The 121,781-nt window shown below is 58.5% G+C and overlaps 4 protein-coding genes, 1 long non-coding RNA gene, 4 other non-coding genes and 2 pseudogenes across 18 annotated transcripts; 5 read left to right on the forward strand and 6 right to left on the reverse strand.

Moving 5' to 3' along the window:
• The first annotated feature begins 1,075 nt into the window (after window positions 1-1,075).
• On the forward strand, window positions 1,076-24,175 carry LOC144279955 (B-cell receptor CD22-like). Its single transcript, XM_077841659.1, has 13 exons — window positions 1,076-1,163; window positions 1,606-1,674; window positions 5,547-5,615; window positions 9,584-9,652; window positions 13,539-13,607; window positions 17,480-17,548; window positions 18,152-18,493; window positions 18,988-19,260; window positions 19,585-19,860; window positions 20,328-20,588; window positions 22,304-22,450; window positions 22,755-22,804; window positions 23,397-24,175. The coding sequence occupies exons 1-13, from the start codon at window positions 1,076-1,078 to the stop codon at window positions 23,478-23,480; spliced, it is 1,866 nt and encodes a 621-aa protein (XP_077697785.1). The 3' UTR covers window positions 23,481-24,175.
• Window positions 24,176-36,931: 12,756 nt separating this feature from the next.
• On the reverse strand, window positions 36,932-45,678 carry LOC144279515 (HAUS augmin-like complex subunit 5). Its single transcript, XM_077841060.1, has 19 exons — window positions 45,534-45,678; window positions 44,840-44,902; window positions 44,541-44,573; window positions 44,200-44,224; window positions 43,583-43,715; window positions 42,913-43,072; window positions 42,491-42,566; window positions 41,942-42,021; window positions 41,805-41,865; window positions 41,402-41,529; window positions 41,061-41,139; window positions 40,659-40,804; window positions 40,217-40,379; window positions 39,734-39,814; window positions 39,396-39,541; window positions 38,383-38,497; window positions 37,997-38,123; window positions 37,663-37,795; window positions 36,932-37,241 (listed from the first exon to the last, which is right to left on the reverse strand). Exons 1-19 carry the CDS (start codon window positions 45,629-45,631, stop codon window positions 37,121-37,123), a joined length of 1,968 nt encoding a protein of 655 aa, XP_077697186.1. The 5' UTR covers window positions 45,632-45,678; the 3' UTR covers window positions 36,932-37,120.
• A 1,335-nt stretch (window positions 45,679-47,013) lies between these two features.
• Window positions 47,014-47,207, reverse strand: LOC144280045 (U2 spliceosomal RNA). Its single transcript, XR_013348716.1, has one exon. It is a non-coding gene; the product is annotated as a U2 spliceosomal RNA (small nuclear RNA).
• A 14,133-nt stretch (window positions 47,208-61,340) lies between these two features.
• Window positions 61,341-72,002, reverse strand: LOC144279519 (uncharacterized). 2 transcript variants are annotated; one of them, XR_013348679.1, is made up of 2 exons: window positions 71,774-72,002; window positions 61,341-62,365 (listed from the first exon to the last, which is right to left on the reverse strand). It is a non-coding gene; the product is annotated as an uncharacterized LOC144279519 (long non-coding RNA). The 2 variants fall into 2 exon arrangements; XR_013348680.1 differs by lacking the exon at window positions 71,774-72,002 and adding an exon at window positions 63,213-63,745.
• Window positions 66,256-66,446, reverse strand: LOC144280054 (U2 spliceosomal RNA). The gene has a single exon (XR_013348722.1). It is a non-coding gene; the product is annotated as a U2 spliceosomal RNA (small nuclear RNA).
• On the reverse strand, window positions 71,538-71,636 carry LOC144280047 (U2 spliceosomal RNA; annotated as a pseudogene).
• Window positions 72,003-72,053: 51 nt separating the features above from the next.
• On the forward strand, window positions 72,054-81,672 carry LOC144279956 (HAUS augmin-like complex subunit 5; annotated as a pseudogene). Its single transcript, XR_013348706.1, has 19 exons — window positions 72,054-72,130; window positions 72,187-72,369; window positions 73,122-73,184; window positions 73,451-73,483; window positions 73,800-73,836; window positions 74,304-74,529; window positions 74,618-74,712; window positions 75,181-75,260; window positions 75,339-75,399; window positions 75,675-75,802; window positions 76,058-76,136; window positions 76,393-76,538; window positions 76,818-76,980; window positions 77,401-77,481; window positions 77,674-77,819; window positions 78,715-78,829; window positions 79,085-79,209; window positions 79,403-79,537; window positions 79,945-81,672. The product of XR_013348706.1 is annotated as an HAUS augmin-like complex subunit 5 (transcript).
• A 5,616-nt stretch (window positions 81,673-87,288) lies between these two features.
• On the reverse strand, window positions 87,289-101,971 carry LOC144279517 (HAUS augmin-like complex subunit 5). 6 transcript variants are annotated; one of them, XM_077841064.1, is made up of 10 exons: window positions 93,987-94,115; window positions 93,170-93,232; window positions 92,871-92,903; window positions 92,504-92,554; window positions 91,918-92,050; window positions 91,248-91,407; window positions 90,828-90,903; window positions 90,463-90,606; window positions 89,721-90,118; window positions 87,289-87,735 (listed from the first exon to the last, which is right to left on the reverse strand). In XM_077841064.1, the coding sequence occupies exons 1-9, from the start codon at window positions 94,077-94,079 to the stop codon at window positions 90,071-90,073; spliced, it is 801 nt and encodes a 266-aa protein (XP_077697190.1). In that variant the 5' UTR covers window positions 94,080-94,115; the 3' UTR covers window positions 87,289-87,735; window positions 89,721-90,070. The 6 variants fall into 6 exon arrangements, with proteins under 6 accessions (XP_077697190.1, XP_077697194.1, XP_077697191.1 ...); XM_077841068.1 differs by lacking the exons at window positions 92,504-92,554; window positions 93,987-94,115 and adding an exon at window positions 101,855-101,971 and having other exon boundaries at window positions 92,555-92,903; XM_077841065.1 differs by lacking the exon at window positions 93,987-94,115 and adding an exon at window positions 101,855-101,971 and having other exon boundaries at window positions 92,504-92,903.
• Window positions 94,424-119,241, forward strand: LOC144279516 (HAUS augmin-like complex subunit 5). 3 transcript variants are annotated; one of them, XM_077841063.1, is made up of 19 exons: window positions 94,424-94,559; window positions 111,305-111,367; window positions 111,634-111,665; window positions 111,982-112,007; window positions 112,485-112,617; window positions 113,128-113,287; window positions 113,633-113,708; window positions 114,178-114,257; window positions 114,336-114,396; window positions 114,672-114,799; window positions 115,055-115,133; window positions 115,390-115,535; window positions 115,815-115,977; window positions 116,397-116,477; window positions 116,670-116,815; window positions 117,708-117,822; window positions 118,076-118,202; window positions 118,399-118,531; window positions 118,950-119,241. In XM_077841063.1, the coding sequence occupies exons 1-19, from the start codon at window positions 94,552-94,554 to the stop codon at window positions 119,068-119,070; spliced, it is 1,878 nt and encodes a 625-aa protein (XP_077697189.1). In that variant the 5' UTR covers window positions 94,424-94,551; the 3' UTR covers window positions 119,071-119,241. The 3 variants fall into 3 exon arrangements, with proteins under 3 accessions (XP_077697189.1, XP_077697187.1, XP_077697188.1); XM_077841061.1 differs by lacking the exon at window positions 94,424-94,559 and adding an exon at window positions 110,369-110,513; XM_077841062.1 differs by lacking the exon at window positions 94,424-94,559 and adding an exon at window positions 110,369-110,513 and having other exon boundaries at window positions 114,339-114,396.
• Window positions 94,697-94,887, forward strand: LOC144280053 (U2 spliceosomal RNA). Its single transcript, XR_013348721.1, has one exon. It is a non-coding gene; the product is annotated as a U2 spliceosomal RNA (small nuclear RNA).
• On the forward strand, window positions 108,841-109,034 carry LOC144280046 (U2 spliceosomal RNA). Its single transcript, XR_013348717.1, has one exon. It is a non-coding gene; the product is annotated as a U2 spliceosomal RNA (small nuclear RNA).
• Window positions 119,242-121,781: the final 2,540 nt, after the last annotated feature.

Raw genomic sequence — 121,781 nt, forward strand, 5'->3', positions numbered from 1 at the left:
GAGCCGACAGCTGGGGGATGGAGCCAGACAAATCAAGACTGGGAATAAGGGGCAGATTTTCCCCACGGAGGGGAAGTGACCCTGGGAAGGACTGCCCCAGAGACAGGGCAGAGTCTCCAGCCCTCGGAGTCTTTCTATGGAGATCAGATGTCCCTAAAAGCACTGCTCTAGCTCGACCATCAGATCTGGGCTGGAGGTCGGGATCCCTGGGGCGGTCACTGGGCTGGGCAGACTGTGTGGGCATAAAGGTCCCTTCTGACATTAAGATGGGCAGATCAATTAACTCAGCAGTAAGCGGCTGGGCTGGTAGCTTCTCAGGTCTCCTCAGCAAGGCAGGAAGCTGGGATGCTGAATAAAGCTGAACACTGCGAGGTCGTTATCACTATTTCCCACACGTGTTATGGTCACGTCTAATGGCCCAGCTGAGATCAGGGCCCCGTTATGCCAGGCACTGCCCAGACACAAAGCGGAGACTGTCCCTGCCCCAGCTGCGATCAGGGCCACGTTATGCCAGGCGCTGCCCAGACACACAGCCAGAGACAGTCCCTACCACAAAGCATTTGAAGTCTAAAGAGACAAAAGTAAGATTTTTATCCTCCTTGTACAGGTGGGGAAACTGAGGCACGGAGCGGCGTGGCTTGCTCATGGTCACATGGGGCCCTGTGGCAGCATTGTGTAGCCCATAAAGCTGGCTTTAGCATTTATTTTATGTGGCAGCAATGCAAGGAACCCACAGGCCTGTCACCTGTGAGACGCTGGTGTCAGCAGTTAGCATAAGGCTTGGGGCTGTGGACTTTGGCACAGAGAAATGGCCTAACGGTGACCCCTACGTTTTGGGACGTGGGAACAGAGCGTTTAAGGGGGAGCTTTGTCCACAACGACACTAGAAACATGAGCTAACACCAGCTTGCGGATATTTTAGCATGGGCCCATCGGCAGCTGTCTGACCACCAGAGAGCCATGACCTACCTATAGGAGAAGGGCCCCCACCACTGGTAGGGGGAGGAGATACACATAAGGAAGAGGGGAGACACCCCTATGGAACAGGCATTAGGTGGGGTGGCGTCAACGTAACATGAAGTACAAGTCGCATCCCAGCCTGCGGGCAGGAGAGCATCATGTAGCCCTTGGGGGGTGCCAGGGTGACAGCGAGGAAGGTGATGGTGAGGAGGAAGATACTGGCTGACAGTCTGGGTTGTTCTGCATGGGATGGTTCAGAGGGACCCGCTGCTGTCTCTCTATCTACCTCGCTGGGCTGGAGCCTTTGTGACTTTGTTAAATGTGCTAAGAATTCCTCAAGTGCGAGTGTCACGGCTGTGCCCAAGGGGCTCCCAGCTGAACCCCAGTTTCCATAATCCTGGGCCTGACCTGGGGACACGAACCTGTCAAACCTCCGCGGGATCACTGGGAATTCTGAAGGAATCCAGAGAATGACTATGTGACTCCTATATCGGGCTCCAGCCGTGACTAGAGCCAAGATCTCCTGCCTCAGCCCCAAGCCCGGCCTCGCTATGGAGCTTGTGGCCTTTCTGGGACACCCTCTGTGCTGAAAATGTTTTCGTAGGAACCTTTCCTGGGCCCAAATCCGGTTTCCCTTTCTTGTAGGCCCTACATCAACGTTCACCCTGGAGGAGATGGAGGCCCTGCTGCTGCTGGCCCTCTCCATCCTGACTGGTGCGTGGTGCTGGTTGCTCTCGGGCTGGGGCTGGGATGCGGTAACGGGGAGGCGGGAATGTGGGAGACTCTGCCATGGAGACAGCTCCACCTGCCAATGCTTGAAATCCAGCAGGGGGCATCTGGAATTTCTGGGGTTCAGTTGCAAACTCTAGGGGGCGCTGTGCTGCAGGAGGCAAGGTCGTGGCTTTCCCCTGGCAGTCCGGGCTGGCCCCGATGCCCCAGGACAGCACCAGGGGGCGCTGTGCTGCAGGGAGCAGGGTGGGGACTCTCCCCTGGTAGTCAGGGCTGGCCCCGATGCCCCAGGGCAGCACCAGGGGGCGCTGTGCTGCAGGGAGCAGGGTTGGGACTCTCCCCTGGCAGTCAGGGCTGGCCCCAATGCCCCAGGGCAGCACCAGGGGGCGCTGTGCTGCAGGGAGCAGGGTTGGGACTCTCCCCTGGCAGTCAGGGCTGGCCCCGATGCCCCAGGGCAGCACCAGGGGGCGCTGCGCTGCAGGGAGCAGGGTGGGGACTCTCCCCTGGCAGTCAGGGCTGGCCCCGATGCCCCAGGGCAGCACCAGGGGGCGCTGCGCTGCAGGGAGCAGGGTGGGGACTCTCCCCTGGCAGTCAGGGCTGGCCCCGATGCCCCAGGGTAGCACCAGGGGGCGCTGCGCTGCAGGGAGCAGGGTGGGGACTCTCCCCTGGCAGTCAGGGCTGGCCCCGATGCCCCAAGGCAGCACCAGGAGAAACTAGCGCCATGGAGGCTGGGTATATTCTCAGTGCAACTTGTGTGTTTGCTGTACGTGCACCAGTCCTGGACAGACGTGGTCGTAAACAGCATCCAGGGAACTCCCTCTGTGGGGACTCTCAGCAGAAACCACCAAGGCCGGGTTCCCAGGGGGCAAATAACTCTCCACAGACTGAGGGATTGAGGCAGCAAGCACCCCAGAGAGAACTAAAGTGCAAAAATGAGTGAAAACCACATTTCTTCCAAACCCTGAACAGTTGCTTGCACACTAAGGGCAACTTGTAACAGCACCACCTGGAGGCTCCTGGCAGAACAAAGATAAGGCCCAGCTCATGTGCCAGGGAGACTGAATTCCCTTGGGGTCTTTGCTGAGCCGTTCTGTACCCCATACTCATGCTCCCGCTCCCCCTGCCCCGTTAATGCCCACCTCTCCTCTAGGGGGCAGAGGAGAGCTCAGTCCCCATGGTCTGTTCAGCCAGCGAGGGGCTGGTTAACGCCATCTGGGGTGTCGATTTGGTGCTTCAGACACATGTTTGCTAGGAACAGGTCTGAGATGCTCACAGCACCCAGCCGCCTACCAGGGAAAAGCCCCTGCTGATCTCACCATTAGATCCCACAACCCTCCCCAAGCCAAGACTGGAACCCAGGAGTCCTGATTCCCAGTCCCCCCTGCTCTAACCCACTGGACCCCCACTTTCATCCCAAAGCCAGAGAGAGAACCCAAAACCCTGACTATCCATCCCCCTGCTCTAACTACTAGACCCCAGTCCCGTCCCAGAGCCAGGGAGAGAACCCAGGAGTCCTGGCTCCCAGCCCCCACCCCTGCTCTAACCTGTAGACCCCACTCCCCTCCCAAAGCTGGATAAAGAACCCAGGAGGGCTGCTTTCACCACTAGCCTTGGCGCAGCAAGCTGCAGACTGCAGATAATCGCTGGCCCCTTCCGCCTTCTCTGTGAGATCCTGTGTCACATCACACATCACACGAGATGAGATCTCACACGAGGTCATTGTGTCACATCAGATCTTCCGAGACACAAACTCAGCATCTCTGGCCCCAGTGGGGCAGAGGGAAGGGCCCAGCTAGAGGAACTGTCATGACGAGGCTGGGGGGGCTGTACCTGCTCAGCAGTGACTCTAGGAAGGACCCAGGTGTCCTGGTGGAGCCAACTGTCCATGAGCTCCCCAGGCGATGCTCTGGCTAAGAGGGCGAGTGTGACCCTGGGCTGGAGACACAGGGGAATAGCAAGTAGGAGCTGGGATCCCCGCTGGACGTGACATTGGGGAGATTGTGCCTAGCTCTGGGGGGCCACCTGGCAAACAAGGTATCCAGAAATGGGGGAGGGGTCAGAGAAGAGCAGCAGGGACAATCCGAGGGCTGGAAAACCTGCCCGACAGCCAAGCACTGAAGGAGCTCAATCTAGTGAGTTTAACCTGGGGAAGGCTCAAAGGGGACTAGATCCCTGTCTGTCAGCACCTCCCTGGTGGGCGGGCGGGGGAGGTTTCAGAGGGCTTGTTAACCCAACAGACACGGACAACGTGAGAGCCGACAGCTGGGGGATGGAGCCAGACAAATCAAGACTGGGAATAAGGGGCAGATTTTCCCCACGGAGGGGAAGTGACCCTGGGAAGGACTGCCCCAGAGACAGGGCAGAGTCTCCAGCCCTCGGAGTCTTTCTATGGAGATCAGATGTCCCTAAAAGCACTGCTCTAGCTCGACCATCAGATCTGGGCTGGAGGTCGGGATCCCTGGGGCGGTCACTGGGCTGGGCAGACTGTGTGGGCATAAAGGTCCCTTCTGACATTAAGATGGGCAGATCAATGAACTCAGCAGTAAGCGGCTGGGCTGGTAGCTTCTCAGGTCTCCTCAGCAAGGCAGGAAGCTGGGATGCTGAATAAAGCTGAACACTGCGAGGTCGTTATCACTATTTCCCACACGTGTTATGGTCACGTCTAATGGCCCAGCTGAGATCAGGGCCCCGTTATGCCAGGCGCTGCCCAGACACAAAGCGGAGACTGTCCCTGCCCCAGCTGCGATCAGGGCCACGTTATGCCAGGTGCTGCCCAGACACACAGCCAGAGACAGTCCCTACCACAAAGCATTTGAAGTCTAAAGAGACAAAAGTAAGATTTTTATCCTCCTTGTACAGGTGGGGTAACTGAGGCACGGAGCGGCGTGGCTTGCTCATGGTCACATGGGGCCCTGTGGCAGCATTGTGTAGCCCATAAAGCTGGCTTTAGCATTTATTTTATGTGGCAGCAATGCAAGGAACCCACAGGCCTGTCACCTGTGAGACGCTGGTGTCAGCAGTTAGCATAAGGCTTGGGGCTGTGGACTTTGGCACAGAGAAATGGCCTAACAGTGACCCCTACATTTTGGGACGTGGGAACAGAGCGTTTAAGGGGGAGCTTTGTCCACAACGACACTAGAAACATGAGCTAACACCAGCTTGCGGATATTTTAGCATGGGCCCATCGGCAGCTGTCTGACCACCAGAGAGCCATGACCTACCTATAGGAGAAGGGCCCCCACCACTGGTAGGGGGAGGAGATACACATAAGGAAGAGGGGAGACACCCCTATGGAACAGGCATTAGGTGGGGTGGCGTCAACGTAACATGAAGTACAAGTCGCATCCCAGCCTGCGGGCAGGAGAGCGTCGTGTAGCCCTTGGGGGGTGCCAGGGTGACAGCGAGGAAGGTGATGGTGAGGAGGAAGATACTGGCTGACAGTCTGGGTTGTTCTGCATGGGATGGTTCAGAGGGACCCGCTGCTGTCTCTCTATCTACCTCGCTGGGCTGGAGCCTTTGTGACTTTGTTAAATGTGCTAAGAATTCCTCAAGTGCGAGTGTCACGGCTGTGCCCAAGGGGCTCCCAGCTGAACCCCAGTTTCCATAATCCTGGGCCTGACCTGGGGACACGAACCTGTCAAACCTCCGCGGGATCACTGGGAATTCTGAAGGAATCCAGAGAATGACTATGTGACTCCTATATCGGGCTCCAGCCGTGACTAGAGCCAAGATCTCCTGCCTCAGCCCCAAGCCCGGCCTCGCTATGGAGCTTGTGGCCTTTCTGGGACACCCTCTGTGCTGAAAATGTTTTCGTAGGAACCTTTCCTGGGCCCAAATCCGGTTTCCCTTTCTTGTAGGCCCTACATCAACGTTCACCCTGGAGGAGATGGAGGCCCTGCTGCTGCTGGCCCTCTCCATCCTGACTGGTGCGTGGTGCTGGTTGCTCTCGGGCTGGGGCTGGGATGCGGTAACGGGGAGGCGGGAATGTGGGAGACTCTGCCATGGAGACAGCTCCACCTGCCAATGCTTGAAATCCAGCAGGGGGCATCTGGAATTTCTGGGGTTCAGTTGCAAACTCTAGGGGGCGCTGTGCTGCAGGAGGCAAGGTCGTGGCTTTCCCCTGGCAGACCGGGCTGGCCCCGATGCCCCAGGGCAGCACCAGGGGGCGCTGTGCTGCAGGGAGCAGGGTGGGGACTCTCCCCTGGCAGTCAGGGCTGGCCCCGATGCCCCAGGGCAGCACCAGGGGGCGCTGTGCTGCAGGGAGCAGGGTGGGGACTCTCCCCTGGCAGTCAGGGCTGGCCCCGATGCCCCAGGGCAGCACCAGGGGGCGCTGTGCTGCAGGGAGCAGGGTTGGGACTCTCCCCTGGCAGTCAGGGCTGGCCCCAATGCCCCAGGGCAGCACCAGGGGGCGCTGCGCTGCAGGGAGCAGGGTTGGGACTCTCCCCTGGCAGTCAGGGCTGGCCCCGATGCCCCAGGGCAGCACCAGGGGGCGCTGCGCTGCAGGGAGCAGGGTGGGGACTCTCCCCTGGCAGTCAGGGCTGGCCCCGATGCCCCAGGGCAGCACCAGGGGGCGCTGCGCTGCAGGGAGCAGGGTGGGGACTCTCCCCTGGCAGTCAGGGCTGGCCCCGATGCCCCAGGGTAGCATCAGGGGGCGCTGCGCTGCAGGGAGCAGGGTGGGGACTCTCCCCTGGCAGTCAGGGCTGGCCCCGATGCCCCAGGGCAGCACCAGGGGGCGCTGCGCTGCAGGGAGCAGGGTGGGGACTCTCCCCTGGCAGTCAGGGCTGGCCCCGATACCCCAGGGCAGCACCAGGAGAAACTAGCGCCATGGAGGCTGGGTATATTCTCAGTGCAACTTGTGTGTTTGCTGTACGTGCACCAGTCCTGGACAGACGTGGTCGTAAACAGCATCCAGGGAACTCCCTCTGTGGGGACTCTCAGCAGAAACCACCAAGGCCGGGTTCCCAGGGGGCAAATAACTCTCCACAGACTGAGGGATTGAGGCAGCAAGCACCCCGGAGAGAACTAAAGTGCAAAAATGAGTGAAAAACACATTTCTTCCAAACCCTGAACAGTTGCTTGCACACTAAGGGCAACTTGTAACAGCACCACCTGGAGGCTGCTGGCAGAACAAAGATAAGGCCCAGCTCATGTGCCAGGGAGACTGAATTCCCTTGGGGTCTTTGCTGAGCCGTTCTGTACCCCATACTCATGCTCCCGCTCCCCCTGCCCCGTTAATGCCCACCTCTCCTCTAGGGGGCAGAGGAGAGCTCAGTCCCCATGGTCTGTTCAGCCAGCGAGGGGCTGATTAACGCCATCTGGGGTGTCGATTTGGTGCTTCAGACACATGTTTGCTAGGAACAGGTCTGAGATGCTCACAGCACCCAGCCGCCTACCAGGGAAAAGCCCCTGCTGATCTAACCATTAGATCCCACAACCCTCCCCAAGCCAAGACTGGAACCCAGGAGTCCTGATTCCCAGTCCCCCCTGTTCTAACCCACTGGACCCCCACTTTCATCCCAAAGCCAGAGAGAGAACCCAAAGTCCTGACTATCCATCCCCCTGCTCTAACTACTAGACCCCAGTCCCGTCCCAGAGCCAGGGAGAGAACCCAGGAGTCCTGGCTCCCAGCCCCCACCCCTGCTCTAACCTGTAGACCCCACTCCCCTCCCAAAGCTGGATAAAGAACCCAGGAGGGCTGCTTTCACCACTAGCCTTGGCGCAGCAAGCTGCAGACTGCAGATAATCGCTGGCCCCTTCCGCCTTCTCTGTGAGATCCTGTGTCACATCACACATCACACGAGATGAGATCTCACACGAGGTCATTGTGTCACATCAGATCTTCCGAGACACAAACTCAGCATCTCTGGCCCCAGTGGGGCAGAGGGAAGGGCCCAGCTAGAGGAACTGTCATGACGAGGCTGGGGGGGCTGTACCTGCTCAGCAGTGACTCTAGGAAGGACCCAGGTGTCCTGGTGGAGCCAACTGTCCATGAGCTCCCCAGGCGATGCTCTGGCTAGGAGGGCGAGTGTGACCCTGGGCTGGAGACACAGGGGAATAGCAAGTAGGAGCTGGGATCCCCGCTGGACGTGACATTGGGGAGATTGTGCCTAGCTCTGGGGGGCCACCTGGCAAACAAGGTATCCAGAAATGGGGGAGGGGTCAGAGAAGAGCAGCAGGGACAATCCGAGGGCTGGAAAACCTGCCCGACAGCCAAGCACTGAAGGAGCTCAATCTAGTGAGTTTAACCTGGGGAAGGCTCAAAGGGGACTAGATCCCTGTCTGTCAGCACCTCCCTGGTGGGCGGGCGGGGGAGGTTTCAGAGGGCTTGTTAACCCAACAGACATGGACAACGTGAGAGCCGACAGCTGGGGGATGGAGCCAGACAAATCAAGACTGGGAATAAGGGGCAGATTTTCCCCACGGAGGGGAAGTGACCCTGGGAAGGACTGCCCCAGAGACAGGGCAGAGTCTCCAGCCCTCGGAGTCTTTCTATGGAGATCAGATGTCCCTAAAAGCACTGCTCTAGCTCGACCATCAGATCTGGGCTGGAGGTCAGGATCCCTGGGGCAGTCACTGGGCTGGGCAGACTGTGTGGGCATAAAGGTCCCTTCTGACATTAAGATGGGTAGATCAATGAACTCAGCAGTAAGCGGCTGGGCTGGTAGCTTCTCAGGTCTCCTCAGCAAGGCAGGAAGCTGGGATGCTGAATAAAGCTGAACACTGCGAGGTCGTTATCACTATTTCCCACATGTGTTATGGTCACGTCTAATGGCCCAGCTGAGATCAGGGCCCCGTTATGCCAGGCGCTGCCCAGACACACAGCCAGAGACAGTCCCTGCCACAAAGCATTTGAAGTCTAAAGAGACAAAAGTAAGATTTTTATCCTCCTTGTACAGGTGGGGAAACTGAGGCACGGAGCGGCGTGGCTTGCTCATGGTCACATGGGGCCCTGTGGCAGCATTGTGTAGCCCATAAAGCTGGCTTTAGCATTTATTTTATGTGGCAGCAATGCAAGGAACCCACAGGCCTGTCACCTGTGAGACGCTGGTGTCAGCAGTTAGCATAAGGCTTGGGGCTGTGGACTTTGGCACAGAGAAATGGCCTAACGGTGACCCCTACGTTTTGGGACGTGGGAACAGAGCGTTTAAGGGGGAGCTTTGTCCACAACGACACTAGAAACATGAGCTAACACCAGCTTGCGGATATTTTAGCATGGGCCCATCGGCAGCTGTCTGACCACCAGAGAGCCATGACCTACCTATAGGAGAAGGGCCCCCACCACTCGTAGGGGGAGGAGATACACATAAGGAAGAGGGGAGACACCCCTATGGAACAGGCATTAGGTGGGGTGGCGTCAACGTAACATGAAGTACAAGTCGCATCCCAGCCTGCGGGCAGGAGAGCGTCGTGTAGCCCTTGGGGGGTGCCAGGGTGACAGCGAGGAAGGTGATGGTGAGGAGGAAGATACTGGCTGACAGTCTGGGTTGTTCTGCATGGGATGGTTCAGAGGGACCCGCTGCTGTCTCTCTATCTACCTCGCTGGGCTGGAGCCTTTGTGACTTTGTTAAATGTGCTAAGAATTCCTCAAGTGCGAGTGTCACGGCTGTGCCCAAGGGGCTCCCAGCTGAACCCCAGTTTCCATAATCCTGGGCCTGACCTGGGGACACGAACCTGTCAAACCTCCGCGGGATCACTGGGAATTCTGAAGGAATCCAGAGAATGACTATGTGACTCCTATATCGGGCTCCAGCCGTGACTAGAGCCAAGATCTCCTGCCTCAGCCCCAAGCCCGGCCTCGCTATGGAGCTTGTGGCCTTTCTGGGACACCCTCTGTGCTGAAAATGTTTTCGTAGGAACCTTTCCTGGGCCCAAATCCGGTTTCCCTTTCTTGTAGGCCCTACATCAACGTTCACCCTGGAGGAGATGGAGGCCCTGCTGCTGCTGGCCCTCTCCATCCTGACTGGTGCGTGGTGCTGGTTGCTCTCGGGCTGGGGCTGGGATGCGGTAACGGGGAGGCGGGAATGTGGGAGACTCTGCCATGGAGACAGCTCCACCTGCCAATGCTTGAAATCCAGCAGGGGGCATCTGGAATTTCTGGGGTTCAGTTGCAAACTCTAGGGGGCGCTGTGCTGCAGGAGGCAAGGTCGTGGCTTTCCCCTGGCAGACCGGGCTGGCCCCGATGCCCCAGGGCAGCACCAGGGGGCGCTGTGCTGCAGGGAGCAGGGTGGGGACTCTCCCCTGGCAGTCAGGGCTGGCCCCGATGCCCCAGGGCAGCACCAGGGGGCGCTGTGCTGCAGGGAGCAGGGTTGGGACTCTCCCCTGGCAGTCAGGGCTGGCCCCAATGCCCCAGGGCAGCACCAGGGGGCGCTGCGCTGCAGGGAGCAGGGTTGGGACTCTCCCCTGGCAGTCAGGGCTGGCCCCGATGCCCCAGGGCAGCACCAGGGGGCGCTGCGCTGCAGGGAGCAGGGTGGGGACTCTCCCCTGGCAGTCAGGGCTGGCCCCGATGCCCCAGGGCAGCACCAGGGGGCGCTGCGCTGCAGGGAGCAGGGTGGGGACTCTCCCCTGGCAGTCAGGGCTGGCCCCGATGCCCCAGGGTAGCACCAGGGGGCGCTGCGCTGCAGGGAGCAGGGTGGGGACTCTCCCCTGGCAGTCAGGGCTGGCCCCGATGCCCCAGGGCAGCACCAGGGGGCGCTGCGCTGCAGGGAGCAGGGTGGGGACTCTCCCCTGGCAGTCAGGGCTGGCCCCGATACCCCAGGGCAGCACCAGGAGAAACTAGCGCCATGGAGGCTGGGTATATTCTCAGTGCAACTTGTGTGTTTGCTGTACGTGCACCAGTCCTGGACAGACGTGGTCGTAAACAGCATCCAGGGAACTCCCTCTGTGGGGACTCTCAGCAGAAACCACCAAGGCCGGGTTCCCAGGGGGCAAATAACTCTCCACAGACTGAGGGATTGAGGCAGCAAGCACCCCGGAGAGAACTAAAGTGCAAAAATGAGTGAAAAACACATTTCTTCCAAACCCTGAACAGTTGCTTGCACACTAAGGGCAACTTGTAACAGCACCACCTGGAGGCTGCTGGCAGAACAAAGATAAGGCCCAGCTCATGTGCCAGGGAGACTGAATTCCCTTGGGGTCTTTGCTGAGCCGTTCTGTACCCCATACTCATGCTCCCGCTCCCCCTGCCCCGTTAATGCCCACCTCTCCTCTAGGGGGCAGAGGAGAGCTCAGTCCCCATGGTCTGTTCAGCCAGCGAGGGGCTGGTTAACGCCATCTGGGGTGTCGATTTGGTGCTTCAGACACATGTTTGCTAGGAACAGGTCTGAGATGCTCACAGCACCCAGCCGCCTACCAGGGAAAAGCCCCTGCTGATCTCACCATTAGATCCCACAACCCTCCCCAAGCCAAGACTGGAACCCAGGAGTCCTGATTCCCAGTCCCCCCTGCTCTAACCCACTGGACCCCCACTTTCATCCCAAAGCCAGAGAGAGAACCCAAAGTCCTGACTATCCATCCCCCTGCTCTAACTACTAGACCCCAGTCCCGTCCCAGAGCCAGGGAGAGAACCCAGGAGTCCTGGCTCCCAGCCCCCACCCCTGCTCTAACCTGTAGACCCCACTCCCCTCCCAAAGCTGGATAAAGAACCCAGGAGGGCTGCTTTCACCACTAGCCTTGGCGCAGCAAGCTGCAGACTGCAGATAATCGCTGGCCCCTTCCGCCTTCTCTGTGAGATCCTGTGTCACATCACACATCACACGAGATGAGATCTCACACGAGGTCATTGTGTCACATCAGATCTTCCGAGACACAAACTCAGCATCTCTGGCCCCAGTGGGGCAGAGGGAAGGGCCCAGCTAGAGGAACTGTCATGATGAGGCTCGGGGGCTGTACCTGCTCAGCAGTGACTCTAGGAAGGACCCAGGTGTCCTGGTGGAGCCAACTGTCCATGAGCTCCCCAGGCGATGCTCTGGCTAGGAGGGCGAGTGTGACCCTGGGCTGGAGACACAGGGGAATAGCAAGTAGGAGCTGGGATCCCCGCTGGACGTGACATTGGGGAGATTGTGCCTAGCTCTGGGGGGCCACCTGGCAAACAAGGTATCCAGAAATGGGGGAGGGGTCAGAGAAGAGCAGCAGGGACAATCCGAGGGCTGGAAAACCTGCCCGACAGCCAAGCACTGAAGGAGCTCAATCTAGTGAGTTTAACCTGGGGAAGGCTCAAAGGGGACTAGATCCCTGTCTGTCAGCACCTCCCTGGTGGGCGGGCGGGGGAGGTTTCAGAGGGCTTGTTAACCCAACAGACACGGACAACGTGAGAGCCGACAGCTGGGGGATGGAGCCAGACAAATCAAGACTGGGAATAAGGGGCAGATTTTGCCCACGGAGGGGAAGTGACCCTGGGAAGGACTGCCCCAGAGACAGGGCAGAGTCTCCAGCCCTCGGAGTCTTTCTATGGAGATCAGATGTCCCTAAAAGCACTGCTCTAGCTCGACCATCAGATCTGGGCTGGAGGTCAGGATCCCTGGGGCGGTCACTGGGCTGGGCAGACTGTGTGGGCATAAAGGTCCCTTCTGACATTAAGATGGGTAGATCAATGAACTCAGCAGTAAGCGGCTGGGCTGGTAGCTTCTCAGGTCTCCTCAGCAAGGCAGGAAGCTGGGATGCTGAATAAAGCTGAACACTGCGAGGTCGTTATCACTATTTCCCACATGTGTTATGGTCACGTCTAATGGCCCAGCTGAGATCAGGGCCCCGTTATGCCAGGCGCTGCCCAGACACACAGCCAGAGACAGTCCCTGCCACAAAGCATTTGAAGTCTAAAGAGACAAAAGTAAGATTTTTATCCTCCTTGTACAGGTGGGGAAACTGAGGCACGGAGCGGCGTGGCTTGCTCATGGTCACATGGGGCCCTGTGGCAGCATTGTGTAGCCCATAAAGCTGGCTTTAGCATTTATTTTATGTGGCAGCAATGCAAGGAACCCACAGGCCTGTCACCTGTGAGACGCTGGTGTCAGCAGTTAGCATAAGGCTTGGGGCTGTGGACTTTGGCACAGAGAAATGGCCTAACGGTGACCCCTACGTTTTGGGACGTGGGAACAGAGCGTTTAAGGGGGAGCTTTGTCCACAACGACACTAGAAACATGAGCTAACACCAGCTTGCGGATATTTTAGCATGGGCCCATCGGCAGCTGTCTGACCACCAGAGAGCCATGACCTACCTATAGGAGAAGGGCTCCCACCACTGGTAGGGGGAGGAGATACACATAAGGAAGAGGGGAGACACCCCTATGGAACAGGCATTAGGCGGGGTGGCGTCAACGTAACATCAAGTACAAGTCGCATCCCAGCCTGCGGGCAGGAGAGCGTCGTGTAGCCCTTGGGGGGTGCCAGGGTGACAGCGAGGAAGGTGATGGTGAGGAGGAAGATACTGGCTGACAGTCTGGGTTGTTCTGCATGGGACGGTTCAGAGGGACCCGCTGCCGTCTCTCTATCTACCTCGCTGGGCTGGAGCCTTTGTGACTTTGTTAAATGTGCTAAGAATTCCTCAAGTGCGAGTGTCACGGCTGTGCCCAAGGGGCTCCCAGCTGAACCCCAGTTTCCATAATCCTGGGCCTGACCTGGGGACACGAACCTGTCAAACCTCCGCGGGATCACTGGGAATTCTGAAGGAATCCAGAGAATGACTATGTGACTCCTATATCGGGCTCCAGCCGTGACTAGAGCCAAGATCTCCTGCCTCAGCCCCAAGCCCGGCCTCGCTATGGAGCTTGTGGCCTTTCTGGGACACCCTCTGTGCTGAAAATGTTTTCGTAGGAACCTTTCCTGGGCCCAAATCCGGTTTCCCTTTCTTGTAGGCCCTACATCAACGTTCACCCTGGAGGAGATGGAGGCCCTGCTGCTGCTGGCCCTCTCCATCCTGACTGGTGCGTGGTGCTGGTTGCTCTCGGGCTGGGGCTGGGATGCGGTAACGGGGAGGCGGGAATGTGGGAGACTCTGCCATGGAGACAGCTCCACCTGCCAATGCTTGAAATCCAGCAGGGGGCATCTGGAATTTCTGGGGTTCAGTTGCAAACTCTAGGGGGCGCTGTGCTGCAGGAGGCAAGGTCGTGGCTTTCCCCTGGCAGTCCGGGCTGGCCCCGATGCCCCAGGACAGCACCAGGGGGCGCTGTGCTGCAGGGAGCAGGGTGGGGACTCTCCCCTGGCAGTCAGGGCTGGCCCCGATGCCCCAGGGCAGCACCAGGGGGCGCTGTGCTGCAGGGAGCAGGGTTGGGACTCTCCCCTGGCAGTCAGGGCTGGCCCCAATGCCCCAGGGCAGCACCAGGGGGCGCTGCGCTGCAGGGAGCAGGGTTGGGACTCTCCCCTGGCAGTCAGGGCTGGCCCCGATGCCCCAGGGCAGCACCAGGGGGCGCTGCGCTGCAGGGAGCAGGGTGGGGACTCTCCCCTGGCAGTCAGGGCTGGCCCCGATGCCCCAGGGTAGCACCAGGGGGCGCTGCGCTGCAGGGAGCAGGGTGGGGACTCTCCCCTGGCAGTCAGGGCTGGCCCCGATGCCCCAGGGCAGCACCAGGGGGCGCTGCGCTGCAGGGAGCAGGGTGGGGACTCTCCCCTGGCAGTCAGGGCTGGCCCCGATGCCCCAAGGCAGCACCAGGAGAAACTAGCGCCATGGAGGCTGGGTATATTCTCAGTGCAACTTGTGTGTTTGCTGTACGTGCACCAGTCCTGGACAGACGTGGTCGTAAACAGCATCCAGGGAACTCCCTCTGTGGGGACTCTCAGCAGAAACCACCAAGGCCGGGTTCCCAGGGGGCAAATAACTCTCCACAGACTGAGGGATTGAGGCAGCAAGCACCCCAGAGAGAACTAAAGTGCAAAAATGAGTGAAAACCACATTTCTTCCAAACCCTGAACAGTTGCTTGCACACTAAGGGCAACTTGTAACAGCACCACCTGGAGGCTGCTGGCAGAACAAAGATAAGGCCCAGCTCATGTGCCAGGGAGACTGAATTCCCTTGGGGTCTTTGCTGAGCCGTTCTGTACCCCATACTCATGCTCCTGCTCCCCCTGCCCCGTTAATGCCCACCTCTCCTCTAGGGGGCAGAGGAGAGCTCAGTCCCCATGGTCTGTTCAGCCAGCGAGGGGCTGGTTAACGCCATCTGGGGTGTCGATTTGGTGCTTCAGACACATGTTTGCTAGGAACAGGTCTGAGATGCTCACAGCACCCAGCCGCCTACCAGGGAAAAGCCCCTGCTGATCTCACCATTAGATCCCACAACCCTCCCCAAGCCAAGACTGGAACCCAGGAGTCCTGATTCCCAGTCCCCCCTGCTCTAACCCACTGGACCCCCACTTTCATCCCAAAGCCAGAGAGAGAACCCAAAGTCCTGACTATCCATCCCCCTGCTCTAACTACTAGACTCCACTCCCCTCCCAGAGCCAGAGAGAGAACCCAGGAGTCCTGGCTCCCAGCCCCCACCCCTGCTCTAACCTGTAGACCCCACTCCCCTCCCAAAGCTGGATAAAGAACCCAGGAGGGCTGCTTTCACCACTAGCCTTGGCGCAGCAAGCTGCAGACTGCAGATAATCGCTGGCCCCTTCCGCCTTCTCTATGAGATCCTGTGTCACATCACACATCACACGAGATGAGATCTCACACGAGGTCATTGTGTCACATCAGATCTTCCGAGACACAAACTCAGCATCTCTGGCCCCAGTGGGGCAGAGGGAAGGGCCCAGCTAGAGGAACTGTCATGACGAGGCTGGGGGGGCTGTACCTGCTCAGCAGTGACTCTAGGAAGGACCCAGGTGTCCTGGTGGAGCCAACTGTCCATGAGCTCCCCAGGCGATGCTCTGGCTAAGAGGGCGAGTGTGACCCTGGGCTGGAGACACAGGGGAATAGCAAGTAGGAGCTGGGATCCCCGCTGGACGTGACATTGGGGAGATTGTGCCTAGCTCTGGGGGGCCACCTGGCAAACAAGGTATCCAGAAATGGGGGAGGGGTCAGAGAAGAGCAGCAGGGACAATCCGAGGGCTGGAAAACCTGCCCGACAGCCAAGCACTGAAGGAGCTCAATCTAGTGAGTTTAACCTGGGGAAGGCTCAAAGGGGACTAGATCCCTGTCTGTCAGCACCTCCCTGGTGGGCGGGCGGGGGAGGTTTCAGAGGGCTTGTTAACCCAACAGACACGGACAACGTGAGAGCCGACAGCTGGGGGATGGAGCCAGACAAATCAAGACTGGGAATAAGGGGCAGATTTTCCCCACGGAGGGGAAGTGACCCTGGGAAGGACTGCCCCAGAGACAGGGCAGAGTCTCCAGCCCTCGGAGTCTTTCTATGGAGATCAGATGTCCCTAAAAGCACTGCTCTAGCTCGACCATCAGATCTGGGCTGGAGGTCGGGATCCCTGGGGCGGTCACTGGGCTGGGCAGACTGTGTGGGCATAAAGGTCCCTTCTGACATTAAGATGGGCAGATCAATGAACTCAGCAGTAAGCGGCTGGGCTGGTAGCTTCTCAGGTCTCCTCAGCAAGGCAGGAAGCTGGGATGCTGAATAAAGCTGAACACTGCGAGGTCGTTATCACTATTTCCCACACGTGTTATGGTCACGTCTAATGGCCCAGCTGAGATCAGGGCCCCGTTATGCCAGGCGCTGCCCAGACACAAAGCGGAGACTGTCCCTGCCCCAGCTGCGATCAGGGCCACGTTATGCCAGGTGCTGCCCAGACACACAGCCAGAGACAGTCCCTACCACAAAGCATTTGAAGTCTAAAGAGACAAAAGTAAGATTTTTATCCTCCTTGTACAGGTGGGGAAACTGAGGCACGGAGCGGCGTGGCTTGCTCATGGTCACATGGGGCCCTGTGGCAGCATTGTGTAGCCCATAAAGCTGGCTTTAGCATTTATTTTATGTGGCAGCAATGCAAGGAACCCACAGGCCTGTCACCTGTGAGACGCTGGTGTCAGCAGTTAGCATAAGGCTTGGGGCTGTGGACTTTGGCACAGAGAAATGGCCTAACAGTGACCCCTACATTTTGGGACGTGGGAACAGAGCGTTTAAGGGGGAGCTTTGTCCACAACGACACTAGAAACATGAGCTAACACCAGCTTGCGGATATTTTAGCATGGGCCCATCGGCAGCTGTCTGACCACCAGAGAGCCATGACCTACCTATAGGAGAAGGGCCCCCACCACTGGTAGGGGGAGGAGATACACATAAGGAAGAGGGGAGACACCCCTATGGAACAGGCATTAGGTGGGGTGGCGTCAACGTAACATGAAGTACAAGTCGCATCCCAGCCTGCGGGCAGGAGAGCGTCGTGTAGCCCTTGGGGGGTGCCAGGGTGACAGCGAGGAAGGTGATGGTGAGGAGGAAGATACTGGCTGACAGTCCGGGTTGTTCTGCATGGGACGGTTCAGAGGGACCCGCTGCCGTCTCTCTATCTACCTCGCTGGGCTGGAGCCTTTGTGACTTTGTTAAATGTGCTAAGAATTCCTCAAGTGCGAGTGTCACGGCTGTGCCCAAGGGGCTCCCAGCTGAACCCCAGTTTCCATAATCCTGGGCCTGACCTGGGGACACGAACCTGTCAAACCTCCGGGGGATCATTGGGAATTCTGAAGGAATCCAGAGAATGACTATGTGACTCCTATATCGGGCTCCAGCCGTGACTAGAGCCAAGATCTCCTGCCTCAGCCCCAAGCCCGGCCTCGCTATGGAGCTTGTGGCCTTTCTGGGACACCCTTTGTGCTGAAAATGTTTTTGTAGGAACCTTTCCTGGGCCCAAATCCGGTTTCCCTTTCTTGTAGGCCCTACATCAACGTTCACCCTGGAGGAGATGGAGGCCCTGCTGCTGCTGGCCCTCTCCATCCTGACCGGTGCGTGGTGCTGGTTGCGCTCGGGCTGGGGCTGGGATGCGGTAACGGGGAGGCGGGAATGTGGGAGACTCTGCCATGGAGACAGCTCCACCTGCCAATGCTTGAAATCCAGCAGGGGGCATCTGGAATTTCTGGGGTTCAGTTGCAAACTCTAGGGGGCGCTGTGCTGCAGGAGGCAAGGTCGTGGCTTTCCCCTGGCAGACCGGGCTGGCCCCGATGCCCCAGGGCAGCACCAGGGGGTGCTGTGCTGCAAGGAGCAGGGTGGGGACTCTCCCCTGGCAGTCAGGGCTGGCCCCGATGCCCCAGGGCAGGACTAGGGGGCACTGTGCTGCAGGGAGCAGGGTGGGGACTCTCCCCTGGCAGTCAGGGCTGGCCCCGATGCCCCAGGGCAGGACTAGGGGGCACTGTGCTGCAGGGAGCAGGGTGGGGACTCTCCCCTGGCAGTCAGGGCTGGCCCCGATGCCCCAGGGCAGGACTAGGGGGCACTGTGCTGCAGGGGGCAGCGTCGGGACTCTCCCCTGTCAGTCAGGGCTGGCCCCGATGCCCCAGGGCAGCACGAGGGGGCTCTGTGCCGCAGATAGCAGGATGCTGCTTCCCCTCCAGGTGCAGGCTGCCAGGACTGGGGAGTGACCCTGCCCGTGGACCCCCTGGCTGGATGGAGCGGCTCCTGTGTGACAATCCCTTGCTCCTACACCTACCCCGAGGGGCAGCTCGTCAGGGCCGTGACCTGGAGCCGGAACAAGGAGAGAATTGTGCGGCTCACTGCAGCAGCGGGGCAGGGCTATGGCAAGGCCGAGCGCGCCCAGTTCCTGGGCGACCTGCAGCACAACTGCACCCTGCGCCTCAACCCGCTGGCACTCGGAGACGGGGGCGCCTACTCCTTTGAGTTCCAGACCCAGAGCCAAAGCTGGAGAAGCCCCCGAGCCCTGTGCCTCACGGTGTCAGGTAATCCCCAGCTCCTCTTCCAGAAACATTTCCCCAGCAACCCAGCCCGGCCCCGTGCAGCGTTATGTGCGGCTGCTCCCCAGCTGCCCCGCCCCAGAAGTGGCTGCACCTCAGCGCCCATCAAGCCGTCCCCAAGGACGGTTGCTGTACCCCGCTCTTAACATTTCACTCAAATCAGATGGCCACATTCTGCAGAGCTGTGAAGAAACAGTGGAGTCTGGTGGTTAGAGGAAGCCAAAATTGGAGTCAGGACTCCTGGTTCTCTCCCAGCTCTGGGAGGGGAGCGGGATCTAGTGGTCACAGCAAGGGGGGCTGGGAGCCAGAACTCCTGGGTTCTCTCCCAGCTCTGGGAGGGGAGCCTGGTACAGGTCACACCCCCACCTGGGCTTGAGGAAGCTCTCAAAGAAGGGACAGTGGGTGGTGACTGGAGGTGGCTGGGCCCATGGCCGTGCCCCCAGCAGTGACTGGTTCTCCCCCTCACCCACCCTGCGCAGAACATCCCTGCAGGGTCAATTATGGCATGGCCAGGACCGGGGGAGCCCTGAGCGGCAGCTTGTTCTGCTCCATCTCCGAGCGCTGCTCCTCCTCCGGCCTGCATTGGTACGACGGAGCCGGCGCGCGGATCCTGACGGAAACTGCAGCTGGCCAACGCGAGAGCTGGCTGAGCATGCGCATCGTCTGGCAGCACCGGGGGGCGGCGCTGGAGTGCCGGGTGCGGGGCTACCAGAATAGGTGCCTCCCCAAAGGGTCCCAGCCCCCAGCCACAGGTGAGTAGCATTATGTATGGGGATTTTCCTTTGTAGGGGGCACCGGCTCCCATCAGACCCCAGGGCACGAACTGGGGGGGCGGGAAACGGGGCACGGGGCCTTTCCCCTCTAGCAGGCACTGGCTCTAATCCAGTCCTAGGGCAGGGGTCTGGCTGGCACAAGGGGTGGGGAATGGGACATGGGACCTTTCCCCTCTGGCGGGCGCCAGCTTCCATCCGGCCCCAGGATGAGGGACTGGCTGGCTCATGGGTGCAGGGAATGGGGCATTGGGCCTTCCCCTCAATAGAGCGCCGGTTCTGACCCATCTCCAATGGCTTTTTCAGGCTGGACCCCCCACCTGAAGGTCCTGGTGGACACGGACAGCCTGGGCCCGATCAGGGAGGGTGACTCGTTCACACTGAGATGCGTGGAGGACAGCAGGTCGCTGGACGAGTTCTACTCCTGGATTCACAACTATGAGGATCTGCCCGGGGGCCCCTCTGTGCAGATCAAGGGGGCAACCTTGTCTCACGGGGGCAATTACACCTGCATGAAGTGGGTCTCCGGCACCGGGCGTGGCTACCTGGCTATATCCCCCACCACCTATGTGGCCATCCTTGGTGAGTAGACAGTGCCAGGGTGGGGCCAGAGCTCTGGGGGTGGGGGCCAAGGAGCACAGATGGGAGGGGCCCTTCAGTCACTGACATGCCAATTGGGGGCGGGGCCACAGCCCTGGGGGTGGGGCCAAGGAGCACAGATGGGAGGGATCCTTGTCTCACCTACATTCCAAATGGGGGCGGGACCACAGCCCTGGGGGCGGAGCAGGAGAGCACAGATTGGAGGGGGGGCCTTTCTGTCACTGACATTCCAGTTGGGGGCAGGGCCACAGCCATGGGGGTAGAACCAGGTTCACAAATGGGAGGGTCCAGGGGCCCTCCTTATGCCATCACTTGGATATGGGAGTGGGGCTAGAGCATTGGGGACAGAGCCATGGAGCCCCTCCACCCCATGCCATGCAGCGCCTAAGCCCCCAACTGCCATCCCACAGGGGTGTCATTAGCTCATATCTCATTCGCTTCCTCTGCAGCCCCCCCCGTGGTGCATGTGGTGGCCACCCCAGGCCCTCATCGCAGCACGGGGGAACCCCTGTCCCTGATGTGCCAGCTGGACACCAGCGCCTATGGCGGAGTGGGCTTCTCCTGGTACAAGGATGGCGAGCGGCTGGGGTGGGCACAGCCAGAACTGGCTTTCCTGGGCGTCCAGGTGGCTGATGGGGGAGAATATCAGTGTGAGGTGTACAACACCCTAGGGAAATCCACCTCCCTGCCACTCACCATTACTGTTGTGTGTAAGTACTGGGCGCATTTGACTCCACGTTACGCATTACGTTGCCAGGGAATGGCTTAGAGTCCCCCATGCACCATGGTTGAACCCCGCACCGTCCTTCTGCAAGGCCAACCAAAATAAACAAGCTCCCAGCTCATGCTCCAGCTGGGTCCGCTTTGTTGACCAGGCTCCAGTATCCCTGTCCAGCGCACAGAGCCATCTAGCAGCCAAACGACATTACAAGTCAACCTGTCATCAGGCCGAGAAACACCCATTCAAATAACGTACATGTGGTTGAAATTTAATATTTTTTAATCATCAGGAAAAATGTCTGGTTTGCCACCCTCAAAATTAGCTCTTTGCCGGACTTTTCATTACATTTTTCATCTCAGTTTTTACTTACAGTGTTTTGAAGGAGCAATTCGTGGGCGCTGGGTGAACGAGCTGTTGGGGGAGCCTAGCCCCTGGCCCCTCCCTCTCTGCCCAAGGCCACACCCCTCCCCTTCCACCTCCCCTTCCCCACGGGAGCCCAGAGCCCTGGTGGGTGGTTGGGGGGTGTCCCTGCGGCCCCCTGCTGTAGGAGCTGAGCCCTGCTCTGTGTCTGTGTGTCCCTGCCCGCCCCCTGCGGCCGCCACCCCCCCATGCACCCCCAGTTCCAGAGTGCCCCCAACCCCAGTGCCTGGCAGCGTGGCATGGCCCCAACCCCAGTGCCCCCAACCCCGGGCCTCGCGAGCACCGGCCCCAGCCTGCCCGCCCCAGGCTCTCAGCCACGGAAGAGCGGGAAGGGAACTGGGGGCGGAGCGTGGGTGGGGCCATGCCTGGCTGTTTGGGGAGACACCGCCTTCCCCATCCTACGCTACCCGCCACCCATGGGGCAATTGTTGAAAATTATAATCAATTAAAATTAAAGTTAAATAATCTTTTAAACAGAAAATGCTGGGGCGGGGCGGGGGGGAGGTTGGCAAACAAAATTGTTTAGGATTTTGGGAAACAGACAATTATGATGACTGAACAGAACCATATTTGATCAAAATGCCGATAAAAGAATGGTTGAAAAGTTGGAGGAAGCGTTTGCTCAGTCAGATTCAATCTTTGGCGAAAGGGTAGATTCAAAGTTTAGCAAAAGTTTCAAATGCCAAATTCCCAAAACTCTGGGGGGAAAGTGGGGGAAATGGTTCCATTTTGTACCCAGCGAAACAGCAACACACACAGGTTTGTGATCGTTCACATTTTTTCTTCCATTGGCCTGTGCAGCTGCCGGCACAAGGGGGCTCTGGTCGCACTTGGGGCAGGGTCTGTCTCTTGCTCTGAGTCTGTGGTCTCAGCAGGGACAGGGCCTGTCTCTGGTTGTGTGTCTGGGCAGCGCCTGGCACAACAGGGCCCTGATCCCAGCTGGGGCAGGGCCTGTCTCTGTCTATGTGTCCGGGCAGTGCTCAGCACAGCGGGGCTCTGATCTCAGCAGAGGCTTCTAGGTGCTATTGTAATAAGAGGAGACTGGAGGTTTGAGGAACCTGGAAAAAACTCCAATGTCCAATAAACACTTGGGAGGAAAATTCTCCTGGTTAAAAACCCAGCTTCCTTCCTGCCCCCTCCACTGAGACTTGCCTTCATTGTCCCCACTAGGACTATGCTGCCCCCTCAACCAGCTCCCACCTCCCCATCTCCCCTGGCCTGCCCCACTGCACCCTGCATGACATTGGAGCTAACGACCCTATTCTCCATCTCTCCCCCCCACAGACGGCAGTGACTGGTACCAGCTGAGCCCTGGCCCCATGGCAGGCTTCGGAGCAGGGGTCCTGCTGCTCTTCCTCCTGAGCAACCTCGGGGTTTATTGTCTGGCCAGGAGAATCCGCCAACGGAAAGAACCAGGGGGGAGTCTGCAGGGTAAGGGACCCCCCTGGGTGGGAATTGGGGGAGTGGCAGGAAAAGGGGGGCCTCTGGCTGCATTGTGGAAAACCTGGAGTGTGGGCGTGTGAAGGAAATCAGCCCACTGCTGTGTGTGTGTGTGTGTGTGTCCCTGCCGCCCTCTGCTGGAGGGACTGAGCCCTACACTGTGTGTATGAGGGTTGGCGGAAGCGGCCTGCTTTGTGGGGGGGGTTGCCAGTGGGGGGAAACGATCGAATTGGGCGAAAATGTTTAAAGAAGGAAAATAAACAGTGAAAGGGGATAATTGTGTCTCCTTCCCCAGAGGGCAGCAGAGAGGACCCCAGCAAGCCACAGAGAGACTCGCTCTATGAGGTCAGTTGCGGGGGTCTGTTAGCCCCTGGGTCCCCACTGCCCCCACATACTGGCTGGGGTTGAGTATGCAGCTGCAGCCTGTGCACCCCCCCACCATCCCCAGCTGGATGGAATCAGCACTACCTGACCATGCATCATAAACCCCGTCCTGCTAATGGCTATGGGGAGATTCTCCTTCACATCCAATAGCCAGGACTTGCATTGGCACAGGAGGCTGGGAGATCTCTGCCCAAATACAACTGGGGATGCTCGTTAGTCTGCCAGATAACTGCAGTTCACAGCTCTGCAGGGCCATAAAGGTGGGCATGGAACCCAGGAGTCCGGGCTACCAGACCCTCCCCTGCTCGAACCACTAGACCCCACTCCCCTCCCAAAGCTGGGGATAGAACACAGGAATCCTGGATCCCAGCCTCCCCCCCACAGCCACTAGACCCCACTCCCCGAGCCAGGGAGAGAACCCAGGCATCCTGGATCCCACTCCCCCGCCCCGCCCCCATTACTGAAGTTACAGGCAGACATCACACAGAGGTCTCCTGCTCAGGGAGTGTCCCCTCTTTCACACAATCTGTCTCTCTTCCTGTGTCCTCGGCAGGAAATCCCATGTGCCGGGGAGATTCCCTGCCCCTCAGATGACAACGGCGACTATTATAACAGCACCAAGGACTATTGTAACTGAGCACGGCCAAGACCCCTGCCGACCGTCCGCGGTCCCCTCCGTGCCGCCGCAACCCGGATCTTGATGAGAGTCCACCGCTCACACCCCAGGCAGCATTTACCCTCCTCCATGAGCTGGGGAAACCCAGGAGAACCCAGGTGTCCTGACTCCCAGCCCTCCTCCCACCCCGCAGCAGAGCCCTGGGGCAAGGTCCCACTTGGGCCACTGGAACTGGGCATTTCTGGGGCAGTTTAATTTGTAGTTCCTATTTTCCAGGCTGTGTTGGCTTTCGGGAGGCAGGCTGGCCTAGCAGACAGAGAACAGGACTGGGAGGGAGGTGATCCGGGGTCTGCCTGCCTACGGGCAACTCACAGCCCTGCTCTGTGCCTCAGTTTCCCCGAAATGATCCTGCCCTCCTGTGTATAGTGCTTGGAGATCTCTGGCCGGAAAGCACTAGACATGGACAAGGTGTCATTACCCACCAGGCTGCTGTTTCCCTCCAGGTCCAGCCCCTTTCTCAGCTTTAACACAGTTTTCGTCAGGGAATTGCCTTTGTTTTGTTTATTGTTACTGGATAATAAAGTGGGTTTACAAACCCATCAGCTTGGGTGACTGCCGCGGGACAGGGAGGCTTTGCCGAGGGCAGGGCGCTCCGAGACTCGAAAGGGAAAGATGACGCAGCAAGCAGCCTTTCAAAGGTGGGTTTTTAGCAGATTGTGCAACCGGGAGCCAGTCGCTCTCCGGCGGGAAATTAAAAACAAACAAACAAAAAACAGAAAAGCAGCAGAAGTCCCTCCCCCCCCACCCGACACCCCCAGAGCAGCAAGGCGCTACTTAATGAAATGAATTGGCAATTACAAATGCATCCGATGAAGTGAGCTGTAGCTCGCCAAAGCTTATGCTCAAATAAATGGGTTAGTCTCTAAGGTGCCACAAGTCCTCCTTTTCTTTTTGCGGATACAGACTAACACGGCTGCTACTCTGAAAGAAGCCAATGTACGCTTGCTGGGGGCAGCCTGGGCAGCTGGCCCCCACCCGGCTCCGGCTTCCAGCCTCCCTAGGGGGCGGAGTCTGGGGGGAGGGAGAGGAGGGGCAGGGTCACAGAGTGGGGCAGGGCCTTGTGGCGAGAGGGGGGGGAGCACCCCACAATTTTCTGTCTAACCCACCTTACCCACCCCCGCAGTGGGAAGAGGCGGGCGCCACCCCTGGTCTCCCCCCATCGCAGCCAATCACAGAACACAATCCCACTCATTCATGTGCCAGGCTCTAGTTTCCATCCTCCTGACTCCTCCCGTCTTCACAATGAGCCGCGCCATGCACCCAGGGGTGCGGACCGGGGGCCAGGATCCCTCACTTTATACCTGCCGTAAGGGGGAGCGATGAGGGGAGGGGCGGAGAGGAGCAAGGGGGGGGGCGGGATCTTGGGCGAAAGAAATGGCATGAGGGCGGGGACTCAGGGTGAGGGGGCGGCACGAGGGCGGGGTCTGAGGGGAGGATGCAGGCCGGGGGCGGGGCCTGGGGAAGGGGTGGTGCAGGGTCAGAGTCTCTAGGAGAAGGTAAATGCAAGGGCAGGAAGTCGGGGGAGGGGCTGAGGCAAGGGCGGAGCCTCAGGGAAAGGGACAGTGCAAGGGCGGAGCCTGAGGTGAAGGGGCGGGGCGTCGGAGGAAGGGGCTGTGACTGGTTACCTCACATTCACACTTGTAAACATATTTTTATAAAGCATATGCAACGTCACCGGGGCAGTGCGTGTGTGTGGGGCTGTGCAGGTGGGTGTGTTTGTGTAGCGTTTGTGTAGCTGGATTTGTGCCTGTGTTTGCATCTGTTAGCAGTTGTGGCGGCTGGATTTGTGCGGGTGTTTGTGTATGTTAGTAAGAATGTGTGTGTGTGGCTGGATTCATGCATGTGTTTGTGTATGTTTGCAGTTATGTTTGTGTGTGTGCATCTCTGCTGCCCTCTGCCGGCTACAGCGACAACTGCTTCTCCATGTGTCACAGCCCCCATACCGTCAACCTCGGTGGCGATTCCCCCATCTTACAAGGGCTGGCTGGCCTGACCCTTTGCCTGTCTGCGGAGTGTGGTGGAGGCTGCAGCTCGCCGCCCTGTGGTGCAGGAGGGCGCAGGTGCGGGGCGCTGGGCTCCGATGCACCTGCCCAGCTGCTTACAGTACATTCATTGATCTGCCCATCTTCATGCCAGAAGGGACCATTGTGCCCATGCAGTCTGCCCAGCCTGGAGACCGCCACCCAGGGATCCCAGATTCCAGCCCAGATCTGATGGTCGAGCTAGAGCAGTGCTTTTAGGGACGTCTGATCTCCATAGAAAAACTCCAAGAGCTGGAGACTCTGCCCTGTCCCTGGGGCAGTGATTCCCAGAGTCAATTTCCCTTCCTGGGGAAAATCTGCCCCTTATTCCCAGTCTTGATTTGTCTGGCTTCATCCACCAGCTATCAGCTCTTGCTCTGCCCTGTCTGTTGAGTTGATGAGTTCTCTGCTTCCCGAAAGCTCCTCCCCAGGGAGGTGCTCACAGACCAGGATCTAATCAGCTTGTCTCCTCTGGGAGAAACTCACAAGATCGAGCTCCTTCAGTCCTTGGTTCTTGGGCAGGTTTTCCAGCCTTCGGATAGTTCCAGTTGCTCTTCTCTGACCCCTCCCCGATTCCCCAAAGTCCTGCTGCACAAAGACCAGTGGTAAAAGCCAGCCACCTGGGTTCTTTATCCAGCTCTGGGAAGGGAGCGGGTGTGACGCTCTGTACCTCAGGGGAACACCCAGCACCCCTATGTTCATCCTTGTAAAATGATTGTGTGATATCCAATGCAAAGTTTGTCATGTCGGGTGTCTTCGGAAGGCTCATGATGCACTGGGCATTGTTGTTACAGTAGTGTTATAGTAAAGTTATAGGTTATAATTTCATGTATGTAGTTATGAGCCTGAAAATGTATCCTCATGGCTTAAAATAAGAGCAGAGAGGCAGTTCACACCTCATCAGGGCAGGTATGGGACAAACGCAGCCCAGCCTCACAGGAACAAAGGATACTGGCCTGGGCAGCAACAAAAGGGTCTGATGGACTCTCGATTGAGTCACCCCGTTTCCTTCAGCCAGTTTGGGACTGCGATGAGGTAATGTTCACCTGACTCTGAAGGGGGGGGGGGGGGCGCAAAGTCAAGAGGAAAGAAAGGACATGATGAAAGGGAGAGACATTTGCCATGCTCTTCCTCTCTCTTCCACCTACATCTACGGACACTACACCAAGCGACTGAAGCGCTGATCAAAGGGGAGAGGCTGGCTGAAGAGCAACTAGCCAGCCTGTGGTGAGACGCATCGTTAGTCTCTAAGGTGCCACAAGTACGCCTGTTCTTTTTGCTGATACAGACAAACACAGCTGCTACTCTGAAACCTAAGTTTGTAAGGACATTGAAAGTGTTAAGATCAGCTTAGTATGTGTTTTGCTTTTATTTCATTTGACCAAATCTGATTTGTTATGTTTTGACTTATAATCACTTAAAATCTATCTTTATAGTTAATAAATCTGTTCGTTTATTCTACCTGAAGCCGTGTGTTTGGTTTGAAGCATGTCAGAGACTCTCCTTGGGATAACAAGCCTGGTACATATAAATTTCTTTTTTAAATTGATGAACTCATATAAGCTTGCAATGTCCAGCAGGCATAACTGGACACTGCAAGACGGAGGTTTCTAGGGTTGTGTCTGGGACCGGAGCTATTGGCTAGTGTCATTCAGTTGCACGATCCAAGGAGCAGCTTACATGCCAGAGGCTGTGCGTGAACAGCCCAGGAGTGGGGTTCTCACAGCAGAGCAGGGTAAGTCTGGCTCCCAGAGTCAAGGATTGGAGTGACCGAGCAGATCACCAGTCCGGATAACACCAGAGGGGAATGTCACAGCAGGGTCTACAGGTTAGAGCGGGGAGCTGGGAACCAGGACTCCTGGGTTCTCTCCCTCGCTCTGGGAGGGGAGTGGGGTCTCCAGGTGCAGCAGCTTTCATCCAACAGACCCAGACCTTCCCAGGCATTTTGGTGCCTTGCTGCCACTGATTTCCAGGAATGACAGTGGATCAATCTTCATAGCCCTTGTGATTTCCTTGCTGGCTCTGGGACCCCCCCTTCTAGCCCCACTTTTGCTCCCCGCTGTACAAACCGGCTTTAAGCCCTGGCTTTCCCTACTGAGGAACAAATGTTGTAGCCCAGCACGATCCCAAAGCACTAAAATCCTGGAGACGATCAAAGTGGCTCTGAGCCCGAGAAATGTCTTCCCTGCCCCTCCTCTAAGTATCAAAGGCCGCCCCCAAAATCCAACTGGGTCTCGGCCACGGATCTTGTTCCCTTGACGCCAATGGGTTTTCAGTTTGATGCAGTGCACGAAATTCCCGGCTTTCAGAGCCAGCTGCGCTCCTGTCAGTGGAGCTGCTGGGTAACCCATAATATGCTCCTGTGGCATGTTTAATCCACTCAGTGGTCAGGAAGGAAACCTGCCCCGAAATCTGTGTGCAAGAAGAACCCACTTGGCTTGGAAGGGAGCGAGGAAAAAGAGCGAGTGAAAAAAATAACCAGCAAGAGAAAAAAGAACATGAAAGGCAGAGAAACTGACTAAATGCACATGCAGGTCTATGGCAGGGACTGGGACATGAGGCCTTTCCCCTCTGGGAGACGCCAGCTCCGACCTGCCCCAGGGCAGGGACTGGCAGGCTCAGGTGGGTGGGGAATGGTCCCCTGCTAGGGGGCACCAGCTCTATCTGGCTGATCCAGGCTGGCTTGGCCTGTGGTTCTGCCTGGACCATCCCACCCTCCCTTGTGCCCTGCCCTAGGGGCTGTAAAGACGGCCCTGTCCCGGGCACCTGAGCCCAGGGGTTTATTCCTGTGCTGAGATAGCAACAGCCCCTGCTGCATCTTCCTTGCCTGTCCTACCCAGCGCAGCCCACTTGGGGCAGGCAGGGATCCCACCCCTGAGCTCACAGCCCTGGCTGCGGCCATCCCCTCCTTGGCAGAACCACCTCTGAAGCCTTTGGGGGGCTTTGGGGGCAACTTTGTCCTTATCCTTCTTCCATGGAGAAACTGAGGGATGGAACAGGGAGAGGTGAGTGGCTTGAACCCAGGAGCCCTGGCTCCCAGACTCACCCCCTCCCCCTTCCTGTTGGAAATCAAGTGGAGGAAAGCTTTGCTGGGGGGGGTTCCCCAGCTAGGAAGTGGGGGTAGACAGCACCTATCAGTGGGTGGCGGGAGGCCCCTCTCAGGCTGATCCCTCTGACTCCCTCAGACTGGGCCCTGGGAGTGTCCCAGAGCTGGCCACCACCTGGGTGATTTGCGGGGGGAAGGAGGGTGCCAGCATTGTACCCACCCCCTGGGAGCTGAGGGGGTCTGGAGTACCCTCAGCTGGTTGGGGGGACACGGGCTCCCACTGCCCGACGCTGCCTGATGGCATATACAGGCTTTGGCTGATCCCCAGGGCACCGCCCCAACAAAGCCCCGCAGCACCCTGTAAATCAAACAATCCTCCTGGGCACAGCCAAGATGCCGCTGGCCAGGGAGCCAATGAGACCCCACTATCATTGCCAAGGCTGCTAATTCCCCTCAGCTCAGTCGCAGCCCGGCTGGTTAAAACATCCTCTTGCCGGACTGTGCTTAATGTGGCCGCAGAACCGAGTGCAGAGGACCGAGCATTCTCTGGGTGCAGCAGCTTTCATCCAGCAGGCTCCATGTCTAGTTGGCAGCCGGTATCAAGTGGAGTGCCCCAGGGGTCGGTCCTGGGGCCGGTTTTGTTCAATATCTTCATAAATGATCTGGAGGATGGTGTGGATTGCACTCTCAGCAAATTTGCGGATGATACTAAACTGGGAGGAGTGGTAGATACGCTGGAGGGGAGGGATAGGATACAGAAGGACCTAGACAAATTGGAGGATTGGGCCAAAAGAAATCTGATGAGGTTCAATAAGGATAAGTGCAGGGTCCTGCACTTAGGACAGAAGAACCCAATGCACAGCTACAGACTAGGGACCGAATGGCTCGGCAGCAGTTCTGCGGAAAAGGAACTAGGGGTGACAGTGGATGAGAAGCTGGATATGAGTCAGCAGTGTGCCCTTGTTGCCAAGAAGGCCAATGGCATTTTGGGATGTATAAGTAGGGGCACAGCGAGCAGATCGAGGGACGTGATCGTTCCCCTCTATTCGACATTGGTGAGGCCTCATCTGGAGTACTGTGTCCAGTTTTGGGCCCCACACTACAAGAAGGATGTGGATAACTTGGAGAGAGTCCAGCGAAGGGCAACAAAAATGATTAGGGGTCTAGAACACATGACTTATGAGAAGAGGCTGAGGGAGCTGGGATTGTTTAGTCTGCAGAAGAGAAGAATGAGGGGGGATTTGATAGCTGCTTTCAACTACCTGAAAGGGGGTTCCAAAGAGGATGGCTCTAGACTGTTCTCAACGGTAGCAGATGACAGAACGAGGAGTAATGGTCTCAAGTTGCAGTGGGGGAGGTTTAGATTGGATATTAGGAAAAACTTTTTCACTATGAGGGTGGTGAAACACTGGAATGCGTTACCTAGGGAGGTGGTAGAATCTCCTTCCTTAGAGGTTTTAGAGGTCTGTCAGGCTTGACAAAGCCCTGGCTGGGATGATTTAACTGGGAATTGGTCCTGCTTCGAGCAGGGGGTTGGACTAGATGACCTTCAGGGGTCCCTTCCAACCCTGATATTCTATGATTCTATGACCTTCCCAGGCATTTTGGTGCCTCGCTGCCCTTGATTTCCAGGAATGATTGTGGATCAATATTAATAGCCCTCGTGATTTCCTTGCTGGCTCTGGGACCACCCCTTTCAGCCCCCCTTTTGCTCCCCAATGTACAAACTGGCTTTAAGCCCCGGCTCTCCCTACTGAGGAACAAATGTAGTCCAGCATGATCGCAAAGCCCTAGAATCCTGGAGATGATCAAAGTGGCTCTGAGCCCGAGAAACGTCTTCCCTGCCCCTCCTCTAAATATCGAAGGCCGCCCCCAAAATCCAACTGGGTCTCGGCCATGGATCTTTTTCCCTTGATGCCAACGGGTTTTTGGTTTGATGCAGGGCACGAGATTCCCAGCTTCCCGGGCCAGCCGTGGTTGCCCTTTGTTGCCCTTCGCTGGACTCTCTCCAATTTATCCACATCCTTCTTGTAGTGTGGGGCCCAAAACTGGACACAGTACTCCAGATGAGGCCTCACCAATGTCGAATAGAGGGGGACGATCACGTCCCTCGATCTGCTCGCTATGCCCCTACTTATACATCCCAAAATGCCATTGGCCTTCTTGGCAACAAGGGCACACTGCTGACTCATATCCAGCTTCTCGTCCACTGTCACCCCTAGGTCCTTTTCCGCAGAACTGCTGCCGAGCCATTCGGTCCCTAGTCTGTAGCGGTGCATTGGATTCTTCCATCCTAAGTGCAGGACCCTGCACTTATCCTTATTGAACTTCATCAGATTTCTTTTGGCCCAATCCTCCAATTTGTCTAGGTCCTTCTGTATCCTATCCCTCCCCTCCAGCGTATCTACCACTCCTCCCAGTTTAGTATCATCCGCAAATTTGCTGAGAGTGCAATCCACACCATCCTCCAGATCATTTATGAAGATATTGAACAAAACCGGCCCCAGGACCGACCCTTGGGGCACTCCACTTGATACCGGCTGCCAACTAGACATGGAGCCATTGATCACTACCCGTTGAGCCCGACAATCTAGCCAGCTTTCTACCCACCTTATAGTGCATTCATCCAGCCCATACTTCCTTAACTTGCTGACAAGAATACTGTGGGAGACCGTGTCAAAAGCTTTGCTAAAGTCAAGAAACAATACATCCACTGCTTTCCCTTCATCCACAGAACCAGTAATCTCATCATAAAAGGCGATTAGATTAGTCAGGCATGACCTTCCCTTGGTGAATCCATGCTGGCTGTTCCTGATCACTTTCCTCTCATGCAAGTACTTCAAGATTGATTCTTTGAGGACCTGCTCCATGATTTTTCCAGGGACTGAGGTGAGGCTGACTGGCCTGTAGTTCCCAGGATCCTCCTTCTTCCCTTTTTTAAAGATTGGCACTACATTAGCCTTTTTCCAGTCATCCGGGACTTCCCCGGTTCGCCACGAGTTTTCAAAGATAATGGCCAATGGCTCTGCAATCACAGCTGCCAATTCCTTCAGCACTCTCAGATGCAACTCATCCGGCCCCATGGACTTGTGCACGTCCAGCTTTTCTAAATAGTCCCTAACCACCTCTATCTCCACAGAGGGCTGGCCATCTCTTCCCCATTTTGTGATGCCCAGCGCAGCAGTCTGGGAGCTGACCTTGTTAGTGAAAACAGAGGCAAAAAAAGCATTGAGTACATTAGCTTTTTCCACATCCTCTGTCACTAGGTTGCCTCCCTCATTCAGTAAGGAGGGTGCAGGGGGGGGTCTCTCCTTGCAGCCATGGAGGGGGGGAATCTGGTGGATGTCCAGCCCCTCTGGACACCTCTACCAGAGACCCCCAAGAAACCCACAAGTTTCCTCCGCATGTGTGGAGGGGTCCCTACTTTCTGACTTGGGCTGGAGATATGGAGAGGGGTGTTTCCGTGATGTCAGAGCCCTGCGGCGGAGGGGCTCAAATCATGACTCTGAAGTGGCAGGGCAACCTCCCTCCCGCCCCCCAACCCCGCTCACATTCGGCTAGGGGGCTGGGCTGGGATCTCTAGGGAGGGAGAAACAGGAAAAAACAGCCACCACTATGGAACCCAGGAGTCCTGGATCCCAGTCCCCCTGCTCTAACCTCTAGATCCCACTCCGCTCCCAGAGCCAGGGAGAGAAGCCGGGGTCCTGGCGCCCAGCCCCCACCCCGCTGTGACCACTAGACCCCACTCCCCTGCCTGGGTGCTGCAGGGGTAACTGTGTCTCTGTCCCAGCTCTGCTCAGGACCTTGACTGATTTTCCCAAAGTGCTTCCTTCCGAAGCCATCACATCTGCCCCCCCCGGGCCGGTCACTGCCCATCCATGTGTGGGGGCACCAGCACCGAGCTGGTTCGCGATGGGAAATCATGCAAGCTGGCCCTAGGGAGACGTCTGTGCCCCAACACACCCGGGGCACACATTAGCCCACCCCCAAAAGAGAGGGACAATCACACCCCGAGCCACAATCACCCCACACACACCGCAAATATTCACAATCATTTCTCAGAGACATAACCGCACACAGTTCACTCCCACTGCTCCCAACACAAGGACCTCTTGCCCCATGCAGCATGTGCTGAGGCCTGTGGAACTCACTGCCACTGGACAGCTACCCATGGGAATGGACCTTTCCAGGAGACCAATAGACATAGCCGTGGCGACAGATGAGGATGGACTCCCAGGGTCTGACCCAGGCTGAGACTGGGCTAGAGGGGTCCATGGCTCTGATCTAGAGGGGTCTATCCAGCAGGGGGCAGCGTGACCCACACAAAAACCTACTGGAAGCACCTTTCTTAGCGGATCTCCCAGGCCATCTCCCACCCTGCCCCTGGTTGAGTAACTAAGGCAGCCGCACGGGACTCTGGGCCGTGTTGCAACCCAGCCCCACCCCTCGCTCCCACACACTGGTGGGTTGGGTAACTGCTGAGGGATTACACAAGAGTCAGAGCCAGGAAGAGAACCCAGGAGTCCTGGCTTGCCCCTCTCCGTGCCCCCACTCTAATCACTAGACCCCACTCCCCTCCCAGGGCTTGGGATAGAACCCAGGAATTCTGACCACCAGCCCCCACCCCCAACCACTAGACCCCACTCCCCTTTTAGATGTTAGGCTCGCTGCCTCTTCTATCCCTCTCCATCTGTCCATCCCTTTGCTGCAGGTTTTTGGGGTGTCACCCCTGCTCTGCGCTCCTCCAGTGCAGCCCAAGGCCTTCCCTCCCCGCAATCACATATCCTCTCCCCCCTGGTACTGGATCATCTGCTAGGCCCCCCACTCCCTCTCGGGGCGTGCCGTGCGGCATGGCTGGGGATGGTGCAATGACCCAGCACCAGGCAACGCGGCACGGAAACCACAGGCCCTGCCCCGCCTGATTTGCCCTCCAGGTGCATCGGAGCCCAGCGCCCCGCTCCTCCACCCTGCTGAGCCACAGGGGGCGAGCTGAAGCCCCCACCACACTCCGCAGACGGGTGAAGGGTCAGGCCAGCCAGCCCTTGTAGGATGGGGGAATCGTCACTGGAGGTGACAGTTTGGGGGCTGTGATGCGTGGAGAAGCGGTTGTCGCTGCAGCCAGCAGAGGGCAGCAGAGCATGCATGCACACAATTGCAAACATATGCATGAATCCAGCCCCACCCACACATTATTACTAACATACACAAACACCCACCCAAATCCAGCCACATCAACACACACACCTGCACAGCTACACAAACACCCGCCCATGCACAAAACCCCTACAGAACCTGATTCACACACAAACGTGCACAAATCCATACTCTCACACACACACACCCCCCATTCCCCTCCTATACACACACTTTGGGTCACTGAGAAACTTCAATTGGACGGGGGTGTCTATTCTCTGTCTCCCAGGGCCCCTAGGGGGAGGACTGGGGGCATGGCCAGGGCCCACTGGGCTGTGGCTATTCTCTGCCCCCCCAGGGTACATGGGGGTGGATTGGGGGCTGAGGGGGCACAATCCAATGTCAGCCAAGGGGGGGTTACAGGTGGGGAGGGGGCCATAGTTTCTGCACCACCTGGTTCCTGGTACAGACTCCCTGCACTTCTTGGTAGTTTTCACCCCATCACCACTTCCTGCCCTGCCCCCTCCTGCTGTGTGAAATGGTTAAAAGGGGGATGGGAAGAACCCAGGAGTCCTGGCTCCCAGCCCCACTCTAACCCGAGAGCAGGGAATGGAACCCAGGACTCCTGAAACCCAGCCTCCCTTCCTCTAACCCCTAGACCCCACTCCCGCCCATTTTGGGAGCCAGGACGCCTGGGTTCTAATCAGGCTCTGGGAGGGGAGTGGAGGCTACTAGTTAGAGCAGGAGGAGCCAGAACTCCTGGGTTCTGTTCTCAGTGCTGCTCTGTGATACTGGGCCTCTCTTTCTCCTCCCACTTTTTGGATATGGAGACTGTAAACTCTTTGGGGCAGGGCCTGTCTCTCGCCTCGCCCAACAGGGCCCTGATCTCAGCTGGGGTAGGGACTGTCCTTGTGTCTGTGCAGCCCCATGCACAACAGGGGCCTTGATTCTGCCCCTGTCTCTTTAGATGCTGCTGTGTACAGATCAATAGACCTGAATACTAAAAGCCATGGCACCGCCATTGCCATGCAAGGGCAAAATGGGATTCTTACCCCTGTGACCCTCCGTACATCCCCCCCCCCCCCGACAAGTTCCCCGAGTCTCTGCCCTGAGCCCCTTGTGCTGCTCAATGGCAGTGAAGAAAGCCGCCCAGCCCTAGCGACGAAAGAAGACGGGGATGAAAAAAAAAAAAGGCTTTACAAAAATTGGCCACACCAATAGGAAACCGGCCGCAGCGGTTTGCGACTACACCCGCCCCCCTGCGCTTACCCGTCCCCCTTGGGGAGCAGCGATGGACGACACCATCCAAGTAGGTTCTGGAGATGTTCCTCCACCTGCCAGCGTCTGGGCTCCAGCCGGTGCTGGGCTGCGTTCAGTTCCTCTCTCTGGTGCGTGCCCCGGCTCCACGAACGCCCCCCCCACCCACCCACCCAGACGCTCAGGACTGAGCTTAAATAACCCAAACCAAACCAAACCGCCCCAGGGAGAGACACCCACGGCGCTGCTCAGCCGGAGTCCCACAAAGGAAGATGCCTCCCCCTACCCATTCCTGAGCGTGTGGGAAGGGGGTCAGGATTGGGGAGCATGGGGCACCTATGGATGGTCAACCCAAGCAGAGGAGAAAGGATCTCAAGCCAGAAGGGAAGTGGGAGGGCCTGTGCCCCCAACATGGAGAATCTGGGGCGGACCCTTGCTTAACAGGTCAGTCTGTCCTTTCTGTTACTGTCCCCTTCTAGCTTTATCTAGAGCTCCTGTTTGTTCATTTGTTCTTTTTTCTTCCTTTCCTTCCGTAGTTTGCAGGTTCTTGCTTCCTTTTCCCCCCCTCTACCTCTCATGCTCTTTCTTTCCTTCACTTTCTAATGTTTTTCCTCTCCCTTTATTTCTTTCTCTGTCTTTCACACACTTTTCTCTCTCGCTGATCATTTTTTTTCACTTGCTCTTTTTCCTCGCTCCCTTCCGAGCCCAGTGGCCCAGGAAGCTGGGAATCTCGTGCCCTACATCAAACCAAAAATCCGTTGGCATCAAGGGAACAAGATCCATGGCCAAAACCTAGTTGGATTTTGGGGGCAGCCTTTGATATTTAGAGGAGGGGAAGACGTTTCTCGGGCTCAGAGCCACTTTGATTGTCTCCAGGATTCTAGGGCTTTGCGATCATGCTGGGCTACTACATTTGTTCCTCAGTAGGGAAAGCCGGGGTTTAAAGCCGGTTTGTACAGCGGGGTGCAAAAGGGGGGCTGAAAGTGGGGGGTCCCAGAGCCAGCAAGGAAATCACAAGGGCTATTAAGATTGATCCACCGTCATTCCTGGAAATCAGGGGCAGCGAGACACCAAAATGCCTGGGAAGGTCTGGGCCTGCTGGACGAAAGCTGCTGCAACCAGAGAATGCTCGGTCCTCCGCACTCGGTTCTGCAGCCACGTTAAGCACAGTCCGGCAAGAGGATGTTTTAACCAGCTGGGCTGCGACTGAGCTGAGGGGAATTAGCACCCTTCGCAATGACAGTGAGGTCTCGGCTCCCTGGCCAGCAGCATCTTAGCTGTGGCCAGGGGAATTGTTTGATTTGCAGGGTGCTGCGGGGCTTTGTCCTGGGGATCAGCCAAAGCCTGCATATGCTATCAGCCAGCACGGGGCAGCAGGAGCCCATGTCCCCCCAACCAGCTGAGGGTACTCCAGACCCCGTCAGCTCCCAGGGGATGGGTACAATGCTGGCACCCTCCTTCCCCCCTGCAAATCACCCAGGTGGTGGCCAGCTCTGGGACACTCCCAGGGCCCGGTCTGAGGAAGTCAGAGGGATCAGCCTGAGAGGGGCCTCCCGCCCCCCACCGACAGGTGCTGTCTACCCCCACTTCCTAGCTGGGTGTCCCCCCAGCAAAGCTTCCCTCCACTTGATTTCCAATAGGAAGGGGGAGGGGGTGAGTCTGGGAGCCAGGGCTCCTGGGTTCAAGCCACTCACCTCTCCCTGTTCCATCCCTCAGTTTCTCCATGGAAGAGGGATAAGGACAAAGTTGCCCCCAAAGGCTTCAGAGGTGGTTCTGCCAAGGAGGGGATGGCCGCAGCCAGGGCGGCGAGCTCAGGGATGGGAATGCGCATTAGTCAGTTTATTCAGAACAATGGGAATTACAGAACGCCACAAAACCCACGTGGGATCCCCCCCACACCTGACACTGCTCCCCCACCTCCGCTCAGCCCCACCAACCCTCCCACCACCAGCATCTGGGTCACCCCCCCTTACACTGACCCCCCACCTTGCGGAAGAGGGGACAGCTGGGTTAGGCCCCCAATACCTCCTCCCCAGATAGGCGCGTCCCACCCACACTCCTTCCCTAATATGGGTGTGGCTACCTACAACTGCACCCCTTTGGGGGCGAGGCTCCCCGAGCCCCTCCCAGGCAGGACGGGGCCATCACGCCCAGCTGTGCTGCTGGAGGGTCTTGAGGGCCAGGGTCCAGCGCTCCAGCCACTGCTGCAAGGTGAGGCCCTGGCGGTGCTCCGCCGGCAGGGAGAACTGCCCCGGCTGCTCCCACCTGAACACAGGGACGGGGAGAGAGAGGGGAGCAGGTGAGATGGCTCCTTCCGGCCCCCCGCCCCAGTTCCCCCCCCAGCACAGACACCACCACGTCCACACTCAACCTGCACGCACAATCTCCCCGCCCAAATCATCCCTTATTGCATATGCCCCCCCCCCCCCGGCCGCTCCCTAGGTACGCCCATTCTCCAGAGGCACCAGACCACCCCCTTCCTTCCCACTCCAGCCCCCAACCCCCCAATCAGTCCCTCCTGTGCCCCCCCCTCCACTTGGGCAAGCCCCCTTCTTCCTCACAGACCCCACCCCACCCTAGGCAGGGGAGAACCAACCCTGGACCCCCTCCCAGCACAGGATGGGCAGGGCCTCCCCCCTCTGCAGAACAAGGCGTCCCATAAACCAGGTGGGCGGGGGCTCCTCACCAGGCGTCGATCGTGGCCTGCACCTCGGGCCAGCGCTCGATGCGACGCTCGCACTGCTCGGTCACCAGCTGGATCCGCGGCCCCAGGGCTCCGGCCTGCTCCCGGTCGTGGTCCCGCAGGGCCTGCAGCAGGACTGGGGGAAAGAGACGTTGGTGAGGCCCGGAGGAGTTATGGCTTGGGGGGGGGGGGGGGGTGGTGCTGAGCTGCGCTGGGCGGATGCCATGGTCCTGCCACCCTTCAGGCCGGCTCGTGTGCCAGGAGGGTGCCCCTCGCAAACCCTGGGAAGGGGCCGCAGGCTAGGAGTCGTCTCCCTGGAGCCATGGGGAGAGCTCACCTTGCACGTCGGTCCCCTGGCGCTGCTGCAGGCTGGCTAGTGCCTGGCTCTTGTAACTCAGCTGGGCACGCAGGGCCAGCAGCTCCTTCTTCAGCTCAGCCATGTGGGGCAGGAGGTGCTCCGGGGCCTGGGGCAGAGACAGAGACAGAGACACAGGGGGTGAGGGGAGACAGGGCCTGCCCCCTCTCCCCCAAGATCACCCCCCAGGGGGCTCTGAGGAGGTTTAATGCAAAATAAACTTGGGGGGTGCTCCTGCCCCACCCCCTCCCCGGGGCCCCCCATCCCATCTCTCCCCAGAAGAGGGTCTCAGAGGAGGGGTTCACTCCCACCCTGTGGGGAGACATTCCTGCTCCCTGCCCCATTGCTCCACCAAGTGTGCGTCTCACCTTGTAGAGAGGGAAGCCGGCAGCCTGGCACACAGTGAGGAAGGCCCGGTGCTGGGCGAGCCCCGGCCGGTCCAGCCGATGGATGGAGAGCTCGTGGGCCGGGACCTGCTGGGACCTGGAGGCGGGGGACGACCAGGTCAGGGCAGCTGAGGATCAGCCCCTGAACCCCTCACCCTCAGGCATCCCCCATCCCCACCGGGCACCCCAGCCCACAGCCCTCCCGCTCCCCAGGAAAGGCTGGCGGGGCCCCATCCTCACAGCAGCCTGCTGACATAGTACAGCATTGGTACCCCCGGGAGAGCAGGTACCAGTGTTCCCAGCGTATTAATACCCCAGAGTATCAATGCTCCTCTCACCGCTAGAGGCTACCGACGCTCCTAGAGCATTATCAGCCCAGAAAGTATTAATCCTCTTACCACAGATCTGGGGTACCAAGGCTCTCAGAGCATTACCACCCCACCCCCCCCCCCGGAAAGAGTATTCATGCTCCCACCAGAGTATTAAAGCCCCTGCCCTATTCTCAGGGTATTAGCTCTCCGCCCAGAGAATACGGGGTTTTCATTAGTATTCCCCAGCACCAACGCTCCTGCTTGTCTCCGTGCCCCGACTGCAGCATTAATCCCACTACCTAAGTACTGATGCTCCTCCCAGAGGACCAGCACCCCCAGCTTGGGGCAGAGGAGCAGAGTACCAGTACTGCTCTGCAGGCACCTCCCTCCCTCCCTCCAACTGGCGGATCTCAGGGTGCTTTTCCCAGGGTGGGTCTCAGCCCCGTTTCAATGGGACACAGGTGGGGAGGGAAGGGGTGGGGAGAGAAAATCCCAGGAATCCTGCATACCCCAAGTCCAGTAGTGCAGGAGGGGGAGCACAGGTACACCCCCAAGGCCAAGGGACGCCCCCCCATATGGGGACCCAGCCCCTGGGGCAGCCCAAGAGGGGACAGTTGGCCCCAGGACCCTGCTCGCTGTGGGGGAGAGCAATCAGACAGAGCAGGAGGGTGGGGGGAGACTCACCCAGGGAGGCTGCGGTGCAGCAGGCAGGGGAGGGCAATGGCCCCCAGCTGCCGGACCTCGCGCTCCACGCCCCCGTGCAGCCGCTGCGACTCCAGGGTCACGTCCTGTTCCGGGCCCAGCAGCTTCCTCTGCACGAAGGCCTGGACCTGAGAGAGAGAGAGCAGGGTTTGGGGGAGATCATGCTGGTGCCCTGCCCTCCCAGCCCTGGGCCCCACTCCCCCAGCCCTGCCGGTGCCCCTCAGGCCCGACCCACAGCCTCCTGGTATCCCAGCCCTGGACTCCCCCATCCTCTGTCAGTGCCGCTTGATCCCGCCCCATGGCATGGAAGGATGTCTCACCTCGGCCTGGTCCTTGCGGAGCTGGCATTTGATGTAGGAGGTGCCTTTGATCAGCACCCGGACGTGCTGCTGCTTTTCACGCTGGGGGGGGAAGGGGGGAGAGAAAGTGTCAGTCCTGGGGATGCTTCAAGACAGTGTCATATTCAACCCATATTCAACCCCGCAATCGCTCCCTTTCCCACAGAAGGAACCCCCCCGACCCCCAACTTGTTCACTCCTTCCTTTCCCTGCCTCCCCTCCCCCCCATCATCCCCAAACCCATATACTCCCCCAGCATGCACCCCCTCTACTTCCTTCCCCCCAGGCCAGCCAGGTACCCTGTGGATCCCCCTCCAGGAACCCCCCACCCACGGACACCCTCCCAGCCAACCCCACCTCATTCTCCTGTGTGCCCTACTGCCTCCCCACCCCCCAGGCAGGTCCCACGTCCAGAGGTTGCCCTGCTCTGGCCCCCAGATTCCCCCCCGCGCTTCCCGCACTCACCACCAGGTGGCGGAAGTCCAGGATGCGCTGACGCTTGCTCTGCAAGGCCTGCAGCTCCGCATGGCGGGCACTTGCCTCCTGCTCCAGTTCCTGGCAGCCTCGACGCAGCCCATCCCGCAGCCCTGCCAGCCGCACAGCCCGCAGCTCCAGCTCCAGCACCGCCCTGGGGGCCGGGCGGGACAGGCCAGTTCAGTGGGGGGGCGGGGGGGAGTCTCCCCAGCAGGGGGTGCTCACCACAGGGCCCCGAGAGCACAGGGGGACCCCACAGGACAGGGAAGTCTCCCCAGCAGGGAGCGCGCTCCAGGAGGCCCTGACAGAGCCGGGGTACCCCTGGGGTGGGAAGTCCCGCCAGCAGGGAGCGCTCTCCCAGCGGTGGGTGGTCACGAACTGTGCAGGGCTGAGTCCAGGGGGCGGGGTGTCTCCCAGGGCCTGCGGCTGCTACCTGGCGAGGATCGCGTGCTCCGAGCCGTCCGCCACCAGCCGGTTCATCTCCTGCACGAGGGAGGCCAGCTGGGCCCTGCCGCGCTGCTCCCGGGCCTGTAGGGGGAGCTGCTGCACCCACAGCTCCTCACACCTGCTCCAGCCTTCCTGCAGCCGGGGGAGGGAGCAGGTGAGGAGGGACAGGGGACTCTGCCCCCTCCCCCCACTATAACCCAACTGGAGATATGGGCCCTGTTGTCCCTGGGACCCCCCAGCACTGAGATACAGCCCCTTCCCCCTGATATATCCCAGACCCCAGGAGCCCCAGATGTGGCCCCCTCCCCCCGGCTATATATCCTAGCCACTGGGACTTGCCCAGCCCCCACATACGGCCCTGCCTGCCCCTCCCCATGCCCCCACTCACCTGTATGAGGCCCCGGACGGAGGGCAGGGCTGCTGGCGGCCCCGCCAGGTCTTCCAGACGGGAGCTCTCGTAGCGGAACCTGCAGGTCAGAGGGCAGAGATACAGGTCCCAGCATTGGTGCCATGGGTCACTGCAGCACCACTGGGGTGACAGGCCCCAGAGCCCCGACTCTGGTCCCTGCAGTACAAGCTGACACCACCAGGGGGCCAAAGCCCCACAGCACCCCTCTCTCTCGAGCTCTGACTCTGCCCCCACCCCCAAGTACAAGCCACCACCACTGGGGGGCGATAGCTCCGTACAGCACCACACCCCCACACTGTCAGCCCCTTAGCGGTACCCACTTGAGGGCCTCTACGTCGCGGGGAATGTCAATGCGGCTGGTGAGCTCCTGCATCTGCAGGGTGTTCTCCAGGGCCAGGTGCTCCAGGGCTGCCAGGACATGGTTGGGAGGGTGGGAACCCACGATGGCCTGCGTGGGCAGAGAGGTGGGATGAGCCACAGTGGGCCAGGGACGCTGTACCTTCCCTCACGGCTGGCTCCAATGCCCCATACGGGGCTAGAGGGCGCTGCGCTGCAGGGAGCAGGGCAGGGGGCTCTCCCCTGGCAGTCAGGGCTGCCTCAATGCCCCAGCCCGGCGCTAAGGGGCGCCCAGCTGCCCCTCCCAGAGGTGGCTGCATCTCTGTAGCAGGCGAGCCGTCCCCAGGGTCCCTACCCCATTGCTACTCCCTCCCTCCCCTCCGTTACCTCCACCGTGCTCAGCCAGTGCTGGTAGGACGCGTCCAGCAGCTCCTCGCTTGTCCTGCTGCTAAGAGAGACACATGAGGCGGGTCAGAAACAGAGCACGGGGGAAGGAGAGGGCAGGGGAGCTCACAGGGTCTTACAGGACGGCCCCAGATGTGCTGTGCTCGAAGAGTGACTTCAGGAAGTGGAAGCGCAGCTGGCAGGCCTTCCGCACGTCCCGCTGCAGAGACAGGGACAGACACGCGGACGGGTTACCGGGGTGGGGAAGACACGACGGCCCTCAAGAAAGCTGCAGATCACTAGGATCTACTGGATCCTCCCCCCTTATTGGGATCCAGGCACCAGGCTCAGGGAGATCCCTCAGGATCCCAAGACCTGATTGCCAATGGCCCGAAAGACTCTCCCCGGGGCTCGGCACCAGGCTCAGTCCGATTCCCTCCTCCTTCCCAACCAAACCCCATCGCCAGATCCCACAGGGAGATCACCAGAGCCCCATGCTGGCATTCACAGGGCTCAGATTACCGGGTACCCCTTGTCACTAGAGCCTGCCTTGGCATCTCCAGATTCCCCCCCATGAGATCCAGGACTGGGATCCCCAGATCACCACCCCCAACTAGCAGAGGGGAGCAGGATTCTCAAATTCCTCTCCCCCCGCCCAGGATCTACCCACTATCCTCTCTCCAACTCACCAGTACTTCAGGCTCCAAGCCAGCAAATCCAAGGTCAGGCAGCTTCCCTCCCACTGTCAGCTCCACCTTGGCCTTTCTGCAGAGACCAGAGGAGGCTGTGAAAATTGGCGGGGGGGGGGGGGGGGGGGAAGGAGGAGGAGGGGCGGGAGAGGAAGGGGGAGCACAGTTAAGGACATCCCCCCCCATCCCCAGCGAGACCCTGCCATGGAGCAAAGGATACTGAGAGATGCTACCCAGGATAGGCAATCCCCAATCCCTAATGCCACCTGCCATGGGACCCACTACCAAGGAGCAAAAGATTCTGGGAGCTACTGCCCAGCAGAGATGTCCACCGGATAGTGCTTCAGAAGCAAAGGATTCCGGGGGACGCGACCAGGAGCAGTGGGGACCCCACGCTAAGGACAGAACCACCCCCCACACACCTGCTGATGTCCTTCAGCTGCTCCAGCCGCCCCCTCAGCTGTGCTATGCTGCCCTGCAGCTGCTGGCGTTCCTTGGCCAGGCGGGCCGCATAGGCCTTGAGCAGCAGGGAGCGGCGCTGGGCGTCACGGATCCGCTCCTGGGCCGCCTCCAGGGAGACCTCTGCGGGGTGGGAGCAGAAAGACCATCAGGGAAACCCCACCCCAAGCCCCAGACGCTAACTACAAGGCCCCAATCCCCTCCCAGAGCTGGGGATAGAACCCAGGAGTCCTGGCTCCCAGCCTCTCCCACTCCCCTGCCCCGCTCCCAGAACCCAGGAGTCCTGAGGTGACGGGTGTGAACCCCACAGGTGATTGTCTGGGGAGGGACCATAGGGGGAAAATCAGCAGCCCCAGGGGCCACGGGAACCTTGCGGATGGGGAGGAGACCACGTAGGGAGATGCTACCCCCAAGGACGGCAGGGCAGGGGAACAATCCTGCCCCGCCCCCCACGAAGAAATGGGGGGAAATGGATTTGGGCTACAGGGGGACAATCCCACTGGGTGTTGGGGGAGAACAGATGGGAGGACTGGGGTGGACTTTGTGCCCCCCACCCCCAGAGCAATGGCCTGGGGTAGAGCGCTGGAGACACAGACTACGCCGCCTCCCAGATCCTTGGGGCTCCCCCCTTACCATCAGCCATGACCTCGCGCTGGGCTGTCTCTATCTGCAGGTCCAGCTGCTGCAGCTCCCCACACAGGCGGGCCACGCCCTGGGCAAGCTGCTGGCGCCGCTCCTGCTCTGGTTCCGACCCACTGGGCTTTCCCTGTGGGGAGGGGGAGACACCGACTGCTATAGACCCAGGCATCCTGCTCACCCCACGGCAAGGCCCCTGTTCCACCCTGCAGCACCCCAATCCCAATCCCCCACCCTCATCTCCCAGATCCACAGCTCAGTAACAAGGCACCCACTCTCCCCCACCCTATCCCATGCCATAGGACCCCTCTGCACCACGATCCCACCCCGACTCACTTCCCACCCACTGCTCCCACCCTAGTCCACCCCGCAGCACCACCTGATCCTCACCTTGCCCCATGACCCCATCCCCTACCCTGACGCACTCTATCCCATCCCACAGCACCCCGATCCCCTTCCCCGCCCCTCCAAATCCAGATTACCATCCCCTACCGACTCCCCCACCCACCACAGCAACACCCAGTCCCATCCACAACACCCGTCCCATCCCATCCCACCCATAGCCCTCACCCACACGCCCCTATACACCCAGCAGTCTCCACCGGCCCCCTCACCTCTGCCTCCTCCAGATGCTGGTACCTGAAGCAAGGCCTGAGTAAAGGGGGCTGAACGTGGAGAGTGACAGAGGCCTGAACAGACGGACAGACACACAGACATCAGGGAGAGCTCGGAGCCAGCAGGCTTCGAGGTCTAAGGCCAGGAGACAGACGCCAGCCAAGGGTCGGCAAGGAAATTAAACCCGCTCCTATAGGGCATAGGGGACACCGGGCTGGATGGGCCCAGGGGCTTGGTCTAGGCAGGGACGGGGCAGGACACTGGGCTGGATGGGCCCCTTGGTGAAAAAGCTGCCCATAGTAACAAGCCCCCACGGCAAAGGGGAACGAGGAAAGGATACCACAGCAAGTTCCCTCGGATCTTCTTCACATTCCTGTGAGGAAAGAGAGAGGGGTGAATCTACTGCAGAAGCAGCAATGGCTCTGGGAACGGAGGGGGGTCCAGTGGTTAGAGCAGAGGAGTACGGGAGCCAGGACTCCTGGGTTCTACCCCTGGCTCTGGGAGGAGACCTGAAAAGCACAAGGCCCCATGTCCAATTCCCCGCTGCTGCCCCCCTGAGCCAGCCAGACCCCCGCCCTGGGGCCGGGTGGGAGCCAGCGGCCCTTTGAGGGGAAAGGCGCCAAACCCCATTCCTCTCACCTCTGGTGGTGCACGTGCCGGGTGACGTATCTCCAGATCTCCGCACACTGGCCTGAGCACATCCTGGGGATACAGAGCAACAGCATCAGCCCCATGGGGACGCGACCGGAAACCCCTACGAGGAGCATGGGTGGCCCTTGGTTGAGGGCCGTATACCCCCCCCCACGTCCCTGCAGGGGGCTGGGAGGCCCTTTTATGGGGGAGAGCGGAATGTGGGGGGGGGGGCTCTGGCCCCACAGCTGGGATATAATCAAGGGGCAGTGAATGGGGATGTGGGGGCAGTAGGGCAGTCAGGGAACCCATGGGGAAGAAAGGTGGAGGGCTGGGGGCTGGGGCAGGAAGGTACCAAGGAGCAGAGGAGCCAAGGGGGGGCCAAAAGAGGATGAGGACCAGGGGGGCAGGACGCGAGGAGAGAGGGAGGCCGCCCCCACAGCGGGGACCCCGAAGGAGCAGGGGAAAGGTGGCCTGGGGGGGGGAGCCGCAGGAGCCCGCGGACAAGGAGGGAAACGGGAACTCGCGGAACAGGAGCCAGGGAGCGGGGGGGGGGGAGCAGGGGGCGGGAGCCGGGGGGGGTCCCCGCGGTGGGAGGGCGCAGGGTCCGGGGGGGCAGGAACCGGGGTGGGCCCCCAGCTGGGGGGGAGGGGCCGGGGGGGGGTCGGGGGGGTCCCCGCGCTGGGGGGCCCGGGGCTCTCACCGGCGGAAGGCCCCGTCGGGGGGCACCTTCCCGGGGGGCAGCCCCATCTCCTGGGCCGCCCAGAGCTTCAGCTCCAGCGCCGGCCCGCCCCGCTCCATGCCGGGACCCGAGCACCGAGCGCGCCGGCCGCTGCCGCAAGGCCCGCCGGGAGCTGGGGGGCGGGGCCTGCCGCTGCTGGGGGGCGGGGCCTGCCGGCAGCCGCAATTTGCCATTCCCCCCTTCAGGTGCGGGTCCCAGCACAGGCCCCAGGGTGGCCCCTCCCCGGTGTGTAACAGCGCCACCTGCAGGCTTCCGGCAGGACGAAGAGAAGGCGCAGCTCATGTGCCCTGCGCACTGAATTCCCGCGGGTCTTTGCTGAGCCCTTCTGTACCCCAGGGGTTCTCAAAATGGGGGTCGTGAGGTTATTACGTGGGGGGGGTTGCAAGCTGTCAGCCTCCACCTCCAACCAGGGGTGGGGATTAGAGGGAAGGGGCAGTGAGGGGGCAGGACTCGGGGGCAATGGGCAGCGTGGCAGTGAGGACTCCGGGGAAGGGGCGGAGTGGGGACGGGACTGGGCGAAGGGGCGGTTCGGGGGCGGGGCCTCGGTAGAAAGGGCGGGGTGAGGGCGGGGCCTTGGAGCAAGAGGCGGGGTAGGGGCGGGCCCAGGAGGGGTGGGACCGTGCGGGAGCGGCGATGGGGAGAGGGGCGGTGTGGGGGCGGAGTCTTGGGGAAGGGACGGGGCAGGCCAGGGTTTCAGGAAGAAGGGGAAGCACAAGGGGGAAGGGGCATTGCGGGGTTGGAGAACTGGGGAAAAGGGGCGGCACCGGGCAGAGCCTTGGGGGAAGGGGCGGTGCGGGGGCGGGGTTTGGGGGGAAGAGGCGGCATGAGAGCAGGAGATCGGGGAGAAAGTGAAGCGCCGGGGGGAACTCGGGGGGAAGGGGCGGGGCCTCGAGCGATGGGGAGGGGCAAGGGTGGGGGCTCGGAGGAAGGGGAGCCGCGGGAGGGGGGTGGCCACGTTCCGGCGCTGGTGGCCCCCCCCCTTTTAGGGACCGGAAATTCCGTCGCCCCTGCGCGCCCCGCACCCCCAGAAACGCTCCTCCATGCACAGCCCGGCTCTCACTGCCGGGCTCCCCGAGCCGAGTGCAGAAGCTGGGGGAGCTCAGGGCAGGGACGGGGCGGTGGCTGGACCAATGGCGGCCGGAGGCGCCCCCCGGGGCCGGGGCCGGGGCCGAGAGGGGCTGCGGCGGAGCGCGGCACCCAGCGCCTGGGGCGGGGAGACGAGGGGGCGGCGCGGGGCGGGGCCCCTGTCGGGGGCGGGGTTATGCAGATCAGCCGCGTCCGGCGGCAGCGGCGAGAGGAGCGAGGCAGCTCGTGCGGACGGAGAAAGCAGCGGGCGCCGCGGGCGGGGATTGACCCGCTGACCCCCCAGCTCCCGGGAACAGACCCGCAGCCGCACGAGGCAGCTGGCTTTTTTCTAGCAGCAGGTTCTCCCCCCGCCCCGGGGAAGGGCACCGCGCCCGGCAGCGCCGCAACACCGGGCTGATGCGTGGAGCGAACGGAGCGAGCTCCTCATCCCGCTCCCTGTTCCAAAACTCCATTTAATATGAAGCTCTCGCCTGGAGAACACACCGGAGATTAAACGGAGAAGACCAGATTTAATAATTGTGTTAAGATCATGTTGAAGTAAAAAGCAAACGGTACAGAGTTCAAGCATAGAAGTTTCTGGTTATCAGGGAATAAGGTACAGATTATCAAGGGGTGCGAAATTCGGTTTAGGAACGGGTGGCGTTTCCCAGACAGACGCACCGGGGTGGCCAGCGCGGTGGTGGTGGGAGACGCGCGCCTGCTCATTGGCAAGGTCTCGGGGGACTCTGATCAGGTTGTCATTATCTTAACCTGCTTCCGCACTTCGCCAAAACAGTCGTGTCTGACGCTGTGTCAAATTAGCTGACGTGCCCAACACAGAGAACTTCTGTTTTATTGTCTGGGGGAAAAAAATCAAGTTGGTAGCTGATTACCGCACATGCGCAGATGCACCAGGTTAAAATAAACCGAACCAAAGACCCAAGCTTGTGGACCAGGCCAACTTTAGGGCACCAGCCCAATAAACACATGTGCGGGCACCAGGCTGAGCGGGCAGGACCCGGCGGCCAGGAGCCTGCCATTAAAATTCCTGCCCGCCCCGGCCCGCTCTTTTCCGCCCCCCGACCCCAGTCCCCTGCCGGGGCAGGGTGAAGAAGCTTGGTCCTGCCGGCTGCTGCTCCAGGGCAGGCAAGCTCCCCACTCCCCCGCCTCTTCCCCTTCCCCCCGTCTCTTCCCCCAGCGTGCTGGGTGCCTGCCCCGCCTCCTCTCCCTCCCTGCCGCCCATCAGCTGAGGGCCGTGGCGAGGCCCTGGCAAGATACACTTAATTAACGTTCTTTAAACTTAAGGCAATAAAGAGCCCCGATAAAAACAACAATAAAGGAAACAGCTGCAGGAGTAAAAAGAGAATGCAGGCAGAAGTCCAGCCACAGAGTGGGGGCTGTCCAGTTTATTGCACTGAATGCAGCATGTATGATTATCTGCCCAATGGGTGGGTGGCGTATGTGTGCATTCAGTGCAAGGAGCTCCTGGCCCTCAAAAGAGACCGCGTATGGGCTTTGGAGGCCAGAGTGGCTGAACTGGAGGAGGTAGGGGAGACAGAGAGGTACATACATGAGACGTTCCAGGACACAGTAGAATGGTCCCACTCCGAGTCATAGAATCATAGAATCATAGAATATCAGGGTTGGAAGGGACCCCAGAAGGTCATCTAGTCCAACCCCCTGCTCGAAGCAGGACCAATTCCCAGTTAAATCATCCCAGCCAGGGCTTTGTCAAGCCTGACCTTAAAAACCTCTAAGGAAGGAGATTCTACCACCTCCCTAGGTAACGCATTCCAGTGTTTCACCACCCTCTTAGTGAAAAAGTTTTTCCTAATATCCAATCTATACCTCCCCCACTGCAACTTGAGACCATTACTCCTCGTTCTGTCATCTGCTACCATTGAGAACAGTCTAGAGCCATCCTCTTTGGAACCCCCTTTCAGGTAGTTGAAAGCAGCTATCAAATCCCCCCTCATTCTTCTCTTCTGCAGGCTAAACAATCCCAGCTCCCTCAGCCTCTCCTCATAAGTCATGTGTTCTAGACCCCTAATCATTTTTGTTGCCCTTCGCTGGACTCTCTCCAATTTATCCACATCCTTCCTGTAGCGTGGGGCCCAAAACTGGACACAGTACTCCAGATGAGGCCTCACCAATGTCGAATAGCCCCTGTGCTGACAGCCCCTGTGCTGTTGAGGAGGATGAAAGTCTCAGGGAAGGAGAACATCCAACTGGAGCAGAGGGAAATGATCCCATAGTTGGGACCCTCCTCCCAGATGATGTCATGGTATCCTGTCACACTGAGGACTTGATGTCATACTGAGGATACCCCTCTCGGGGAGGGAACTCCAGTTATTAGGAAGAGACAGGTAATGGTAATGGGGGATTTGATGATTAGAAACATAGATAGCTAGAAGAAAAGGAGTCCTTGTGGCACCTTAGAGACTAACCAATTTATTTGAGCATGAGCTTTCGTGAGCTACAGCTCACTTCATCAGATGCATACCGTGGAAACTGCAGCAGACTTTATATATACACAGAGAATATGAAACAATACCTCCTCTCACCCCACTGTCCTGCTGGTAATAGCTTATCTAAAGTGAGCAACAGGTTAGGCCATTTCCAGCACAAATCCAGGTTTTCTCACCCTCCACCCCCCCACACAAATTCACTCTCCTGCTGGTGATAGCCCATCCAAAGTGACAACTCTTTACACAATGTGCATGATAATGAAGTTAGGCCATTTCCTGCACAAATCCAGGTTCTCTCACTCCCTCACCCCCCTCCAAAAACCCACCCCCATACACACACAGACTCACTCTCCTGCTGGTAATAGCTCATCCAAACTGACCACTCTCCAAGTTTAAAACCAAGTTAAACCAGAACATCGGGGGGGGGGGGGGTAGGAAAAAACAAGAGGAAATAGGCTACCTTGCATAATGACTTAGCCACTCCCAGTCTCTATTTAAGCCTAAATTAATAGTATCCAATTTGCAAATGAATTCCAATTCAGCAGTTTCTCGCTGGATTGCTAATAAACAATGGTCACATAAACACCACCCTATACCGGAAACCTACTGACCGCTATTCCTACCTGCATGCCTCCAGCTTTCACCCTGACCACACCACACGATCCATCGTCTACAGCCAAGCTCTGCGATACAACCGCATTTGCTCCAACCCCTCAGACAGAGACAAACACCTACAAGATCTCTGTCAAGCTTTCTTACAACTACAATACCCACCTGCGGAAGTAAAGAAACAGATTGATAGAGCCAGAAGAGTTCCCAGAAGTTACCTACTACAGGACAGGCCTAACAAAGAAAATAACAGAACTCCACTAGCCGTCACCTTCAGCCCCCAACTAAAACCCCTCCAACGCATTATTAAAGATCTACAACCTATCCTAAAGGATGACCCAACACTCTCACAAATCTTGGGAGACAGGCCAGTCCTTGCCTACAGACAGCCCCGCAACCTGAAGCAAATACTCACCAACAACCACATACCACACAACAGAACCACTAACCCAGGAACTTATCCTTGCAACAAAGCCCGTTGCCAATTGTGCCCACATATCTATTCAGGGGACACCATCACAGGGCCTAATAACATCAGCCACACTATCAGAGGCTCGTTCACCTGCACATCCACCAATGTGATTTATGCCATCATGTGCCAGCAATGCCCCTCTGCCATGTACATTGGTCAAACTGGACAGTCTCTACGTAAAAGAATAAATGGACACAAATCAGATGTCAAGAATTATAACATTCATAAACCAGTCGGAGAACACTTCAATCTCTCTGGTCACGCAATCACAGACATGAAGGTCGCTATCTTAAAACAAAGAAACTTCAAATCCAGACTCCAGCGAGAAACTGCTGAATTGGAATTCATTTGCAAATTGGATACTATTAATTTACAAAAGAAAAAGGACACTAAACTTTCTAAACTACTACATGCTACAAGGGGCCACAGCAATGGTTCCCTCAACCCACCTAGCAATATTGTTAACCTATCCAACTATACTCTCAGCCCAGCAGAAGCAGCTGTTCTATCCCGGGGCCTCTCCTTCTGCCCCTCCACCCCCACGAACATGATACAGTTCTGTGGTGACCTAGAATCCTATTTTCGACGTCTCCGACTCAAGGAATATTTCCAAAATACCTCTGAACAACATACTAATCCACAGAGGTCTCCCTACCAACACTACAGAAAGAAGGATTCTAGGTGGACTCCTCCTGAAGGTCGAAACAGCAGACTGGACTTCTACATAGAGTGCTTCCGCCGACGTGCACGGGCTGAAATTGTGGAAAAGCAGCATCACTTGCCCCATAACCTCAGCCATGCGGAACGCAATGCCATCCACAGCCTCAGAAACAACTCTGACATCATAATCAAAAAGGCTGACAAAGGAGGTGCTGTTGTCATCATGAATAGGTCGGAATATGAACAAGAGGCTGCTCGGCAGCTCTCCAACACGAGTTTCTACAAGCCATTACCCTATGATCCCACTGAGAGTTACCAAAAGCAACTACAGCATTTGCTCAAGAAACTTCCTGAAAAAGCACAAGATCAAATCCGCACAGACACACCCCTGGAACCCCGACCTGGGATATTCTATCTACTACCCAAGATCCATAAACCTGGAAATCCTGGGCGCCCCATCATCTCAGGCATTGGCACCCTGACAGCAGGATTGTCTGGCTATGTAGACTCCCTCCTCAGGCCCTACGCTACCAGCACTCCCAGCTACCTTCGAGACACCACTGACTTCCTGAGGAAACTTCAATCCATCGGTGATCTTCCTGATAACACCATCCTGGCCACTATGGATGTAGAAGCCCTCTACACCAACATTCCACACAAAGATGGACTACAAGCCGTCAGGAACACTATCCCCGATAATGTCACGGCTAACCTGGTGGCTGAACTTTGTGACTTTGTCCTTACCCATAACTATTTCACATTTGGGGACAATGTATACCTTCAGATCAGTGGCACTGCTATGGGTACCCGCATGGCCCCACAGTATGCCAACATTTTTATGGCTGATTTAGAACAACGCTTCCTCAGCTCTCGTCCCCTAAAGCCCCTACTCTACTTGCGCTATATTGATGACATCTTCATCATCTGGACCCATGGAAAAGAAGCCCTTGAGGAATTCCACCATGATTTCAACAATTTCCATCCCACCACCAACCTCAGCCTGGTCCAGTCCACACAAGAGATACACTTCCTGGACACTACAGTGCTAATAAACAATGGTCACATAAACACCACCCTATACCGGAAACCTACTGACCGCTATTCCTACCTGCATGCCTCCAGCTTTCACCCTGACCACACCACACGATCCATCGTCTACAGCCAAGCTCTGCGATACAACCGCATTTGCTCCAACCCCTCAGACAGAGACAAACACCTACAAGATCTCTGTCAAGCTTTCTTACAACTACAATACCCACCTGCGGAAGTAAAGAAACAGATTGATAGAGCCAGAAGAGTTCCCAGAAGTTACCTACTACAGGACAGGCCTAACAAAGAAAATAACAGAACGCCACTAGCCGTCACCTTCAGCCCCCAACTAAAACCCCTCCAACGCATTATTAAGGATCTACAACCTATCCTAAAGGATGACCCAACACTCTCACAAATCTTGGGAGACAGGCCAGTCCTTGCCTACAGACAGCCCCGCAACCTGAAGCAAATACTCACCAACAACCACATACCACACAACAGAACCACTAACCCAGGAACTTATCCTTGCAACAAAGCCCGTTGCCAATTGTGCCCACATATCTATTCAGGGGACACCATCACAGGGCCTAATAACATCAGCCACACTATCAGAGGCTCGTTCACCTGCACATCCACCAATGTGATTTATGCCATCATGTGCCAGCAATGCCCCTCTGCCATGTACATTGGTCAAACTGGACAGTCTCTACGTAAAAGAATAAATGGACACAAATCAGATGTCAAGAATTATAACATTCATAAACCAGTCGGAGAACACTTCAATCTCTCTGGTCACGCAATCACAGACATGAAGGTCGCTATCTTAAAACAAAAAAACTTCAAATCCAGACTCCAGCGAGAAACTGCTGAATTGGAATTCATTTGCAAATTGGATACTATTAATTTAGGCTTAAATAGAGACTGGGAGTGGCTAAGTCATTATGCAAGGTAGCCTATTTCCTCTTGTTTTTTCCTACCCCCCCCCCCGATGTTCTGGTTTAACTTGGATTTAAACTTGGAGAGTGGCCAGTTTGGATGAGCTATTACCAGCAGGAGAGTGAGTTTGTGTGTGTATGGGGGTGGGTTTTTGGAGGGGGGTGAGGGAGTGAGAGAACCTGGATTTGTGCAGGAAATGGCCTAACTTCATTATCATGCACATTGTGTAAAGAGTTGTCACTTTGGATGGGCTATCACCAGCAGGAGAGTGAATTTGTGTGGGGGGTGGAGGGTGAGAAAACCTGGATTTGTGCTGGAAATGGCTTTTAGATAAGCTATTACCAGCAGGACAGTGGGGTGGGAGGAGGTATTGTTTCATATTCTCTGTGTATATATAGAGTCTGCTGCAGTTTCCACGGTATGCATCTGATGAAGTGAGCTGTAGCTCACGAAAGCTCATGCTCAAATAAATTCGTTAGTCTCTAAGGTGCCACAAGTACTCCTTTTCTTATTGTGTAAAGAGTTGTCACTTTGGATGGGCTATCACCAGCAGGAGAGTGAATTTGTGTGGGGGGGTGGAGGGTGAGAAAACCTGGATTTGTGCTGGAAATGGCCTAACCTGTTGCTCACTTTAGATAAGCTATTACCAGCAGGACAGTGGGGTGGGAGGAGGTATTGTTTCATATTCTCTGTGTATATATAAAGTCTGCTGCAGTTTCCACGGTATGCATCTGATGAAGTGAGCTGTAGCTCACGAAAGCTCATGCTCAAATAAATTGGTTAGTCTCTAAGGTGCCACAAGGACTCCTTTTCTTTTTGCGAATACAGACTAACACGGCTGTTACTCTGAAACCTGTCATAGATAGCTAGGTTTGCGATGACTGGGAGAACTGCATGGTGACTTGCCTGCCTGGTGCAAAGGTTGCAGGTCTCTCGAGACATCTAGATAAACGTTTGTGTAGTGCTGGGGAGGAGCCGGTGACATAGGGAAGGATAGGAGAGAGGCCCTGGAGGCTAAATTTAGGCTGCCAGGTAAGAGATTGAAGTCCAGGACCTCCAAGGTAGCATTCTCTGAATGCTTCCAGTTCCACACGCAGGGCCAGTTAGACAGGCAGAACTGCAGGGTCTCAATGCGTGGCTGAAACAACGGTGTAGGGAAGAGGGGTTTAGTTTTATTAGGAACTGGAAAACCTTTTGGGAAAGGGGGAGCCTATCCAGGAAGGATGGGCTCCACTTAAACCAAAATGGAACAGGACGGCTGGCATGTCAAGTTAAAAAGGTCGTAGAGCAGCTTTTAAACTAAGGGCTAGGGGAAAGCGGACAGGCGCGGAGGAGCATGCGGTTCGGACAGAGACTTCCCTTAGGGCAGCGTTTCTCAACCAGGGCTAGGTCTACTCCTGGGGGTACGCCGAGGCCTTCCAGGGTTTACATCAAACTCATCTAGATATTTGCCTAGTTTCACAGCAGGTTACATAAAAAGCACTAACAAAGTCAGTACAAACTAAAATTTCATACAGACAATGACTTCTTTACACTCCTCTCTACACTCTCCACTGAAATGTAAGCACAATATTGATATTCCAATTGATTTATTTTATATTTGTGTGGTAACAGTGCACAAGTCAGCACTTTGTACTGGGATGCTTTTGTATTTTTATGTCTGATTTTGTAAGCAAGTACTTTTTACGTGAGTTGAAACTTGAGGGTACACAAGACAAATCAGACTCCTGAAAGGGGTACAGTAATCTGGAAAGGTTGAGAGCCAATGCTTTAGGGGAGGATCTATTAATGGAAATTCGCTATATCCAAGTAAGGAAGAGAGGATGGAATATGATAACATACGGGTAGGATCTGATGAGAAACGGTGAAATGAAAGAGTTCCATTCAATTATATCACATAATGGCAGACGGCCAAAAAGCGACAATTTTTTAAAGTGCTTATATACAAATGCTAGAAGTCTAACTACTAAGATGGGTGAACTAGGGTGCCTCCTATTAAATGAGGATATAGATATAAGAGGCATCACAGAAACTTGGGGGAATGAGGATAATCAATGGGACACAGTAATACCAGGGTACAAAATCTATCGGAAGGAGAGAACTGGTCACGCTGGTGGGAGAGCGCACTATATGTGAAAGAAAGCATGCAGTCGAATGACAGAAAAATTTTAAATTAACCAAACTGTACCACAGAATCTCTATGGATAGTAATCCCATGCTCGGAGAAAAAGAATATAGCGGTAGAGATCTACTACGGATCACCTGACCAGGATGGTGATGATAGTGACTGTGAAATGCTCGGGGAGATTAAAGAGGCTATAAAAATAAAAACCTCAATAATAATGGGGGATTTCAACTATCCCCATATTGACTGGGTACATGTCATCTCAGGATGGGATACAGAGAGAAAGTTTCTTAACACCGTAAATGACTACTCCTTGGAGCATCTAGCCCTGGCACCCCTAAGAGGAGAGGTAATTCTTGATTTAGTCCCAAGTGGAACACAGGATCTGGACTGCTCGGTAACAGTGACTATAACATAAAATTTAACATCCGGGGCGGGGGGGAGAGAGGGGGAGAAACCACAGCAGCCCACCACGGTAGCATTTAATTTCAGACAGGGGAACTACACAAAGGAAGTTAATTCAACAGAAATTAAAAGGTACAGTGCCAAAAGAGAAATCCCTACAAGCTGCATGGAAACCTTTCAAAGACACCCTAATAGAGGCTAAATTTAAATGTATAGCCCAGCTTAAAAAACACAGTAAGAGAACCAAAAAATTGCCCTTGTGGCTAAATAACAACGTAAAAGAAGCAGGTAGAGGCAAAAAGGCATCCTTTTAAAAAAGTGGAAGTTAAAGCCTATCGAGGAAAACAGAAACTCTGGCCAGCGACGTGTAAAAATATAATTAGGAAGGCCAAACAAGAATTTGAAGAACAGCTAGCCAAAGACTCAGAAAGTGACAGCAAAAAAAATGTTTTTAAGTACATCAGAAGCAGGAAGCCTGCTAAACAACGAGTGGGGTACTGGACAATTGAGATGCTAAAGGAGCACTCAAGAACGATAAGGCCGTTGCGGAGAAACTAAATGAATTCTTTGCATCAGTCTTCATGGCTGAGGATATGAGGGAGGTTCCCAAATCTGAGCCATTCTTTTTAGGTGACAAATCGGAGTAAATGTCCCAGATTGAGGTGTCGTTAGAGGAGGTTTTGGAACAAATTGATAAATTAAACAGTAATAAGTCACCAGAACCAGATGGTATTCACCCAAGAGTTCTGAAGGAACTCAGATGTGAAATCGCAGAACTGCTAACCGTGGTATGTATCCTATCAGTTAAATCAGCTTCTGTACGAGATGACGGGAGGGTGGCTCGTGTGATGCCAATTTTTAGAAAAGGTTCCAGAGGCCATCCTGGCAATTACAGGCCAGTAAGCCTAACTTCAGTCCCAAACAAATTGTAAAGAACAGAATTATCAGACACATAATTGCAGATGAAATTCTATATTGATAAATGCAAGATAATGCTCATTGGAAAACATAATCCCAGATACATGTACAAAATCATGGAGTCTAAATTAGCTGTTACCTGGAATCACTGAGAGCTGCGTTATGTAATAGAGCCTCAGAACTCAACCTTTATACTGTGGCTGAAGACAGTAGTGGCTGTGAGAGATGCTGTCCTGGAGGAGCAGTACTAACTTCTGACCGCAAACCATGAGTGGAGGACAGCAGGAGCGGTGTGCTAAAGGAATATTTGTTCATAGGACTGTCAGATCTGCAGGCGGGGAAACTGAGGCAAAGAACATTGCCCAACGTACTGTGGAAGTGGGGATTTTGCTTTGTATTCATTCACCACGCAGCTGATTTATTGTGTCCTACCTTAATGCTGTTCCTTTTCTCGTATAAGTTTTCTTTGTTTCAATGACACAGTTACTGAGGACTTGCGAGAGAAGATTTGCCTGTTAAGGGTGCCTAAGGAGGGGGATTTCATTTTCCCCAGGCTTCTCGGTGGCCAGCGTGTTTGTTCATTTCACGCAGAACCTCTAGATATTTCAACCAGGCCCTTGCTGCTACTGACAACACCTGGCAGAAGGGGTCCCTTAGTAACTGGTCTCTGTGGAACAATCACAGGACTTCAGGGGGGTATGTATGACTGTTTTCTATCATTTAATTAAAACTAGGGCTTTCGTTTGGGCCTCATTCTGTTAAATAGATTGAATAATTATATAGTTCATTTTCCTTCTGCCACCAAAGCTCTCATTAAAGCCACGGGGAGCCTGAAATGCAAAAGGATCACAGGCCTGAATGCCCTGTGACTTCAAAGATAGTTTTACGCTGAGGGGCTCTCATAAGCGAAAACTCAAAATTGCTGTCAAGTAGAGTTATTTGTCTGGTTTTCTGTTTCTAGACTATAGAAAATGATGACTATTTGCAGGACCAAATTGATGTAATTTATTTTTTAAATTGCTACTTTGGCTTTTTTACAGAAATAGCAGCAAACTGCTCTTCTACCAACTCTTGTGAAAGGTTCTAGTTTTGCTTGATCAGGTTAGTTCCGTTCAGTGGTGACTGTGCGGTTTTGTCCTGGTGTAACTCCAGTGTCCAATTTAATGCATTTGTCCAGTTGATTCTTTTCTGGAGTGTACATTGTCCCAGACTCTTAAACAAGACGTTTTCAATACTGAAATGCAGCCTGGAAATAATGTCCAGACACACCTTGATCGTGGAGTTGCTTGAAATACCTGCTGGCTTGGAACCTTCGAGCTTGCACGCGCTTGATAATACCAACTGAAGCGATGAACAGTGTGGAAGGGGAGAGCTCAGGACATGGTCCTGTCGGCCCAAACATCAGTGTCACTACTATCTTATTCCTTCCCAAGTACCTGCAGATTTAGGATCCCAGCTGTGGGCTCTGCACCATGGTGCACAGAGGCCCCGTTCCCTCCCTGCCTCGATGGCTATTGTCTGGCTGCATTAATTGTGTTCCAGTAGGGTGTGGAGCTCTGTGGGGCAGTGACCGCACTGGCCCCAGACAGGGCAGAGCCCAGATGGCGGTGCTGGCCCACGAAAGAGAAAGCCTCCTGCACGGTGGAGAAAGAAGCCCGGATGTTCTGAGCCCCTTGGCCGAAGGCTGGACAGCGCAGGACACGCTGCTGCCTGGCAGCGGAGGGAGACCGGACTCTGGGTGAGAGAGAGCGTGGGGGAAAACGAACAGCGAATGGGGGCCTCTTCTCCTATGCAAGGATCTCTTATGTTGACCCTAGGGAGAGGTCCCGTCCCCCATCCCACAGGTGGAGTCTCACCCACCCCGGTCCCACTATTCCTGGGCACTTGCAGATGACCTTGCTCAGAACCCTCTGGGACAGCCTCGGTGGCCCTGAAGCACCCAGGCTTTCCCCTACAGCGGGATTCTCACCCCGCCCCAGTCCCTACACACTAGTACCTGTAGCGTCCCCACGCAGAGAGTCCCACCGCTTCCCCGCTTCCCCTTAGTTTTCCCTAGATAGCGGGTCACCCTGCACAGAGCCACCTGCCGCCCACCAGTGTCCCCTGTGCAGCCCCGAACCGGGGTCTCCGCAGCCCCTTGGCTACCGCCGGCTGGCCACTTGGCGGGAGCAGCGCACGCGCAGTAGTTCCGACAGACCCTTCACAGGCGCGGACCCGACCAAACCCTACGGCCTCCCCGCCCCCTTTTCGAGCCGGAGGCAGGCTGAGCTCCTATTGGTCCGGGCGGCGGAGGGGCGGAGCATAACACGAGTCCTGAACCCGGCCACGCCTTTGGAACCGGGGGGGAGGGGGGGGCGAGTGGGCTCCTGCTGGGCTTGCTACGCCCCGTGCGCCGCGAGGGGAGGGGTCAGACCGACTGATCCGCTGCCCCGAGCGGCTGAGCCCCGGGCTCCCCGCCCTCTGAACCCGCCCCCTCCCCCGCCAGCTGGCTGAGCCCCGGGCTCCCCGCCCTCTGAATCCGCCCCCCTCCCCCGCCGGCTGGCTGAGCCCCGGGCTCCCCGCCCTCTGAACCCGCCCCCCTCCCCCGCCGGCTGGCTGAGCCCCGGGCTCCCCGCCCTCTGAACCCGCCCCCTCCCCCGCCGGCTGGCTGAGCCCCGGGCTCCCCGCCCTCTGAACCCGCCCCCTCCCCCGCCAGCTGGCTGAGCCCCGGGCTCCCCGCCCTCTGAACCCGCCCCCCTCCCCCGCCGGCTGGCTGAGCCCCGGGCTCCCCGCCCTCTGAACCCGCCCCCCTCCCCCGCTAGTTGGCTGAGCCCCGGGCTCCCCGCCCTCTGAACCCGCCCCCTCACCTCCCCCTCACCCTCGGAGGAGGCCCCGGCCCGCAGTGGGTGCCCGGCGGGGCTCTGGCTGACCGGACCCCGCTGTCTCCGGCGAGAGACTCGCTCTGCGCTGCAGGGACAGAGCCTGGCCACGGGGCCCCGGCCTGGGGCTCGGTCCCGGGGAGCCGCTTCGGCCCTTTGAATTCTCCCTGCGGAGCGGGAGGTAGGTGAGGTCTCAGCTGCCACGGGACCAGCTTCCCGGGGGAGACGCGGTGGAGCGCGCGCCTCTCGCTACCTGCCGCCCGGACCTGCCCATGCGCCGGGGGGGGGGAATGGAAAAGTTTGGCTCGCAGATTCTTTCGGACCCCCCCCCCCCCAAAGAAAGCAGCCGCCTCCCAGCTGTTGCTCCTACGTGGGGGGCGCAGCTCGGAGGCTCTGGCTGCTGGGGGGAGCATGTGGCCAAGCGGTGCCAGCAAACCCTGGCAGAAATCTGTGAGGGGGGGGGCACCTGACCGTAAATCCCGTCCCGCCCCCCAGCTCTCCTGGCATCGCTCGGGGAGGTGGATTAAGGGCAGCGGCGGGAGAGCCGCTCCGCCGAGGGGCCGGGCTGAAGGGCTCCCGCCGCGCAGCTGCAGAGATCGGGGAGGCTGGACCTGACTCCGGCGTGACTCGAGGGGCTCAGCATTCGCTGTTTTCCGTCCGACGTGAAGGCGAATAAGGAAATAAACCCTGTTACCTGATCCCAGCTCCTGGGTTGTCTGCCATCCTGGGGCTGCCCTAAGGAATCCAGGTAAACCGCAATCGGTCGAGGTACTTATCTGGCCCCCACCACTGCAGTCTCTGTGCACCTCCTGATTCTATCCCCGCCACGCTTGTGAAGGAGGGAAGTGGTGCTGTTCGTTGATAGCGGCCCTGGGAAATTAAATGACTAGCCCCGGGGCACCGAGGGAACTGGGCCCAGATTCTTAAAGGTATTTAGGCACTTAACTCGCATGGAAATCAGTGGGAGTTAAGCATCCAAACACCTTCGAGGTCGGATCTGAGCCTTTGTGGCTGAGTTAGGAATAGAACCAGTGACTTTCCAGGCTCAGTTCAGTACCCTACCTACCAGACCTTCCTTTTCTCCCACTTAAAATGAAGCCGGCAGTTACGCTGCCCCCTCCCCACTTTTATATATGTGCATATTTTTTTCAGTCGCACATGGATCACGGGTATGATGTAAATCCACTGTCTTCAGATCCACAGCCAAGACCTGTTCTGATTAACTACAGGCATAAAATACCCAAGGACACAGGTCCCAGTTCCTCCTCCTGTTGGTGGTGCCCTGGAAATGAGCTGGTGTGTCCCCGCTACCTCTACTTTGTGGCTGTTGTGGCCTCCCAAGAGATGGTGGGGAAGGGGGAGGCGCCTGGGGCATTATTTAGGTTGGGTTTCTCCCTGTGGACGAGGTCCTTCAGCCTTTGGCAGCGGGGGGGTAGCGGCAGCAGCTCTGAAAGATGATGACCCCGCCGAGTGCCCACAGAGATGTGTGGAAAGGGGACCCTTCTGGCTGTAGCTGGTGGGGTGTGTCTATTGTTCGTTAAGCTCATGTGTGTCTGTCTCGTTTATGGCTAATTTTACCCCTTCCTTTGGGTGCTTTAGGTTTCCTTTTTCGGGGGAGGGGCGGGCAGAGGGAAGTGTGCCGAGAATAAATGGCTCGTGCCAACAGCGTGTTTCGCCTTGGCAAAAGTAACCCGGAGCAGGGCCAGGTGCAGGCTACAGACTTACATCGGTATCACTGCCTTGCTCGGGGGCGTGACAAATCCGCCACCGCCCTGCCGCTAAAAGGCGCGCAGTGTAGCTGCGGTTTGTCTGCGGGAGAGAGCTCTCCCGCACACAAAACCATTCCACCCCCCAGGAGCAGCAGCAGGTCCCTGCACACAGAGCGCTGCTCGCTCGGGCGCTTTTCGGAGTTAAACTTCTGTTTTTCGGGCGTGCGGGTGGGGATTTTGGGTTGGTTTTTTAAGCCCCCAGAAAGACAATAACAGGGCTGTTGCTCTGAAAAGTGTAGACAAAGCCTCAGAGTTTCACTGCTTGCTAAGTAGAAGGAGGAATAGCTTGTTTAGGGTAGTTAACACCTTTCAAGGGGCCCTTTTTTGAGGTGAAGTGGCCTGTTAACACTCCTGCAGTCACAGGAAAGAAAATAAAGGGGCGGAGGGGAAAGCGGTTGGGGGAGGTGGTTAGCGGTTTCCAGATTGTTGTAAATAAACCCTCAAGCCGGTATCTTTATTCTCTCCGGGATTTTTAGTGTCTAGCAAAGTTATGAATTTCAACTCCCAGGCCCGTCTTTTTGAAAGTGTTGTGCAGGTTTCCTTTGAGGATGAGGGCTGATAGATCACATACAAGAGTGATTGCTCCGTGAGAAGTGCTCACCCACAGACGACGTGGTGGTCTTGTCTTATCATTTTCCTGTTCGTTTGTGAGCATAGTGATTCTCTGGTTTCACCCACATAGTTGTTGTGGGGGCATTTGGTGCACTGGATGAGGTAAACCACATGTTGTGATTGGCATGTGTAGGACCCGTGGCTCTCGAAAGGCGTGTTGCGGAGTGTGTTGGTCGTTGTTGCAGTGGAGATGTGTCTGCAGGTTTTGCGTCTGGTGCTGCCGTGAGCTGGTGTGTCCTGGTCTGTGGGGAGCTCGCTTCTGATGATGAGCTTGGAGAGAGATTAGGGGTTGTTTTGAAGGCCAGAAGTGGGGCTTCAGGAAAGATTTCTTTCAGGATGGGGTTCCTATCAAGTATGGGTTTTAGTTGTTTGATACCCCCTATGGGTTGCAGCGTAGGGTGTAGTAGGTGAGCACTAGGGGTGTGCGGTCGGTGGGGGTTTTATTTCTGTATTGAAGCACGTTTCCTTGGTGTATCTGGGTGGCCCATTCCACGATGCGATGTACTTCTCTGGTGGGGTGTCCCCCTTTGGCGAAGGCGGTTTTGAGCGTGTTAAGATGCCTGTCCCGGACTGTCTCCTCAGAGCGTATTCTGTGGGATCTGATTGCCTGCCGGTAGACCACAGACTGCTTGGTGCGTTTGGGGTGATTTCTGGATCTGTGAAGATAGGTGTGGTGATCCGTGGGTTTCCTCTATGTCTCGAGGGGTTCCTATGTCTGTAGGGTTCCAAGCATTGGCAAACACTGTCCTCTGCGTGTCCTTGCTTGTCCAAAGGGGAGTGGATGGGGTGGCACCAGTGGGTTTTGGAGAATGTCAGGTGTGTGGGGCTCTTGGCACCTTGCAGGATCAAGGCCTTTGAGTGTATCTGTAAAATAAGGAGAGTGTTCTTGTTGGTCAGAGGGAGGTTTTTGCAGGTTATAAAACGGAACGCTTCTGTGTAGACCTGAGTAATGGGGTTGTGGGGAGGGGGAGAAACTTAGCTGTGGGCAGCTGGTTCCACCGTTGCCCATTCTGGGGCTTCTCCCACCTTTCTGTCCAACAGCTGGTACTGGCCACAGTTGGAGACGGGGATAGCGGAATTGCAGGCAACCCCTTTTTATTGTTTTTGTGTAAAGTCAAAGAGGCAGCTTGGAGGAAAGGGACCTGAGAGCCCTCTGTGGCTATTCAGCTGCAGAGAAGCCAGAGGACTGACTGGTTTCGCTTCTCAGATGATATTAGCAGGTAGCAAGGAATGTCTGAAAGCCACTCAACTGCATGCAAAGCTCAGTAAAGGCTCTTCGAGTGGTTCTCTGAACCTAAGTGGGAGCGGGACCCACACGTTTGGGTTTCGGAGGGTTTGTTCTGTTTAGGGGACAAGGGAACTATTTTGTTCTTAGGTAAAAGATCAGTGACTGGTGGGTGCCGGTGCCCTGCATAACTATACAATAGGATCACCACAGCATTTGCCCCCCTACCAGTGCAGAAGGTGTTACTCACCTAATTTTTCTAACCTGGAGAAGTCTGATCTCTAGTTTTATGGCCCCCTGCCCCTCTCAAAGGAGCCGGGGGCGGGGGGGAAACAGACTGAGGTCTGTGGAGCAAAGGCTGCTTCTCAAGCTATGTCTGTGCTGGGCCTGACACAATGGATCCGTAACCTCAGCTGGGTTCCCAGGTGCTACTGTGCTATTAATATTAATAATAAAGACTCCAACCCTGTAACTCTGCTCGTCTACCTCTTTCCTGCCTTTAGTCTTTGTTGTAGATCTTGAATCCTTGGTGCCAAGGAGCTCCTTGTCCCCCACTGACTCTGGGAGGGGAAGATGCAGAAATCTAAAATTAACATCTGCGCTTAGAACAAAGCTGGTCTTTCAGACTCTGCAAGTGTGAGAATACTTCCCTTCTCAATAGTGCTTTTCACCCAGTCGTCTGGTATCAGTCTGGCTCCGCGAGATGGAACGGGATCTAGCTCCTGTCTTCGGTACTGAGTGGACCCCATTACAATAGTATTTGAGCCCCTCGCAATCTGCAGGGCATGGCTGTTGTTCCCTCTGGACAGGTGGGGAACTGAGACACAGGGAAGCTATGCGACTTACCGGAGGTAACAAAGGGAGTCTGTGGTGGAGCAGGGAATTGCACCCAGATCTCCTAAATCACAGGCCGGCGCCCCACCTCAGCTCTGCCTCTTACAAAGAGGGACACCGCACCCTAAGCCAACACACAGCTCAACTTTTTTTTTTTTCTCTTCTCTCCCCACTCCCACCCCCCCTTCCCCACTGGTAGTTTCCCCGAGGGGAGGTGCAGCATTCCTGGAGGTACTGCAATACCAGGTCGACGTGTGGCGTGGATGGAGCAAGCTCCTATTCCGTCTCCCTGGCGGAGCAGAGCTCAGTACATCCAGAAAGGTGCATATATTTCACAACGGCAATTCTTCCAGTTGTTTGTTCCTATCTCCTGTGACTTTTTGTGGAGCGTGCATGAGAAGACCCCGTAACAGAAAAGAGAAGTCCGGTTCAGTTTCCACTGCCTTAGCGGGTGACGCGCTGGAGAGCTGCTTATCCCTGTTCCTGCGCTCTGAATATAAATCGGTCTCTGAGGAGATTAGACTCCAAAGAGCTTCTGAGGGGCAGGTCCGCTCTAGCTCTGCGGAGAAGAGACCGAGACTGTTAAGACTCTGGGGGTTCCCCGTTTGATATTTAAGTATTGAAAATGTGCCATTTATTGGGGAGGGGCTGTCATCTCAAAGGTTCCTTTGCCTTTCCCTCCCTTCCTTTCGCTGCCTCTCAGACTAGGTAAAGCTGCAACAATGGATTCCTAGATTTTAAGGGCAGCAGGGACAATGGGATCATTTGATCTGGCCGCCTGTTTAACACAGGCCATAGAATTTTATCCATTTTCCCCTGTACGGAGCCAAATAACGTGCTGGACTATGCTGGCGTGCAGGCCTGATGGCTGGAGAGAGGGAGAATACAACACTGCCCTCAGCAGTTTCTTCCTCCAAGGGGGCACCAATGAACATGCCCAAGCTATCAACTCTGTCGCGTGGGAGCCCTGCAGATGTAGGTGCTTGTCTGCCTGGGAACAGTTCCTGCCATGGCCAGAGCGGAATAGCTTTGGAAGCGGAGTAGTAATTTTGGGGAATAAAGTTGCTTTTATTTGGAACAGAGTGCCCGTGTCGGGGGGTGACACTGGAAGAGCTACAGCGGAGTGGTTACTCTGCTTCTAGGAGGCCAGTCAATGCCCCCGTGTAGACGAAAGGCATCAGCCTTCGTGGGTCACAACAGCCAGCTCTGCTCACTCTCCAGAGCTCACTTCAGTTTGGCAGTTCTCTCTCTCTCTCTCTCTCTCTTCTCTCCCGTTGGGGCTGGTTGTGATTTCACAGCTTGGTGGAAAAACAAAAAACGGCAAGGGAGGGGGAAACAACTCTCTCCCTGAGCCCTGGTCTACGCTTCCAATGGATTTTGGTGTAAAATGCATTCCCTGAGTGACACCTTCTATTGACCTAGCCCCATCTCCCCCCAACCTCTCCCCCCCCGGCTGTAGACTGGTTTCTCCTAGGGAGATAGCTTGGGCAATGGATTTCTCCCAGCCAGGGGCTCACACTCCCAGCGCTGCAGCTGGGCCACTGAAGCATTTAGTGGAGACGCTACCGAGGCGGGCGGGAGAAGCTCTTTCAGTGGCATAGGTAGCGTCTCCACAAACCGTTGCCACAAACCAGCCTTTCACACAAGAAACAACGAGGAGTCCTTGGGGCACCTTAGAGATGAAAACATTTACTTGGGTATCAGCTTTTTGTGGGCTATAACTCACTTCCTCAGATGCATGGAGTGAAAGGTACAGTAAGCGGGTATAAATATACAGCACATGAAAAGATGGAAGTTGCCTTACCAAGTTGGGGGGCGGGTCAGGGCTCAGGAGGCCACTTCCCAACAGTTGACCACTTCCCAACAGTTGACAAGCAGGTGTGACTATCAACAGAGGGGAAATTACTTGTTGTAGTGACCCAGCCGCTCCCAGTCTCTATTCAGGCCTCGTTTGATGGTGTCAAGTTTGCAAATTAATTCCAGCGGCGCAGTTTCTCGTTGACTCCTCCCCGTCGTTTTTGCTGATACAGACTCGCGGGGCTACCCCTCTGAAACCTTTCACACAAGAGTAACACCGAGCTCTTCACAGCTGTAAAGCATGTCACACACACTGCATAATGTACTCTCCTGGGAGAGGAGGCAAACAGTTTAATCTTTGCTCTGCAGAGCACTTTGAAACGGGCAGCCACCCTGAAGCGTCCTGTCCCAAGCCACATCCTAGGAACCAGAAGTTAAACAGGAGTGTTTTGAACTTCTGTTACAGAGGATTGGGGCCCTTGCGTGCTGGGTGCAGTACCACACCTACTGCCTTCACTTGAGCTTACAAATCAAAACACATGGACCAGCTGTTGCGTGGGGAGAAGAATACAACCTGTCTATCCGCTCATCAGGCGGTTATTTCTTTTTATACTATTGAAGGTCACGTGTCTATAAAGAAGTATCTGCCTGATAAACCCCTATTCACGCCTCCTCCTGCTAAAAGCACTCACCGCGCAAAGCAGAGTCCCGGCTTTTTAAATAATTCTCCAGTCACACACAAAGCTCTCCTCGCCCGGCTCCCAGGATTACAACAGACCCTCAGTGCAACCGACCAACCCACCGCCCCCCACGAACAAACTAAAGAGTTGAATGCCTGAGGATTAGAAAAGAAAGACACCGACTGAATCTGTTTTTGAACCACGATAATTTCCCCGAGGGGAGGTGCACCGTTCCCGGAAGTACTGCAATACCGGGTCGATGCGCGGAGTGGACGGAGCAAGCTCCTATTCCATCTCCCTGTTCCAAAAATCCATTTAATATATAGTCCTCGGATAGAGGACGTATCAGATATTAAACTGATAAGAACAGATTTAATAATTTTATTTGAGATAATGTTGAAATAAGGAACGGTACAGAGTTCAAGCATAGGAGATTCTGGTTGTCGGGGGATAAGGTACAGATTATCAAGGGGTGCAAAATTCGATTTAGGAGCTGGTGGAGCAAGGATCACATAATAATCTGCAAATTCCCCGACCGGGGGAAAGTTTAACCGGTCAGAGTACAGGCATCGAGATATGGGGTAAGTTATCCACACAACAGCTACGTTCAGTATGCTGGGTATAGCGAGGGAATATGGGGGTGGGGATGGGTCTACCCTCATTTGGTGGGGTTTAATGTTCAGCGGGCTTACGGTTCCAGTTCATACGGTCCGATGGGGAAGGCCTCTCAGTCTCTTTCCCACAGTGTGTGCACAGTGTCGTACCGGCTCACTCCTCCTGGTACTGTCGGTGGCCGGAGATGTGCTCGATGTAGATGTCCCTGGACCATCGGATGGTGTCCGAGACCATGAGGCGTCGCATGAGCCGTGCGTAGCATCTACCGATCCCGCAGGTCCGCAGCACACGCTCGTTGCAGGGGTCCCAGGCGCCCAGGGCTCCGACCACCAGGGCGTCCAGCTGCACCTCGTAGCCCTTTGTTCTCAGGGTGTCGGCCAGAGGGGCGTATTTTTCCAGTTTCCGAGCTCGAGCTTCTCGGAAGGCCGGGGTCCTGTTCTCGAAAGGGACCGTAATGTCAACTAGGATGATCTTTTTCTGGGTTTCGTTGGTGACAACCACGTCGGGTCGTAGCGGGCTGTCGGTACCGGGGATGGCGCAGTTCACAGCGACCTCCCCCAGGCTGGGTGAGATGGCTTTCACCAGGCGGTTCTGGATGGCGTTGTGGCGCAGTTGCCAGGCTCTGGAGTGGGGCTTGCAGCTGCACAGGACGTGGGGCAAGGTCTCGTTGGAGTAGCCGCACTTCCTGCAACGCTTGTCTCGGTTCCCGTGGCGGACGGCTCCGTTGAGCGGGACACAGTTGAGCCGGGCGCGGTGGATGAACCGCCAGTCGGCGAAGCGGGTGAAGCCGCCCCCGGCGAGGAAGTGGTTGCTGGCGTCCCACTTGCTGGTCAGTTCGAAGGCTTTTCCCTGGTCCGGCTTGCGTTTCAGGGCTTCTACGTACAGCGAGTGGGTGGCTGCCTTCAGGGTCCTTTCCAGCAGGCCCCTGGCGCTCGGGGTGACGATGGTGTTGCCCTCGGACCTGATCTGTGGCACCAGGACACCCAGCTCCTGACGCTCCTCACACCACTCCCAGCAGCAGCCGATGCGCTTCCCCAGGCGGCGCGTGGCGTTGCGGGCGCGGGACCACAGCGAAGCGATGTCGCCCCCATCTCGGCCGAATTCGCCATCCAGGGAACCGCTCAGGAAGCTGGCGATGTCTTGGCTGGAGGGGGCTCTACCGATCCGCTTTTGCGTTGCGTCGTGGAGGGCTTTCGCTGCGATGCTCCTTACCGTGGCGTCGGGGCACGTCAGCAGGCGGAAGGCGTGGGTGATCACTGCGATGTCACACAGGTCACCCATGCGGGGGACATTGGCACCGCCATGCCTGTGGGTGATATAGACCAGCTCGTTGCTGGCTCTCTGGGGAAGGAACAGCCACTTCTTCACCAGCTGCCGGATGACCTTGTCCGCCTTGTTGAGGGGTACCTTTGCCACGGCGGAACCCCTCAGGACGAACGAGATGCGGGGGATCAGGAAGGTGTTCAGGGCGTTTATCTTTTGCCACGGTGCTAGCAGTGAGGTGTCGATCTTGGCGGTATCCTGTAGGATCTCTTGGATGGTGTCCTCGGGCGTCTGGCGGACACGGAAACCCGTCGGTGTGCCAAGGTGTCGGTAGGCCTGCCCCTCTGCCAGGGGGATGACGGGCTCGCCCTGAATCTGGAATTCCGTCCCCTGCACGGAGTCCCTTTTGCTGCCATCTATGTGGAGGGATGCGCATTTCTTTGCGTTGAAGCGGAGCCCCATCCAATCGGCAACTCGACTGGTGGCATCTAGCATACGCTGGAGGTTCTCTGGGTCGTCTGCGGTCAGGACCAGGTCATCCGCGTAAGCCAGGACGCTCACCCTCTCGCCGTGGAGGTTGAAGCCGCCTGCGCCCTTGGAGATCGCTCGTAGCAGCGGCTCCATGGCGAGGTTAAAGATGATGGGGCTGAGGGGACAGCCCTGCTTGACTCCGCACCGGATCGGGATCTCGGCTGTCTCTCCTTCGACCGAGCGAATGGTGGTGCTGCATCCCTCGTACATCTCTTGGATCGCCCGGCGGAAGGTCTCTGGCATCCCGAACTCCTGGAGCGTGGCAAAGATGTGGTGGTGGGGCATGGACCCAAAGGCGTTGGCCAGGTCCAGCCATGCTATCGTACCCTGCCTCCGCGTTCTTCTGGTCGTTTCGATGATGGTTTGGAGGACAAAGTTATGTTCGTAGCAGCCCTCGCAGGACATGAAGCCTTTCTGGGTGGAGCTGATGGCCCCCCCACGCACTGACCACTCCGTGATCCTCGACGCCAGGCAGCTGGCATAGAGCTTGTACATCGTGGAGCAGAGGGAGATGGGCCTCCAGTTGCTGGGGTCATCGCGCTCACCCTTCTTGTACACCAGAACCGTCATGGCCTTCTTCCAGGAGCTGGGAGTCCGGCAGAATCGCTTGCACTGGTTGAAGAGCGTGGCGAGGACCAGGCAGCCGGGATCTCGCTTTTTCAGGAGACTGTAGCGGATGCCGTCTTTCCCGGGAGCGGTGTTTTTTGTTTTTGAGAGCCTGGCCAACACTTCCTTGGGCGTGAAGTCAGCTTCCAGGGCGCCCGCGTCGTCGACACGGGGCAGGGGGCGGAGGCACTCAGGGCGCAGCGCGCCCTCCTGGGCTGAGCGGTCGAGTACATCTTTGAAGTAGCTGTAGAGGCGCTCAGGTGGGATCGTGCAGTAGGGCGAGGGCCCGTCGAGGATCTCCCTCATGGCTTTGGGGCGGTTTGCCCGGTACAGCTTCTGGATCCTCGAAGCCGCTGCTGGATCGTAGCGGCAGTTGGCGCCTCTCCTTCTGGTTCCCCTGGTGGTGGTGTTGGGGTTTGGAGCAGGCGTTCTGTGGGCAGGCGGGGCGTTCTCCTGGGTGGGACGTCCCCCGGGAGCGGTTTCTGCAGACAGTTCTTGGGTGAGTCTGTCTACTAGGAGGTCAAAGTTGTCGAAGGAAGCTGTCGCTCTTAGCTCCGCGGTCCAGGCAGTCTGCCACGGAGTGGCAGCCCTCTCCACTGGCTGCTGGCCCCCATGGTCCTCGACCTTGTCTGAAGCAGACTCATCACCCGCACGGTCGACTTGCCATCTATCCCGCGAGCCACCGTTCCCTTCGGATGGGAGCTGGGGCGGGATCTCCGGCGGGATGCTGGCACTACTAGTGGTCAGAGGGACGCGGTCCGGCTCGGGGGTTGCCGGGACATTGCTGGACCTTCTAGGGGTGGCTGCTGCTTGGGCGGCTGCGGCTGGAACGTGAGATCCGCTGTTGTCAGCGTCCCGCAGGATGGACTCGGGGGCCGTGCTGGGCAGTCTGGTGATGGGGGCCCGGTGGTTTTCTGTGGCTGCGGGGTTGGTTTCTTCAGTAATACGTGGAGCTTGTTGAGCGACCTGTGGCTGGGCACTGGCTCCCTTGGCTGCTGGAGTTTGCAGGGCAGACTGAGGCGTGGCTCCGGCTCTTCCGGCGATTGGGGTTCGCGGGGCGGCCTGAGGTGTGGCTCCGGCTCCTCCGGCGACAGGGTCTCGGGCCGCTATGCGCGAGGGGGCACTGATCCGTCTGGGGACGGGAACGTGCTGGGCCGGGGGCAAGGTAGTACTGAGCCGTCTCAGTATGGAGATTTGCCTGGCGACGTGGGAAGGTGAGATGGGCCTCCTGCTGCCGAGGACCTGGGTGGCGTTTCCCGCGGCAGCAGGCACCTTCCTGATCGCAGTACCCTGGTGCGCTGGTCTGGCGACGGGGGCAGCCTTCTTGACGGCAGCTTGCACAGTCGCTGTTCTTTGTTGAGGCTCAGGAGCGGTGGGCCGGCGCACAGCAGCAGGGCTGGGAGCCGGGCCAGGAGGCCGTGTGGTTCCCTTGGAGCGCTTCCTGCAGGCGACTTGGTGCGCCTTGCATTGTTTCTGCGTCTCGAAGGGCAGGCTGCAGAGGGCACAGCTGAAGGCGACCCGTTTGTTGTGGCATCTCTTTAGGTGCCTGGTGACTCCACCAAGGAGGTGGAAACTTCGGGGAGGGAAGCAGATGGGGCAGATGAGCACGTCCGCCGCGAGAGGGTACTGCAGGTAGACGGTGTCCTCATTACCTTGCAGCGGGGGGGTGCTGGTGGCACCAGCAGTATCGCTGGCTGGTTCATCCCGGCGCGGGCGGGTGGGGTCGAGAGGTCCGGCTGGGGGGGCATCTGGCAGGGGCCTGCTGTCTCCTTGGGTAGTTTCGGGGGCTGGGCAGGCATCCGGCAGGGCGCTGGAGACCCTCTGGGTGGTCTCTGGAGAGATGCTGGTCCCATCAGCGGAGATTCCCCTCTTGCTGGCGTGTAGAGGAGTGGGGGCACCCTCCACGACCTGGGCAGCTGCGAGGGTGGGAGTTGGTTGCCTGGGAGCCTCTTGCAGCGGCGGGGTGGGGGGGTTCTCTAGTGGCGGCTGGTGTTGCTGGGGAGCGGGGGGGCTCTTGGTCAGCAGCTGCTGTAAGGCGGGGGGGCTTGCCCTCCGCGGCTGGCGCTGCTGGGGAGCGGCGGGGATGTTCCTTCTGGCGGTGATGTCTCGACAGGCTGGTCTCTGGATGCGGGATCTGTCTGGAGCAGCATCTCGGAGGGGGTCCTTTGAGCAGTCGCCGGCCTTCCTTTTCGTGCTGCTGATCTGTAGTGACCTGGAGGCACTAAGGGTTTTCCTTGTAGTCGCTGCTTGAGGGGCCTTCTGTGGAGCAACAGCAGCGGTGGTATGCAGAGCAGCTGAAGATGTCTCAGTAGCAGGAGGAGGATTTTCTTCCAAAGCCGCAGCGATAGCATATTCCTCCAAGGCAGCATCGATTTTCTCAAGGATGGCAGCTGGGGAATCCATCTACGGCACACGTGTTGCAACTTGTTTATATAAATAAAATAAAAATTAAAAAAAAATAAAATAAAATAAATAAATAAATAATAATAATTAAAAAAAAAAAAAAATAATAATAAAGAGAAAGACATTAAACTGATAAGAACAGATACTACACTTGATCTTAGCCAAAAGGCCGAGAAGCGATACCCTTCCGCTGAGCTGTTCTGCAGCCCACCCGTTCCCACCGCTCTCCACGCCACGGTGACCGCTGCCGCTGAGCGGCCCTAACGCCACAGCCATGCTCCGACCACTTCCACCCTACTCCGACTGCCTTTGCCTTACCGCTGCATTTTCACCAGTCAGAGCCAACCGCCTCCGGCCTGAAAATTCAGCTTCGAAACTGCTCCATTCCTCCAGCTTGTTCGCGGTCGCCTTGTCACTCGTTTCTCTGCCCGGAAGATTCTCTCTATTTGCATGAAGCCGGCCCCTTCGCTGCAGCGTGCTGACGGCACCGGCTTGCTCACCCTGGCCTCGCGGCCCCGCTCGCGCCCCCTGCAGCACGCGCGACTCAAGCACTTTTTTTTTTTTTACCTTCCCCGCGGGAATTCAGTGCGCAGGGCACATGAGCTGCGCCTTCTCTTCGTCCTGCCGGAAGCCTGCAGGTGGCGCTGTTACACACCGGGGAGGGGCCACCCTGGGGCCTGTGCTGGGACCCGCACCTGAAGGGGGGAATGGCAAATTGCGGCTGCTGGCAGGCCCCGCCCCCCAGCAGCGGCAGGCCCCGCCCCCCAGCTCCCGGCGGGCCTTGCGGCAGCGGCCGGCCCGCTCGGTGCTCGGGTCCCGGCATGGAGCGGGGCGGCGCTGGAGCTGAAGGTCTGGGCGGCCCAGGAGATGGGGCTGCCCCGCGAGAAGGTGCCCCCCGACGGGGCCTTCCGCCGGTGAGAGCCCCGGGCCCCCAGCGCGGGGACCGCCCCAGGCTCGGGGCCCCCCGGCTCCTTCCCCGACCCCCCTCGGCTCCCGCCCCGCCGGACCCTCCCCCCCAGCTGGGGGCCCCCCCGGTTCCTGCCCCCCCGGATCCTGCCCCTTCCCACCGCGGGGACCCCCCCCGGCTCCCGCCCCCTGCCCCCCCCCCGCTCCCTGGCTCCTGTTCCGCGAGTTCCCGTTTCCCTCCTTGTCCGCGAGCACTTGCGGCTCCCCCCTCGGCCACCTTTCCCCTGCTCCTTCGGGGTCCCCGCTGTGGGGGCGGCCTCCCTCTCTCCTCGCGTCCTGCCCCCCTGGTCCTCCTCCCCCCTTAGCCCCGCCTTGCCTCCTCTGCTCCTTGGTACCTTCCTGCCCCAGCCCTCCACCTTTCTTCCCCATGAGTTCCCTGACTGCCCTACTGCCCCCACATCCCCATTCACTGCCCCTTGATTATATCCCAGCTGTGGGGCCAGAGGCCCCCCACACACACACACACTCCGCTCTCCCCCATAAAAGGGCCTCCCAGCCGCCTGCCAGGTTACCCCCAAGCCCTGTGAGGTTACCTGGATGAGCCCGGCCCGGTGGGGGGAGGGAAGGAAAAGGGGGTATCCAGCCCTGGGGCAGGGACGTGGGGGGGGTATACGGCCCTCAACCAAGGGCCACCCATGCTCCTCGTAGGGGTTTCCGGTCGCGTCCCCGTGGGGCTGATGCTGTTGCTCTGTATCCCCAGGATGTGCTCAGGCCAGTGTGCGGAGATTTGGAGATACGTCACCCGGCACGTGCACCACCAGAGGTGAGAGGAATGGGGTTTGGCGCCTTTCCCCTCAAAGGGCCGCTGGCTCCCACCCGGCCCCAGGGCGGGGGTCTCGCTGGCTCAGGGGGGCAGCAGCGGGGAATCGGACATGGGGCCTTGTGCTTTTCAGGTCTCCTCCCAGAGCCAGGGGTAGAACCCAGGAGTCCTGGCTCCCGTCCTCCTCTGCTCTAACCACTGGACCCCCCTCCGTTCCCAGAGCCATTGCTGCTTCTGCAGTAGATTCGCCCCTCTCTCTTTCCTCACAGGAATGTGAAGAAGATCCGAGGGAACTTGCTGCGGTATCCTTTCCTCGTTCCCCTTTGCCGTGGGGGCTTGTTACTATGGGTAGCTTTTTCACCAAGGGGCCCATCCAGCCCAGTGTCCTGCCCTGTCCCTGCCTAGACCAAGCCCCTGGGCCCATCCAGCCCGGTGTCCCCTATGCCCTATAGAAGCGGGTTTAATTTCCTTGCCGACCCTTGGCTGGCGTCTGTCTCCTGGCCTTGGACCTCGAAGCCTGCTGGCTCCGAGCTCTCCCTGACGTCTGTGTGTCTGTCCGTCTGTCCAGGCCTCTGTCACTCTCTACGTTCAGCCTCCTTTACTCAGGCCTTGTGTCAGGTACCAGCTTCTGGAGGAGGCAGAGGAGAGGGGGCCGGTGGAGACTGCTGGGTGGATAGGGGCGTGTGGGTGAGGGCTGTGGGTGGGACGGGACGGGTGTTGTGGATGGGATTGGGTGTTGCTGTGGTGGGTGGGGGAGTCGGTAGGGGATGGTAATCTGGATTTGGAGGGGCGGGGAAGGGGATCGGGGTGCTGTGGGATGGGATAGAGTGGGTCAGGGTAGGGGATGGGGTCGTGGGGCAAGGAGAGGATCAGGTGGTGCTGCGGGGTGGACTAGGGTGGGAGCAGTGGGTGGGAAGTGAGTCGGGGTGGGATCGTGGTGCAGAGGGGTCCTATGGCATGGGATAGGGTGGGGGAGAGTGGGTGCCTTGTTGCTGAGCTGTGGATCTGGGAGATGAGGGTGGGGGATTGGGATTGGGGTGCTGCAGGGTGGAACAGGGGCCTTGCCGTGGGGTGAGCAGGATGCCTGGGTCTATAGCAGTCGGTGTCTCCCCCTCCCCACAGGGAAAGCCCAGTGGGTCGGAACCAGAGCAGGAGCGGCGCCAGCAGCTTGCCCAGGGTGTGGCCCACCTGCGTGGGGAGCTGCAGCTGCTGGACCTGCAGATAGAGACAGCCCAGCGCGAGGTCATGGCTGACGGTAAGGGGGGAGCCCCAAGGATCTGGGAGGCGGCGTAGTCTTTGCCTCCAGTGCTCTACCCCAGGCCATTGCTCTGGGGGTGGGGGGCACAAAGTCCCCCTGGGGATGCGGGGGGATGTCCTGAACTGTGCTCCCCCTTCCTCTCCTGCCCCTTCCCCCCCCCCCCCGCCAATTTTCACAGCCTCCTCTGGTCTCTGCAGAAAGGCCAAGGTGGAGCTGACAGTGGGAGGGAAGCTGCCTGACCTCGGATTTGCTAGCTTGGAGCCTGAAGTACTGGTGAGTTGGAGAGAGGATAGTGGGTAGATCCTGGGCGGGGGAGAGGAATTTGAGAATCCTGCTCCCCTCTGCTAGTTGGGGGTGGTGATCTGGGGATCCCAGTCCTGGATCTCATGGGGGGGAATCTGGAGATGCCAAGGCAGGCTCTAGTGACAAGGGGTACCCGGTAATCTGAGCCCTGTGAATGCCAGCATGGGGCTCTGGTGATCTCCCTGTGGGATCTGGCGATGGGGTTTGGTTGGGAAGGAGGAGGGAATCGGACTGAGCCTGGTGCCGAGCCCTGGGGAGAGTCTGTTGGGCCATTGGCAATCAGGTCTTGGGATCCTGAGGGATCTCCCTGAGCCTGGTGCCTGGATCCCAATAAGGGGGGAGGATCCAGTAGATCCTGGTGATCTGCAGCTTTCTTGAGGGCCCTCGTGTCTTCCCCACCCCGGTAACCCGTCCACGTGTCTGTCCCTGTCTCCGCAGCGGGACGTGCGGACGGCTTGCTAGCTGTGCTTCCACTTCCTGAAGTCACTCTTCGAGCACAGCACATCTGGGGCCGTCCCGTAAGACCCTGTGAGCTCCCCTGCCCTCTCCTTCCCCCGTGCTCTGTTTCTGACCCGCCTCATGTCTCTCTCTCTTAGCAGTGGGACAAGTGAGGAGCTGCTGGACGCGTCCTACCAGCACTGGCTGAGCACGGTGGAGGTAACGGAGGGGAGGGAGGGAGGAGCAATGGGGTAGGGACCCTGGGGACGGCTCGCCTGCTACAGAGATGCAGCCACCTCTGGGAGGGGCAGCTGGGCGCCCCTTAGCGCCAGGCTGGGGCATTGAGGCAGCCCTGACTGCCAGGGGAGAGCCCCCTGCCCTGCTCCCTGCAGCGCAGCGCCCTCTAGCCCCGTATGGGGCATTGGAGCCAGCCGTGAGGGAATGTACAGCGTCCCTGGCCCACTGTGGCTCATCCCACCTCTCTGCCCACGCAGGCCATCGTGGGTTCCCACCCTCCCAACCATGTCCTGGCAGCCCTGGAGCACCTGGCCCTGGAGAACACCCTGCAGATGCAGGAGCTCACCAGCCGCATTGACATTCCCCGCGACGTAGAGGCCCTCAAGTGGGTACCGCTAAGGGGCTGAGAGTGTGGGGGTGTGGTGCTGTACGGAGCTATCGCCCGCCAGTGGTGGTGGCTTGTACTTGTGGGTGGGGGCAGAGGAGGAGCTCGAGAGAGAGGGGGGTGCTGTGGGGCTTTGGCCCCCTGGTGGTGTCAGCAGGGGGCAGAGTCGGGGCTCTGGGGCCTGTCACCCCAGTGGTGCTGCAGTCACCCATGACACCAATGCTGGGACCTGTATCTCTGCCCTCTGACCTGCAGGTTCCGCTACGAGAGCTCCCGTCTGCAAGACCTGGCGGGGCCGCCAGCAGCCCTGCCCTCAGTCCGGGGCCTCATACAGGTGAGTGGGGGCATGGGGAGGGGCAGGCAGGGCCGTATGTGGGGGCTGGGCAGTCCCAGTGGCTAGGATATATAGCCGGGGGGAGGGGGCCACATCTGGGGCTCCTGGGGTCTGGGATATATCAGGGGGAAGGGGCTGTATCTCAGTGCTGGGGGGTCCCAGGGACAACAGGGCCCATATCTCCAGTTGGGTTATAGTGGGGGGAGGGGGCAGAGTCCCCTGGCCCCTCGTTACCTGCTCCCTCCCCCGGCTGCAGGAAGGCTGGAGCAGGTGTGAGGAGCTGTGGGTGCAGCAGCTCCCCCTACAGGCCCGGGAGCAGCGCGGCAGGGCCCAGCTGGCCTCCCTCGTGCAGGAGATGAACCGGCTGGTGGCGGACGGCTCGGAGCACGCGATCCTCGCCAGGTAGCTGCCACAGGCCCTGGGAGACACCCCGCCCCCTGGACTCAGCCCTGCACAGTTCGTGACCACCCACCGCTGGGAGAGCGCTCCCTGCTGGCGGGACTTCCCACCCCAGGGGTACCCCGGCTCTGTCAGGGCCCCCTGGAGCGCGCTCCCTGCTGGGGAGACTTCCCTGTCCTGTGGGGTCCCCCTGTGCTCTCGGGGCCCTGTGGTGAGCACCCCCTGCTGGGGAGACTCCCCCCCGCCCCCCCACTGAACTGGCCTGTCCCGCCCGGCCCCCAGGGCGGTGCTGGAGCTGGAGCTGCGGGCTGTGCGGCTGGCAGGGCTGCGGGATGGGCTGCGTCGAGGCTGCCAGGAACTGGAGCAGGAGGCAAATGCCCGCCATGCGGAGCTGCAGGCCTTGCAGAGCAAGCGTCAGCGCGTCCTTGACTTTTGCCACCTGGTGGTGAGTGCGGGAAGCGCGGGGGGGAATCTGGGGGCCAGAGCAGGGCAACCTCTGGACGTGGGACCTGCCTGGGGGGTGGGGAGGCAGTAGGGCACACAGGAGAATGAGGTGGGGTTGGCTGGGAGGGTGTCCATGGGTGGGGGGTTCCTGGAGGGGGATCCACAGGGTACCTGGCTGGCCTGGGGGGAAGGAAGTAGAGGGGGTGCATACTGGGGGAGTATATGGGTTTGGGGATGATGGGGGGGAGGGGAGGCAGGGAAAGGAAGGAGTGAACAAGTTGGGGGTCGGGGGGGTTCCTTCTGTGGGAAAGGGAGCGATTGCGGGGTTGAATATGGGGTGCCTTGCTGCCCTGGGGGGAGCAGGGACACTGTCTTGAAGCATCCCCAGGACTGACACTTTCTCTACCCCCTTCCCCCCCAGCGTGAAAAGCAGCAGCACGTCTGGGCGCTGATCAAAGGCACCTCCTACATCAAATGCCAGCTCCGCAAGGACCAGGCCGAGGTGAGACATCCTTCCATGCCATGGGGCGGGATCAAGCGGCACTGACAGAGGATGGGGGAGTCCAGGGCTGGGATACCAGGAGGCTGTGGGTCGGGCCTGAGGGGCACCGGCAGGGCTGGGGGAGTGGGGCCCAGGGCTGGGAGGGCAGGGCACCAGCATGATCTCCCGCAAACCCTGCTCTCTCTCTCTCAGGTCCAGGCCTTCGTGCAGAGGAAGCTGCTGGGCCCGGAACAGGACGTGACCCTGGAGTCGCAGCGGCTGCACGGGGGCGTGGAGCGCGAGGTCCGGCAGCTGGGGGCCATTGCCCTCCCCTGCCTGCTGCACCGCAGCCTCCCTGGGTGAGTCTCCCCCCAACCTCCTGCTCTGTCTGATTGCTCTCCCCCACAGCGAGCAGGGTCCTGGGGCCAACTGTCCCCTCTTGGGCAGCCCCAGGGGCTGGGTCCCCATATGGGGGGGCGTCCCTTGGCCTTGGGGGTGTACCTGTGTTCCCCCTCCTGCACTACTGGACTTGGGGTATGCAGGATTCCTGGGATTTTCTCTCCCCACCCCTTCCCTCCCCACCTGTGTCCCATTGAAACGGGGCTGAGACCCACCCTGGGAAAAGCACCCTGAGATCCGCCGGTTGGAGGGAGGGAGGGAGGTGCCTGCAGAGCAGTACTGGTACTCTGCTCCTCTGCCCCAAGCTGGGGGCGCTGGTCCTCTGGGAGGAGCATCAGTACTTAGGTAGTGGGATTAATGCTGCAGTCGGGGCACGGAGACAAGCAGGAGCGTTGGTGCTGGGGAATACTAATGAAAACCCCGTATTCTCTGGGCGGAGAGCTAATACCCTGAGAATAGGGCAGGGGCTTTAATACTCTGGTGGGAGCATGAATACTCTTTCCGGGGGGGGGGGGGTGGTAATGCTCTGAGAGCCTTGGTACCCCAGATCTGTGGTAAGAGGATTAATACTTTCTGGGCTGATAATGCTCTAGGAGCGTCGGTAGCCTCTAGCGGTGAGAGGAGCATTGATACTCTGGGGTATTAATACGCTGGGAACACTGGTACCTGCTCTCCCGGGGGTACCAATGCTGTACTATGTCAGCAGGCTGCTGTGAGGATGGGGCCCCGCCAGCCTTTCCTGGGGAGCGGGAGGGCTGTGGGCTGGGGTGCCCGGTGGGGATGGGGGATGCCTGAGGGTGAGGGGTTCAGGGGCTGATCCTCAGCTGCCCTGACCCGGTCGTCTCCCGCCTCCAGGTCCCAACAGGTCCCGGCCCACGAGCTCTCCATCCATCGGCTGGACCGGCCGGGGCTCGCCCAGCACCGGGCCTTCCTCACTGTGTGCCAGGCTGCCGGCTTCCCTCTCTACAAGGTGAGACGCACACTTGGTGGAGCAATGGGGCAGGGAACAGGAATGTCTCCCCACAGGGTGGGAGTGAACCCCTCCTCTGAGACCCTCTTCTGGGGAGAGATGGGATGGGGGGCCCTGGGGAGGGGGTGGGGCAGGAGCACCCCCCAAGTTTATTCTGCATTAAACCTCCCCAGAGCCCCCTGGGGGGTGATCTTGGGGGAGAGGGGGCAGCCCCTGTCTCCCCTCACCCCCTGTGTTTATCTGTCTCTGCCCCAGGCCCCCGAGCACCTGCTGCCCCACATGGCTGAGCTGAAGAAGGAGCTGCTGGCCCTGCGTGCCCAGCTGAGTTACAAGAGCCAGGCGCTAGCCAGCCTGCAGCAGCGCCAGGGGACCGACGTGCAAGATGAGCTCTCCCCATGGAGACGACCCCCAGCCTGCGGCCCCTTCCCAGGGTTTGCGAGGGGCACCCTCCTGGCACACGAGCCGGCCTGAAGGGTGGCAGGACCATGGCATCCGCCCAGCACAGCTCAGCACCCCCCCCCCGCCCCCCCCAAGCCATAACTCCTCCGGGCCTCACCAATGTCTCTTTCCCCCAGTCCTGCTGCAGGCCCTGCGGGACCACGACCGGGAGCAGGCCGGAGCCCTGGGGCCGCGGATCCAGCTGGTGACCGAGCAGTGCGAGCGTCGCATCGAGCGCTGGCCCGAGGTGCAGGCCACGATCAACGCCTGGTGAGGAGCCCCCGCCCACCTGGTTTATGGGACGCCTTGTTCTGCAGAGGGGGGAGGCCCTGCCCATCCTGTGCTGGGAGGGGGTCCAGGGTTGGTTCTCCCCTGCCTGGGGTGGGGTGGGGTCTGTGAGGAAGAAGGGGGCTTGCCCAAGTGGAGGGGGGGCACAGGAGGGAGTGATTGTGGGGGGGTTGGAGGCTGGGGTGGGAAGGAAGGGGGTGGTCTGGTGCCTCTGGAGAATGGGCGTACCTAGGGAGTGGCCGGGGGGGGCATTGCCATAAGGGATGATGTGTGGGGGGCAGATTTTGAGAGTGGACGTGGTGGTGTCTGTGCTGTGGGGGGAACTGGGGCGGGGGGCCGGAAGGAGCCATCTCACCTGCTCCCCTCTCTCTCCCCGTCCCTGTGTTCAGGTGGGAGCAGCCGGGGCAGTTCTCCCTGCCGGCGGAGCACCGCCAGGGCCTCACCTTGCAGCAGTGGCTGGAGCGCTGGACCCTGGCCCTCAAGACCCTCCAGCAGCACAGCTGGGCCTGATGGCCCTGTCCTGCCTGGGAGGGGCTCAGGGAGCCCCGCCCCTAAAGGGGTGCAGTTGTAGGTAGCCACACCCATGTTAGGTGCGTCCCACCCACACTCCTTCCCTATCTGGGGTGGAGTTACTGGGGGCCTAACCCAGCTGTCCCCTCTTCTGCAAGGTGGGGGGTCAGTGTAAGGGGGGGTGACCAGATGCTGGTGGTGGGAGGGTTGGTGGGGCTGAGCGGAGGTGGAGGAGCGGTGTCAGGTGTGGGGGGGATCCCACGTGGGTTTTGTGGTGTTCTGTAATTCCCATTGTTCTGAAGAAACTGACTAAATGCGCATTCAGGTCTATGGCAGGGACTGGGACATGAGGCCTTTCCCCTCTGGGGGACGCCAGCTCCGACCTGCCCCAGGGCAGGGACTGGCAGGCTCAGGTGGGTGGGGAATGGTCCCCTGCTAGGGGGCACCAGCTCTATCTGGCTGCTCCAGGCTGGCTTGGCCTGTGGTTCTGCCTGGACCATCCCACCCTCCCTTGTGCCCTGCCCTAGGAGCCAGTAAAGACGGCCCTGTCCCAGGCACCTGAGCCCAGGGGTTAATTCCTGTGCTGAGGTAGCAACAGCCCCTCAGATCCCACCCCTGAGCTCGCCACCCTGGCTGCGGCCATCCCCTCCTTGCAGAACCACCTCTGAAGCCTTTGGGGGGGTTTGGGGGCAACTTTGTCCTTATTCCTCTTCTATGGAGAAACTGAGGGATGGAACAGGGAGAGGTGAGTGGCCTAAACCCAGGAGCCCTGGCTCCCACACTCACCCCCTCCCTGTTGGAAATCAAGTGGAGGGAAGCTTTGCGGGGGGGGGGGACACCCCCAGCTAGGAAGTGGGGGTAGACAGCACCTATCGGTGGGGGGCGGGAGGCCCCTCTCAGGGCACCACCCCAAAAAAGCCCCACAGCACCCTGCAAATCAAACAATCCCCCTGGGCATAGCCAAGATGCTGCTGGCCAGGGAGCCAACAAGACCCCACTGTCATTGCCAAGGCTGCTAATTCCCCACAGCCTGCTGGTTAAAACATCCTCTTGCCGGACTGTGTTTAACGTGGCCGCAGAACCAAGTGTGGAGGATCGAGCAATCTCTGGGTGCAGCAGCTTTTGTCCAGCAGGCCCAGACCTTCCCAGGCTTTTTGGTGCTCGCTGCCACTGATTTCCAGGAATGACGGTGGATTAATCTTCATAGCCCTTGTGATTTCCTTGCTGGCTCTGGGACCCCCCCCCTTTTGCTCCCTGCTGTACAAACGGGCTTTAAGCCCCGGCTTTCTCTACTGAGGAACAAATGTAGTAGCCCAGCACGATTGCAAAGCGTTAGAATCTTGGAGACGATCAAAGTGGCTCTGAGCCCGAGAAACGTCTTCCCTGCCCCTCCTCTAAGTATCGAAGGCTGCCCCCAAAATCCAACTGGGTCTTGGCCATGGATCTTGTTCCCCTGATGCCAGCGGGTTTTCGGTTTGATGCAGGTTCCCAGCTTCCCGGGCCAGCCGTGGTCCTGTCAGTAGAGCTGCTGGGTAACCCATAATATGCTTGTGGGGTGTGTTTAATCCACTTGGTGGTCAGGAGGGAAACCTGCCCCGAAATCTGTGTGCAAGGAGAACCCACTTGGCTGGGAAGGGAGCGAGGAAAAAGAGCAAGTGAAAAAAAATAACCAGTGAGAGAGAAAAGAGTGTGAAAGGCAGAGAAAGAAATAAAGGGAGAGTAAAAACAATAGAAAATGAAGGAAAGAAAGAGCATGAAAGGTAGAGGGGGGGAAAGCAAGCAAGAACCTGCAAGCTACAGAAGGAAAGGAACAAAAAAGAACAAATGAACAAACAGGAGTGCTAGATAAAGCTGGAATGGGACAGAGACAGAAAGGACAGACTGACCTGTTAAGCAAGGTTCCACCCCAAATTCTCCATGTTGGGGGCACAGGCCCTCCCACTTCCCTTCTGGCTTCAGATCCTTTCTCCCCTGCTTGGGTTGCCCATCCATGCTCCCCAATCCCAACCCCTCTCATATGCCTGGGAATGGGTAGGGGAAGGCATCTTCCTTTGCAGGGCTTCAGCTGAGCAGTGCCGTGGGTGTCTCTCCCTGGGGCGCTTTGGTTGGGGTTCTTTAAGCTCAATGACATCAAGTGTGACAAATGAGAAGGAAGAGGAAATTTTTTTGTACCGGGGGGGGGCACCAGAGAGAGGAACTGAACGCAGCGTAGCGCCAACTGGAGCCCAGACGCTGGCAGCTGGAGGAACATCTCCAGAACCTACTTTGATTGTTCCGTCCATCGCTGCTCCCCCCCGTCCATCGCTGCTCCCCAAGGGGGATGGATAAGTGCCGGGGGGGGCGGGTGTAGTCGCAAACCACGGCTGCTGGTTTCCTATTGGTGTGACCAATTTTTGCAAAGTTTTTTTTTTTCCCCCTTCTCCCCGTCTTCATTTGTCGCTAGGGCTGGGCGGCTTTCTTCACTGCCATTGATGAGGGCAGCGGCACAAGGGGCTCAGGGCGGAGAATCGGGGAACTGTGTCAGGGGGGAGGATGCACAGAGGGTTACAGGGGTAAGAATCCCATTTAGCCCTTGCACGGCAATGGTGGTGTCATGGCTTTTAATATTCAGGTCTATTGATCCGTACACAGCAGCACCTAAAGAAACCATGGCAGAAGCAGGGCCCCTGTTGTGCTGGGGGCTGCACAGACACAAGGACAGTCCCTGCCCCAGCTGAGATCAGGGCCCTGTTGGGCGAGGCGAGAGACAGGCCCTGCCCCAAAGAGTTTACAGTCTCCATACCCAAAAAATGGGAGGAAAAGAGAGGCCCACAGTAGCACTGAGAATAGAACCCAGGAGTCCTGGCTCCTCCTGCTCTAACCAGTAGCCTTCACTGCCCTCCCAGAACCCAGATAGAACCCAGGCGTCCTGGCTCCCAAAATGCGCAGGAGTGGGGTCTAGTTGTTAGAGGGAGGAAGGGAGGCTGGGTGTCAGGATTCCTGGGTTCCATTCCCAGCTCTGGGGTTAGAGTGGGGTTGGATACTTAGCACAGCTGGGGCTGGGAGCCAGGACTCTGGCAGAGGTGTCCAGAGGGGCTGGACATCCACCAGACTCCACGCCCTGCCTATGGCTGCAAGGAGAGACACCCCCCCCCTGCACCCTCCTGGACAGCCCCCTGCTAAGAGGGGCCCAGGGCACCCAGAGAGGGTCAGGAGGTGAGATGGGGCTGCGGTGGCAGGAAGGGGGCAGAACTGGGGGCTGGTGCCGGGTCGGGGGCAGGCTACACGAGGGAAAAACATGCAGCTTTGTTAAATATTTCCCGTGGCTGGATACAGGTTTTTAGAATGACTTTCGGGAAATATTTTGTTTCCAGACAGACTCCAGATACCAAACGATGGTGCTAAGACTCTCCCCCTGCGCCCCTCACCCATTACCCCAGGGTCCAAGCCTCTTCCCAACCCGCAGGGTAGTTCTCCTCCCAGGCTTCTGTGAGGCAGGAAGCGCCACCAGCCCCATTTCCTGGATGGAAGAACTGAGGCCCAGAGAGACTGAGTGATGTGGCCGAGGGCACCCGGGAAGTGTGGGGCAGAACAGGGGGCTGGGACAGGATTCTTTTTCTTCAGGAAGTTTCTGCCCTCCTGTCACAGAGTCCCTAGGCGATGCTCTGGAACTGCTCCCCACGAAGCCAGTCAGGACTCTGGGGAAGTCTCCTTTCTGTGAGCAGCCTGTCTGCAGGACACACAGCTCACACAACTTCCACCTTCCTGGGTCTGACCTCGGAGCATTCAGCATCCTCCACCCCTCCGTGCGCTTCCCACAGCGAGTCCGCCCAGGCATGGATGCCCCAGCATCTCTCCTGTTCCTTGGTGGGAGTTACACCAGGCCCTTCCAGTTTCTTGCCCTGGCTTAGGTCGGGGGTGGTCGATAGCACTCGCATGCCACATGTGGGAAGGTTTATGCGGCCCGTGCCTTTTGCTACCCTAAAACCCCCAGGGATCAAACTGGGATCGGGTCTTCTCCCAGCGCTCTAGTCTGGAGGGCTGCAATTCGGGCTGTCTTGGTTAAGAGTCCCCATCTTGACCTGGGCCACATACTGTTCACTTACAGAACTAGCATGGAGACATCCCTTTCTCAACAACCTTGTCTCCCCAACAAACTGGCCAAACACAGGCACTTGGTTATAGGACTGTAACTTTCTTAATAGCTTTCACTCTGAGACCTTCTCAAAGCTATCCACACTGGATCTTTCAACAGGAAAGTCAGTGGCTTCATTCACAACAGAAAATTTCTGGCTGTTAGGAACTGAAAGTTTCTTGATTAAATCACTTTCACACCCTTCAGTTGTAGTCAACTGCTTACAAAGACTCCATGAGGATTCCTTTCCCTAGGGGCTTTTCAATGCAACAATTCACCCTTCACAGAAATTCTGCTCTTACCCTCTTTACCTAGGGCTTGCTCTAGAGGAACTCTTTCCTGAACAACAACAGCCTCTTTCTGGGTCTCACTGACATCCAGAATTACCTCTGGCCCATCAGGCGGATTCCTACACAATCCCCTTTCAGGCAAACTGACAGATTTCCTAGATAAAAGTTTAGAAGCCTTCTCCTTCCCTTTGCCACACACAAGCTCAGGAATCTTTTCTTTCTTGCTACAGGTTTCCACACCCTTAGTAGGTAACACAATCAAATCACCTTTCTGCTCTCTTTGTGCCCTGGTTAGAGTCTCACTCTGATTAGACAGAGTTGCTACACCCTTTCCCAGCCACACACTAGCAATGGGCAAAATACAAGCTCCAGAATTGTCTGGTCTCTGGGATTTTGCATAGACACTAACTGGATGCGACCTAATTACAGGGCCATTCTCCCGAGCAGACACAAACTTAGGACTATTCCCTTCCTGGGCTTCAGTTGAATCCAGAACCAGCTCTGAGACAAAACTATCACAGGCTGAAAGGCCCCTTCTGTCTGCTCCACAGACAAAGAAGAGCCGGACACACTTTCTCTTTACCAGACACACAGCTTGGGGTCTCATTCCCCTTGTCCCAGCACACAAGGCTGTCCACAGACAACTGCTTGGAGATCAGGGTAGCTCCCACCATAGGCAAGTCAATACCCCTGACAGACACAGGCACGTTTCCTTCACTGTCACACTTCTTGACCCAGGTAACAGGTAAGGTCCAGGGACACTCTCCTCGCCTTCCCACACTGCTGACTAGACACAGCCATCAGCACACAAGGCTGCCTAGGCTCATCCAGACTTTCCTTACCAAGCACCTTGCCACTCCCAACAGATCCCCTGCCCTGCCTGTCTCCCCCCACTCAGCTGGGGTCTCAGCTCCCACTGTGCTCAGCGCTGCCCTTGCTGTCCCAGTGGGGGTAGGCAGCGAGCTCGCTGCTTTCCTCACTGCATCAGCCAGCGTGAGCCCCCTCTCCGGTGTGCAAGAGGGCAGGGAGCATCTCTCTGTCCCACCCAGCCCCAGGGGTCTGGTTACAGGCATGCAGGTATCCTGAACCTAGCACCTCCTCCCCGCTGCCAGCCAGGTCATCTGCATTTTCACTGACCATTTCCCTCTCCGTCGATGGGTTCCCTGGATTCAAATTCAAACACTTGGCCGTTACAGGAGCCAGGCCTGGATCCTGTCCCAAAGAGACACAGTCATCCCACAACAGGGTCTTGCAGCTGGTGTCCCAGAGAACCCCAACGACCAGCCAGCCCCACCCCTCCTGGGTCTGCACAGGGACCTGGGCCATAGGCAGGGCGAGGGGCTTCGTCCCTGGGACCCTCACCCAGCTCACACAGCCCCTCAGCATCTGATGCTGCACCACCAGGGGTCTGACAACAGTTCTCTCTGTCCCAGGATCTCGCCACCCCAGGAATGTCTCCCCATCGACCATCACCTTCCGCTCCCACTGGGGGTCCGAGGGTCCTGACCCCAGGAAACTCCACACAGACATATAGGTTGGGACCAGGGGTGGGAGCCTGCCCACCTCTCCACCCATCTGGCTGACGGAGTCCACGGCCTTGGGACCCAGAAAGGGAGCTAGACACCAGGGCTTTTCCGCAGGGTCCCCCTTGTTCAAATTGCCAGCCTGCTCAAAGGCAGTGAGGTGGCATCCACATCCCCACCTCCTTAACGAGGGGCAGCAATTTAGTATGGAGGTTCCCTGTGGAACTGGCCCCCCCAAGGTCTATCCCCACTCACCCCTGGGAGGTCCCCTAGGCCTCTCCGCTCCACCATCGCCAGTTCATGCTGCTGCTGCAGCTCTTTCTCGGGCTCTCGCTGTCTCTCACAGTCCTCTTGCTCTCTCGGACTCAGCTCCAATCCCATCCGTCTCCAATCCCCCGATGGGGAACCTGATCGTGAAGACCCCTGTCTGGTCGGGGACAGGAGTCTTCGGGATGCCTGGCTACCACTCCAGCTGCTCCCAGATCCTGCTGTAGCCCCATTTGGGGTCAGGAATCTGTTCCTTAGAGCGGTCATCCTCCTCCAGCTGCACGATGAACTGTGCCTTGGTGAACTTTCCAATGCTCAACCCTCTTTTTGCACAGGGTTACAGTGTCCACAGGCCATCACGCCACTATTCCCAAGTTGTTGTGGACTCACAGGCCTGTGCGCTCTCAGCTCCCCACTGTTTCCAGGGAGAACCCCTAGTGTGCCAGCCCTTCTCGAGGTCACCACCTCTGTGCCATAGTTGAGCTGCAGACTCCTCCGCCCCTGGGACCGCTCGCTGAAATCCCCGGGGAACCCTGTTACTGCAAAAGGCCTTCTCTCTCCCAGGGCCAAGCCGCAGGCTCCTCCGCCCCTGAGACTGCTCACCGCAGTCCCCAGGGGGACCCCATTACTGCACAGTCTTTCTCGGTGGTCACACACTCCCAGGGGTTAACCGCCCCCCAAAACTGCTCCTCTCTGAGCCTTCAGCACGCCTGATTCTCATCAATCCCCCTTCATTTTACTGCTCCCCAACCACTTACTGCAGGAAGCGCCATCCACGGGGTGCAGTAGATCCCACCGCTGCCACCAGTTGTCACGGAGTCCCCGGGAGATGCTCTGGAACTGCTCCCTGCAAAGCCTGTCGGGACTCTGGGGAAGTCTCCTTTCTGTGAGCAGACTGTCTCCAGGACACACAGCTCACACAACTTCCACCTTCCTGGGTCTGACCTCGGAGCGTTCAGCATCCTCTGCCCCTCCGTGTGCTTCCCACAGCGAGTCTGCCAAGGCGTGGTCCTGGGGAAGCCAGAGGGTCCTGCCTCCCAACTCCACGCTCAGACGGGACTCTCAGCCAGCCAGTAAAACAGAAGGTTTATTAGACGACAGGAACATCGTCTCACACAGAGCTTGTAGGGGCAGAGAACAGGACCCCTCAGCTGGGTCCATTTTGGGGGGCAGTGAGCCAGACAACCACATCTGCCCTTCACTCCATGTCTCCAGCCAGCCCCAAACTGAAACTCCCTCCAGCCCCTCCTCCTCTGGGCTTTGCCCCTGTCCCAGGCCAGGAGGGCGCCTGATTCCTTTGTTCTCCAGCCCTTTAGCTCTCACCTTGCAGGGTGGAAGGACCAGGCCATCAGTTGCCAGGAAACAGGGTGTCGGCCATTCTCTGTGTCCAGACCCCTGCACACACCTGCCCTCTAGGGCGCTGCAACGATCATACATACTTAAGAACTGCATAGGGGAAACTGAGGCACCTCCACACTATTCAGAGGAAATAAGAACAGTCCCGCTTAGTCACACCTCCTGCCTCCCCACTCTGGCCTGCTCCTGGGCTGCTGGGTAGTGCAGGGGCGGGGCCTCGGGAGAAGGGGCGGTTCATGGGCGGGGTCTCGGGTGAAGGGGCGGTGCAAGGCAGGGGAATCGGGGGGGAAAGGGGCAGCGTGGCAGTGGGGACTCGGGAGAAGGGGCGGTGCAGGCGTGGGGATTAGAGGGAAGGGTGAGTGAGGGGGCAGGGACTTGGGGGGAATGGGCAGCGTGGCAGTGGTGACTCGGGGAAGGGGCGGGGACGGGACTGGGAGAAGAGGCGGTGCAAGAGTGGGAGCTCGGTAGAAGGGGCGGTTCGGGGGCAGGGCCTCGGTAGAAGGGGCGGTGCGAGGGCGGGTCCTTGGAGGAAGAGGCGAGGCAGGGGCAGGCCCTGGAGGGGTAAGACAATGCGGGAGCAGGGATCAGGGGAAGGGGTGGTGTGAGGCAGGATTTGGGGAAAAGGGGCAGTGTGGGGGCGGAGTCTTGGGGGAAAGGGCAATGCGGGGTTGGAGAATTGGGGAAAAAGGCCGGCACCGGGCAGAGTCTTGGGGGAAGGGTCAATGCAGGGGCGGGGATTCAGGGGAAGAGGTGGCATGAAGGCAGGAGATCGGGGAGAAAGTGAAGCGCCGGGGGGAACCTACGAGAAGGGGCGGGGCCTTGAGGGATGGGGAGCGGCAAGGGTGGGGGCTTGGAGGAAGGGGAGCCGCGGGAGGGGGGTGGCCACGTTCCGGCGCTGGTGGCCCCCCCCCCTTTAGGGACCGGAAATTCCTTCGCCCCTGCGCGCCCCGCACCCCCAGAAACTCCCCTCCATGCACAGCCCAGCTCTCACTGCCGGGCTCCCCGAGCCGAGTGCAGAAGCTGGGGGAGCTCAGGGCAGGGACGGGGCGGTGGCTGGACCAGTGGCGGCCGGAGGTGCCCCCTGGGGCTGAGGCCGAGAGCTGGACGGGGCCGAGAGGGCAGCGGGGCTGCGGCGGAGCACGGCACCCAGCACGGGGCGGGTCCCCTGTCAGGGGGCGGGGTTATGCAGATCAGCCGCGTCCGGCAGCAGCGGCGAGAGGAGCCAGGCAGCTCATGCGGACGGAGAAAGCAGCGGGCGCCGGGGGCGGGGATTGACCCGCTGACCCCCCAGCTCCCGGGAACAGACCCGCAGCCGCACGAGGCAGCTGGCTTTTAATTCTTTTAACCAGCAGGTTCTCCCCAGGGGCACCTCTCAGCCCGCTGCCGGTCTCGGGTTCCGTCCGCCGGCTCCTGCCAGCCAGGGTCCCGGGTGCCGGCCCCACTCATCCCGCTTCCAGTCTGGGATCTGGGTCCCACCCACATAGAGTGGGTCCCTTCCTTCTCCCTGGTTCTAGCCTATTCGCTTCCTCTCTCTGCACTGAGCTGAGGGTGGGAGTGAAGGAGGAGGCTGCGGGTTGGGGTGTAGGGTCTGGCCAGGAGCTAGAATGAGGGAGAGAGCTCAGGGTTAGGGCAGGAGGTTTGGGTGCCGAGTGCTTAGCTGGGCAGCTCCCATTTGGTGCGAGGGGTGGGGGTGGGAATGTGGGGGGTGCAAGAGCCAAGGCATGAGGGGGGGCTGGGGCTGTGTGCGGGGTGCTGGAGTCAGGACAGGGTATGTGTGCGGGGTGCTGGAGTCAGGACAGGGGGGCTGGGTATGTGTGCGGGGTGCTGGAGTCAGGGCTGAGTTCATGGGGGGGGTGTAGCGGTCAGAGCAGAGGGCTGGGGGAGGGGCTAGGGTCGTGGGGGTGCTCCCAGCCCCCTGCCCAGATTCCACCCCCCTTCCCAAGGCCCCATCCCCAACTCTTCGCCGCCTCCTCCCCGGAGCAGGGAGCGCGCTGTGGCTCCCCCTCCCTTGCCAGAGCCATCAGCTAATGGGCGGCAGGGAGGGAGAGGAGACGGGGCAGGCACCCAGCAGGCTGGGGGAAGAGGTGGGGGAGTGGGGAGCTTACCTGCCCTGCGGTAGGGGACTGGAGTCGGGGGGCGGAAAAGAGCGGGCCCGGGTGCCGCAGATCAGGTCTGAGGACAACACCATCGTCACCCCGAGCGCCAGGGGCCTGCTGGAGAGGACCCTGAAGGCAGCCATCCACTCGCTATACATAGAAGCCCTGAAGCGTAAGCCGGACCAGGGAAAAGCCTTTGAACTGACCAGCAAGTGGGACGCCAGCAACCACTTCCTCGCCGGGGGCAGCTTCACCCGCTTCGCCGACTAGCGGTTCATCCACCGCGCCCGGCTCAACTGCGTCCCGCTCAACGGAGCCGTCCGCCATGGGAACCGAGACAAGCGTTGCAGGAAGTGCGGCTACTCCAACGAGACCCTGCCCCACGTCCTGTGCAGCTGTGCTCTGCGCTGCGGGGACAGATTATTAAAGCGCAGAGCACAGAGGACCCACACTCCTTCCCTAACACGGGTGTGGCTACCTACAACTGCACCCCTTTGGGGGCGGGGCTCCCCAAGCCCCTCCCAGGCAGGACGGGGCCATCAGGCCCAGCTGTGCTGCTGGAGGGTCTTGAGGGCCAGGGTCCAGCGCTCCAGCCACTGCTGCAAGGTGAGGCCCTCGCGGTGCTCCGCCGGCAGGGAGAACTGCCCTGGCTGCTCCCACCTGAACACCTGAGCCATCTCACCTGCTCCCCTCTCTCTCCCCGTCCCTGTGTTCAGGGGGCGGGGTGTCTCCCAGGGCCTGCGGCAGCTACCTGGCGAGGATCGCGTGCTCCGAGCCCTCCGCCACCAGCCGGTGCAACCTGCACGAGGGAGGCCAGCTGGGCCCTGCCGCGCTGTTCCCGGGCCTGTAGGGGGAGCTGCTTCACCCACAGCTCCTCACACCTGCTCCAGCCTTCCTGCAGCCGGGGGAGGGAGCAGGTGAGGAGGGGCCAGGGGACTCTGCCCCCTCCCCCCACAATAACCCAACTGGAGATATGGGCCCTGTTGTCCCTAGGACCCCCCAGCACTGAGATACAGCCCCTTCCCCCTGATATATCCCACACTCCCGGAGCCCCGGATGTGGCTCCCTCCCCCCCACTATATCCTAGCCACTGGCACTGCCCAGCCCCCAATTCACCAGTACTTCAGGCTCCAAGCCAGCAAATCCGAGGTCAGGCAGCTTCCCTCCCACTGTCAGCTCCACCTTGGCCTTTCTGCAGAGACCAGAGGAGGCTGTGAAAATTGGAGGGGGGGGGGGAAGGAGGGGGAGGGGCGGGAGAGGAAGGGGGAGCACAGTTCAAGACATCCCCGCCCCACCCCATACCCAGCGGGACCCTGCCATGGAGCAAAGAATACTGAGAGATGCTACCCAGGATAGGCAATCCCCAATCCCTAATGCCACCTGCCATGGGACCCCCTACCAAGGAGCAAAAGATTCTGGGAGCTACTGCCCAGCAGAGATGTCCACCGGATAGTGCTTCAGAAGCAAAGGATTCCGGGGGACGCGACCAGGAGCAGTGGGGACCCCACGCTAAGGACAGAACCACCCCCCACACACCTGCTGATGTCCTTCAGCTGCTCCAGCCGCCCCCTCAGCTGTGCTACGCTGCCCTGCAGCTGCTGTCGTTCCTTGGCCAGGCGGGCCGCATAGGCCTTGAGCAGCAGGGAGCGGCGCTGGGCGTCACGGATCCGCTCCTGGGCCGCCTCCAGGGAGACCTCTGAGGGGTGGTAGCAGAAAGACCATCAGGGAAACCTCACCCCAAGCCCCAGACGCTAATTACAAGGCCCCACTCCCCTCCCAGAGCTGGGGATAGAACCCAGGAGTCCTGGCTCCCAGCCTCTCCCACTCCCCTTCCCCGCTCCCAGAACCCAGGAGTCCTGAGGGGACGGGTGTGAACCCCACAGGTGATTGTCTGGGGAGGGACCATAGGGGGAAAATCAGCAGCCCCAGGGGCCACGGGAACCTTGCGGATGGGGAGGAGACCACGTGGGGAGATGCTACCCCCAAGGACGGCAGGGCAGGGGAACAATCCTGCCCCGCCCCCCACGAAGAAATGGGGGGAAATGGATTTGGGCTGCAGGGGGACGATCCCACTGGGTGTTGGGGGAGAACAGATGGGAGGACTGGGGTGGACTTTGTGCCCCCCACCCCCAGAGCAATGGCCTGGGGTAGAGCGCTGGAGGCACAGACTACGCCGCCTCCCAGATCCTTGGGGCTCCCCCCTTACCGTCAGCCATGACCTCGCGCTGGGCTGTCTCTGTCTGCAGGTCCAGCTGCTGCAGCTCCCCACGCAGGCGGGCCACGCCCTGGGCAAGCTGCTGGCGCCGCTCCTGCTCTGGTTCCGACCCACTGGGCTTTCCCTGTGGGGAGGGGGAGACACCGACTGCTATAGACCCAGGCATCCTGCTCACCCCACGGCAAGGCCCCTGTTCCACCCTGCAGCACCCCAATCCCAATCCCCCACCCTCATCTCCCAGATCCACAGCTCAGCAACAAGGCACCCACTCTCCCCCACCCTATCCCATGCCATAGGACCCCTCTGCACCACGATCCCACCCCGACTCACTTCCCACCCACTGCTCCCACCCTAGTCCACCCCGCAGCACCACCTGATCCTCTCCTTGCCCCACGACCCCATCCCCTACCCTGACCCACTCTATCCCATCCCACAGCACCCCGATCCCCTTCCCCGCCCCTCCAAATCCAGATTACCATCCCCTACCGACTCCCCCACCCACCACAGCAACACCCAATCCCATCCCCAACACCCGTCCCGTCCCACCCACAGCCCTCACCCACACGCCCCTATCCACCCAGCAGTCTCCACCGGCCCCCTCTCCTCTGCCTCCTCCAGAAGCTGGTACCTGACACAAGGCCTGAGTAAAGGAGGCTGAACGTAGAGAGTGACAGAGGCCTGGACAGACGGACAGACACACAGACGTCAGGGAGAGCTCGGAGCCAGCAGGCTTCGAGGTCCAAGGCCAGGAGACAGACGCCAGCCAAGGGTCGGCAAGGAAATTAAACCCGCTTCTATAGGGCATAGGGGACACCGGGCTGGATGGGCCCAGGGGCTTGGTCTAGGCAGGGACAGGGCAGGACACTGGGCTGGATGGGCCCCTTGGTGAAAAAGCTACCCATAGTAACAAGCCCCCACGGCAAAGGGGAACGAGGAAAGGATACCGCAGCAAGTTCCCTCGGATCTTCTTCACATTCCTGTGAGGAAAGAGAGAGGGGTGAATCTACTGCAGAAGCAGCAATGGCTCTGGGAACGGAGGGGGGTCCAGTGGTTAGAGCAGAGGAGGACGGGAGCCAGGACTCCTGGGTTCTACCCCTGGCTCTGGGAGGAGACCTGAAAAGCACAAGGCCCCATGTCCGATTCCCCGCTGCTGCCCCCCTGAGCCAGCGAGACCCCCGCCCTGGGGCCGGGTGGGAGCCAGCGGCCCTTTGAGGGGAAAGGCGCCAAACCCCATTCCTCTCACCTCTGGTGGTGCACGTGCCGGGTGACGTATCTCCAAATCTCCGCACACTGGCCTGAGCACATCCTGGGGATACAGAGCAACAGCATCAGCCCCACGGGGACGCGACCGGAAACCCCTACGAGGAGCATGGGTGGCCCTTGGTTGAGGGCCGTATACCCCCCCCACGTCCCTGCCCCAGGGCTGGATACCCCCTTTTCCTTCCCTCCCCCCACCGGGCCGGGCTCATCCAGGTAACCTCACAGGGCTCGGGGGTAACCTGGCAGGGGGCTGGGAGACCCTTTTATGGGGGAGAGCGGAGTGTGTGTGTGGGGGGGGGCCTCTGGCCCCACAGCTGGGATATAATCAAGGGGCAGTGAATGGGGATGTGGGGGCAGTAGGGCAGTCAGGGAACTCATGGGGAAGAAAGGTGGAGGGCTGGGGCAGGAAGGTACTAAGGAGCAGAGGAAGCAAGGCGGGGCTAAGGGGGTAGGAGGACCAGGGGGGCAGGACGCGAGGAGAGAGGGAGGCCGCCCCCACAGCGGGGACCCCGAAGGAGCAGGGGAAAGGTGGCCGAGGGGGGAGCCGCAGGAGCCCGCCGACAAGGAGGGAAACGGGAACTCGCGGAACAGGAGCCAGGGAGCGGGGGGGGGGGGGGCAGGGGGCGGGAGCCGGGGGGGGTCCCCGCGGTGGGAAGGGGCAGGATCCGGGGGGACAGGAACCGGGGGGGCCCCAGCTGGGGGGGAGGGTCCGGCGGGGCGGGAGCCGGGGGGGGTCGGGGAAGGAGCCGGGGGGCCCCGAGCCTGGGGCGGTCCCCGCGCTGGGGGCCCGGGACTCTCACCGGCGGAAGGCCCCGTCGGGGGGCACCTTCTCGCGGGGCAGCCCCATCTCCTGGGCCGCCCAGACCTTCCGCTCCAGCGCCGCCCCGCTCCATGCCGGGACCCGAGCACCGAGCGGGCCGGCCGCTGCCGCAAGGCCCGCCGGGAGCTGGGGGGCGGGGCCTGCCGGCAGCCGCAATTTGCCATTCCCCCCTTCAGGTGCGGGTCCCAGCACAGGCCCCAGGGTGGCCCCTCCCCGGTGTGTAACAGCGCCACCTGCAGGCTTCCGGCAGGACGAAGAGAAGGCGCAGCTCATGTGCCCTGCGCACTGAATTCCCGCGGGGAAGGTAAAAAAAAAAAAAATGCTTGAGTCGCGCGTGCTGCAGGGGGCGCGAGCGGGGCCGCGAGGCCAGGGTGAGCAAGCCGGTGCCGTCAGCACGCTGCAGCGAAGGGGCCGGCTTCATGCAAATAGAGAGAATCTTCCGGGCAGAGAAACGAGTGACAAGGCGACCGCGAACAAGCTGGAGGAATGGAGCAGTTTCGAAGCTGAATTTTCAGGCCGGAGGCGGTTGGCTCTGACTGGTGAAAATGCAGCGGTAAGGCAAAGGCAGTCGGAGTAGGGTGGAAGTGGTCGGAGCATGGCTGTGGCGTTAGGGCCGCTCAGCGGCAGCGGTCACCGTGGCGTGGAGAGCGGTGGGAACGGGTGGGCTGCAGAACAGCTCAGCGGAAGGGTATCGCTTCTCGGCCTTTTGGCTAAGATCAAGTGTAGTATCTGTTCTTATCAGTTTAATATCTGATACGTCCTCTATCCGAGGACTATATATTAAATGGATTTTTGGAACAGGGAGATGGAATAGGAGCTTGCTCCGTCCACTCCGCGCATCGACCCGGTATTGCAGTACTTCCGGGAACGGTGCACCTCCCCTCGGGGAAATTATCGTAGTTCAAGAACAGATTCAGTCGGTGTCTTTCTTTTCTAATCCTCAGGCATTCAACTCTTTAGTTTGTTCGTGGGGGGTGGTGGGTTGGTCGGTTGCACTGAGGGTCTGTTGTAATCCTGGGAGCCGGGCGAGGAGAGCCTTTTGTGTGACTGGAGAATTATTTAAAAAGCCGGGACTCTGCTTTGCGCGGTGAGTGCTTTTAGCAGGAGGAGGCGTGAATAGGGTTTATCAGGCAGATACTTCTTTATAGACACGTGACCTTCAATAGTATAAAAAAGAAATAACCGCCTGATGAGCGGATAGACAGGTTGTATTCTTCTCCCCACGCAACAGCTGGTCCATGTGTTTTGATTTGTAAGCTCAAGTGAAGGCAGTAGGTGTGGTACTGCACCCAGCACGCAAGGGCCCCAATCCTCTGTAACAGAAGTTCAAAACACTCCTGTTTAACTTCTGGTTCCTAGGATGTGGCTTGGGACAGGACGCTTCAGGGTGGCTGCCCGTTTCAAAGTGCTCTGCAGAGCAAAGATTAAACTGTTTGCCTCCTCTCCCAGGAGAGTACATTATGCAGTGTGTGTGACATGCTTTACAGCTGTGAAGTGCTCGGTGTTACTCTTGTGTGAAAGGTTTCAGAGGGGTAGCCCCGCGAGTCTGTATCAGCAAAAACGACGGGGAGGAGTCAACGAGAAACTGCGCCGCTGGAATTAATTTGCAAACTTGACACCATCAAACGAGGCCTGAATAGAGACTGGGAGCGGCTGGGTCACTACAACAAGTAATTTCCCCTCTGTTGATAGTCACACCTGCTTGTCAACTGTTGGGAAGTGGCCTCCTGAGCCCTGACCCGCCCCCCAACTTGGTAAGGCAACTTCCATCTTTTCATGTGCTGTATATTTATACCCGCTTACTGTACCTTTCACTCCATGCATCTGATGAAGTGAGTTATAGCCCACAAAAAGCTGATGCCCAAGTAAATGTTTTCGTCTCTAAGGTGCCCCAAGGACTCCTCGTTGTTTCTTGTGTGAAAGGCTGGTTTGTGGCAACGGTTTGTGGAGACGCTACCTATGCCACTGAAAGAGCTTCTCCCGCCCGCCTCGGTAGCGTCTCCACTAAATGCTTCAGTGGCCCAGCTGCAGCGCTGGGAGTGTGAGCCCCTGGCTGGGAGAAATCCATTGCCCAAGCTATCTCCCTAGGAGAAACCAGTCTACAGCCGGGGGGGGGAGAGGTTGGGGGGAGAGGTTGGGGGGAGATGGGGCTAGGTCAATAGAAGGTGTCACTCAGGGAATGCATTTTACACCAAAATCCATTGGAAGCGTAGACCAGGGCTCAGGGAGAGAGTCGTTTCCCCCTCCCTTGCCGTTTTTTGTTTTTCCACCAAGCTGTGAAATCACAACCAGCCCCAACAGGAGAGAAGAGAGAGGGAGGGAGAGAGAGAGAGAGAGAGAGAGAACTGCCAAACTGAAGTGAGCTCTGGAGAGTGAGCAGAGCTGGCTGTTGTGACCCACGAAGGCTGACGCCTTTCGTCTACACGGGGGCATTGACTGGCCTCCTAGAAGCAGAGTAACCACTCCGCTGTAGCTCTTCCAGTGTCACCCCCCGACACGGGCACTCTGTTCCAAATAAAAGCAACTTTATTCCCCAAAATTACTACTCCGCTTCCAAAGCTATTCCGCTCTGGCCATGGCAGGAACTGTTCCCAGGCAGACAAGCACCTACATCTGCAGGGCTCCCACGCGACCGAGTTGATAGCTTGGGCATGTTCATTGGTGCCCCCTTGGAGGAAGAAACTGCTGAGGGCAGTGTTGTATTCTCCCTCTCTCCAGCCATCAGGCCTGCACGCCAGCATAGTCCAGCACGTTATTTGGCTCCGTACAGGGGAAAATGGATAAAATTCTATGGCCTGTGTTAAACAGGCGGCCAGATCAAATGATCCCGTTGTCCCTGCTGCCCATAAAATCTAGGAATCCATTGTTGCAGCTTTACCTAGTCTGAGAGGCAGCGAAAGGAAGGGAGGGAAAGGCAAAGGAACCTTTGAGATGACAGCCCCTCCCCAATAAACGGCACGTTTTCAATCCTTAAATATCAAACGGGGAACCCCCAGAGTCTTAACAGTCTCGGTCTCTTCTCCGCAGAGCTAGAGCGGACCTGCCCCTCAGAAGCTCTTTGGAGTCTAATCTCCTCAGAGACCGATTTCTATTCAGAGCGCAGGAACAGGGATAAGCAGCTCTCCAGCACGTCACCCGCTAAGGCAGTGGAAACTGAACCGGACTTCTCTTTTCTGTTACGGGGATCTTCTCATGCACGCTCCACAAAAAGTCACAGGAGATAGGAACAAACAACTGGAAGAATTGCCGTTGTGAAATATATGCACCTTTCTGGATGTACTGAGCTCTGCTCCACCAGGGAGACGGAATAGGAGCTTGCTCCATCCACGCCACACGTCGACCTGGTATTGCAGTACCTCCAGGAATGCTGCACCTCCCCTCGGGGAAACTACCAGTGGGGAAGGGGGGGTGGGAGTGGGGAGAGAAGAGAAAAAAAAAAAAGTTGAGCTGTGTGTTGGCTTAGGGTGCGGTGTCCCTCTTTGTAAGAGGCAGAGCTGAGGTGGGGCGCCGGCCTGTGATTTAGGAGATCTGGGTGCAATTCCCTGCTCCACCACAGACTCCCTTTGTTACCTCCGGTAAGTCGCATAGCTTCCCTGTGTCTCAGTTCCCCACCTGTCCAGAGGGAACAACAGCCATGCCCTGCAGATTGCGAGGGGCTCAAATACTATTGTAATGGGGTCCACTCAGTACCGAAGACAGGAGCTAGATCCCGTTCCATCTCGCGGAGCCAGACTGATACCAGACGACTGGGTGAAAAGCACTATTGAGAAGGGAAGTATTCTCACACTTGCAGAGTCTGAAAGACCAGCTTTGTTCTAAGCGCAGATGTTAATTTTAGATTTCTGCATCTTCCCCTCCCAGAGTCAGTGGGGGACAAGGAGCTCCTTGGCACCAAGGATTCAAGATCTACAACAAAGACTAAAGGCAGGAAAGAGGTAGACGAGCAGAGTTACAGGGTTGGAGTCTTTATTATTAATATTAATAGCACAGTAGCACCTGGGAACCCAGCTGAGGTTACGGATCCATTGTGTCAGGCCCAGCACAGACATAGCTTGAGAAGCAGCCTTTGCTCCACAGACCTCAGTCTGTTTCCCCCCCGCCCCCGGCTCCTTTGAGAGGGGCAGGGGGCCATAAAACTAGAGATCAGACTTCTCCAGGTTAGAAAAATTAGGTGAGTAACACCTTCTGCACTGGTAGGGGGGCAAATGCTGTGGTGATCCTATTGTATAGTTATGCAGGGCACCGGCACCCACCAGTCACTGATCTTTTACCTAAGAACAAAATAGTTCCCTTGTCCCCTAAACAGAACAAACCCTCCGAAACCCAAACGTGTGGGTCCCGCTCCCACTTAGGTTCAGAGAACCACTCGAAGAGCCTTTACTGAGCTTTGCATGCAGTTGAGTGGCTTTCAGACATTCCTTGCTACCTGCTAATATCATCTGAGAAGCGAAACCAGTCAGTCCTCTGGCTTCTCTGCAGCTGAATAGCCACAGAGGGCTCTCAGGTCCCTTTCCTCCAAGCTGCCTCTTTGACTTTACACAAAAACAATAAAAAGGGGTTGCCTGCAATTCCGCTATCCCCGTCTCCAACTGTGGCCAGTACCAGCTGTTGGACAGAAAGGTGGGAGAAGCCCCAGAATGGGCAACGGTGGAACCAGCTGCCCGCAGCTAAGTTTCTCCCCCTCCCCACAACCCCATTACTCAGGTCTACACAGAAGCGTTCCGTTTTATAACCTGCAAAAACCTCCCTCTGACCAACAAGAACACTCTCCTTATTTTACAGATACACTCAAAGGCCTTGATCCTGCAAGGTGCCAAGAGCCCCACACACCTGACATTCTCCAAAACCCACTGGTGCCACCCCATCCACTCCCCTTTGGACAAGCAAGGACACGCAGAGGACAGTGTTTGCCAATGCTTGGAACCCTACAGACATAGGAACCCCTCGAGACATAGAGGAAACCCACGGATCACCACACCTATCTTCACAGATCCAGAAATCACCCCAAACGCACCAAGCAGTCTGTGGTCTACCGGCAGGCAATCAGATCCCACAGAATACGCTCTGAGGAGACAGTCCGGGACAGGCATCTTAACACGCTCAAAACCGCCTTCGCCAAAGGGGGACACCCCACCAGAGAAGTACATCGCATCGTGGAATGGGCCACCCAGATACACCAAGGAAACGTGCTTCAATACAGAAATAAAACCCCCACCGACCGCACACCCCTAGTGCTCACCTACTACACCCTACGCTGCAACCCATAGGGGGTATCAAACAACTAAAACCCATACTTGATAGGAACCCCATCCTGAAAGAAATCTTTCCTGAAGCCCCACTTCTGGCCTTCAAAACAACCCCTAATCTCTCTCCAAGCTCATCATCAGAAGCGAGCTCCCCACAGACCAGGACACACCAGCTCACGGCAGCACCAGACGCAAAACCTGCAGACACATCTCCACTGCAACAACGACCAACACACTCCGCAACACGCCTTTCGAGAGCCACGGGTCCTACACATGCCAATCACAACATGTGGTTTACCTCATCCAGTGCACCAAATGCCCCCACAACAACTATGTGGGTGAAACCAGAGAATCACTATGCTCACAAACGAACAGGAAAATGATAAGACAAGACCACCACGTCGTCTGTGGGTGAGCACTTCTCACGGAGCAATCACTCTTGTATGTGATCTATCAGCCCTCGTCCTCAAAGGAAACCTGCACAACACTTTCAAAAAGACGGGCCTGGGAGTTGAAATTCATAACTTTGCTAGACACTAAAAATCCTGGACAGAATAAAGATACCGGCTTGAGGGTTTATTTACAACAATCTGGAAACCGCTAACCACCTCCCCCAACCGCTTTCCCCTCCGCCCCTTTACTTTCTTTCCTGTGACTGCAGGAGTGTTAACAGGCCACTTCACCTCAAAAAAGGGCCCCTTGAAAGGTGTTAACTACCCTAAACAAGCTATTCCTCCTTCTACTTAGCAAGCAGTGAAACTCTGAGGCTTTGTCTACACTTTTCAGAGCAACAGCCCTGTTATTGTCTTTCTGGGGGCTTAAAAAACCAACCCAAAATCCCCACCCGCACGCCCGAAAAACAGAAGTTTAACTCCGAAAAGCGCCCGAGCGAGCAGCGCTCTGTGTGCAGGGACCTGCTGCTGCTCCTGGGGGGTGGAATGGTTTTGTGTGCGGGAGAGCTCTCTCCCGCAGACAAACCGCAGCTACACTGCGCGCCTTTTAGCGGCAGGGCGGTGGCGGATTTGTCACGCCCCCGAGCAAGGCAGTGATACCGATGTAAGTCTGTAGCCTGCACCTGGCCCTGCTCCGGGTTACTTTTGCCAAGGCGAAACACGCTGTTGGCACGAGCCATTTATTCTCGGCACACTTCCCTCTGCCCGCCCCTCCCCCGAAAAAGGAAACCTAAAGCACCCAAAGGAAGGGGTAAAATTAGCCATAAACGAGACAGACACACATGAGCTTAACGAACAATAGACACACCCCACCAGCTACAGCCAGAAGGGTCCCCTTTCCACACATCTCTGTGGGCACTCGGCGGGGTCATCATCTTTCAGAGCTGCTGCCGCTACCCCCCCGCTGCCAAAGGCTGAAGGACCTCGTCCACAGGGAGAAACCCAACCTAAATAATGCCCCAGGCGCCTCCCCCTTCCCCACCATCTCTTGGGAGGCCACAACAGCCACAAAGTAGAGGTAGCGGGGACACACCAGCTCATTTCCAGGGCACCACCAACAGGAGGAGGAACTGGGACCTGTGTCCTTGGGTATTTTATGCCTGTAGTTAATCAGAACAGGTCTTGGCTGTGGATCTGAAGACAGTGGATTTACATCATACCCGTGATCCATGTGCGACTGAAAAAAATATGCACATATATAAAAGTGGGGAGGGGGCAGCGTAACTGCCGGCTTCATTTTAAGTGGGAGAAAAGGAAGGTCTGGTAGGTAGGGTACTGAACTGAGCCTGGAAAGTCACTGGTTCTATTCCTAACTCAGCCACAAAGGCTCAGATCCGACCTCGAAGGTGTTTGGATGCTTAACTCCCACTGATTTCCATGCGAGTTAAGTGCCTAAATACCTTTAAGAATCTGGGCCCAGTTCCCTCCGTGCCCCGGGGCTAGTCATTTAATTTCCCAGGGCCGCTATCAACGAACAGCACCACTTCCCTCCTTCACAAGCGTGGCGGGGATAGAATCAGGAGGTGCACAGAGACTGCAGTGGTGGGGGCCAGATAAGTACCTCGACCGATTGCGGTTTACCTGGATTCCTTAGGGCAGCCCCAGGATGGCAGACAACCCAGGAGCTGGGATCAGGTAACAGGGTTTATTTCCTTATTCGCCTTCACGTCGGACGGAAAACAGCGAATGCTGAGCCCCTCGAGTCACGCCGGAGTCAGGTCCAGCCTCCCCGATCTCTGCAGCTGCGCCGCGGGAGCCCTTCAGCCCGGCCCCTCGGCGGAGCGGCTCTCCCGCCGCTGCCCTTAATCCACCTCCCCGAGCGATGCCAGGAGAGCTGGGGGGCGGGACGGGATTTACGGTCAGGTGCCCCCCCCCCACAGATTTCTGCCAGGGTTTGCTGGCACCGCTTGGCCACATGCTCCCCCCAGCAGCCAGAGCCTCCGAGCTGCGCCCCCCACGTAGGAGCAACAGCTGGGAGGCGGCTGCTTTCTCTGGGGGGGGGGAGGGGTTCCGAAAGAATCTGCGAGCCAAACTTTTCCATTCCCCGCCCCCGGCGCATGGGCAGGTCCGGGCGGCAGGTAGCGAGAGGCGCGCGCTCCACCGCGTCTCCCCCGGGAAGCTGGTCCCGTGGCAGCTGAGACCTCACCTACCTCCCGCTCCGCAGGGAGAATTCAAAGGGCCGAAGCGGCTCCCCGGGACCGAGCCCCAGGCCGGGGCCCCGTGGCCAGGCTCTGTCCCTGCAGCGCAGAGCGAGTCTCTCGCCGGAGACAGCGAGGTCCGGTCAGCCAGAGCCCCGCCGGGCACCCACTGCGGGCCGGGGCCTCCTCCGAGGGAGAGTAGCCCGGGGCTCAGCCACCTGGGGGGGAGGGGGCGGGTTCAGAGGGCGGGGAGCCCGGGGCTCGGCCAGCCGGCAGGTGAGGGGGCGGGTTCAGAGGGCGGGGAGCCCGGGGCTCAGCCAACTAGCGGGGGAGGGGGGCGGGTTCAGAGGGCGGGGAGCCCGGGGCTCAGCCAGCCGGCGGGGGAGGGGGGCGGGTTCAGAGGGCGGGGAGCCCGGGGCTCAGGCAGCCGGCGTGGGAGGGGGCGGGTTCAGAGGGCGGGGAGCCCGGGGCTCAGCCAACTAGCGGGGGAGGGGGGCGGGTTCAGAGGGCGGGGAGCCCGGGGCTCAGCCAGCCGGCGGGGGAGGGGGCGGGTTCAGAGGGCGGGGAGCCCGGGGCTCAGCCAGCCGGCGGGGGAGGGGGGCGGGTTCAGAGGGCGGGGAGCCCGGGGCTCAGCCAGCCGGCGGGGGAGGGGGCGGGTTCAGAGGGCGGGGAGCCCGGGGCTCAGCCGCTCGGGGCAGCGGATCAGTCGGTCTGACCCCTCCCCTCGCGGCGCACAGGGCGTAGCAAGCCCAGCAGGAGCCCACTCGCCCCCCCCCCCCCGGTTCAAAGGCGTGGCCGGGTTCAGGACTCGTGTTATGCTCCGCCCCTCCGCCGCCCGGACCAATAGGAGCTCAGCCTGCCTCCGGCTCAAAAAGGGGGCGGGGAGGCCCCAGGGTTTGGTCGGGTCCGCGCCCGTGAAGGGTCTGTCGGAACTACTGCGCGTGCGCTGCTCCCGCCAGGTGGCCAGCCGGCGGTAGCCAAGGGGCTGCGGAGACCCCGGTTCGGGGCTGCACAGGGGACACTGGTGGGCGGCAGGTGGCTCTGTGCAGGGTGACCCGCTATCTAGGGAAAACTAAGGGGAAGCGGGGAAGCGGTGGGACTCTCTGCGTGGGGACGCTACAGGTACTAGTGTGTAGGGACTGGGGCGGGGTGAGAATCCCGCTGTAGGGGAAAGCCTGGGTGCTTCAGGCCCACCGAGGCTGTCCCAGAGGGTTCTGAGCAAGGTCATCTGCAAGTGCCCAGGAATAGTGGGACCGGGGTGGGTGAGACTCCACCTGTGGGATGGGGGACGAGACCTCTCCCTAGGGTCAACATAAGAGATCCTTGCATAGGAGAAGAGGCCCCCATTCGCTGTTCGTTTTCCCCCACGCTCTCTCTCACCCAGAGTCCGGTCTCCCTCCGCTGCCAGGCAGCAGCGTGTCCTGCGCTGTCCAGCCTTCGGCCAAGGGGCTCAGAACATCCGGGCTTCTTTCTCCACCGTGCAGGAGGCTTTCTCTTTCGTGGGCCAGCACCGCCATCTGGGCTCTGCCCTGTCTGGGGCCAGTGCGGTCACTGCCCCACAGAGCTCCACAGAGCTCTACTGGAACACAATTAATGCAGCCAGACAATAGCCATCGAGGCAGGGAGGGAACGGGGCCTCTGTGCACCATGGTGCAGAGCCCACAGCTGGGATCCTAAATCTGCAGGTACTTGGGAAGGAATAAGATAGTAGTGACATTTCAGGCTCCCCATGGCTTTAATGAGAGCTTTGGTGGCAGAAGGAAAATGAACTATATAATTATTCAATCTATTTAACAGAATGAGGCCCAAACGAAAGCCCTAGTTTTAATTAAATGATAGAAAACAGTCATACATACCCCCTTGAAGTCCTGTGATCGTTCCATAGAGACCAGTTACTAAGGGACCCCTTCTGCCAGGTGTTGTCAGTAGCAGCAAGGACCTGGTTGAAATATCTAGAGGTTCTGCGTGAAATGAACAAACACGCTGGCCACCGAGAAGCCTGGGGAAAACGAAGTCCCTCTCCTTAGGCACCCTTAACAGGCAAATCTTCTCTCGCAAGTCCTCAGTAACTGTGTCATTGAAACAAAGAAATCTTATACGAGAAAAGGAACAGCATTAAGGTAGGACACAATAAATCAGCTGCATGGTGAATGAATACAAAGCAAAATCCCCACTTCCACAGTACGTTGGGCAATGTTCTTTGCCTCAGTTTCCCCGCCTGCAGATCTGACAGTCCTATGAACAAATATTCCTTTAGCACACCGCTCCTGCTGTCCTCCACTCATGGTTTGCGGTCAGAAGTTAGTACTGCTCCTCCAGGACAGCATCTTTCACAGCCACTACTGTCTTCAGCCACAGTATAAAGGTTGAGTTCTGAGGCTCTATTACATAACGCAGCTCTCAGTGATTCCAGGTAACAGCTAATTTAGACTCCATGATTTTGTACATGTATCTGGGATTATGTTTTCCAATGAGCATTATCTTGCATTTATCAATATAGAATTTCATCTGCAATTATGTGTCTGATAATTCTGTTCTTTACAATTTGTTTGGGACTGAAGTTAGGCTTACTGGCCTGTAATTGCCAGGATGGCCTCTGGAACCTTTTCTAAAAATTGGCATCACACGAGCCACCCTCCCGTCATCTCGTACAGAAACTGATTTAACTGATAGGATACATACCACGGTTAGCAGTTCTGCGATTTCACATCTGAGTTCCTTCAGAACTCTTGGGTGAATACCATCTGGTTCTGGTGACTTACTACTGTTTAATTTATCAATTTGTTCCAAAACCTCCTCTAACGACACCTCAATCTGGGACATTTACTCCGATTTGTCACCTAAAAAGAATGGCTCAGTTTTGGGAACCTCCCTCATATCCTCAGCCATGAAGACTTATGCAAAGAATTCATTTAGTTTCTCCGCAATGGCCTTATCGTTCTTGAGTCCTCCTTTAGCATCTCAATTGTCCAGTACCCCACTCGTTGTTTAGCAGGCTTCCTGCTTCTGATGTACTTAAAAACATTTTTTTTGCTGTCACTTTCTGAGTCTTTGGCCAGCTGTTCTTCAAATTCTTGTTTGGCCTTCCTAATTATATTTTTTACACTTCGCTGGCCAAAGTTTCTGTTTTCCTCAATAGGCTTTAACTTCCACTTTTTTAAAAGGATGACTTTTTGCCTCTACCTGCTTCTTTTACGTTGTTATTTAGCCACAAGGGCAAGTTTTTGGTTCTCTTACTGTATTTTTTAAGCTGGGCTATACATTTAAATTTAGCCTCTATTAGGGTGTCTTTGAAAGGTTTCCATGCAGCTTGTAGGGATTTCACTTTTGGCACTGTACCTTTTAATTTCTGTTGAATTAACTTCCTTTGTGTAGTTCCCCTGTCTGAAATTAAATGCTACCGTGGTGGGCTGCTGTGGTTTCTCCCCCTCTCTTCCCCCCCCCCCCCGGGATGTTAAATTTTATGTTATAGTCACTGTTACCGAGCAGTCCAGATCCTGTGTTCCACTTGGGACTAAATCAAGAATTACCTCTCCTCTTAGGGGTGCCAGGGCTAGATGCTCCAAGGAGTAGTCATTTACGGTGTTAAGAAACTTTCTCTCTGCATCCCATCCTGAGATGACATGTACCCAGTCAATATGGGGATAGTTGAAATACCCCATTATTATTGAGGTTTTTATTTTTATAGCCTCTTTAATCTCCCCGAGCATTTCACAGTCACTATCATCACCATCCTGGTCAGGTGATCCGTAGTAGATCTCTACCGCTATATTCTTTTTCTCCAAGGATGGGATTACTATCCATAGAGATTCTGTGGTACGGTTTGGTTAATTTAAGATTTTTCTGTCATTCGACTGCATGCTTTCTTTCACATATAGTGCGCTCTCCCATCAGCATGACCAGTTCTGTCCTTCCAATAGATTTTGTACCCTGGTATTACTGTGTCCCATTGATTATCCTCATTCCCCCAAGTTTCTGTGATGCCTCTTATATCTATATCCTCATTTAATAGGAGGCACCCTAGTTCACCCATCTTAGTAGTTAGACTTCTAGCATTTGTATATAAGCACTTTAAAAAATTGTCACTTTTTGGCCGTCTGCCATTATGTGATATAATTGAATGGAACTGTTTCATTTCACCGTTTCGCATCATATCCTACCCGTATGTTATCATATTCCATCCTCTCTTCCTTACTTGGATATAGCGAATTTCCATTAATAGATCCTCCCCTAAAGCATTGGCTCTCAACCTTTCCAGACTACTGTATCCCTTTCAGGAGTCTGATTTGTCTTGTGTACCCTCAAGTTTCACCTCACGTAAAAAGTACTTGCTTACAAAATCAGACATAAAAATACAAAAGCATCCCAGTACAAAGTGCTGACTTGTGCACTGTTACCACACAAATATAAAATAAATCAATTGGAATATCAATATTGTGCTTACATTTCAGTGGAGAGTGTAGAGAGGAGTGTAAAGAAGTCATTGTCTGTACGAAATTTTAGTTTGTACTGACTTTGTTAGTGCTTTTTATGTAACCTGCTGTGAAACTAGGCAAATATCTAGATGAGTTTGATGTAAACCCTGGAAGGCCTCGGCGTACCCCCAGGAGTACACCTAGCCCTGGTTGAGAAATGCTGCCCTAAGGGAAGTCTCTGTCCGAACCGCATGCTCCTCCGCGCCTGTCCGCTTTCCCCTAGCCCTTAGTTTAAAAGCTGCTCTACGACCTTTTTAACTTGACATGCCAGCCGTCCTGTTCCATTTTGGTTTAAGTGGAGCCCATCCTTCCTGGATAGGCTCCCCCTTTCCCAAAAGGCTTTCCAGTTCCTAATAAATCTAAACCCCTCTTCCCTACACCGTTGTTTCAGCCACGCATTGAGACCCTGCAGTTCTGCCTGTCTAACTGGCCCTGCGTGTGGAATTGGAAGCATTCAGAGAATGCTACCTTGGAGGTCCTGGACTTCAATCTCTTACCTGGCAGCCTAAATTTAGCCTCCAGGGCCTCTCTCCTATCCTTCCCTATGTCACTGGTACCTACCTGGACCACAACCACCGGCTCCTCCCCAGCACTACACAAACGTTTATCTAGATGTCTCGAGAGACCTGCAACCTTTGCACCAGGCAGGCAAGTCACCATGCAGTTCTCCCAGTCATCGCAAACCTAGCTATCTATGTTTCTAATCATCAAATCCCCCATTACCATTACCTGTCTCTTCCTAATAACTGGAGTTCCCTCCCCGAGAGGGGTATCCTCAGTATGACATCAAGTCCTCAGTGTGACAGGATACCATGACATCATCTGGGAGGAGGGTCCCAACTATGGGATCATTTCCCTCTGCTTCAGTTGGATGTTCTCCTTCCCTGAGACTTTCATCCTCCTCAACAGCACAGGGGCTGTCAGCACAGGAGCTATTCGACATTGGTGAGGCCTCATCTGGAGTACTGTGTCCAGTTTTGGGCCCCACACTACAAGAAGGATGTGGATAAATTGGAGAGAGTCCAGCGAAGGGCAACAAAAATGATTAGGGGTCTAGAACACATGACTTATGAGGAGAGGCTGAGGGAGCTGGGATTGTTTAGCCTGCAGAAGAGAAGAATGAGGGGGGATTTGATAGCTGCTTTCAACTACCTGAAAGGGGGTTCCAAAGAGGATGGCTCTAGACTGTTCTCAATGGTAGCAGATGACAGAACGAGGAGTAATGGTCTCAAGTTGCAGTGGGGAGGTTTAGATTGGATATTAGGAAAAACTTTTTCACTAAGAGGGTGGTGAAACACTGGAATGCGTTACCTAGGGAGGTGGTAGAATCTCCTTCCTTAGAGGTTTTTAAGGTCAGGCTTGACAAAGCCCTGGCTGGGATGATTTAACTGGGAATTGGTCCTGCTTCGAGCAGGGGGTTGGACTAGATGACCTTCAGGGGTCCCTTCCAACCCTGATATTCTATGATTCTATGATTCTATGACTCGGGGTGGGACCATTCTACTGTGTCCTGGAACGTCTCATGTATGTACCTCTCTGTCTCCCTTACCTCCTCCAGTTCAGCCACTCTGGCCTCCAAAGCCCATTCGCGGTCTCTTTTGAGGGCCAGGAGCTCCTTGCACTGAATGCACACATACGCCACCCACCCATTGGGCAGATAATCATACATGCTGCATTCAGTGCAATAAACTGGACAGCCCCCACTCTGTGGCTGGACTTCTGCCTGCATTCTCTTTTTACTCCTGCAGCTGTTTCCTTTATTGTTGTTTTTATCGGGGCTCTTTATTGCCTTAAGTTTAAAGAACGTTAATTAAGTGTATCTTGCCAGGGCCTCGCCACGGCCCTCAGCTGATGGGCGGCAGGGAGGGAGAGGAGGCGGGGCAGGCACCCAGCACGCTGGGGGAAGAGACGGGGGGAAGGGGAAGAGGCGGGGGAGTGGGGAGCTTGCCTGCCCTGGAGCAGCAGCCGGCAGGACCAAGCTTCTTCACCCTGCCCCGGCAGGGGACTGGGGTCGGGGGGCGGAAAAGAGCGGGCCGGGGCGGGCAGGAATTTTAATGGCAGGCTCCTGCCCGCCGGGTCCTGGCCGCTCAGCCTGGTGCCCGCACATGTGTTTATTGGGCTGGTGCCCTAAAGTTGGCCTGGTCCACAAGCTTGGGTCTTTGGTTCGGTTTATTTTAACCTGGTGCATCTGCGCATGTGCGGTAATCAGCTGCCAACTTGATTTTTTCCCCCAGACAATAAAACAGAAGTTCTCTGTGTTGGGCACGTCAGCTAATTTGACACAGCGTCAGACACGACTGTTTTGGCGAAGTGCGGAAGCAGGTTAAGATAATGACAACCTGATCAGAGTCCCCCGAGACCTTGCCAATGAGCAGGCGCGCGTCTCCCACCACCACCGCGCTGGCCACCCCGGTGCGTCTGTCTGGGAAACGCCACCCGTTCCTAAACCGAATTTCGCACCCCTTGATAATCTGTACCTTATTCCCTGATAACCAGAAACTTCTATGCTTGAACTCTGTACCGTTTGCTTTTTACTTCAACATGATCTTAACACAATTATTAAATCTGGTCTTCTCCGTTTAATCTCCGGTGTGTTCTCCAGGCGAGAGCTTCATATTAAATGGAGCTTTGGAACAGGGAGCGGGATGAGGAGCTCGCTCCGTTCGCTCCACGCATCAGCCCGGTGTTGCGGCGCTGCCGGGCGCGGTGCCCTTCCCCGGGGCGGGGGGAGAACCTGCTGCTAGAAAAAAGCCAGCTGCCTCGTGCGGCTGCGGGTCTGTTCCCGGGAGCTGGGGGGGTCAACGCGTCAATCCCCGCCCCCGGGGCCCGCTGCTTTCTCCGTCCGCACGAGCTGCCTCGCTCCTCTCGCCGCTGCCGCCGGACGCGGCTGATCTGCATAACCCCGCCCCCCGACAGGGGCCCCGCCCCGCGCCGCCCCCTCGTCTCCCCGCCCCAGGCACTGTGTGCCGCGCTGCGCCGCAGCCCCTCTCGGCCCCGGCCCCGGCCCCGGGGGGCGCCTCCGGCCGCCACTGGTCCAGCCACCGCCCCGTCCCTGCCCTGAGCTCCCCCAGCTTCTGCACTCGGCTCGGGGAGCCCGGCAGTGAGAGCCGGGCTGTGCATGGAGGGGCGTTTCTGGGGGTGCGGGGCGCGCAGGGGCGACGGAATTTCCGGTCCCTAAAAGTGGGGGGCCACCAGCGCCGGAACGTGGCCACCCCCCTCCCGCGGCTCCCCTTCCTCCGAGCCCCCACCCTCGCCCCGCCCCATCGCTCGAGGCCCCGCCCCTTCCCTCCGAGTTCCCCCCGGCGCTTCACTTTCTCCCCGATCTCCTGCTCTCATGCCGCCTCTTCCCCGCAATCCCCGCCCCCGCACCGCCCCTTCCCCCAAGGCTCTGCCCCGTGCCGCCCCTTTCCCCAGTTCTCCAACCCCTCAATGCCCCTTCCCCCTTGTGCTTCCCCTTCTTCCTGAAACCCTGGCCTGCCCCGTCCCTTCCTCAAGATTCCCCCCCCACACCGCCCCTCTCCCCATCGCCGCTCCCGCACGGTCCCACCCCTCCTGGGCCCGCCCCTACCCCGCCTCTTGATCCAAGGCCCCGCCCTCGCCCCGCCCTTTCTACCGAGGCCCCGCCCCCGAACCGCCCCTTCGCCCAGTCCCGTCCCCACTCCGCCCCTTCCCCGGAGTCCTCACTGCCACGCTGCCCATTGCCCCCGAGTCCTGCCCCCTCACTGCCCCTTCCCTCTAATCCCCACCCCTGGTTGGAGGTGGAGGCTGACAGCTTGCAACCCCCCCCACGTAATAACCTCACGACCCCCATTTTGAGAACCCCTGGGGTACAGAAGGGCTCAGCAAAGACCCGGGGGAATTCAGTGCGCAGGGCACATGAGCTGCGCCTTCTCTTCGTCCTGCCGGAAGCCTGCAGGTGGCGCTGTTACACACCGGGGAGGGGCCACCCTGGGGCCTGTGCTGGGACCCGCACCTGAAGGGGGGAATGGCAAATTGCGGCTGCCGGCAGGCCCCGCCCCCCAGCAGCGGCAGGCCCCGCCCCCAGCTCCCGGCGGGCCTTGCGGCAGCGGCCGGCGCGCTCGGTGCTCGGGTCCCGGCATGGAGCGGGGCGGGCCCGCGCTGGAGCTGAAGGTCTGGACGGCCCAGGAGATGGGGCTGCCCCCCGGGAAGGTGCCCCCCGACGGGGCCTTCCGCCGGTGAGAGTCCCGGGCCCCCAGCGCGGGGACCGCCCCCAGCTCGGGGCCCCCCGGCTCCTTCCCCGACCCCCCCCCAGCTCGGGGCCCCCCGGCTCCTTCCCCGACCCCCCCCGGCTCCCGCCCCGCCGGACCCTCCCCCCCAGCTGGGGGCCCCCCCGGTTCCTGCCCCCCCGGACCCTGCCCCTTCCCACCGCGGGGACCCCCCCGGCTCCCGCCCCCTGCCCCCCCCCCCCCCCGCTCCCTGGCTCCTGTTCCGCGAGTTCCCGTTTCCCTCCTTGTCCGCGGGCTCCTGCAGCTCCCCCCTCGGCCACCTTTCCCCTGCTCCTTCGGGGTCCCCGCTGTGGGGGCGGCCTCCCTCTCTCCTCGCGTCCTGCCCCCCGGTCCTCCTCCTCTTTGGCCCCCACTTGCCTCCTCTGCTCCTTGGTACCTTCCTGCCCCAGCCCTCCACCTTTCTTCCCCATGGGTTCCCTGACTGCCCTACTGCCCCCACATCCCCATTCACTGCCCCTTGATTATATCCCAGCTGTGGGGCCAGAGGCCCCCCCCCCCACACACACTCCACTCTCCCCCATAAAAGGGCCTCCCAGCCCCCTGCCAGGTTACCCCCAAGCCCTGTGAGGTTACCTGGATGAGCCCGGCCCGGTGGGGGGAGGGAAGGAAAAGGGGGTATCCAGCCCTGGGGCAGGGACGTGGGGGGGGTATACGGCCCTCAACCAAGGGCCACCCATGCTCCTCGTAGGGGTTTCCGGTCGCGTCCCCGTGGGGCTGATGCTGTTGCTCTGTATCCCCAGGATGTGCTCAGGCCAGTGTGCGGAGATTTGGAGATACGTCACCCGGCACGTGCACCACCAGAGGTGAGAGGAATGGGGTTTGGTGCCTTTCCCCTCAAAGGGCCGCTGGCTCCCACCCGGCCCCAGGGCGGTGGTCTGGCTGGCTCAGGGGGGCAGCAGCGGGGAATTGGACATGGGGCCTTGTGCTTTTCAGGTCTCCTCCCAGAGCCAGGGGTAGAACCCAGGAGTCCTGGCTCCCGTCCTCCTCTGCTCTAACCACTGGACCCCCCTCCGTTCCCAGAGCCATTGCTGCTTCTGCAGTAGATTCACCCCTCTCTCTTTCCTCACAGGAATGTGAAGAAGATCCGAGGGAACTTGCTGTGGTATCCTTTCCTCGTTCCCCTTTGCCGTGGGGGCTTGTTACTATGGGCAACTTTTTCACCAAGGGGCCCATCCAGCCCAGTGTCCTGCCCCGTCCCTGCCTAGACCAAGCCCCTGGGCCCATCCAGCCCGGTGTCCCCTATGCCCTATAGGAGTGGGTTTAATTTCCTTGCCGACCCTTGGCTGGCGTTTGTCTCCTGGCCTTAGACCTCGAAGCCTGCTGGCTCCGAGCTCTCCCTGACGTCTGTGTGTCTGTCCGTCTGTTCAGGCCTCTGTCACTCTCCATGTTCAGCCTCCTTTACTCAGGCCTTGCTTCGGGTACCAGCATCTGGAGGAGGCAGAGGTGAGGGGGCGGTGGAGACTGCTGGGTGTATAGGGGCGTGTGGGTGAGGGCTATGGGTGGGATGGGACGGGACGGGTGTTGTGGATGGGACTGGGTGTTGCTGTGGTGGGTGGGGGAGTCGGTAGGGGATGGTAATCTGGATTTGGAGGGGCGGGGAAGGGGATCGGGGTGCTGTGGGATGGGATAGAGTGGGTCAGGGTAGGGGATGGGGTCATGGGGCAAGGTGAGGATCAGGTGGTGCTGCGGGGTGGACTAGGGTGGGAGCAGTGGGTGGGAAGTGAGTCGGGGTGGGATCGTGGTGCAGAGGGGTCCTATGGCATGGGATAGGGTGGGGGAGAGTGGGTGCCTTGTTGCTGAGCTGTGGATCTGGGAGATGAGGGTGGGGGATTGGGGTGCTGCAGGGTGGAACAGGGGCCTTGCCGTGGGGTGAGCAGGATGCCTGGGTCTATAGCAGTCGGTGTCTCCCCCTCCCCATAGGGTAAGCCCAGTGGGTCGGAACCAGAGCGGGAGCGGCGCCAGCAGCTTGCCCAGGGCGTGGCCCGCCTGCGTGGGGAGCTGCAGCTGCTGGACCTGCAGATAGAGACAGCCCAGCGCGAGGTCATGGCTGACGGTAAGGGGGGAGCCCCAAGGATCTGGGAGGCGGCGTAGTCTGTGCCTCCAGCGCTCTACCCCAGACCATTGCTCTGGGGGTGGGGGGCACAAAGTCCACCCCAGTCCTCCCATCTGTTCTCCCCCAACACCCAGTGGGATTGTCCCCCTGCAGCCCAAATCCATTTCCCCCCATTTCTTCGTGGGGGGCGGGGCAGGATTGTTCCCCTGCCCTGCCGTCCTTGGGGGTAGCATCTCCCTACGTGGTCTCCTCCCCATCCGCAAGGTTCCCGTGGCCCCTGGGGCTGCTGATTTTCCCCCTATGGTCCCTCCCCAGACAATCACCTGTGGGGTTCACACCCGTCACCTCAGGACTCCTGGGTTCTGGGAGCGGGGCAGGGGAGTGGGAGAGGCTGGGAGCCAGGACTCCTGGGTTCTATCCCCAGCTCTGGGAGGGGATTGGGGCCTTGTAGTTAGCGTCTGGGGCTTGGGGTGGGGTTTCCCTGATGGTCTTTCTGCTCCCACCCCGCAGAGGTCTCCCTGGAGGCGGCCCAGGAGCGGATCCGTGACGCCCAGCGCCGCTCCCTGCTGCTCAAGGCCTATGCGGCCCGCCTAGCCAAGGAACGACAGCAGCTGCAGGGCAGCGTAGCACAGCTGAGGGGGCGGCTGGAGCAGCTGAAGGACATCAGCAGGTGTGTGGGGGGTGGTTCTGTCCTTAGCGTGGGGTCCCCACTGCTCCTGGTCGCGTCCCCCGGAATCCTTTGCTTCTGAAGCACTATCCGGTGGACATCTCTGCTGGGCAGTAGCTCCCAGAATCTTTTGCTCCTTGGTAGGGGGTCCCATGGCAGGTGGCATTAGGGATTGGGGATTGCCTATCCTGGGTAGCATCTCTCAGTATCCTTTGCTCCATGGCAGGGTCTCGCTGGGGATGGGGGGGGATGTCCTTAACTGTGCTCCCCCTTCCTCTCCCGCCCCTCCTCCTCCTTCTCTCCCCCCCCCCCCCCGCCAATTTTCACAGCCTCCTCTGGTCTCTGCAGAAAGGCCAAGGTGGAGCTGACAGTGGGAGGGAAGCTGCCTGACCTTGGATTTGCTGGCTTGGAGCCTGAAGTATTGGTGAGTTGGAGAGAGGATAGTGGGTAGATCCTGGGCGGGGGGAGAGGAATTTGAGAATCCTGCTCCCCTCTGCTAGTTGGGGGTGGTGATCTGGGGATCCCAGTCCTGGATCTCATGGGGGGGAATCTGGAGATGCCAAGGCAGGCTCCAGTGACAAGGGGTACCCGGTAATCTGAGCCCTGTGAATGCCAGCATGGGGCTCTGGTGATCTCCCTGTGGGATCTGGCGATGGGGTTTGGTTGGGAAGGAGGAGGGAATCGGACTGAGCCTGGTGCCGAGCCCCGGGGAGAGTCTGTCGGGCCATTGGCAATCAGGTCTTGGGATCCTGAGGGATCTCCCTGAGCCTGGTGCCTGGATCCCAATAAGGGGGGAGGATCCAGTAGATCCTGGTGATCTGCAGCTTTCTTGAGGGCCATCGTGTCTTCTCCACCCCGGTAACCCGTCCGCGTGTCTGTCCCTGTCTCTGCAGCGGGACGTGCGGAAGGCCTGCCAGCTGCGCTTCCACTTCCTGAAGTCACTCTTCGAGCACAGCACATCTGGGGCCGTCCCGTAAGACCCTGTGAGCTCCCCTGCCCTCTCCTTCCCCCGTGCTCTGTTTCTGACCCGCCTCATGTGTCTCTCTCTTAGCAGCAGGACAAGCGAGGAGCTGCTGGACGCGTCCTACCAGCACTGGCTGAGCATGGTGGAGGTAATGGAGGGGAGGGAGGGAGGAGCAATGGGGTAGGGACCCTGGGGACGGCTCGCCTGCTACAGAGATGCAGCCACCTCTGGGAGGGGCAGCTGGGCGCCCCTTAGCGCCGGGCTGGGGCATTGAGGCAGCCCTGACTGCCAGGGGGGAGCCCCCTGCCCTGCTCCCTGCAGCGCAGCGCCCTCTAGCCCCGTATGGGGCATTGGAGCCAGCCGTGAGGGAAGGTACAGCGTCCCTGGCCCACTGTGGCTCATCCCACCTCTCTGCCCACGCAGGCCATCGTGGGTTCCCACCCTCCCAACCATGTCCTGGCAGCCCTGGAGCACCTGGCCCTGGAGAACACCCTGCAGATGCAGGAGCTCACCAGCCGCATTGACATTCCCCGCGACGTAGAGGCCCTCAAGTGGGTACCGCTAAGGGGCTGAGAGTGTGGGGGTGTGGTGCTGTACGGAGCTATCGCCCGCCAGTGGTGGTGGCTTGTACTTGTGGGTGGGGGCAGAGGAGGAGCTCGAGAGAGAGGGGGGTGCTGTGGGGCTTTGGCCCCCTGGTGGTGTCAGCAGGGGGTAGAGTCGGGGCTCTGGGGCCTGTCACCCCAGTGGTGCTGCAGTGACCCATGGCACCAATGCTGGGACCTGTATCTCTGCCCTCTGACCTGCAGGTTCCGCTACGAGAGCTCCCGTCTGGAAGACCTGGCGGGGCCGCCAGCAGCCCTGCCCTCAGTCCGGGGCCTCATACAGGTGAGTGGGGGCATGGGGAGGGGCAGGCAGGGCCGTATGTGGGGGCTGGGCAGTCCCAGTGGCTAGGATATATAGCCGGGGGGAGGGGGCCACATCTGGGGCTCCTGGGGTCTGGGATATATCAGGGGGAGGGGGCTCTATCTCAGTGCTGGGGGGTCCCAGGGACAACAGGGCCCATATCTGCAGTTGGGTTATAGTGGGGGGAGGGGGCAGAGTCCCCTGGCCCCTCGTTACCTGCTCCCTCCCCCGGCTGCAGGAAGGCTGGAGCAGGTGTGAGGAGCTGTGGGTGCAGCAGCTCCCCCTACAGGCCCGGGAGCAGCGCGGCAGGGCCCAGCTGGCCTCCCTCGTGCAGGAGATGAACCGGCTGGTGGCGGACGGCTCGGAGCACGCGATCCTCGCCAGGTAGCTGCCGCAGGCCCTGGGAGACACCCCGCCCCCTGGACTCAGCCCTGCACAGTTCGTGACCACCCACCGCTGGGAGAGCGCTCCCTGCTGGCGGGACTTCCCACCCCAGGGGTACCCCGGCTCTGTCAGGGCCCCCTGGAGCGCGCTCCCTGCTGGGGAGACTTCCCTGTCCTGTGGGGTCCCCGTGCGCGCTCAGGGCCCTGTGGTGAGCACCCCCTGCTGGGGAGACTCCCCCCCGCCCCCCCACTGAACTGGCCTGTCCCGCCCGGCCCCCAGGGCGGTGCTGGAGCTGGAGCTGCGGGCTGTGCGGCTGGCAGGGCTGCGGGATGGGCTGCGTCGAGGCTGCCAGGAACTGGAGCAGGAGGCAAGTGCCCGCCATGCGGAACTGCAGGCCTTGCAGAGCAAGCGTCAGCGCATCCTGGACTTCCGCCACCTGGTGGTGAGTGCGGGAAGCGCGGGGGGGAATCTGGGGGCCAGAGCAGGGCAACCTCTGGACGTGGGACCTGCCTGGGGGGTGGGGAGGCAGTAGGGCACACAGGAGAATGAGGTGGGGTTGGCTGGGAGAGTGTCCGTGGGTGGGGGGCCCTGGAGGGGGATCCACAGGGTACCTGGCTGGCCTGGGGGGAAGGAAGTAGAGGGGGTGCATGCTGGGGGAGTATATGGGTTTGGGGATGATGGGGGGGAGGGGAGGCAGGGAAAGGAAGGAGTGAACAAGTTGGGGGTCGGGGGGGTTCCTTCTGTGGGAAAGGGAGCGATTGCGGGGTTGAATATGGGGTGCCTTGCTGCCCTGGGGGGAGCAGGGACACTGTCTTGAAGCATCCCCAGGACTGACACTTTCTCTCCCCCCTTCCCCCCCAGCGTGAAAAGCAGCAGCACGTCCGGGCGCTGATCAAAGGCACCTCCTACATCAAATGCCAGCTCCGCAAGGACCAGGCCGAGGTGAGACATCCTTCCATGCCATGGGGCGGGATCAAGCGGCACTGACAGAGGATGGGGGAGTCCAGGGCTGGGATACCAGGAGGCTGTGGGTCGGGCCTGAGGGGCACCGGCAGGGCTGGAGGAGTGGGGCCCAGGGCTGGGAGGGCAGGGCACCAGCATGATCTCCCGCAAACCCTGCTCTCTCTCTCTCAGGTCCAGGCCTTCGTGCAGAGGAAGCTGCTGGGCCCGGAACAGGACGTGACCCTGGAGTCGCAGCGGCTGCACGGGGGCGTGGAGCGCGAGGTCCGGCAGCTGGGGGCCATTGCCCTCCCCTGCCTGCTGCACCGCAGCCTCCCTGGGTGAGTCTCCCCCCACCCTCCTGCTCTGTCTGATTGCTCTCCCCCACAGCGAGCAGGGTCCTGGGGCCAACTGTCCCATCTTGGGCTGCCCCAGGGGCTGGGTCCCAATATGGGGGGGCGTCCCTTGGCCTTGGGGGTGTACCTGTGCTCCCCCTCCTGCACTACTGGACTTGGGGTATGCAGGATTCCTGGGATTTTCTCTCCCCACCCCTTCCCTCCCCACCTGTGTCCCATTGAAACGGGGCTGAGACCCACCCTGGGAAAAGCACCCTGAGATCCGCCAGTTGGAGGGAGGGAGGGAGGTGCCTGCAGAGCAGTACTGGTACTCTGCTCCTCTGCCCCAAGCTGGGGGTGCTGGTCCTCTGGGAGGAGCATCAGTACTTAGGTAGTGGGATTAATGCTGCAGTCGGGGCACGGAGACAAGCAGGAGCGTTGGTGCTGGGGAATACTAATGAAAACCCCGTATTCTCTGGGCGGAGAGCTAATACCCTGAGAATAGGGCAGGGGCTTTAATACTCTGGTGGGAGCATGAATACTCTTTCCGGGGGCGGGGGGGTAATGCTCTGAGAGCCTTGGTACCCCAGATCTGTGGTAAGAGGATTAATACTTTCTGGGCTGATAATGCTCTAGGAGCGTCGGTAGCCTCTAGCGGTGAGAGGAGCATTGATACTCTGGGGTATTAATACGCTGGGAACACTGGTACCTGCTCTCCCGGGGGTACCAATGCTGTACTATGTCAGCAGGCTGCTGTGAGGATGGGGCCCCGCCAGCCTTTCCTGGGGAGCGGGAGGGCTGTGGGCTGGGGTGCCCGGTGGGGATGGGGGATGCCTGAGGGTGAGGGGTTCAGGGGCTGATCCTCAGCTGCCCTGACCCGGTCGTCCCCCGCCTCCAGGTCCCAGCAGGTCCCGGCCCACGAGCTCTCCATCCATCGGCTGGACCGGCCGGGGCTCGCCCAGCACCGGGCCTTCCTCACTGTGTGCCAGGCTGCCGGCTTCCCTCTCTACAAGGTGAGACGCACACTTGGTGGAGCAATGGGGCAGGGAGCAGGAATGTCTCCCCACAGGGTGGGAGTGAACCCCTCCTCTGAGACCCTCTTCTGGGGAGAGATGGGATGGGGGGCCCCGGGGAGGGGGTGGGGCAGGAGCACCCCCCAAGTTTATTTTGCATTAAACCTCCTCAGAGCCCCCTGGGGGGTGATCTTGGGGGAGAGGGGGCAGGCCCTGTCTCCCCTCACCCCCTGTGTCTCTGTCTCTGCCCCAGGCCCCGGAGCACCTCCTGCCCCACATGGCTGAGCTGAAGAAGGAGCTGCTGGCCCTGCGTGCCCAGCTGAGTTACAAGAGCCAGGCACTAGCCAGCCTGCAGCAGCGCCAGGGGACCGACGTGCAAGGTGAGCTCTCCCCATGGCTCCAGGGAGACGACCCCCAGCCTGCGGCCCCTTCCCAGGGTTTGCGAGGGGCACCCTCCTGGCACACGAGCCGGCCTGAAGGGTGGCAGGACCATGGCATCCGCCCAGCACAGCTCAGCACCCCCCCCCCCCCCAAGCCATAACTCCTCCGGGCCTCACCAACGTCTCTTTCCCCCAGTCCTGCTGCAGGCTCTGCGGGACCACGACCGGGAGCAGGCCGGAGCCCTGGGGCCGCGGATCCAGCTGGTGACCGAGCAGTGCGAGCGTCGCATCGAGCGCTGGCCCGAGGTGCAGGCCACGATCGACGCCTGGTGAGGAGCCCCCGCCCACCTGGTTTATGGGATGCCTTGCTCTCCAGAGGGGGGAGGCCCTGCCCATCCTGTGCTGGGAGGGGGTCCAGGGTTGGTTCTCCCCTGCCTAGGGTGGGGTGGGGGCTGTGAGGAAGAAGGGGGCTTGCCCAAGTGGAGGGGGGGCCACAGGAGGGACTGATTGGGGGGTTGGGGGCTGGAGTGGGAGGGAAGGGGGTGGTCTGGTGCCTCTGGAGAATGGGCGTACCTAGGGAGCGGCCGGGGGGGGGGCATATGCAATAAGGGATGATTTGGGGGGGGAGATTGTGCGTGCAGGTTGAGTGTGGACGTGGTGGTGTCTGTGCTGGGGGGGGAACTGGGGCGGGGGGCTGGAAGGAGCCATCTCACCTGCTCCCCTCTCTCTCCCCGTCCCTGTGTTCAGGTGGGAGCAGCCAGGGCAGTTCTCCCTGCCGGCGGAGCACCGCCAGGGCCTCACCTTGCAGCAGTGGCTGGAGCGCTGGACCCTGGCCCTCAAGACCCTCCAGCAGCACAGCTGGGCGTGATGGCCCCGTCCTGCCTGGGAGGGGCTCGGGGAGCCTCGCCCCCAAAGGGGTGCAGTTGTAGGTAGCCACACCCATGTTAGGGAAGGAGTGTGGGTGGGATGCGCCTATCTGGGGAGGAGGTATTGGGGGCCTAACCCAGCTGTCCCCTCTTCCGCAAGGTGGGGGGTCAGTGTAAGGGGGGGGTGACCCAGATGCTGGTGGTGGGAGGGTTGGTGGGGCTGAGCGGAGGTGGGGGAGCAGTGTCAGGTGTGGGGGGGATCCCACGTGGGTTTTGTGGCGTTCTGTAATTCCCATTGTTCTGAATAAACTGACTAATGCGCATTCCCATCCCTGAGCTCGCCGCCCTGGCTGCGGCCATCCCCTCCTTGGCAGAACCACCTCTGAAGCCTTTGGGGGCAACTTTGTCCTTATCGCTCTTCCATGGAGAAACTGAGGGATGGAACAGGGAGAGGTGAGTGGCTTGAACCCAGGAGCCCTGGCTCCCAGACTCACCCCCTCCCCCTTCCTATTGGAAATCAAGTGGAGGGAAGCTTTGCTGGGGGGACACCCAGCTAGGAAGTGGGGGTAGACAGCACCTATCGGTGGGGGGCGGGAGGCCCCTCTCAGGCTGATCCCTCTGACTTCCTCAGACCGGGCCCTGGGAGTGTCCCAGAGCTGGCCACCACCTGGGTGATTTGCAGGGGGGAAGGAGGGTGCCAGCATTGTACCCATCCCCTGGGAGCTGACGGGGTCTGGAGTACCCTCAGCTGGTTGGGGGGACATGGGCTCCTGCTGCCCCGTGCTGGCTGATAGCATATGCAGGCTTTGGCTGATCCCCAGGACAAAGCCCCGCAGCACCCTGCAAATCAAACAATTCCCCTGGCCACAGCTAAGATGCTGCTGGCCAGGGAGCCGAGACCCCACTGTCATTGCGAAGGGTGCTAATTCCCCTCAGCTCAGTCGCAGCCCAGCTGGTTAAAACATCCTCTTGCCGGACTGTGCTTAACGTGGCTGCAGAACCGAGTGCGGAGGACCGAGCATTCTCTGGTTGCAGCAGCTTTCGTCCAGCAGGCCCAGACCTTCCCAGGCATTTTGGTGTCTCGCTGCCCCTGATTTCCAGGAATGACGGTGGATCAATCTTAATAGCCCTTGTGATTTCCTTGCTGGCTCTGGGACCCCCCCACTTTCAGCCCCCCTTTTGCACCCGCTGTACAAACCAGCTTTAAACCCCGGCTTTCCCTACTGAGGAACAAATGTAGTAGCCCAGCATGATCGCAAAGCCCTAGAATCCTGGAGACGATCAAAGTGGCTCTGAGCCCGAGAAACGTCTTCCCTGCCCCTCCTCTAAATATCAAAGGCTGCCCCCAAAATCAAACTAGGTCTTGGCCATGGATCTTGTTCCCTTGATGCCAACGGAATTTTGGTTTGATGTAGGGCACGAGATTCCCAGCTTCCTGGGCCACTGGGCTCGGAAGGGAGCGAGGAAAAAGAGCAAGTGAAAAAAAATGATCAGCGAGAGAGAAAAGTGTGTGAAAGACAGAGAAAGAAATAAAGGGAGAGGAAAAACATTAGAAAGTGAAGGAAAGAAAGAGCATGAAAGGTAGAGGAGGGGAAAAGGAAGCAAGAACCTGCAAACTACGGAAGGAAAGGAACAAAAAAGAACAAATGAACAAACAGGAGCGCTAGATAAAGCTAGAAGGGGACAGTAACAGAAAGGACAGACTGACCTGTTAAGCAAGGTTCCACCCCAGATTCTCCATGTTGGGGGCACAGGCCCTCCCACTTCCCTTCTGGCTTGAGATCCTTTCTCCTCTGCTTGGGTTGACCATCCATAGGTGCCCCATGCTCCCCAATCCTGACCCCCTTCCCACACGCTCAGGAATGGGTAGGGGGAGGCATCTTCCTTTGTGGGACTCCGGCTGAGCAGCGCCGTGGGTGTCTCTCCCTGGGGCGGTTTGGTTTGGTTTGGGTTATTTAAGCTCAGTCCTGAGCGTCTGTGTGGGTGGGTGGCGGGGGGGCGTTTGTGGAGCCGGGGCACGCACCAGAGAGAGGAACTGAACGCAGCCCAGCACCGGCTGGAGCCCAGACGCTGGCAGGTAGAGGAACATCTCCAGAACCTACTTGGATGGTGTCGTCCATCGCTGCTCCCCAAGGGGGACGGGTAAGCGCAGGGGGGCGGGTGTAGTCGCAAACCGCTGCGGCCGGTTTCCTATTGGTGTGACCAATTTTTGTAAAGCCTTTTTTTTTTTTTTCATCCCCGTCGTCTTTCATCGCTAGGGCTGGGCGGCTTTCTTCACTGCCATTGAGCAGCACAAGGGGCTCAGGGCAGAGACTCGGGGAACTTGTCGGGGGGGGGGATGTTCGGAGGGTCACAGGGGTAAGAATCCTATTTTGCCCTTGCATGGCAATGGCGGTGCCATGGCTTTTAGTATTCAGGTCTATTGATCTGTACACAGCAGCATCTAAAGAGACCGGGGCAGAAGCAAGGCCCCTGTTGTGCATGGGGCTGCACAGACACAAGGACAGTCCCTGCCGCAGCTGAGATCAGGGCCCTGTTGGGCGAGGCGAGAGACAGGCCCTGCCCCAAAGAGTTTACAGTCTCCATATCCAAAAAGTGGGAGGAGAAAGAGAGGCCCAGTATCACAGAGCAGCACTGAGAACAGAACCCAGGAGTTCTGGCTCCTCCTGCTCTAACTAGTAGCCTCCACTCCCCTCCCAGAGCCTGGATAGAA

This window comes from Eretmochelys imbricata, chromosome 24 (assembly GCF_965152235.1).
Source record: "Eretmochelys imbricata isolate rEreImb1 chromosome 24, rEreImb1.hap1, whole genome shotgun sequence".
Taxonomy (NCBI): Eukaryota; Metazoa; Chordata; order Testudines; family Cheloniidae; genus Eretmochelys; species Eretmochelys imbricata.

Coding starts and splice junctions, on each gene's coding strand:
- LOC144279515 (XM_077841060.1), bottom strand. CDS start 45,631: ATGGAGCGGGGCGGGCCGGCGCTGGAGCTGAAGCTCTGGGCGGCCCAG. Junction 44,225..44,540: donor ATCCGAGGGAACTTGCTGTG/GTATCCTTTCCT, acceptor GCCTTGCTTCAG/GTACCAGCATCTGGAGGAGG. Junction 39,542..39,733: donor TCCGCAAGGACCAGGCCGAG/GTGAGACATCCT, acceptor TCTCTCTCTCAG/GTCCAGGCCTTCGTGCAGAG.
- LOC144279517 (XM_077841064.1), bottom strand. CDS start 94,079: ATGGAGCGGGGCGGCGCTGGAGCGGAAGGTCTGGGCGGCCCAGGAGAT. Junction 93,233..93,986: donor CCCGACGGGGCCTTCCGCCG/GTGAGAGTCCCG, acceptor CTGTATCCCCAG/GATGTGCTCAGGCCAGTGTG. Junction 92,051..92,503: donor GGGCCGGTGGAGACTGCTGG/GTGGATAGGGGC, acceptor CCCTCCCCACAG/GGAAAGCCCAGTGGGTCGGA.
- LOC144279955 (XM_077841659.1), top strand. CDS start 1,076: ATGAAGTACAAGTCGCATCCCAGCCTGCGGGCAGGAGAGCATCATGTA. Junction 1,164..1,605: donor TGACAGCGAGGAAGGTGATG/GTGAGGAGGAAG, acceptor CCTTTCTTGTAG/GCCCTACATCAACGTTCACC. Junction 18,494..18,987: donor CCTGTGCCTCACGGTGTCAG/GTAATCCCCAGC, acceptor CACCCTGCGCAG/AACATCCCTGCAGGGTCAAT.
- LOC144279516 (XM_077841061.1), top strand. CDS start 110,416: ATGGAGCGGGGCGGGCCCGCGCTGGAGCTGAAGGTCTGGACGGCCCAG. Junction 114,800..115,054: donor CGCGACGTAGAGGCCCTCAA/GTGGGTACCGCT, acceptor TCTGACCTGCAG/GTTCCGCTACGAGAGCTCCC. Junction 115,536..115,814: donor GAGCACGCGATCCTCGCCAG/GTAGCTGCCGCA, acceptor CCCGGCCCCCAG/GGCGGTGCTGGAGCTGGAGC.